Genomic DNA, 139,019 nt, shown 5'->3' on the forward strand with positions numbered 1-139,019 from the left:
TGGCTTCCATCCTTTAAGCATCGTGTACCTTAAACCCCACTCAAAAAGCGTGTTTTGGGTCCAAAGACTTGATTCGGATGCGACGGACCTTATATGCACTTATTGTCAAATGCCATCATCACATGCCAGACACCTCAAAGGTAAAGTCAGCCGTAAAAAATGGAATGTGCAAGAGGTCCTCAATTACTTTCCACATAATCTAGTTTCGTTGCATGGTAGCTAGCCTTTCCTTGAGGAACATTCATAGTGGCATCATGGGAAGATACCTTACCTTGTCCTCGACTCGTCACGTGTTTGCAATTCAGACAAGCCCATTGATCGATTTGGCGTAACCTTTTGAACAAGTTTTCCCACCCACTTACGGAAGCAAACGCCAACCTCCGTCCGTCCAGGGACATGAGGTTGCGTTTGTCTATAGTGCGCAGAACTTTCTCCTGGAGAACCCTATCCCAACACGGACTTTACGGGTGCGTTTTGTCGCCAATTGCGGGCGTGACCTTCCCACTTCTCTGGCTTTTGCAGCCCTCTTACTGAGAAGAATAGTCAAGGGAAAGTCATCGTATGTGCACTTAAAAGGAAAAATATTTCTCTAACAGTACTATCGAAAACGGTACAATTTCAATCGTAAATCCACACATCATCATAATCATCACGCATTTTGCATAAAACACTCATTGATTGATAGACCGCGTGATCAGAAATAACTAACCGGACTGTCAGAGTGTCAAACCGGCATATTCCACGCGCTTACGAACTTTTGTTCTTTTCCTTTTTGTCCCATTGTGTCGTTCTTTCTGACCAACAAAGGGTCGGGAGAGAGAGAGAGAGAGAATGGTAGCTTCTGATTTCCTGCTAGGACTGCTGGAACATGGAAACCTCTTTCCGTTTACTAACAAATCATATGGTGCGCAAATTAAGAAACAAATCCTGCGTTGCCGGAATATTACAAACGATTTGTCGTGGGGGAAAATGAGAAATGATCTTACCTTTTCGGGCGAATACCAGTAGACAACTGGCGTCCGACCAAAGCTTGGAGCAACATCAGATTCCAAATCCCAAACTGACAAAACCACAACGAGTCCCACCCCACCCACTTCTTCAGTTAATTAATAAAGGAAAATGGCGTAGGGAGACCGCGAGGACCCCCGCCGGATGTTGTCCGCTGGTTGGCAGCCATGGTCTTGCGTTGATTCTTCCACAGAGCATCTGATCTGAGAAAATTTTGTCACTCCGACAGATACTGGCCACAACTTTCTTCCGGGTCAAGCGTCATAGGATCGAACTTCCGCAGGAAGTTTGTCAACTTTGGTGGGTGGGGAAAGTTCCCGACTCTGCTACTTTTTTTCCACTTCGATGGCCACCGAATGCGTGGAGATTGGATTGCTAAACTGAAATGTCAAAGGTGATTTGTAGGTATCGTTTGATTTAAAATCATGAATTCGTAAACCGAGTTTAAATGGGATGGTTCTTATAACCTTTGGCTCCAGATAGACAAAAGCAAGTCCGAATAGATGTAGTGCCGAAACGTCGCCGCCATTATCCTTGCTCGGCCACTGGCAGAGCTGGCCGAGCTTGGACGGATAGCTTGCCAGAAAAGGATGAATTACTTTGTATGGTTGTATGAAGATAATTTGGCACAATGTGGCTTTGGGTTCGAGACTACTTGTCCAAGAACGGACTAGGAGACGTGGCGAATGTGACTACTCTTTTAATGGTGCGTTTGGTTGGGGAAAAACTTAATGAAAAAGCAAAATGCTTTCCGAGAAATCATTTTCTAGGAAAATAGTTAGTTTTACTATGTTTGGTGATATGTGACCGAAAATGTTTTCTCGTGTTTGGATCTCATTTAAAAAATGATTTCAATCTCATATTAAAAAAATTCGAATTTTTAAATTATTTTTTATTTTTTTTCCTTTTTCTCTCTTCCTCCACCACCATTGGTCAGCGGCGGCCACGAGTGAGCTCAAGCTCATTGGGATCTAGCAAGCCTCGAGTTCACCGGCCCACCTATGTGGCCGGTTGCCGGCCATCATAGGCCTAGCGACTGACGGAGGAAATAAAGATAAAAAAAATAAAAAAATATTAAATATGAAATGTTAAACACATTATGAAAAAATATATATAATAAAATAAAATATTAAAAAAATCAAAATGAGCAATTTCGGGAAGTGTTTATCACCTCTTTAGATTTAGGAATTTACTTTCCCAAATTTATACATGAATTTTCTGTTAATCGAAAAGTGTTTTCCAATTAACTAAGCCATTTTCGAAAGACCAAACAAGTGAAAGTCCAAAAAATCAATTCTCGAAAGACGCTCTCACCGAAACAAACAAATGCACCCTTAGACATTATCTTCCAGGGTACTTCTTGCCGGCGTTTGTGTTATTGGAAGGAAGATCATTGGCTCGACTCCACTTATAATCAAAGCCAGTAGCCATTCACTAGTGGGACATACACTCGCCAGCAGAGAGAAATCGGAGTTTTCTTCTTGATAATAATTGCAAACTTTTGGGTTCACTCCATCACCTGCTATTTCAATCAACCCAAGAAATAGGGCCAAAAAAACACCATTTAAGGCTTCATTTATTCTGCAAAAAATTAATAATTTGAAAAATATTTTTCTAAAAATGATCACCCATTTCGCTTATAAAAATGAAGGAAAAATTTCAAATAAGGGTCATCCGAAGTGCCCTCATTTTCTGAAAGAAGAATCTAAAGTATATCCTATTTCAAATAAGGGTCTCAAGTGCCTTCTTTATTTCAAAGAATGGCCTAACAAAGGGCATTTTCGTCATTTTATTTTTTCTGAATTCTTTTTTCATTTTCTCTTTTCTTCTTTCCCTTTCATTTTTCATTTTTCCTTTTTTCAGCCCTGGCTCCTCGCCGATGGCCGGCCTCAGGCGGAGATCTGGCGAGGGCCAGCCTCGCCTGTTCATTTTTTATTTTTCCTTTTTTCAGCCTTGACACCTCGCCGATGGCCAACCATAGGCGGATACCGGGCGAGGGCCGGCCTCGCCTGGGCAGGATGAGGCTGCCCTTGAGGTTAGCACGGTGATTACAGAGCAAGCATGCCCTGTTCTCATGCCGTCTGATGGGTTCCTTCACTGTTTCTCGCTGCTGATTCTCGTTTTAGGTACCCAATGAGCTCACTCTCGGCTTCTGCTTTTTGCTCTCGATAATGGGCATTTTGCCGATACTCCCCCCTTGCTCTAGAAGATGCGGTTCCCTGGAAAATTCAGCAGGAACACGGGACATGTTCTTGAAACTGCTTCCATTTTTTGTCGATTTCCATCCGCTCAGTTTGCAACCCGATTGAGGGACAATCAGCGGCGGCAATAGCACGCCATGGCTGTGCGAGGCTGGGCCTCACCAAGTCTGGGCGAGGCCGAGCTCGCTCAGCCGGCTCCGGTGGCTCGCCGGCTCTGTCCTCTATGTGGCTAGTGACTCCATAGCTGCAGGAAGGAGAAGACCCAAAACAAAAAAGGAAAAAGAAAGAAAAGATAAAAAAAAAATTAAAAATGTTAAAATAGTATTATAAATAGCGTCGGCTGGACTTAATTAGCACAAATGCTAAAATTTTAGGACTGAATTGACATAAAAAAAAGTTTAGAACTGAATTGACACGCATGCAAAAGGTTTAGGACTGAATTGACAAAAGTGTAATAAATTTATGACTTTTTTTATAATTTTTCCTGAGATTTATAAACACAAGTACTTTATTTAATAGGTTAGGAGGAAAGTAATTCAAAGTATTAGGCTCCGTTTGTTTCGTGAAAAACGAATAGTTTTAAAAATGATCGTTTATATCATTTGCAATAATTAGTTAATGAAAAATATTTTCATTATCGATAGTAATTTATATTTAAATATTTTCGTGGATGATAAAATATTTTGGATTATTTATTTTTATAAACGATGCATGTGATTATTTTTAGAAAAATATATTTAAACTATCTATTTTTCGCAAGACAAAACGGAGGCTTAAATGCAAAGAACTTGGGTGACGTTCTTTTTTATGTCTGGAATGGCCGCATGGGTCCATACAAAGTATGTTTCCCATTAAAGATCAGATGACGAAAGACTCTAACCTAATGGAGACTCTTGGAACACGAATTGCCGTTAGATTATTAGGTGGTCATTTAGTGGTTGAGGTCACTCAATAATAAGTCACCCAAAGCCGCAAAATCACAACTAAAATCTCATTTGTTTTGAGTGAAACGAATAATTTGAAAAAGATATTCCTAAGAATGATCGTTTATATTACTTGAATCAATTAATTAATTTCGAATAAAAATATAATTAGTTAATGAAAAGTATTTTTATCACCGACAACAAATATTTTTATAAATGGTGAAGGAATGGCCGAATTGACATAAATGCAAAAGGTTTAAATTGGATTTGGCAAAAAAAAAAAACTATTTAAGATTGAATTAACACAATTGCAATAGGTTGAGGATTTTTTTTAGTAATTTTCCCCATATTAAGCTTTTTAATATAAGTCTCACCAAATGTGAAAACGATGACGGTGTAAATCGTTTCCTCCACATGTACCTGGGAAAGATCCACCCGTATGAGTAGATGCCACCCCATGATTAATCTAAATACAGACAAAATCACAGAGTTTGAACACGAGAATCGTCTCAGTCAAGGGTAGACTGGAGAGCACATCGAAGGTATCTCTCTGTTGGGAACCTTCTTCTGTCTCCTTCCGTTCGTCCAAATGTTGATGGCTTAAAGAATACTGCGAGAGATGCGAAAACTCCCTGGAAACGACGGCAAAGTACTCGGACCATACGCACAAGCACCCGTTAGTCATTGTCGTCCTCCTAGGTCAGAGCAGAAGCACAAGTAGTGTGAAATATTGACTGATTGTTGGGGCAAAGTTGAGAAAATCTTGGTGGCGTCTCCAATGTCATAAAAGCATATGCGATGCAGCGAGAAAACACATAGACCCTTTCGAGCTTGACCTCTACTGTCATAGGACATAGAGGAAAGATATGGCTGCCGCCCACAACACCGTGACACCCTCCGTCGCTGGCGATCAAGAGGCGGCCGACGACACGTGGGTCCAGGCGATGCTCTTCGCCAGCTCCCACGTCTTCCCGATGGTCCTGAAGGCCGCCGCCCGGCTCGGCGTGTTCGACATCCTGGCCCGAGCCGGCCCGGGGGCTCGGGTCCCGGCCGCCGAGGTCGCCTCTCAGCTCGCCACACAGAGCTCCGAAGCTGCTCCGAAGCTCGACCGGATGCTGCGGCTCCTGGCGAGCCACTCGCTTCTGAGCTGCGAGGTGCGCGAACGGGACGACGGCCGGGCCGTCGAGAGGCTGTACGGCCTCACGCCGGCGGCTCGATTCTTCGTGAACGAAGGGGAAGAGGGCTCGTTGGCTTCGTTGTTGGAGCTTTCCCTCCATCCGGCTGCGCAGCAAGTTTGGTATGCCTTGCACGAGTGAAAAATGTTGGATAGGCTCATTCTATACAACCACCATGTCATATTTTCCGTTCTTAATGCTTCTTTTTTGTAATGTTCTTGCGCCACATCATATATGCAGGCTGCAATTGGACGATCACATACTTAAAGGAGGGAACCAATTCAAGAAAGTTCATGGGATTTCGATTTTCGAGTACATGGATAGTGATCCGGCATTCAACAATACATTCAACAAGGCGATGGCCTCTATGACATCAATAATCATGAGAAAAATCCTCGAAATTTATCGAGGTTTCGAGGATCTAACAACATTAGTTGATGTGGCCGGAGGAACCGGCAAGTGCCTCAATATGGTCATCTCCAAGTACCCTTCTATCAAGGGCATCAACTTTGATTTGCCTCATGTAGTAGAAAGTGCACCTTCTTATTCCGGTAAGCCTCCCTCCTTCCCTCCTTGCACAAGCTGGTGGGAAATACTGAAAGAAGTTCTAGAAGAGCACTATACGATAATTTGATCCTTTTTCACAACCACGCGTCTTTGAAATCGTTAATTTCATGCTTTAGTCAATAGGAACATGTAATTAACTGAATGCTGGTGACATATTTTTCCATGATTTGTAGGAATCCAACATGTCGGCGGGAGTATGTTCTCCACCATTCCAAATGCAGATGCGATCATGATCAAGGTGAATATAGAGCAACAGCTCACGAAAAGATGGTTTACGAATTTGGGAACTTATGCTGGAATATAATATCTCATGATCGTCAATGATATGGGTGTGACAATCTTATAAATTTACAGGATACCTTGCATAATTGGAACGACGAGAACTGCATCAAAGTCCTGAAGAACTGCTACGAGGCATTGCCGAGTAAAGGCAAAGCAATAGTAATAGATCTAGTGTTGCCGGAGGTGCCGGGAGCGAGCCTGGAGTCGATGTACGCCTCGAGGCTCGATAACACCATGTTGATGCAACCGGGAGGCCAAGAGAGAACGGAGAGAGAATTCCGGGCCTTGGCCGAGGCGGCCGGTTTCTCTGACTTGAAAGTCGCTTGTGCTGCTAGTAATCTTTGGATGGTCATGGAGCTCTACAAGTGAGAGGCTCTCTTTGTGTATCCAGTATTGGAGGTTTGCTTTCAGAAAAAAAAAAAAAAAGGCAATGACTCTCTGTAGATGTGAAGATGTGTAATCAAAAGAAACTCTTGTTGATTGAATAATGTGACCTCCAATCAAGTGAAATCAAATGAAGTTGCCCACCTTTTCTTGTTATTTAATTAGGGTTGGTTGGTTCGTGAAAGACAAATATTTTGATAGTTTTCCTAAAAAACGGTCGCATATATCGCTTACAAAAATGAATAATCATTGAGATGGCACGGCCAGCGCCGACGTGACTAATTTTTAATTATATTTTCATATTTTTATTTTATTTTATTTTATTTTTTTATATATATTTTTCTCTTATTCTTCTTCCTCAAGCTGGCCACCAAGCCCGGTGACCAGCCATAGATGAGGGCTGGCGAAGCTCGACCTCGCCGGTGGCCGATCATCGGGCTCAACAGCTCGCTGAAGGAGGAAGAGGAAAATTAGAAAAAAAAAAAAGCAAAAGAAAAAAATAAAATTCAAACAAAATATTAAAGTACTAGTAATAATTGGCCTAGTCAATACTGGTCATGTTGCGTCGCCGATTTCCGACTAAAATTGATCGAAAGGAATGAATCGAAACAAATATAAAAGGTTTAGGATTGAATTAACACAAATATAAAAGGTTTCATGAGTGAATTGGCAAAAGAGGTTTATAACTGAATTAAAACAATTGCAATAATTTTGGGGCATTTTTGGTTATTTTTCAAGTTAATACAAAAATGTAAATCAATGCTGTGTTTGACTTGCAAAAATATTTACTATCTACTTAAAGAGTCTTGTGAGGCAGAGGGCACAGAATTTTTGCTCAACTGAGAAAAATGTGAAGTTCAGGAGACCGTAGATTGTGTTGTTGAAGCATGTGAATTTTCACAAGTTAATATATGGTAAAAGGGTAATCGCGTTGGATATTCAATTCATTGCTATCGCCAAACAAAATTCTTCTTCTTCTTCTTTCCCTATTTTCAGCATTCAAAGTTATCGACACTTGTGATATCGAGATTGCATCGGTACGTCGCAAAATTCACAGCGTCAGTTTGTTAACTCGTGCGGCAAAAAAAAAAAAAAGAATGTGATCAAGAATTTAGAAGAGTAGATCATAAATTCGATGGTGCCCCCACTCGTCTTCCCACGTCCGCTACCCTTCATTGGTGGACTCGCATTTCACGAAGTCACGAGACTCGTTTTCGTATCAGATATTGAACCAATTGTTTTACTAATTTGCCTACGATGGATATGTCATGTAATTAGATTTTTTGATTCGACCAGTCCATTCACAAATCTTCCTTGCCGTTCATGGATAACAAGGGAAAGAGTGGAACGGCGGCAAAATGGAAAACCACCTCAACTACAGGAAAAGAAGGACAACAGTCTGAATCCAGAAAGTCACAACCAAAACACGGAGCAACGTCCGATTCCAAATCGCAATCGGCAGTGGCAGACGAGTCAAATATGGGGTCATCTGATAGCGATAGGGATAGCGAAATGGCGTAGGCAGACCGGGCGGGAGAAGGTGACACGTGGCACTCCTGATGGCCAACCCACTGACACTAAAAGGTCAAAAGATGTGTCAATGTGACGACGGACAAGACAAGACAAGACACCTCAACGCACGCAAAAGGAGAAAGCATAGGACGCACCAGTTCTACCTGAAGGCGCCATCCGACGTCGTGCCCGTCCTGTGTTGACGTCCACACGTTTTTCAGTCTCGAAGAACTGCTTGAAAACCTGGGCAGTGAAGTCACGCGCTAGGAAAATTCACTCCTCTTTGAATGGTCGCCGGACCCTACTCGTTCATGGCTTGAGTCATTTTCGTCGAATAAATTCGACCATCTTCTTCTGCTTTCTTGATATTTGAACAAAAAGAAGTGAAATGACGGAGACGCCCCCAATCTAACAAAACAATGACCCAGACTTCCTGAGAAGCTTGAGAAAGATGGCCAGGAGACGGCTTTGTCTAGAGCTTTGAGTTTCATATCAAATAGATATTGCTTTGAGATGATGCCATTGTGCAATCTCATAACGATTGAACTGAAGCTTCTTACAGATAACGAGCACAAAGTCATTGACGAGGCAAAAAGAACACGAAAATTGACAGCCCTAGGGGAACCAAACCTTGTGAAGCATTGGGTGCCTCGCAGCCTCATGATGAAGCAAAGAATGGTGTAATAAATTGGATGAATGATTGAGTCGTAACTTTCTATCCTACATAGAATTACACAATCAACAGCATATATTCGAGCTCACTCCATCCAATCCACAGGCACCAAGGCAAGCAATCGTTGCCGACTTTTTCTTGCATCCGAATTGCAAAATCGTGTCTCCTGATGACAAACACCGCTTTCCAAAGTGTCGCTTTCCAAAGTGTCGCGTTTAGCAGTTTTATCCTCATGTGCATCAAAGGAGAAGGCAACTGCAAATGACGCCAAGAAACCGGATGGAGAGGGTTTTACCACAGTGCCATTCAATCAATCTCTACTTGATGGGTATTCTGCCGCTCATCTGACCGATGACGAAACAGCTTAGCTACACGTCTCCTTTCGCAATCCTGTTAAAGGCAGAAGTAATTGGACAATTAGAAGCAAAGACATCCCCATCTTAATTTCGACACGCTTGTACAAATCCAATTGAATTCAAGCTTCGATACAATCCAAGCATCCCTTAGTACAGATTTACATAGAATAAGCCACTTAACCTTGAACATATTCAGATGAAATGGTTTCTCTGGGTTCATCCTTCTCAACTTCTGGTATGTGTAAGTAAAACTAAGCTGATCACGAGGAGTGAACCGGTCAATCTCATTGAACCAGAGACAGGAAAATAGATTCGACATTGGCGTGTGTGCCCTGACAATAAAAGATCCTTCCGGCACATCTACAAGTAACAAATTGAATATAGTGAGAACAATACCAAATTAATGAATTTTTCGGCAGCTCACAGCCACACAAGAATTGAAGATAAAGGATGATCACTTGGTAAAAAAATAAACATACTGCTAGGGAGAAGTTTCATTGGATCCAGTGGATTGAATCTCCTGAGACCATCAGACTGGTAGAATGTGAACTGTTGGTCGATGATACTGTGGTTGTACTTGTTCAACTTCTTATTTTGAGCTACTTCTTCCCAAACACAATGCCGATCATAGTGGTTAGATATTGAATATTCATGACCTTTCCGCCACAAGAAGTACTCCAAAATGAGCAAAGGATCCAACTGGAGTCGGAGCTTGCTGTCCAACCAAATTGAATACCTGCGAATTGCAACACACACAACATATGGATTGCTGAGCATTCCAAAGTAAAGCAAACATTCAACACCTTTCCCCTCCAGTCCACCCATGTTAATTCTATGACCATCGTCGTGACAAACATTTGCAGACAACAGAACTCAAAATAAGTCTTAGGCACCGTTTGTTTTGCAAAAAATGAATGATTTGGAAAACATTTCCCTAAAAGAAATCGCCTATATAGCTAGAAATAATTAGTCAATGAAAAACGTTTTCCTAATGGATAACAATTAATGGCTAAACATTTTCGTGAACACTGAAAATATTTTTCGTTCGTTTTAGCAAGCGATGTCAGCGATCCATTTTTATAAAAATATTTCTAAATAGTTCATTTTTCGCGAGACAAACAGAGCCTTAGCTCTATCTACTGATTCCAAGTTAGACAGCAGCAGTTCTATCTCTTTTCCTTTAAAATTTGCACTAACATGCATTAACATTTTCCCATGGACAAGTCCAACATTAGATGACAAATCTAAGGTCCAAGCAGAACACTGCCATGAATAATCTATCGTTGAGAAGCTCCATTATGTTTGCACCTCTTAATTAAGCACTGAGGGTAAAATTCACTAAGAAACTATTCAAGTACTTGCAAGAGTAAATTGGCTACTTCTTGAAACTTGTAGCCATAACATGCAACCTCGCTGATCATACTCTTCTGAGATAAATAGCTAAAAATTGTTTACTTCAGCGTCCAAGGAAAGAAAACTATTCTTTGTACATGTAGCTGTAGAAAGAGAGGAAATAGAAGGTCAACAGATGCCACCTAGAAATATGCAGCCAAAATGATGGCCACATTTTGCTTGACCGCAATTGTTAAGACAGCCAAAATGATAGGCTGAATCCTTGTCAAGGTATGCCGTGGATGAGTCGAGGATCCGGATACTTTACAATAGCCACTACAGATTATCCGTTTTATGGGGTATGGAAACTATTCAAAGTTGCAAAGTGCACCAAACAAGAACCACATCAATGAAACTACCCGATCACTTTTCTTCATACTGCGTAAACCCTTTCAGCTTACCTTGCAGATGGAAAAAGCCGATGCGACAGAAACTTCGGTACCTTGCCGACTCTCCGCATATCATCATATGGTAAATTTTTTACCACCACAATTTTCCAGAGACCAATGAAACCCATTGTGTCCACCATATGGCCCTCAGAAGTAAGCATCTGCACAGTAACTTCATCCACGAACATAACGAAGCAGACATTTTTTCGAGACAAACGAGTGATCTGCAACAGATGGTGCTAATACTATCAGCCATGAGAAGTACAAATAACTTTCAGATTTCCTATAACATATATCAAGCAACCAGTGCAATTCTGGTCATACAGCATTCTTGACATGTTGATTATAGAAACAGACATAATAGTTCTTAAAAATTCAAGAAGTAATGAAATTGGTATCCACAAGCATTGGGTGAAAGCAGATGCCTGTATTTTGTCTTGCGAAAAACATCCGAAAAAAGCATTAAGTATCTCATTGGCATGTTATCATGCATTTCCAGGGTAAAACAAGATCCCTCCATTAAAAGAAAAGATTTACCTAAATCTAACACCTTAGGTAGCCATTAGTTTCAACTACAGTGGAGGATGATATAGCAAAAGAAAGATTTCAAATCATAACAAAAGCATATCACCTGCCCCATTAGATTCCCTGTCTAAGAGTAGGATTTAACTATTGAATGGCATAAACACTCAATAATACAGACACGCATGCTCTTCATTTCGACCAAAGATCAATCATCTGCTCATCTTTCCTTTCAGGGTTACAGCATGCTTGTTGATATACACAGCTTGCTTATATTCCCCTTCCCTTTTTGTTTTTTTGGGTAAACATGGCAGTACATTTCAACCTTACTATCAAAGTAGATGCACAGGTAATAGTAAAGTCTAGCCTAGATGGGAGAACCAAAGTAGATGTACAGGTAACAGCAAAGTCTAGTCTAGATAGGACAACCAAGGTACGGAAGATTTAAATCCTCTTATTCTGGATAGCAGGAAACTCCGAGGGACTTTTCCTTCAATATATATAAGCCTCATGTCCCAGTAAGATAATGGAGATGCTCCAAAATTGGCCAATCAAGGCAGGCAGGAAAGATGACAGTATCTTTACTTATCAACCCCAACCTTCTCTAGGCTTTTTCTATCCCGAGATGAAACTGGGGTATGGAACCCAGGAATTGTCCCTGGATAGTCACTGCTGCTCAGAATTGCCTTTTTTTGTTGCGATATGTGTAATTTTGTGTATATTGTTTGCTGTTGTTTCCAATGTGGGCTGTGCTGGTGATGTTACTCAGTCTGTTTTGAATGTTCTCAGGTCTGCGCTTTATTTTGTAAAAACTGTTTATCCAGTTTAGTTATGTATTCCTTCAGTTTTACCAGAACTTCCAACAGCTTCAAGCTGTTTCAGAGTTCAGTACAGACAAAACTGAATGGTTATCATCGTCTGACGAAATGGTGGAGGGTGAATGCCTTAACCATGGGGATTAAAGGCATCCAATTGAGCTTAATAACCTTCCTTCAAGACGAACTTTAAAACAGGGAGCCTATCCTAGAGGATCAACAAATTGCCCAACTGGAGGAAGCTTTGCAAATTAAAGTAGGAAAACTTGCCCATCAAAGTGGATCAGTAAAATCTTCTATACATTCTAAACCAGCACACAAAGGAGGTCCAGTGAAAAGTTCGGGAAACAACTGAATACCTTGAATCTTCAGGAACATATAAATACTAACATTTACGGTCATCTCAAATTTTTTCGTTATCTGCTTAAAAATATTAAGTGCTTTTAATATTGGCCCAAAAGGGCTTTTTATTAATACTTTACGTACAATAATCCTAATCTTTGCAAGACCATGGTTAAACCAAAATGTAAAGCAACAACTAAAATGTATGTCATGTATTTTGATAGAAAATCAAAGCCAATGTCAGAAAAATTATTAAATTATGGCACACAACTTGATGGGATGATGTGGAACAGGCAAATGCAACATATATACTACTTTCTTTTGCATTATCCTCCAACCATATTCTTACACAGGTTAATTGAAAAAGAAAGCATGTCACTGAGAAAACGTTTCACCTATATCCATATGATAAGACCAGCAAGAATATATTTATATAGGCCTTTAACAGAAAGGTAACATAAACACTAAAATATCAAGTTTTTGAACAATATGATGGATGGTGAGTGCTACCTCAAGTAGAAGTATAGAAGCAAATCACTTGGGATTCTCTTTCTACAGAAAAGATGCAGAAACACACCCCTTTTGGTCGAGAAAAGTTCCACAAACAGGCTAAGCAGCAAACTTTCAGAGGAAAATAATATAGAGAAACGCACCATCTTATTAGCAGGTGTCCGTAAACGATCTGAATTCCCAAAAATGCAAGAGATTACAGCAATGTGGCATCTACTAATGTAACTTGTGTCATCCTCTGATAAATCAAATCCTGTACTTGGGAATCCATAAGGACTTCTAACAAAGCCACAGTGCACCTTCTGATCACGAGCCAAGAATGACTCCTCTCGTTGTTGAAGAGTTTGATGCCCAGCAAACCTCGGCTTCCATTCTGGTTGCCAATCAGGCTTTTCCTCTATATCTACATACTGCAGCGCAAATCTCGCAAATTTCCGACTCTCTAATGGCTCAACAAGCTGTGCAGTAGAATTCAATAGCTTCATCTCACAAGAACCTGATCATTTTGTTATGACGTCAGGCAAAAGATAGAAGACACTCAAACTAACAGATTGCAAAATTCACCAATGACTAAAGAACAACTCTCTGTTTCCACATGTAGATAACCTTGGTTTTGCGCCAACTATTGTACTCACTAATAACAAACTGAACTTCCACCAAACCTCAAATTTGGCGGTGTGTATGAATTCACTCACGGTATTAAATAAAGGCAGCACGAAACATTCTTTAAATTATCACTTCATCATTGACTTCCTTCTCAATGCTGTAGTGGAAGGTGTAAGGAGTCTCAAATTTGATGGCTTTTTGAACATGCAACATCCATGGTGCGAATTGAAATTTGAATCCACACTATTTCTACAAAGCAGTAGTCTAAATAGCTTGATTAAAATGGTTCAAAGGTATCAAAGTCCGAGGATATCATGTAACAAGCTCACTCAACTTCTTACCGTAGTATTGATGATTAAAAACCAGAATGCTAACATGGAAAGAGCAAAATTGAAGAAAAGAAAGGTAGAAAAGAAAGACTTACGGCGTTTTGATTTTCTTTTAGTTGACCTTTTAGTTGCATGACCATCACTGACACTTTTACGTCTGGAATTTGTTTTCAGACTATCCAAACTGTCAATATTGACGGATTCCTTCTGAGATGATTTCTTTGATGCTTCATCAGCTACCTCAGCAACATTTCGACCCTTGGTACCAAATTCAAACTTATTTGAGGATTCTTGACCATTTCCTTGGTAAGACTTCTTATTCACTTCATGAGACATGGTAAAATCAGAATCATCTCCATCATCACTCAAGACAGTATCATGTGCATCATGGAGATCGATACCATCATAATCGTCCTCAGCATCAAACTCTTCATTTTCATCTCCAGTATCAGATAACTGATTTTTATTGCCAGTCTGCTTTACTGATTGGCGAGAACTTTTCAGCGATGCCTCATATTCTGCTTCATACATTTTCAGTTCATTGCGCCCAGCCTCATTATATAGTCCAACTACTCTTCGATTGACACCTCGAGAATCGTCAACAGAGGACTTTTTGCCACCGTTTCTCCCTTTCGAAGACATGCGGCCCTTATCAAAAGATGCATTGTTAGAAGTCACTTTAGTGTTCTCCACCACTTCTTCACTGTAATCCTCATCCCTTCTCCTATCATCCCTGTCCCAATACCTTGAATCCCGCCCATGCGCTACTGAACCCCGTCCAAATCCAAGGACTTTGACGTTCTCAGTTCGTGTCACATTAGCAAGAAAGTCAAGGTCGCTTTTCGAGTCATCTCCTTCGCCTTGGTAGCTATTTCTATCTGCCAAAAAATTATAAACAGGAAACAAATGCTTAAACTCACAATTTGAGTAACCAATATGGTCAAACTAAATTACCAAAATAGCGCTTTGACTCTATTGTTACAAACGATGTCATAGACAGTATGCTGATCAAAAAGAAAACTTGCCAATCGCTCTGTGTAGAGCCCAACATGTAAGCAAAGCAACATTACCCTTGTCTCTGTCTTCCGAACCAAGGGCAAAACGCTACCTGATTTTGAGCCAGATATTCTTGTTAAATGACACCTCAAGATACATTTTTTCCGTTCCGGATGAAATATGAACTCTTTCAAATGCCTATTAACTTGATAGGGCCATCAGGCATTCAACTATACGACCTTAATCGAATCAAAAAATGGAAACACCTAATGCACACCTAATGCAACCTCCGCAACAAAAATGCCAACACCTGAAGTCGCAAACAGAAAATTTCGCTTCGAGTACCTTAATTCACCCACAACCCAACCCTCAGCAATCACAATCATCAAAGACAACCGCATCGAGTAAAAAAGAGTTCACTCTCCGAACCAGAACTGACCTCTGCCATCCCTGGAGAGGCAATAGTAAGCTAACGCCGTCACACCCAAACCTAGAGAGAGGACGACCGCGACGGCGCCGATCGAGCACCGCCGGTTCTTCTCGGACCGAGCGGATCGCCTACTGCGGCCGGGCTTGTGCGGTTGGGGGGCAGCTCGAATCCCGATCGGGGTGTGATCCGACGCGCCGTTGGAGCAGTGGAGATCGTGATCCCGGTACCCGAACTGCCTGTACTGAGCCATGCGGGTCTCATTCCAACATTGCAGATTCGGCCGAAGCTCTCATCAATCTGTGTGCCCGCAAGCATATGCTAATCTGCGAGCGCAGGAGAGAGAGAGAGAGAGCAGGCGAGGATCTATGGAGGAATTTCGCACTCTCTCTACTTTTGGTGAATCAAGAGGGAGAGAGAATCTGGGCGTTCGTCAGTTTGTGCGCGATTTTCTAATACTACGAGGTCCAAAACGGATTGATAATGACGATGCGAGGGTCGAAACTAAGGAGCGAAAAAACCAAAAGGAAAAACGTTGACGTAATTACGGAAATGCCCTTGTGTTGCGATGGCAAAACGGCAGTCGTTTTTGGCTAACCGGGTTTCCCGTAGTTGGAAAGGTAACCGACGGAAGATGAGGGATAGTGAAGTGATCTACCAACTCCACTTTGCTTTAGAAACAAATTTGTTCTTTTTATATTTTATTTTATTTTTTTTGGTTACGTACGTATCTAGACCCTTTGGCTGTGTTTGGTCGTCCGTATAAAACTCGAGATAGTATATGTGTTATCCTATCCCATGTTTGATAGATGTCCCGGATAGTATAATCTCGGATATAAGGGGGATATAACCTGGATAAAAAAATCCTAGAGGAGGGGGTAGGATAAGGTCGGATAGGATTTCTCTTATCTGTCATATAAAAGCTAACTTTCTTGTCTCATTTGTTTCTATTTTCATTTTATTTTATTTTTTTTGCAAAGAGGTTTGAAAATCTAATAAATGTGTATATTTTCAAGTTTTTTTTTTTTGTGTATAAGAACATTATAAAGTAATAAGATCGGAATATTTCATGAGCATCACGTAGGGCATAGATGTCCTTTATATTGATATACAGTTTCTACCAAATGCGGGATATGATAGGATATGAGAATATCCGACTTTAAATCCGTAGTTCACCAAATAATGGATAGGATATGGCCAAATCCCTAGATTTTTTATCCTATCCTATCCAATCCTATCATGACCGGAAATCCCGACGACCAAACGCAGCCTTTAAGTTTCGGTATTCGTGCGATTTATTTATTTATTTTTTTGTTCTGCGCAATCGGATACTCTAATATTCTGAATTTGTGCAAACCGATCTTATAAGTTTTATCATGTACAATCAAACCCTCCAACTTTCTGGATTTATTTGCAGATGTCCTTCTCTTCGATCGATCACTTTAACTAAGTTGTCGAATTAATTAACGATGTGGCATTATTTATGGGACAGAAACCGACACATGATACTAATTTCGCCACCAAATGCTCAACCAAAAACCCTTGATCAACCAGAGGATCATTGGATAGAACAAAACTCAGAGGATGAAATTGCGTAGATCCAAAAAGGTAGAGGATCAAATTGCACAAACGATGAAGCTGGCCAAGCTACGGGGTTTTGATACTTTGTAACATGCTAAAAAGAATAAGTACACTTTACTTATGCAAGTAGTACGTGTCCATCTCATACCATAGTTAGCCATCTCCATTTTGGACGTAACTCTCAATTTAAGGTTCCATTTGTTTTGCGGATAATGAACGACTTGAAAAGTATTATTGTAAAAATGATTGTTTATATCGCTTCAAATAATTAGCCAATAATTTCTTCTTTATCGACAAAAATTTATGTCTACACATTTTTGTGGGCTACAAAAATATTTTAATTCCACTCAAGCGATCTTTTATAGGATAACGTTTTTTTGTTTTATTCATTTTTCAAAAAACAAACATAGCCTAATCTTTTGCCAAGGATTCGACTTAGAAAAATTAGCTTTACAAACTATAGAAAAAAAAACGAGTTGGGTGCATTTAAGCTAATTTTCCCTCATCCAAACATATGGATCATGAGATTGTTCTTTCCTCGTTCACAAACCTCGGATGATGATGATGATGATAATGATAAGGTAAAAAGCCAATGAAAATCCTAATTAAGTTTACTGTGATAAATTTACCGTTCCATCGATAAGCATCTTCAACAATCTACTTACATAAACAATGAAACGCAATTGATGTTGACATGATGCCCACGTGGCTTAAGTGAAATAAAAAATTACGTTGTTTTGGCTAGAAAATCATCTAACGGAGCCTTAACAGATGATAAATATGTTGCTCGAATACAAGTTTGGGCTTTTGTATGTCACAAGGAAAAGTTTAGTGTAAACATATACAGTAACCATAATTTAAAGTTTTTGATAACTTTTTCCCTAACAGATAATGGTAAGTGAAAATGAGATGATGGATGGCGTTAATTACGGATGAACTTATTGAATCCTTCCTCGCAAATGTCAAAAATGAACTCGAAATCAACGCATGAATCCCCAAAACCACATACCGTGAGCATCGGAATGAAGATGGTCGAACTAGAAATTCTTTCCGACATATGACATCATATGTCTGCCCAAATTCTTTATGCCAACCACCCAAAGAGTTGAAAACAAACGCGAAAAATAAGTAAAAGGAATCCTGATTTGACAATATTAGTTACAAGAGTAAATAAAAACATTTGATCGCACAAATCAAGAAAGTTAGAGGATTATTGTGCAAAATAAAACTTAGAGGACCTGGGTGCATAGATCCATAAAGTTCGAGGACTTGATTGCACAATAAAAGTTGGAGGACCAAATTGTAGAAATTTTGAACCTTAGAGAACTAAATCTATACTTAAACGCTTTTTTCTTTCCTTGTGCTTTATTTTTTCAATATGAATCTCTATTGACATGATACAATCACGGTTATTTGCATATGAATGTCTACCTAAACCGCAACATCTCCTAGAAGCAAGTAATTTACCAGTGAAACTAAGAGATATCCCCATCCAAACTATGGGGTTTTGATATTTATCACATATTCAAAAGAATAAGTACAGTTTGATTAAGCAAGTAGTCCGATTTCATCTCATAGTCACGCATCTCCATTTAGACGCCTTCATTTGTTTCGTGAAAATTGAATGATTCGAAAGACATTTTTCGAAAGACGATTGCTTGTACGAGGTTTTGATATTTGTGACATAATTTAAATAATAAGTACAGTTTAATAAGTCATGGATGTACCATAAACATTCCAAAGTCATTTGATAGTAGGAATTACAAACAAACTATAGAAAGTGAATATTGAGACGATGGATGATGGCATTAACTAGGAATCAACTTATTGGATAACTCTCTTACAAATGGAAAAATGAACTTGAACCAACGCATCGGTCCATTTAAATAGCATTATTCAAGCACTTGAGTGAAAATGGTTGAACTAGAAATTTTTTCGCCCATCATATGTTTGCCCAAATTGCCATCGAGTAGGCGCCACATTGTCAAATTCTAATGTGGCCCCATCACTTAAGGTGACTTGAAACGACAAATTTTGCCCAATCAAAACAATTCCAGTCCGCCAATTTTGCCCCCCGATTCGAGTCATAGCAATCCATTGAGTGTTCGAGCCCTTGATTTTCACTGTGTTCACGTCTCCAGCGGCGCCGACGTTATAAATTAACACGAGGGTCCAAGACGGGTTTCCCTTAATCTCGAATTTGACTCCTCCTTGCTTGGAACACAAGACGCGGCGATAGCGGACGGGAATGATTCCGGCCTTATAGTAGGCAATCTTTGTGAACATTAGCATAGAAAGGTCAAAGTGCTTTAGCGGAGGATTGCACCGGGCGTCCGGTTTGTACGGAGTGTAGTTCGGAGGGCAGAAGTTTGTTGCAGTAATTATGATCGAACCAGCCTTCGGGATGCACCACTGCGGGTTGTTGTTACAATAGATCTCGAAACAGGCGCCGCAACTAAGCCCGTCGTTGAAAAGGGCTGTGCTCGGCGCCGCTGTCGCTAGTCCATATCCTTGTTTGAAAATATCTCCATATCCACAAGCTCCCTCTGCAAGTAATAAACACGAAAGAGAAACATGTCAACAATCACTAGGGACATCAAATAGCCTAATTATCCATCTATATATGGTCCTCCCAAAGGAATACAAGAAGGTAATAAGATTAGGACAAGGCTCTTCTTTCTCTCTCCTTGCCAAGAGATTTTCACTTACGCATGGTTTCCGCACCACTCATGTCGCCGTAAAAAGTTGCATGCGCATCGTACCAACCACTGTCTATGGCAGAAACCGCCATGGCCATAGCCAACACGAGGAAAACCCCGTAAACAGCCATGGCAAAGAGAGATAAAGAGCATGAAATGTTGAAATAAGCTAAAGAAGTAGTGCATGAAAAAAATGTAGAGATGGCCAATGATTTATACTCGTCACATTCACCCAATTTTGGTTTTGTATATTGGAGAAAGTATTTCTCAACAGCAAAGCAATTTTAAAGATTGGTCTCAATCGGATCAAGACCAGCCAAGCAATTCCGATACTCATGGCAAGTGCAGCGCGAGTTTTCAAAGTTGACCAATACTTTTCCTTCTTTGTATATGGGATTTTATTTTTCTATGTATAAAAGTCATAACTTAGGATAGATATTGTATTACATTTATTCTAGCTGATATCTTTCCATAAAAAATTAGCTATCATGTACTTTAAATACTTGTAAAAAATAAAGTAATATCTCGTCCAATTCTTACATGGTATCGAGCCTCCTTGCTCACAAGCATATTGTTCATTTTTTTTCAATGGCAGAAGGATCCTCAAACACTCATACGATAGTCACCGGCCCTTCTTCAAATAACTCCACCATGCTTGTATCGATCAATGCAGCTGTGCAACTACCTTTCAAGTTAACTTCGATAAATTATCTGTCCTGGTTGGCTCAATTTAATTCTCTGCTCTTGGGCTACGATTTAATGGGGTACGAGATGGAACGCTATTGTATCCATCTAGCACCATAATTACCGATGGAAAAGCTACTGTTAATCCATCTTATTCTCATTGGGTACGCCAAGATCAACTATTGCTTCATGCAATCATAACTTCCACTTCAGACTCAATCGTTCCTCTCATTACCTCTGCCAAAACAGCACACGAGGCATGGAACAAACTCTCGTATCTCTTTGCTAACGGGACACGTTCGCGTGTTATGTTCTCAAGGAGCGCTTAATGCTCACAAAATGTGATACTTGATCAATAGCTGAGTATTTTGCAAGTTGTCAAAGGTATTGCCAATGAACTTGCTATCATCAATTCTCCCATTAGTGATGATGATTTAATAATACACGTTCTAAACAGGCTTGGCTCTGAATTCAAGAAAATTTATGTTGCCATTAGAGCATGTGAATCACCTATTTCCTTCGAGGAACTCCATGATAAACTTGCCGATTTCGAGCAATATCTAAAAAGGGAAGAGAGTCGGGGTGAATCGACTATTATCACTGCAAATTTTTCCAAGAGAGGTTCTTACAGGAACACCAACCAGAGCCATATTTCGAATCGAGGTTCGAATTCCTACCCGTTTACGCGACAACCTCATTGGAAAAGGAGAAACAATTATGATCATAACCATCCCATTTAAAAAGCACAAGTTAGGTGCCAATTATGTGAACGAGTAGGTCACTTAGCCAAGCAATGCTATCGGGCCAAACAATATTTCTCCTCTCCTACTACAAATAGCACAGTGTTATCTTGCCAAGCCAAAGAAGGATGGCTCATGGATTCTGGAGCATCTCATCACGTCACTTCAAGCCTGGAAAATCTCTCTTTGCATTCCAATTATGAAGGCGCGGATGAAATCGTTGTTGGTGATGGCTCGGGTTTGCAAATAACACACACAGATTCAACTAAACTTTCCTCCTCCATTGCTTCTATTCATTATCGGATGTTCTATGTATTCCCGATATTAGTAAAAACCTGATATCTATTTCAAAGTTTTGCAAGACTAACCAAACGTTCGTGGAATTTTTTCCCGACCATTTTTTGGTGAAGGATTCGCCCACGAGGGTGATTCTCACACAAGGCCCGAATAACGGTGATGTCTATGAACTTCCATCTTCCCTCCATGTGACTCATACACTACCCTCAACTATGATTGGTGTTCATGTATCCTCTAGTGATTAGCATCGACGTCTTGGCCATCCCTCTCATTAGATCTATCCCTCTCATTAGATCTTAAAGTTTCTTTTCAAGTCAAAGTCAATTCTTTCTCTTTCCAAGTCTTGTTCTAGATTTTTGTGTGAGTCGTGTCAATGTAATAAAAGTCATAAACTTCCGTTTGGTGATTCTACATTGTCTAACCGACGACCTCTTGATCTCATTTACACTAACGTCCGAGGTCTCGCTCTAGTGAAATCAATAGATGGCTTCTCGTATTATGTTATTTTCGTGGATCATTATATCAAATATATCCGGCTATACCCAATCAAATAGAAATTCGAAATTTTCTCTCTATTTCCAAAATTCAAGAAGTTTGTGGAAAATTACTTTCAAAATCCCATTGTATCAATTTATTCGGATGGTGGAGGAGAGTATAAAAAATTAAAAGGATTTTTCTTATCTCATGGGATTACACATTTACAAACACCTCCCCATACACCCTAACACAATGAGATTGCTGAGCGTCGTAGGCATGTTGTTGAAACTAGTCTCACACTGCTTCATCAAGCGTCTCTTCCATCTTCATTTTGGTCTCACGTTTTCCAAGCCACAACATTTCTTATAAATTGTCTGCCTATACAGGTCTTAGGACTCAAAAATCATTTTAAGTCTCTATTCAACTCATGTCCAAATTACTCGAAACTTCGCGTTTTTGGTTTTTTGTGTTATCCTTAGCTTAAACCATATGCAAAACACAAACTTGAAAATCGATTGAAACCTTGTATCTTTCTTGGTTACTCTCTTAATCAAAGTGCTTACAAGTGTTATGATCCTTAGCAAAACAAAGTTTTTGTCTCACGTCATGTGGTTTTTGATGAGTTCATTTTTCCTTTCTCCAAACAAGCTAAATCGCTCCATCATACCAATTCTCAATCCCCGTCTCTACCATCTCAAATTATCCATGCACCCTCTCATTTTTTAATAGAAAATTCAGCCACCTCTTCCAACACTAGACAACTAAATCAGCCAATACATAATCAATAAGGTCCTTCGAGTTCAATGATTGGAGAAGTTCTAGATCAACATTCGAATGGCCTCACAAATTTGATGGAAAATACCAATTTAACGTCCCCGAGCGCAGATCCATCATCGGTTGCTGAAGCTCCATCTGTGCCTCCCGTAGATTCAAACACTTCATTTGGCCCCTCAAACACAATTCCACCAATGCCCACACGTTCACATCCGATGATCACTCGATCTCGGAATAATATTTATAAGCCCAAACAAATACATTCAGCCTCCAAACATTATCTACCTCCGTCACTTGAACCAACGTGTGTTTCCCAGGTCTTAAAAGATCCAAAGTAGCACGCTGCTATGTCGGAGGAATTTAATGCAATTCTCCAAAATGGTACCTGGCAACTTGTTGCACCCGAGCCTCATCATAATATTATTGGCTGCAAGTAGATATTCCGAATCAAGTGAAACTCAAATGGTAGCATAACTCAATATAAGGCACGATTTGTTGCTAAGGGATTCTACCAACGGCCAGGACTTGATTATGGTCACACGTTTAGTCTAGTTGTTAAACCCACCACAATACGGGTCGTTCTTTATCTAGAATTATCCAACAGTTGGCCCCTTCTACAGTTGGATGTCAATAATGCCTTCTTACATGGCACACTTATGGAGGAAGTCTATATGCAACAACCACTAGGATTTGTCGTTCAATCACATCCTAATCACATATGTCAATTGAAGAATGCTATTTACGTTTTTAAACAAGCTTCCCGTGCGTGGTATCAAGCACTCGGTTCCTTTGTTATCTCGTTTGGATTCATGCAATCCAAATTAAATTCATCACTCTTTATATACAAATATGATGGCATCATTGCTTATTTCTTGGTTTATGTAGATGATCTAATCCCGATAAGAAATGATGCAATTTTTTTTCAAAAGTTCGTCAGTGCTCTTGCGGGTAAATTTTCATTAAAGGATTTAGGAGATCTACATTACTTTTTGGGAGTTGAGGTGATCCACACAAAGTTTGGTCTCTTTCTCACACAACATAAATACATAAGGGACATTCTTGATCAAGCAAACATGTTAGGAGCCAAGGAGATTACCACCCCAATGGCTACCGGGAGCTCTCTCACTATTGTTGATGGATCACCTCATACAGATGCAACTAAATATAGAAAGATCGTTGGTTCTCTTCAATATCTTGCATTTACAAGGCCCGATATTGCTTTTATCTTCAACAAACTCTCTCGCTTTATGCATCAACCAACAGAGTTGCATTGGAGTGCTATTAAACGTGTTTTACGTTATCCGAAATGGACTATAAATCTGGGCTTACACTTGCAAAGTAGTCCCTCTCCATCTCTCTATGCCTTCTACGATGCTAATTGGGCAGGCAATCGGGATGATCATAAGTCTACAACCACATACATAGTTTATATTGGCAATAATCCTATATCATGGTGCTCTCGAAAGCAAAGATCCGTTGCTCGTTCCTCAACCGAAGCCGAGTATCGTGCGGTTGCTGGGACAGCATCTGAGCTCACATGGATTCAATATCTACTGCATGAACTTGGAGTATCTTCTTCGACCACACCTAACATCTATTACGATAATATAAATGCTATGTATGTGTGCGCCAATCCTATTTTTCACTCCAAGATGAAACACATTGCCATTGATTACCACTTTGTTCACGACATGGTTAACAACGGTATGTTACGTGTGGGTCACATTTCTACCCATGATCAACTCGTAGATGCACTAACAAAACCTCTTGCACGACAACGGTTTACTCATTTACGGTCCAAGATCGGCATTTGCGATGGAACGCCTCTCTTGCGGGGGCGTATTGGAGAAAGTATATCTCAACAGCAAAGTAATTTTAAAGATTGCTCTCAATCGGATCAAGATCAGCCAAGCAATTCCGATACTCATGGGAAGTGCAGCGAGAGTTTCCAAAATTGATAAATACTTTTCATTCTTTGTATAGGATTTTATTTTTCTATGTATAAAAGTCATAGTTGAGGATAGATATTGTATTACATTTATTCTAGCTGATATCTTTCCATAAAGAATTAGCTATCATGTACTTTAAATACTTGTAAGAAATAAAGTAATATCATCTCATCCAATTCTTACATTGTGGACTTCAAAAGGTATCCGAGACAAAAATTGCCAAAGATGGTTTATATGGAAAGGTTACAAGTACGGCCGGAGACTAGACATGGATTATAAGGAAAGATAAAGGTTAGGATAAAACTGGACACAAATTACATGAGGGACAGTGATATAAATGGTAATACAAAGAGATATCGATATGATGTAATTCAATTCTCGTATCGGCTGTTCACAGAGTTCGGTCAGGAAAAATCATGCCATACTTCAGCCAAGATTTGGTTTGTCGAAACCCTAGATAGGTTTTATAGCTTTCGCAATTATTAGCACGGGTTGAAGATGAGAATGTTGCCACCTAATTAGTTAAACCTTCCGAAGAATTGAGGAACCATTTTCAAGCGTGGACATTTTTCTATAAGAGAACATCCGTACAAATAAAACCTTCTCAAAATTTGTAATATGCTTGGTTTGCCGAAACTCTAGATAGAGTTTGCAGCTTTCGTCGTTAAGGGAAAATTGCCCAAAAAGTCCTAAACCTATTGTACATGTACCAATTTAGTTTTAAATATTTTAACAATTTGCCAATTTGTTCCTAACTCTTTCAATTGTGTCGTTTTAGTCCTCAACATTTTGACATTTTGCCAATTTAATCCTAAAACTTTTGACGATTTGATAATTTAGTTCTTCCGGCCAAGTCTTCTTAGAAACCACTAACGCTCGTCAATGCCGGCCATCCTACATGGCATAGCAGACGACAAGCGGATTTCTACAATCATTTTAATTTTTCAATTTTTCTTGGATTTATTTTATTTTCTTTTCCTTTTTAAGAAAAGAAAGAAAAGAAAGAAATGAGACAATTCATAATTTTTTTAAAAATAAGAAATTCCAAAAATTATGAGCGTAAGCACTAACCGCATCGCGTAAGACTAGGGGTAAGCATGGTTCTAGGGTAAAACCGGGAACCGCAGAATCGAACCCATGGTTCCTGGTCCGGTTTCGAGTTCTAGTAAACCGGGGTCCGGTTCTCGGTTCCACATTTTGAGGAAAACCCTCTCGGTTCTCTATGGAACGAACCGGAACCAAAACTGGAACCGTCACTTTCAAACCCTAACTTAGGCTTTCTATTTCCACTTTCTATTCTTCTCACTTCTTCCTCTGAAACCTCAACGCTGCATGCCCGTCATTGTTTCACGTTTTTTGCTTGCTTCCATTCTGGGCTTGTTATTAAGTTTCATGACAAAGACTACCATTACTCTTAAGGAGGAATCAATGCAGTTATACCTCTCTGTTCTCCTTTTTGGGCTGGTTATTTGGTGCATCCCATGTTTGCATTGGACTTAAAAGTAAAAGAAAAAGCAGAAATGACACCACACGAGTTCAGCGGCATTAAATGCTATGTGCTTTTATATTGAGATTATCGTTCTTGTTTTCTGCAGAGTTGTTTGCTTTTGGTGATCTTCGGGGTAGCCCTTCTTATTGTGGAACTGGCGGTTGCAGCTTAAGCGGAAGAATTTTATCAAGCACCATTAATGGAGAATGCTTGTCTGAGTGTTAGTCTATATGAATGTCTTCTTTTTTTATGCAATCGGAGTTTATATTGGCAGGTTCTCGGGTACCTTAGAACCAACCCTAGAACCCGTGACGGGATAAGTTCCAAGTTTCACAGTATGCATGGTAGGCTCTAAATTCCAAAAAACGATAAACTTGTTCTAGCAAGTAGGTTCCAAGTTCTACCCGGAATCGCTTGCCCCTACATAGGACGACCAACACTTATTAAATCGCCACGTCAATGATTTTTCGGCCAAAATCGCCACGTAAGGACTAAATTGGCAAATCATAAAAAAGTTTAGAATTAAATTGGCATAATTAAATGATTCGGGACTTAATTGGCACATTGTTAGAAAAGGTTTAGGACTGGATTGGGCAAATCGATAGATTCATGACTAAATTGGGCAAATTGAAATATTTATGACCGAATTGGCATATGTACAATAAGTTTAGGACTTTCTCGGGAATTTCTTCCCATTTGAAAAGAATGTTGCCACCTGATTAGCCAATCCTTCCGGAAAAATTGAGGGACCATTCGATGTGTGAGTAACTTTGTATAAGAGAACATCCTTACAATTACATACAAGGATATTGCGGATTTGTTAAAATGGGAAGAAGAGATATAGAACGAAGGGTCTGGATTCATGTGAATTAGAAACCACTTATTGCTATTTTTTTTTTTTGGGTCAGAATTAGAAACATTTATTTCACAATGGTCAAAAGAGAGGATATTTTCTGACCAAAAGAAAAAAAAAAACAGAGAGAGAGGATGTTTTCCTTTAGTGAATATATTTCCTCAGCTCCTCCTTCCTTCCTTACAATAGGCTTCAGCTTGCATGCTTGGTTTACAATATCATCAAGAAGATGAAAACGTGACCAAACATGCGTTTCCTCACGTCAGCATTTCCTTTAGATAAAAATTGACGGTGTCGATCGAAGGAATTGATTGCATCAATTTGACAAGTTTTGAGTCTTGTGGTGTGCTTATCGTTATGGGGTTTTTAATGTCGCAAAAAAAAAAAAGATTAGGGTAAATATGTCGTGGACATAGTAAGGGTTTTTGATGACTCTTCTCTAACGATAATCGTAGAAAACACATGATCCCCGACATTATTTTCCCACTCATAACGGCATTTCCATAATTACAAATAGACAATGGAAAATGAAAATGAGACAATGGGTGGCATTAACAATGGATCAACTTATTGAATCCTTCCTTGCAAATGTAAAATTGACCTTGAAATCAACGCATGAATCCCCAAAACCACGTAATACAAGCACTAGAATGAAGATGGTCCAACTAGAAATTCCTTCCGTGGCCTAAATTGTTTCCACCATCATATGTCTGCCTAAATTCTTTCCGCCAACCGCCGAATCAGTTGAAAACAAATGGGAGAGATAAGAAAAACGAGATCGTGATTCGAGAATATTAGTAATGGCAAGTAAACAGAGCAGTCAATTGCACAAATTAAGAAATTTGGAGGATTGTTGCGTTAAACAAAACTTAAGGACCAAATTGATATAAATAGGAAAAGTTAGAGGACTTGATTGCGCAACGAAAAGTTAGAGGACCAAACTGCACAAACTCCGAATACTAGAGGACTAAATCTATACTTAACCTTCTTTCCTTTTGCTATAGTTTGCTCTCAACAATATAAATCTCTATTGGCATGACACAATCACGGTTATTTGCATATGAATGTCTACCTAAACCGCTACATCACGTAGGAGCAAGTAATTCACCAGTGAAACTAAGAGAAATCACAGGCCAAACAATGGGGTTTTGATGTCTGTGACATGTTCAAAAGAATAAGCACGGTTTAATTATTCAAGTAGTCCAAGTCCATCTCGTATCATGGCTAGGCATCTCCATTTGAATGCCTTATTTTGCTTCGCGGATAATAAATGAGTCAAAAAATATTTCTTTGGAATGATCACTTGTATCTCTTACAAGATGAATGAACCAAAAGATATTCTCGATGTCCACGAAATTATTTTAGACATAAATTACCGTCAACAATGAAAGCATTTGAAGTAATCATTTTTTATTTTTGGAAAATAGTTTCCATAATGCTAATTGTCAGTGAAACAAATGGATCCTAACTCTAGCCAAGGATTCGGCTTAGAAGAATTAGCTTTAAATGCTAAAGAGGAAAAAAAAAAAAATGAGTCCGGTGAACTTAAACCAATTTTTCCCCCTTCCAAACGTATGAGTCATGAGATCATTCTTTCCTCGATCATAAGCCTCGGCTGATGATGATAATGATAATGGTGCAAAACCTGCAATCCGAGACGATTTTTCACCAATGCACGACTTGAAAACACACAAGGATATATCATGAACTTTCCAAAGTTGTTCGACTGACAATGGGAAATATACAGACTAATGGAAAGTGAAAATGGAGCCGATGGATGATGGCACACACTAGGAATAAATTTATTGAATAACTCCCTTACAACTTGAAATCAACGCATGAATTCCTTTAGACAACAGAATACAAGCACAGTTCCAACTAGAAATTCTTTTGCCCATCATATGTCTGCCCAAATTGCCACCCAGCAGGTGCCACATTGTCCAATTCCAATGTCTTCCCATCACTTACGGTGACTTGAAACGACAAGCTTTGCCCCGTCAAAACAGTTCCGGTCTGCCACTTTTGCCCCTGGTTGCGAGTCATGGCAATCCATTGAGTGTTCGAGCCCTTGATCTTCACGGCGTTCACGTCTCCGGCGCCGCCTACGTTAAAAATTAGCACGAGGGTGAAGTGCGGATTTCCCGCAATCTCGAACTTGACTCCTCCTCTTTTGGAACACAAGACGCGGCGATAGCGGACGGGGATGACTCCGGCCTTATAGTACGCGATCTTCGTGAACATTGGCATAGAAAGGTCGAAATGCTTTTGCGGAGGGTTGCACCGGATGTCCTGCGTCTTAGTGTAGTTCGGAGGGCAAAAGTTTGTCCCGGTGATTATGATCGAGCCGGCCTTCGGAATGCACCACTTCGGGTCGTTGTTGCAAAAGATCTCGAAGCGGGCACCACAAGTAAGTCCGTTGTTGAAAAGGGCCGTGCTCGGCGCCGCCGTCGCTAGTCCATACCCTTGTTTGAAAAGGTCTCCGTATCCGCAAGCTCCGTCCGCAAGTAACGAACACACAAGAGAAACATGTCAACAATCATTAGGGACATCAAATAGACTAATTTTCCATCCGTGTATGGTCCTCACAAAGGAATACAAGAAGGGACACTAAGATTAAGGCAAGGCTCTTCTTTCTCTCTCCTTGCCAAGAGATTTTTACTTACTCATGGTCTCTTTACCACTCATGTCCCCGTAGAAAGTTGCGCGCGCATCGTACCAATTACCGTCTATAGCAGAAACAACCATGGACATAGCCAATATGAGAAAAACCTTGCAAATGACCATGGCAAAGAGAGATAAAAGAGCCCGAGGAAGAAGCACATGAAGCAATGGAGAACTAGCCGGTGATTTATACTCGTCACCTTTGCACAATTTTGGTATTATGGAATTCAAAAGGATACCGAGACAAAATTGCCGAAGATGGATTATATGGAAATCTAAAACCAGAATAAAACCGCACACAAGATGGCAGTGATATATAAAAGGTAGTACAAAAGGATATCTGCACGGGCTGTACCCAGTTTGGTAAGTATAGGACAAATCATGCAATACTCCTGCAAAGTTTGGTTTGTCGAAACCCTAGATAGGGTTTACAGCTTCCCTAATTAAACATATACTTTGGAATGTTGCAACCTAATTGACTAAACATTCTAAAAAATTGTGGAACCATTCCATCTGTGAATAGTTTTCCATAAGAGAGAACATCCTTACAAATTAAATATTTTTAAAATTCACAATATACTTGATCTAAAGAACCTAGGGAGAGTTTACAGATTTTGTAATTAAATATAGGCATTGGAATGTTGCCACCTAATTGACTGAAGCTTCTGAAAAATTGAGGCGGTCTCGTATTTTATTTTCTTCATTAAAGTAGAATATGTCAAATTTGTTGAGTATGCATCTTTTCTTTTCTTTTTATTGAAAAATCGAAAAGAAAAAGAAAATATTACAAAAGAAAAAAAATAAAAAAAAATAGCATCGGGCGACTCAAACCCGCGAGCGAAACCCGGCCAACGATCCCTTTTTCTTTCCCCGAGGCCCGCAAGGCGTAGGCCCATCTTTCTTTTTGTTTCTTCCAGCATGGGCCCCAGAGAAAGGCCCATCATCTCCTTTAATTTCCCCAGGGCCCATCTCTTATTTTTTTTCTTTCCCATGAAGACCAGCCCATCATTTGTAACCCTCATCTCACGTCAACCACTTCTGCACATTCCCTCACGTTACCCTCTCTCTCTCACTTGGTCTCACATTACTCTCTCCCGCAGTCACCTTTCATCCACGCTTCCCTCCCTCTTCCCATCTTCCTGCACGGTCACTTTAGCCTCTACGTATGCTCTCTCCCTTCCTCTCTTCCTGGCCACAGAAAGGAAGCTTGCTGAAGGAGGCAGAGGGTAGCATCAAAGAGCAGAGAAGTTGAGGGTCAGACAGAGACTCGGTCTTCTGGGGGAAGGCCTCGATGGCCAAGAAAATTGAGAGCTCATGGAGAGCAGTCCCAAAAGGGCGTTCGGCTGGAGAGAAAAAAGAAGCAGACGGACGGGAGGGAGAGGTGAGACGGGAGAGAGTTCTTGGAGAGGGCAGGAGCTCAGAACCCCCCACGCGTCGTAACTCCTCCCACACGACCCGTGCCTACCACCTGTCCCGCCGGAGATGGAGGCTGTTCGAGCTTCGATCGGGCTGTGCATTGATCGGACCGGGCTGGCGGAGGCGTTGCTCGGCCTTGCCAGATGTCACATCGTCCTCAGGCCGGCCTCATGTCGGTCGAAGTCCTGTTTGTCGAAAACCCGGACGCGAGAACATTCGTTGCGTGGCCGAGCTAGGTAAACGAACATAGAGTTTGCAGTTCTCAAAGGGAGAGGCCAAAGAGAGCTCTCGGTGAGCTCTGTTGAGTTTGGCGAGAGTTTTAGGTGGACCAGAAAAGACACCAAGAGCGAGCCAAGATCCAAGAGAGAGAGCGGGTCTGGTCGATGAGGGCCCTCACCGTCGGGCGGCGAGTGCGAGTCGCCGGAGTAGTGGCCAGTGGCGTGCCAGCTCGGGTTCCCCCGCCCTTGTTCGTCCGGCAGCGATTGAGGTCAGCGGAGGAGGCGTCATTGGCGTTGGTCTGGCAGTGATCAGGGGTGGTGCCAGCAGTGTTGCCAGGCCTCGCCGGAGGCGGCGGTGTCGTCTCGAGCGGACGCAGGAGAGCTGCGTCGGGAGGAAGAAGACGATGAACGGTGGGAGCCGAGCCATCCCACGCTTAATCCTTTTGTTGTCTGGGCTGAGCGGACGGACTGGAAGAGGAGCTTCTTTTGAGCCCAGTCGGAGCGAGAATACGGGCCACGGAGGCCCGGGCTCGATCTACCCGGTCCCATTTTTATTAAATAATAATAATAAATCCAGAAAATGTTAAAAAATAGGAAATAGGTAGAAAATGCCTCTATTTGTCTATTTTGTCTAATTAGGCTTTTATATGCCTGATTATTGTTTGTTTTCCATGTTTAATTTGCATGACTTAGTTTTAACTTTGCATGTGAATATAATTTGTTCTATAATGCATGTATCGGTAGGTAAATTAACACGATAATTAGATTTTAATTCGAGACTCTTGTTTTATCCTTTTAATTGGCTGAAGTTTATTGATTATCTACATCGAGTCAATGCATATTTAAATACTCGAATGCATGAGCTGGATGAGCTTCCGACGTGGCGATTGACGGCGATGCCCCATGGAGATGGCAGCCCATTTTGGCTTGGCGAGGATGAAGACCGACGTCTAATCCAGTCTATTTTTGTGTAACCAATTTGCGTATTGGGGTTGTTTTATTTAAATATCATCGTTATAGATTTGGTATGCATATAACATTGGCTTTTCAAAAATTGATTGTTAATAGTTTTTCCTAGATGCTAGGTTAAGGATAAATAGGTAATTGCACGAAACGACGTAAAAGCATTATGCATGATCATCTAGCATTGGTTAGATATCTAATAAGCTTAAAATGATATGTAGAATGTGTTGTCACCTTATGGAATATTGATTGATTAGGTACTGAAAGGACGCTAATTATCTAGTTAAAGTAAACAAGTCCCCGAACTTAGAAGCACTAGTTGCGTAAGAATTGAGATAAAACTTCCGTGTTTCGATTGATTTTTAGCCAACTCCAATAGGCTAATGGTGACTTCTAGTAACATTTTAGTTTGCTAATCAATAAAATAAAATCTAATGTCAAGCAAGATAGGACTTAGGAGAGTCCACACCATAGACCAATGACAATACCTTTAAACTCGTCGGACCCTCGGGTGAAGTTAAGGCAGGTCGCAACAGGTGTGAATAGTTTTCTATGAGAAAGAACATCCTCAAATTAAACCTTCTTAAAATTCGCAATATACTTGGTTTGTCGAAAACCTAGATAGAGTTTACAACTTTTCGTAATTAAATGCATGCTTTGGAATGTTGCAACCTAATTGACTAAACCTTCTGAAGAATTGAGGAACCATTCCATGCGTGAATAGTTTTCTCTAAGAGAGAACATCCTCACAAATTAAACCTTCTTAAAATTCGCAATATACTTGGTTTGTCAAAAACCCAAATAGAGTTTACGTAGAAAACCCAAATAGAGTTTACATCTTTCGTAATCAAAGATTCGTTTGGTAGCACAGCTTGAAGATAAGATGGGAAAATTTACCAAAAATGTCATAAATATATTGCAACTTTGTCAATTCAGTCATATATTTTTTTCTTTGATAATTTAGTTATGAACCTTTCGTATTTGTGCCAATTCAGTCCATTTGCCCAATTTTGGCCTGTCGGCACCGATGTGGCACTGCCAACGTTGACGTGGACATTTTAAAATAATTTTTAATAATTTTAGTTTTTCTTTTCTTTTCTTTAGTTTTTTCCCTCCACTTAGGCCGGCAAGGGCCACGGCGCCCTTGCCTGCCTGCCGGATCGGGCAACGACGTTGCCGCCCTTCCCGGATCAACATGAAGGGCCACAACGCCCTCGCCCGGTGCCGGTGAGGGCGTCCAAACCTTCGTCGGCCTTAAGTGGAGGAAAAAAGAAAAGACAAAAAGACAAAAAAATTATAAAAATTTAACAAATTGTCATAATATTATTTTAAAAAGTCCACATGAGCGTCGACAGTGTCATGTCAACACCGGCTAGCCAATGTTAGCCGCATGAACTAAAATGACACAAATACAAAAAGTGTAGGGTTTCTTTGCTAATTCTCCCGGATAAGATGCTACCACCTAATTTGTTAAATTTTATGAAAATTTGAGGAACCATTAAATGTGTGAATAATTTTCTACAAGAGAATATCCGTACAATCATATACAAATATATTGCGAATTTGTTAAAATGGCACAATGATGCGGGAGCATCGGACCTTGTTGACAAATTTGAATATGTCGATTGCACAAGAGAATTGGTCAAATTGTCGATTTCACAATTATCAATTGGCTACTAAGATATTGATATACACATTTATTGTTGATTTATTCAACTAATTAACGACTAGAGGTTGCTCTCATCAATTTCTATCAATGTTTGGTGATCTTCAATGATGACTATTCGGCTACCAAGGATGGTGAACGAAATTTAAGTCCAAATTTTATGAGTACTAAAGAAGTTGTAGGTTTCAAGAGTCACAGTTCTAGTTTCCAAATGTTTTAATAAGTTCTCTAGTTCCTAGGTCTTTATTGTGCTTTCCAGTTTCTATGTCATTAATATTAAGCAGTTCTTGTGTCTTTAATGCTATATTGATTTCCTATGTAGTAGTTCCTGACAAAATCTCAAATGTAAGACAATGACTTGAACATTGAGAATTTATAAGATTTGTCTTTGTGTGAGCAAATATCTATCCATGCACTTGTATTTTTTGAAGTTAGATTCTTCTTCGTTGCGAGCCAAAGAAGCACTATATCTGGCTGGTGATATTATGTAGGCCATGATGGAGCGCTTCTCCTATTCGAAGTTTTGTCTCCTTGTCCTTTTTTATAATTTTTTCATAATGATAATGGCGGAGAACATATAACATCAAATAATTTTTTTCATTAATGTGTGACTTAGAAAAGACATAGATATATCGTGAACTTTCCTAAGTTGTTTGACTGAAAGTAGGAATGACAGACTCCGGAAAGTGAAAATGGTGACGATGGATGATGGCATTAATTAGGAATCAACTTATTGGATAACTCTCTACCAAACGGAAAAATGAACTTGAGATCAACGCATCAATCTCTTTAAACAACAAAATACACGACCATAAAATGGTCAAACTAGAAATTCTTTCCCCCTTCATATGTCTGCCCCAAAAGCCAATCAGCAGGCACCACATTATCAAATTCTATTGTGGCCCCGTCGCTTACGGTGACTTGAAACAATAAGCTTTACCCCGTCAAAAGAGTTCCAATCAACCAATTTTGGCCCCCGCTACGAGTCATAACCATCCACTGGTTGTCTGAGCCCTTGATCTTCACAGCACTCACATCACCGGCACCCCCGACATTATAAATTAGCACAATTGCAATGTGCAAACTTCCTGTCATCTCAAACTTCACTCCTCCTTGCTTGGAACACAAGACGAGGCGATAGCGGACGGGGATGACTCCGGCCTTAACGTACGCGATCTTAGTGAACATTGGCATAGAAAGGTTGAAATGCTATTGCGGAGGGTTGCGCCAGGCATCCTCCGTCTTAGTGTAGTTCATATGGCAAAAGTTTGTTGTGGTGATTATGATCGAGCCGGCCTTCAGAATGCACCACTTTGGGTCGTTGTTACAAATTTATAATAGATCTCGAAACAAGCGCCACACTAAGTCCATCGTTGAAAAGGGCCGTGGTTAGCACCACCATTGATTGTCCATATCCATGTTTGACAATAGCTCCATATCCACAAGCTCCTACTACAAGTAATGAACACGAAAGAGAAGCATATCAACAAACATTAGGGACATCAAATAGCCTAATTATCAATCTGGATATGGTCCTCGCAAAGGAACACAAGAAGGGATACTAAGATTAGGACAAGGCTTTTATTTCTCTCTCCTTGCCAAGAGATTGAACTTACGCATGGGGTCTCCACCCTTCATGTCACCGGAGGAAGTTGCATGCGCTTCGTACCAATTAATGTCTATAGCCGAAGCTACCATGGACATAGCCAATATGAGAAAAACCTTGTAAAAAGCCATGGCAAAGGGAGACAAAGAGCGTAAAATGTCGAAATAAGCTAAAGAAGAAGCACATGAAGCAATGGAGAACGGCCGGTGTGATGTGATTTATACTCGTCACCTTCGCCCAATTTTGGCGTTATGGACTTCAAAAGGAAACCGAGACAAAAATTGCCAAAGATGGATTATACAGAAAGCTAAACCCGGGACAAAACTGGACACAAATTATGTCTAGCTGAATGGCACGGATATAATTGGTAATACAAGAGGGTATCAGTAGTGGCTGTTCACACAGTTTGGCAAGTACAGGAAAAAATCATGCAATACTCCTGGAAAGTGTGGTTTGTCGAAACCCTAGACAGGGTTTACAACTTTCGTGATTAACTGTGTGCTATGGTAGCACAGGTTGAAGATGAGAATTTTGCCACCTAATTGATTAAACCTTCTGAAAATTAAATTGAGGAACCATTCCATGTCTGAATAGTTTTCTATAAGAGAGAACATCCTTACACATTAAAACCTTCTTAAAATTCGCAATATCCTTGGTTTGTCGATATCCTAGATAAAGTTTATAGCTTTCATAATTAAAGGGGATAATTACCAAAAAAGTCTTAAATCTATTACAATTGTGCCAATTCAGTCCAAAATATTTATGCCAATTGAGTCCTAAACCTTTTACAATTGTGCAAATTCAGTCTATTTGGCTCACTGGAGCCGACGTAGATAATTTTTAATAATATTTTTTGAGAATTTTTAATTACTTTTTTATTTTCTAATAATTTTTATATCTTTTTTTTTCTTTTCTCTTTTTTTTTTTGGTTAGGACGGTGACCTTCGCTGGCCGGTGAGCCATCGCCAGCTCTAACCCCAAAAAAAGAGAAAAGAAAAAAGATAGAAAAATATTGTAAAAATAATAGAAAATTTCGAAATAGATTAAAATATTATTAAGAATTGTCCCCAAATGGATTGAATTGGCACAATTGGCAAAAATATTTCAGACAAAATCGGCACAATTGCAATAGCTTTTAGGACGTTCTTGGTAATTTTCACTAATTAAAGATGCGTTTTGGTGGCACGGCTTTCAGATAAGAATGTTACCACCTAATTAGTTAAATTTTTTGGAAATTTGAGGAACCATTCAATTTGTGAATAATTATCTACAAGAGAATATCTGTACAAATCATATGCAATTAAAATTGCGGATTTGTTAAAATGGCAAGAAGAGATAGAGCACAAGGGTCTTGATTCCTCGAGTTATCGAGTGCAAAATATTTTCTGTTTGAATCTCTCATTCGAGTTTTCGTTCGCATCTTTTCAAGCCGCTGAGATTAGTAAATGGGATTGGAATTGATCTCCCACATTGGTCTTTCTCATTGTACTCAAATTTTATCAAGCGATCCATTGAGTAGCAACCTAATTAAGAGTAAATGAGGCATTTATGATTTTGACAAGATAATGATATTTTAATATTAGTTAAGATCAATCATAATAGAAGAAAATTATAGTCTCGGCCAAATTTTTCACTAATGCATGACTGTGAAAAAACATGTCGATGTCGCGAACTTTTGAACGATAGACTAATCAAAATCGAAATGAAGTTGTTTGATTGAAAGTAGGAATTAAGACAGACGATGGAAAGTGAAAAAGGAGACGGATGACATTAACGAGGAATTAAACTTACTCAATAACTCTCTTACGAATGGAAAAATAAACTTGAAATTAACGCATCAATCCCTAAGTAATACAAGCATTGGAATGAAAATGGGTGAACTAGAAGTTCTTTCCCCCATCATATGTTTGCCCAAATTGCCACCCAGCAGGCGCCGCATTATCAAATTCTACCATCGTCCCGTCGCTCACGATGACTTGAAATGACAAGTTTTGCCCTGTCAGAACAAGATTGGTCCGCCAATTTTGCCCCCGATTACGAGTCATAGCAATCCATTGGGTGTTTGAGCCCTTGATCTTCACGGCGTTCACGTCTCCGGCACCGGCTACGTTAAAAATTAACACGAGTGTCCAGTACGGGTTTCCCTTAATCTCGAACTTCACTCCTCCTTGCTTGGAACACAAGACACGGCGATAGCGGACGGGAACGACACCGGCCTTATAGTACGCGATCTTCGTGAACATTGGCATAGAAAGGTCGAAATGCTTTTGCGGAGGATTGCACCAGGAGCCCCGGTAAGCGTAGTTCGGAGGGCAAAAGTTTGTCGCGGTGATTAAGATCGAGCCAGCCTTCGGAATGCACCATTGCGGGTCATTGTTGCAGTAGATCTCAAAACAGGCGCCGCAACTAAGTCCATCGTTGAAAAGGGCCGTGCTTAGCGCCGCCGTTGCTAGTCCATATCCTTGTTTGAAAAGATCACCATATCCACAAGCTCCCTCTGCAAGTAATGAACACGAAAGAGAAACATATCAACAATCACTAGGGACATCAAATAGCCTAATTATCCATCTGTACATGGTCATCACAAAGGAGTACAAGAAGGGATGATAAGATTAGGGCAAGGCTCTTCTTTCTTTCTCCTGGCCAAGAGATTTTACTTACGCATGGTTTCTCCACCACTCATGTCGCCGTAAAAGGTTGCTCGCGCATCGTACCAAGTACCGTCTATAGCAGAAACTACCATGGCCATAGCCAACATGAGAAAGATCTCGTATACAGCCATGGCAAAGAGAGATAAAGAGCGTATAAACCTCGAAATAAGCTAAAGGAGAAGATGGGCAGTGATTTATACTCATCACGTTTAACCAGTTTTGGCATTATGGACTTCAAAAGGTAACAGAGGCGAAAATTGTCAAAGAAGGATTATAGGGAAAGATACCGCCAGGACTAAACTGGACACAAATTTTTTCTAGCTGAGTGGCAATGAAAAAAATGGAAATAAGAGGAAAAAGTCAACAAGATGACATTTAAGTCTATTTGTTGCATTTGGCAAATTTTGGCAGTAAAAGATCATGCGATGCTCCTGCAAAGAATATGCGAAGTAGAGAAGTGTGTGAAAATGTGTATAGTATTTATAGTACTCCCAAAATGACTATAACAAGCATTATAATATCAATTGCAGGTTAATTGGGATATGCAAGCTTTATACACAATCATCTAGATATGGAGAATTAAAGATGATATGGAGAATCAAAGATGATATGGAGAATCTGACGTCCTGTCAAACTCAAGGTGAAGTAGAAGGAGTCAACTGCAGTTTGGAGAAAAGGTTCAAAAAATATCCAAGTGGATGTGCCTTAATGAAGATATCACCGATCGGCTCAACCAATGGTAGAGGACCGGTTTCGGTTCCGTCTACTCAAGAAAAAACTTGTGACATCTAGAATTTTTTAATTTGTTAGTAACATTTAGGATATAAGGATATAAATAATTCACCTGGATTTTTGGATGATGTTACGAAATCTCGATGAGGTCACCAATTTTTTGACATGTGGAAATTCAATAGATATTTTTCGTGTCTGTGCTTTTTCGGAATGCGATTTCGTTAGGGTTGCAAAATTACAAGGAGTTATAATTCAAGAAAATAGATTAAAAATGTGGGCCCAATAAAAAGGAAAACCCCTAACTTCAGCACATGTCCCAATTATATCCAAACTTTTTTTGTCTCATAAAAAATCCCCCAACTTTTACTTTGTCCCAATTCTACCGGCTTTATATCCAAAAAAACTCTCAACTTTAGCATATGTCCCAATTATATCCACCATTTTTTTTGTCTCATAAAAAACTCTCAACTTTTACGTTTGCTCCAATTCTATCACGATTAGTCTTCCGTCCATAATCACCATTAGTTAATCTTACTTGACATTTTCACATCGTTAATGAATTATACCTAAGCAAAGTTGCCATGAAAAAATCCCCCAACTTCTCTTATGTTGTATGCTTCCCCTACACATTGCTAGGAGATATAGAGTAACTCAAGACGACGCGTTTCGGATTCTCCCCTGTACTCGATAGCCCAAAGAATGGCCAAACATGGAAATCTAATTAGTTGGACAAACGATCTCAAACATCGTCATCCCTAAAACTTGATGTTTCCAAATTTCAAAGATTCATTGGTAAGTTCGGCGAGAAAATTCTAGTTATATAGGATTAGTCGATGGTGATTATGGACGGAAGGCTAACGGTAGTAGAATTGAAACAAAAATAATGGGATTTTTTGTGAGACAAAAAAATTGGATATAATTGGGACTGTTGCTAAAGTTAGGGTTTTTTTGGGAATTAGGCTAGTAAAATTGGGACACAAGTAAAAGTTTGGGATTTTTTATGAGACAAAAAGAAGTTTTAAATATACTTGGGACAGTTGATAAAGTTAGGGTTTTTTTGGATATTAAGCCTAAAAATGTGTGATTACTAATTTCAATATGCTTAAATTAAAATATCATATATGATATGTCTTGTGCTTCTGATTACGAGTACAAAATTAATGAAGGAATAATTTAAATCATCCTATAGCTAAATGATAAAAGACATTTCTTGAATTATAGTGATTTCTACAAGTGCCATGTATTTTGCACCTAGGTACAACGTGCACGATATGCGAAGACTGCACCGGGTACAATGTGCACCCGATGCACTCAAAATTTCCTCTGGATTGCCTAACTCGGTTACTAAAAAGGGAAATTGTGTCATTTCTGTATGTTTCACGATAAAGAGTAAACGAGGTATATAGTTAACTAAGGACATGCACAATTAAACAGGATATGTGCCCCATCATGGTAGATATATAGAGTCAAGGAAGAGCCAAGGGATATCTTCAATATATGACCAACATGTATTCTAAATCAGGAGGAGCATCAATGGGCCATATAGTACAGCACAAGCACTAATAAGAAGGTCGATGTTGATTATTAATGGCATCATCATTCAAGTAGCAGATAATTTCCCAGCTCAACAAAAGCACTCACCAATCAGGGAGAAACTCAACTCACATTATTACACATCAAGTACATTAAATTGGGTAAAACCAAAGAACAAGGACGTTTGAGAGCTGCTATTTCAAGGGCACTTGGGTCTGTTTCCATGGGTCTTGAGCTTGGCATAGCAAGGGCAGGCGCTCTTGTTGCCATAGGTCCCGGGCGGCACGCAGTGGCACCTCGCGCAGCACGTCTTGCACGCTCTGTGGCACACGTTCTTGCGCGACGACTTGCTGCATCTCCTCGCACAAGCGTAGCCGCAATCTGTGTTCAAGACGTCACGAAACAAGCAAAATCAGGTTGCGCAAGCGCGAACGTACGTGACGTACTACCCATGTAGGACCTATAGACGGTCATTGCGCCCTAATCACAGTAGGAAAGTTTCATCACCCCAAATGTGAACATGTTATGACTTCAAGGACGCTTGTGGAAACAAAACTGTCCCACTGACGGTTGTTCCTTACAGAAATGCTGCAATGCTTTAGTTTTCTAGCTATGTATGTTCTGGTAATGATGCATACACGTTTCTCTTTAAGGTTTTTACATACGGTGAGCTACAACAATGGTTAAAAGAGCTAATTTTCGCAACAAAAAAAAAAAAATCCAATGTGTCTCGACTGGGGTTGCACAGACATTGATGCATTTCCAGCTACACACAACATCTTCAAAGTAAATGCCACAGGGCTTATGGACGCCATGGAACTTACTGATCTTGCGAGGATGGTGTTGATATCGTTTGTCGATGTTGGTAATCCTCCCACTCCCTCCTCCATTCATCTGCAAATGGTGGTCGAAGCAAAAGACACTCCCGTCAAGCCTTACGGGTGTGTTTATTTCGAGAAAAATGAATAATTTGAAAACGACAAAAATACTTTCACGAAAATATTTAGACATAAATTATTGTCGATCATGAAAACATTTTTTGCTAATTAATTATGAAGACGTTCCGGGAAAAAGCCAGCGACGAGTATACTGTATGGTTGCTGCAGAACAACAAGATCCCTTCTTAATTATTGGAAGGGATGGCAAGAATCATGTTAGAAAGGAGTAAGGAGCAGTGATTGAACTCACACTGGCGAGAGCGTGACTGGCATCAGTTGCCGACGAAGCCTCTGCAAAAGCCTAGAACGAGCACATAACGCGGACACCAAAATATGAGAGTTGATAAACTGGGGGCATGTTGAAGTCTTCACAACGACCAAGAGCATCATCAAATAACAGAGATATGGGACAATCGTAGACTATGATTACACATTCTTCATCGGAGAAACAATTCGCGGGATTGTCGGAACCGGGCGCGAGAGCCGCAATGAGAACGTACCTGGACCAAAAGAAGGGCGACGGCGAAAAGAAGAGCAAGCTTCATCTTCATCTTCATCTGGTGAACACAGGAGAGAGAGGGGATCTGCGCGTGGAGGCGGCTCTGGTTTTATACAAGGCTTCGAGTCCTTGTCCTTGGCAGAGAATCACATGCAACCGCTCCACGCAAAGTTCAGGAGGATGAGTGGGCACGGGGAGAAAAAGGACGAAGCTTTTTTGGAAGCTTCTCGCTTTAGCGTGAGGTTAGCCCACCTGTGATGATTCTTTGGATTGGCTGGTGGGCGTCTGTGTGCGTGACTGGTCCCCCCTAGAACACAGCTCGTGAACTTGTCTGAAAGTTTTCGATCCAAAACCTTGTCTGAAAGTCGCTTTCACTTAGCTGGTTCACCAAATCATTTGCTGAAACAAGTTCCAATGGTGATGCCGGATGTCTCTCGCCCGTCCTTTTCTCGGACCCCTATCCGGTGTGCCTGTGGTACGTCGGTCGCATGGGTCGAACCTGGAACAGCTTCACGTGCTATGCGGGGACTGCACTTCATGGACAGCAAATGGACTTTTTTTTGCCTACATCTGGTCGCTTGAGTTGTTTGTTTAATGGGGACCTGAGCAGGTCGAGGGATCTCCATATAAGTTTTCTTCTATTTCCTCTGTTCAAGGAAGAAAAAAATATGAAGAAAATTTAGGGGTCTCTGGCTGAGAAAGATAAATCCAAGCCAATATCAGTCGGCAATTTGGAGTAGCCTACTTTCACGCAATTCACAGAGTTCAACAAGCAATCGATATTTCGTACTAGGCCTCCCAAAAGGTAATGGAGGCGTGCAAAGATTTCCTCGGGCCGGACGCAAGGTCCCCTGCTTTTTCAGGGTAAGAAGGGATAGAAAAAATACCCCGCTCGCTTATTGATAGAGGATCATGCATAGCATAAATGAATTGCCATGCTTAATCCTTTACATAGACGTTGGGGCGGACGGACACTAAGATGAAAGAGTCTCGCTAATATGGGATCTAAAGTACTCGCTGCAATGTGATGGGAGGCTATGATTCGGGTTGACCCAATTTCTTTATCTGGCCTAACTTTTAGCATGAGGCCCTGAAAATTGAGGGATTTAATTACGCCTTTTTATCCATTATAGGTATACCTTACACTTAATCATTTATTACTAAAAAAATAGTGAGCAATATGTCTGTCGTAGGGCCGATATTTTGGTTGTGGCCACTATTATCAAGAACTTGTTTAACTTGCATATCATAAGAAATTCGAACAACTGCTTTGAATACAGTATCGGAAGTTACGCTTGCGAAACCTCAACATCTACGGGCTTATTAGCTAAATGGCAAGTGGGGCAGGCGTAGTAGCCTCCCGCGCTTGGAATCATAGAGGGGAAGCTTTGGCTTCTTGCTAGGTGAACTTGCTCTTCGCACAGTATTTTGTGACCGTCTGGTTTACTTAATACCCCTAGCTACAACGCACTGTGCAAAGACTGCATTTCGTGGATAGCAATGGACATTTTTGCCTATACATCTGGTCGCTTGAGGTGTTTGTTTGATGACGACGGAGACACGAAATGGATCGGAAGGTCCCAAATCACTGGCGTGGCCTTTGCCCAAGATTGGCGTGGTCTCTGCACCGAAGCCCGAAAGCCCGGAATGGCCCACCCGGCCCAAACTTATTTCTGGGGCCCGTGTTTGACCGAATGTACCTACCCCAAAAAAAAAATTCCACATAAGTCGGCAACCATGTCCCGATTCAAAGCCCAAACACGATGGCTCGCCTTCCCTCGACCCCCTCAAAACAAACTATGTGTAAATTCTCCAAAAAGGATTGAGAGTTTGAGATCATCTAAGATGAAGGGAAGCAATGATCTTGAAAAGGCAAAAGTACCCTTAGATTTAGGCTCCGTTTGTTTCGCAAAAAATGTGACAATTTTGGGATCGAGTGAGCCTCAAGCTTGCTGGACGTTACCGTGGTCGGCTATCAGCCGAGGAAAAAGGAAAAAATAAATAGGATTGTTTAAAATAAAAAAAATTAGGAATTCTTTTTAAAATAATTAAAGGAAAATGAAGGTGAAGGAGTGACGGGAGGAAAGATAAAGGAAAATGATTCCCTCTCTTCAGAAAGAGGAAATCATTTTACCCACATGTGGAGGTGTTTTCTCCATCGGTGAAAAATGTTTTTCTTGACTAGACTAAACGCCGGAAAAATCCAAAAATATTTTCTCTCGAAAGTTGTTTTCCGCGAAACAAACGGAGCCTTGAAGAAAATCCACCTAGAAAACCACCACCCAAATCCAAATATAAATTCCCTATTTTCGGAGTAAATGAGAGTCATCCAATCAAAATTGTGGTAAGGTATCAATTCTTTAAGAACACAAATTAGGATGTAATAGACTCATCCCTTTTTTAACTTTAGAGGATTCCGGTCCCTTGAGTGTGTGTGTATATATATACATGTGCGCGCGTATCTGATGTCACGAGGAAAGCTATACGAGAGTTTTGCTTTAATTTTAGGAGGCACCAAAGTTGAGGAAATGGTAATTTACTACTTGCTGTTCTCCCTTGCAATACTCTAGATATACGTAATTGCTGTTTAAGACAATCCCATGTCATTTAAGGCCATACCACCAAAAGACATAGATTGTCTTCTCACTAATAACTCCTAAACTAGGATAACCAAAGACAAAAAAAAAAAAACTGAATTAAGATCCAACAGCCAATGATTGATCCCTCGATTCCATGTCATATGCGAGGAGAAAAAAGGAGACGAGTCATTGTCGAAGCCCTTGTTCATAAGCCTCCCCAATCTTTCTTTCCTCTCTAGAAGGTTTCTGAAGTCTCCATCAAGTTAAGTTAAAAACACAATCTCTCTCTCTCTCTCTCTCTTTGTCTCTCCCCTCAAGGAAGTCCCACAAACCGCCCCAGATACCCCCCACTTACGTGATCTACACTGTCCCCCTCTCTCTTGGATTTTGTCTATTTGCTAATTAAAGCAACCCTAACGCTTTTTTTTTATGTTTTTTGGTTTTTTATTCATTACGAAGAGGGTGATCTATGGTGTCATTGATGCATACCCTAACCTCTCCCCCCTCCACCACCGTTTTTAAGGATGTTCCGCTGGTGGCTGTTCGATATCTGAATGGCAAATGACCCGAGGACCACGTTCAGTTTCACACCATGGAGAGACCTCCGAATTCAATAGGGTCGGGGTTCGGTTTGGTAGATCGAAGCGAAACGAATCGACCCTTTCATCGGTTCGATCCCCTACCAAACTCAGGACGTGCTATGACCACCGTGAGAAGAAGCTTCAAGTTTCGGTTTCAGTTTGGGTTCGGTTAACTAACAGGAAACACAGCAGTTTAAGGCTATTTTATGCACTCGGTTAAGTTAAATTCATGTGGAGAGTTCTATGAAAATGTGAGAGAATGTGGTGTGGCCTTTGATAGAGAGGCAATTATCACGGCAATGATGAATCTGAAAGGAGATGAGAATTCAGCTCAGCAATCCATGGTACCGTCCAGCCATTACATGAGCAAGTCACTAAACCGGCCATTAGGTCCACGATGGTGACCTCATATGCTCTTATCGGCGGTCCCTAGAATCCTCTATGTTGCTCTCCCACCCTTCTTTCGGTAATCACAAAAGGTGGGGCGAAGAAGGAAAAACGAAAAATAAAGAAGGAAATAATGGAGGGACGTCATCATTGCTGGGAGCAACAAACTTAGAAACGGACTTTGATGTCCTGTTCATATATACATACCTTCGTCCTAATCGTTCGAGAAAATATTCAATTCATCAATTGAAACAGGCCGATGTAATGCGAGAGACCATTTGGACCGATTGATATGTGTTCCGACTAAGTTAAGTATCGAAGAAACTCAAGCAAACTTATCACACATCTGTGAGCTAATGCGGCAAGCGCAATGATCTTATGAAGTTCGGGCCCTTGTCTTTCCTTAACGTGCTTAACTTGGCAATCACCGTGAGAAGTAAAATTAGTTCATAATTATGGGTACGCGAATCACAAGTCAAAAGACAGGATACTGTAAAATAGAGCCTTAGTCTTGGATGATGCCCAAGGCAAAGGTTCTGCACTAGGGGTCGGGTCGGTCAGGTCAGGAGATGGGTAAACATCATATGTGTCCTCGATCTGAAGAGGTTGTCCGAAATAGAAAGGGGGAGGGAATAAACAAATCGTACTTTTCAGCTTTCAAGGAAGAAGAGGAGGAGGAGGAGGAGAGAAGGGTCGCTTTCAAACTTCAGTTTGATGGCAGAATCTCCACACAAGATCCTAGGCAACTCCTTTTTACACGCGACCCACCCTTGCTTTACCCACAAACCTCTCTCTCTCTCTCTCTCAATTTTGGACTCCTATAAATAAATAAAATCATTCCAAAAAATATTAAAATATCATTAAAAATTATCCACGTCGGGACCTGTGGTAACACGTAAGACGGCTGCGTTCACATCGGCGATTTTCGACTAATAAGACTGAATTGGCAAAAGGTGTGAAGAATTAGGACTGAGTCGACAAGTTGAAAAGATTTTAAGATTGAATTGGTAAAAGTATAAAAAGTTTAGAACTTTTTCAATAATTTCACCCGTCTCCAAAAGATCGTTGTGACCCGAAAGCGCACCTCTATAATGGTCACCTCTGTAATGAAGCTTTTATCCGACGAGAAAGCCAAGCTCCAACGTCCAATTCTATCTAAGTTCTAGTCTATAAAACCTAGATGGTCAACAATGGCGCAATAAGATATTGTGGGAAAAGGGGAAGTCGGTAGATTTGGCATAAGATCGCGATGATGTCCTCGAATTTATATTACGAAATGTCCGCTAAACATTAATGAATTGTCCATGGTCATCGACGAGGAGGGACGAGGACTGGGACCCCTTGAGATCGTCCGGCTTGTGACCGCATCCGCACTTTGCATGCTCCTTACATTGAACTTATCTGAAAGATGGATCATGGTCAAGTAATTAGATTCTGGTAGGCGAAGAACGACATTGCTCAAGACTTTCTAAGTTATTTTTTCGTGGTCTAGCAATTAGTGATGATGGAAAAATTACCAAAAAAAAAAGTCCTAACCTGTTATAATTGTTGATGTAGTTTTTTTTCTTTTCAATTGAGACCTAAACATTTTGTATTTGTATCAATTGAGTCATCCCGACTAATTTTGACCGAAATTGATGACACGGACGTCGGCCGTCCTACATGGTTTTTTTGTTGCCGACGTGGAATTTTTTAATTTGGTGTATTTTTTTATTTTTCTATTTTTTTTTATTATTAATGGTCGGCAGGAGGCCACCAGCCATTGGGCGAGGGCTCGCTACCCTTACACTCGGCTGGCTAGTGCTTGCTTCAGGGCGTGAAGTTCCAACTGAGTCGTGGGCAGCAAGCCCTCGCCCAATGGGAGGTCATGAGGCCTCGATCGGTGGCCGACGACCTCTTGCCGACCATCAATACTAATAAAAAAAGAACAAAAGACGGAAAAAAGTCAATAAAAAATTTTTAAAAATGTCATGTCAATGCTTATAACGCCACGTAGGATGACCAGTGTCAATGTCATCAATTCTCGCCAAATTGGTTGGATAGACTTAATTGACAAAATGCGAAATGATTTAGGACCAGGCAAAAAAAGTTAATGACTGAATTGGCATAATTGCAAATTTGCAATAGATTTAGAAATTTTTTGATAATTTTTTCAACAAAAGATTGTCTGAACTCTAAAACGCTAAAGCAGCGATGGCTAGGTTGAAGTTTCTCCGTGAAATAGTTAACCCTCTTTTCCTTCTTTCCCCTTGGTAAAATGATCGAGTCAAACGTTCGAGGACTGGGGTTGGATGAAATGTGCGACTTCTGGGACCAAAATTAGACTCTTACGCAATAGAATTTCTCTATTTTCAAGGCTTTTTGAAGAGAAATTGTTAGTACGAATCATAAGCTGCAATAGACATGCCCCCAATCACTAGCTTAAACTGTAAAGTCGCATGCACTTCAGCACATGTAGACAGACGTACAAGAACAATTCTCTTTACGAGCATGCATTTAAGACCATCATTTTTTTGATAGCCTGCTGATGTCTCACGTGCCTAGACTCGATAGATATAGATTTACGTCCTCAGCTCTCGTCTCCTAGTTGCTGATATCGGACACCGGACAGGTTCAGGTTACAGATCGCGTTCCCATCCTGGCTGCGTGGGATGGGAACGACCCTCCGTGGGTCGAGAAGCGCAGGGCAACCGTTCGTTCTCGAAGGACCCTCCGGGTCGAGGAGCCACCCATTCGCCATCGACTCGTTCACGTGAATCTCACATGATTGACACCTACGATCGCATTAGGCTAATATATCCAAGGTCAAAGTAGAGTTTCCGAATGGCAAGGCCGAAGGCCGGGTTGGTCTCCTATCAGAGAGAACCAAAGCACCGAAACGCCTGCGGATTCTCGAATTCTAATGTTGGGCGAAGGACGGAAGTTTTACTATTCAGTCCGGACGATTATGAAGCCATCTACTTTGTGACTCTACTCTTGCCCCTACTAGGATGCCTCAAGATCTCTCGTCCCAATGCGGCCACCGAGAACAACGTCCGACCCGACCCAGATGCTTCTATTCTACAGCGCACGAAGGGACACATCCTGCGAACTCGGACCTGGAATCCACGTGGCGGCCGGTGAGTGGCCAGGAATGCAAAGGGCGGCGCACCAGACAGAGACAGAGAGCTGGATTGTTGGGAGTGATCGATCCAACATATGCTATGCTAATGTGTCTGTCGTTCCTGTAATAATCCACAAAGGCCAAAGCCAAGCCAACAAACTTCTTCTTTTTTTTTTTTTGGCTCTTCTCTTCTTTGTTTTTCTTAAAAGGGGGAGTGATGAAGTGGAAAACAAAATCTTAGAACACACTATAACGGTGGGAAGGTGGCGTGAAAAACTTGATGTCCCGCCGTCCAAACGAACATCTTTCGATTGCAATGTTCTTTTGATCAGCCAACCCCACGCGCAATCAATTCCCTCTCTCTTCTCTCACCCTTCCCTGCTCATCAGTACATATATATATAGTCATCCCACTCTCTCGTTCTTGTGTGCCCACAACATATCGTCCGAAAGCGAAAAAGCCATCTCTCCTCCACACGTTCTTCGATTCCCCCAACGGCGGAAAACCACGAAAAAGAAACGACCGCATCTCACTGTGAGTGCCATAATCTCTTGCTGCATTTGCATCGGTTCCTGCTAGCTGCACATATTTCCCTTCTCTCTTTTCTCCCGGAAAGAAACCGTGAGTTTTTGAGATCGGTCGGTGTTCAGCACCGGTCCTGACGTGGGGTGTGTTGCTGCTGCGCTGTAATTTCTTCGTTGATGTTTAGTTTCATTTGGTCTTTGTTGTGCAATGAACTGGCTGAATTCGACTCTTTCTGTAAAGACGTCTATTCATGCAAACCCTAGATTGGACACAGTTTAAGTCTCCTCAATTCACATATGCATGGGCGCATCGCATGGTAGCATCCGCGTTGCTATTGTTCATTGATGAGCTCCACCGAGCTTCCTTCAACTCATTCCAGCTATTCAAACGAAAGGGTTCATTGTTGCTGTTATATCAAAAAGGTCCTAAGGAGATAAAACGAAAGTATGAGCTAAAGAGAGGGCAAACGTAGGTGTTAGGTGTTTGGGTGGAAATTTAATACTACACATGGAGTGATGGAAAAGGTGTACAAGGGCCTAAGTAAGTATTATGGTGGGTGAGGAAAAGTACGGCTCCAGGCTCTAGTACTCGGAGTGCATTGCACTCAAAGAAAACACAAACAAACACACGCCCTTTTGTGGCAGAAAAAGGTCAACCTTTGCGGCCACTTTTCTTATGTTGTCCTAACATTAGATTACAATAGACATCACACGCACGCTTATATATGTTTTGCAAAAAGGTTCATGCACCCGGAGGATGTTAGACAACAGTTCCTGGCTTGTAGGATAAGGTATTGTCATGTCATCTGGTGGATCCCAGTCATTGGTCTGCCATTTCATTCATGTATTTGTCTATTCCATAGGACCACAAAACTAACGTGCCTCCATCATTGTTTTGTCTTCACCAACTTCTTAATGCCTTCTGTTCAGCTTCCAACTGAAGCTGAGAATGAGAGTCCCAGGAAACAGTCTTGTTTTCTGATGGTAACTTGGTGAGAATTTGGAGTGGAAAGAACATCAACGAGAGAGAGGGAGAATAAAGAGGCTCAGTGTGTTTTCCAAAAGGACCTTTTGAGTTGATTCTTGAATTGTTAATCTTTCAGTTTTGTGTGCTCAATTCTCTGAGATCTAGAGCTGATTCGGTGAGTGAAAACAGCCGGCTTTTACTTTATCTCCTTCGGTGGTTTTCATATGTGTTTAACGTCTCTAAACACAGTCCATTCAATATGAGGCAATTTTTCACTGGTATCATATATATACTCATTTTATGAACGCCGTGATAGATAGAATCAATCACAGTATAAGAATCATATGTGAACATATGTTTCTTTATGTAGGATCCAGTGTTAATCATACAAGTTCTCGACGTGCAATCGGTCAATAGACAAGCCGATAGGCAATACTTCTTCCTTTGCTAAAAGGAGATCATAGTTTCTATTTGATGTAACAATTTAAAACAAAAAATCGTGTCATACATTCTTCAGTTTTAAAAGAATTTTATCTTTAGAAGGCTCTCTGCTTTACCTAAGCAAATATGGATATTTCCATGTGACCTATTAATGTGATTAGCTCCATCTACCATAGCATTTTTTTTTAGGGATTAATCCTACACAGAGTTGTCAATTTCATCTCTCATGGAGCGAAAGATATGGCTTTTGAGTGCAGGATAACATCGTCAATGGAGTTGGAATCGTGTGTGCCGCCTGGGTTTAGGTTCCATCCAACGGAGGAAGAACTTGTAGGCTACTACCTCAGCAGAAAGGTCAACTCCATCAAGATGGATATAGATGTAATAGCTGAGCTTGATCTCTACAAGATGGAACCTTGGGACATCGAAGGTATTGTAACACACACTTCAATTTTTCGTCCTACTTTTTGACAAGTTGATTGATAGTATGACCCAAGGGCGACACATATGACTTTCAACAACACGTCGCATGATCTAACTATCATACGAACGACTTCCTCGAGAGAAAAGGAGGTCCAATTATATGCCATCTAGCCAACTTAGCGCCTGCTATTCTAGCAATAATCATAGCATACCTCACGCAAATCGGATAGATCAATCATATTCCGCATAACAGGATAAAAAGATTAGGTTTTAGCACAACAAAATCAGGAGACATATTGCATCAAAAGCCACCCCACAACAACCAAGAAAAAGAGACGGAATTCCTGATGCTTCTCTTTTGTAACGAGCATGAGTGAAGTGATTATATTTATCAACGCGTGTACAGGTAGGTGCAAGCTAGGGTACGAGGAGCAGAGCGAGTGGTACTTCTTCAGTCACAAGGACAAGAAATACCCGACCGGAACCCGCACCAACCGGGCCACCGCGGTGGGGTTCTGGAAGGCCACGGGGAGGGACAAGGCTGTGCTCTCGAAGAACAAGATCATAGGGATGAGGAAGACCCTGGTTTACTATCGGGGCCGCGCTCCCAATGGACGGAAGTCCGATTGGATCATGCATGAATATCGCCTCCAGACCTCTGAACATGCACCACCTCAGGCAAGTTATCAATTCTTTCATCAAGAAGAGCGGTATTTATTGCTTCGCGACAGACGTCATTATCAAAAACATTACTTAAGAAACCTACCTATCTAATTTTTACGCTGCCAGACTCGATATAATTCATGATCCATAACCTAACTTACTCAATGTATTGCAGGATGAAGGATGGGTCGTGTGCCGAGCATTCAAGAAGCCTTGCCCCAACCATAGACAAGGGTTCGAGGCATGGAACCATGCTTACTACGTTCGAGACTACAATAATCCTCGGCCTCCCCCTTCAATAATCCCCGACACAAGCCAAGCCGTCTCTTTCAGCCGGCACCAATTCGCTCCCTGTCAAGAGCCCGTCGCAAATCATCAACCCCTCTGGGACAGTCAGCTCAGTGAGCTTCCGCAGCTCGATAGCCCGACTCTCTCGACGAGCTTAACAACAACTAACAACTACTTGTCGACCCAGGAAGAGTACGACGACGGGAGGAGCAAGAACGTTAACGACGACAGTGCCCAGTTCATCAATGAGTGGACGAGCTTGGATAGCTTGCTCACATCGCACGTGAGCAACAGCGGCAGCAGCTACGCTTTGAGGCTGACTGAGCCGAGCACGCACATGCGGTCGAGCTCTCTCGATTTCGTTCGCGAAACCGAGAGCCAGGTCGGCCATTTCCTAGGGTGCTTCCCTGACTCCTAGCAAGGACTCATCTCATTTCTTCCCCACTTTACCAATCCGATACTAAGGTAGCCATGCATTACAATAATCTGCTTTCAAACTGAACATTGCATGTCGTCTGTCATATAAAAGGTTTCTTCAAGATCTTCCCCTGTTTATCAAGCTGATTATATGTACAGACAGTTCTTCTTATTTGACTGCTTCTCAACTCTTAGTCACTGTAAAATGGCATTGAATGATAATAGCCATCTTCATTACATTTAACCGCCGAGGGTTTCTTACTATATTGTTTCACATTTGTTGTTGTGGGCTTCATATTGTGTTCTTCTTCATGGAATCCTGATGCATCCTGTTGACAACCCCGGGCTTGTAACAGGAATTGGCCCTCCTGTCATTTGCCATTTGGTTAGTGTTGACTTTTTACTACTTGTTAGAAAGGAAAAGGCCAAAAAAAGGAGCCATTCCTGAGTGATTAGTTGACTACTGTACTTCAAGATCAAAGTAACTAACAAAAAACATTCGTACTTTACCTATCGAATGAAAAATGAAAATATGAATATGTTACAGAAAATGACGAAAATTGGATGTATAATCTTTAAAATCACTACATTATCGATAAAAACGATTTTATTTTTAACGAGTAATTTGCTGCTCACATCAACGGTGATGTATGAAATGCGTTGGGATGAAGACAAATAAATATGTGAGCACTCGTTTTATTTGGGTAAGTAACTTAGATTTTTGTGAAACAAAAAGAATTTAACTAAAATAAATAATTAAAAAGAAAAACTCCAATTTTCAAATGGTAGAAGTTTAAGGTATAATTATGCATTGAGTGTTAGAGATATTAGCTTAATTTTCGTTTACAATTATTCCCTTCGTTTTGTATTGTGTTTTAACGAACCATTTTAGCTACTTAGTGAAAGTATACAAATCTGCTGATTACTTTTTTCCAATTTCAACCTATTAAAAAGTTTCATTTCACACGGAAAAAAGTATTAAAATTGGCCTGTACAAGTACATGTTTGTAGGTATGTCATATATTCTTAGTGAGTTCTAATAACTCTTAGATGTACTAGTAAGTATGGTGCCGCTGTCGGTTAGCTTTTTATCTCAGTAGATTAGTTAATACCATGTTTTAAGGTAATAAAATTATTTGCCCAAAGGCAAGTACCATTGTTACTAGTGGTAACTTCCCAAACCTTGATCGACTAGATTTCGTGTTGCGAAAGTCTTAAATTTGAGGTGAGGCAACGCAACAACTACAATGGGCCTACTACCCTCGCCGGTAGCTGGGGGCATCGCCGCCGTAACCGCCATCTTCGGAATCTTAATCCCCTCTGGTCAATGGCGACCACTATGCTCTTAATGCCGCGTGTGTTCTTAAATTTTTTATTTATCCATTAGTTATTCAACGTCGACAATGAATTGGAACAGCTTGACAACGTCTCGCCAACATGGATATCGACGCATTAATGTGGCGCTAATGTGGTAAGCCACATCAGCTTTTTTTGGCGGAAGGACAAACATGAACAAGAACGGTATGGTATAAGAGCTCAATTCACTAAACGAAAAGCTAATGACCAAAAGAATTGGTTGTGAAATGTCAAGATTTGGTCGCTATAAATAATTGGTGGCTGTTCATTTTAGTGATTTCGATGTAACCGACATGCGTAGATTTAACAATCCAATATGTTAGATTTTCGGTTCTTTGCAATTTATACATTTTATTGGAGAACTCGATCAATTGACGTCGATGCGATGTGATGGTCACATGCTCACCATTTTAGGAATCCGTGAAAAATGATTGGATTCTCGTTAAAGTTAATAATCAATTGCAAAAAAAAAAATTAATATCGAAAAATCGATAATTAAAAATCAGAAATTATCAAACATGATTACGGATTTAACTAAAGTTCATCCCTTAACATTTCAAATTTGTAGGATCGAGGGGCAACCGAGGTTGTTGGAGGATCTCTTCAAACTCCCAAAAGAATATCCGACCAAAACAAAAATTCCCAAAAGTGCCACCGAAAGCCTTTGCATGTGCGACTCACGTGAGGTGCTCGAGCGTGGTCAAGCACGAGGGACCATAATGTAACGAATCCTAGAATATCAGCGATCAAATCGATAGATTTTGAAAGTTAAGGACGGAGAAAGTGTAAAATCGTGTAAATTAGGGCCAAAAATTGAAATTTTTCGTTTTTCCATTTCGAACCATAAAAACCTGTTTCATAACTTTCATGCCACCGATGCTTGAAGCTCTGAAAGTCAAAATCGCCTCCCTGTTCGAGCTCCATCGGCGGGGTTTCATCCACCATTCGAAACTTTTGTGACAAAATCAGAAACTTTGAATTCCCTTCTCCCGATTCGAACATTCTCTCTCTCTCTCTACTTTGTCTCGAGATCTGATGATGCCGGCGATCATGAATCCGATCAATCTCCAGAATCCTCTATGAGCAATCCGAAAAGCCTGCGCGCAACCCGATTCGGAAGCGTTCTCCCATGGCGGCGCCGAGGAGCGTGATCGTGGACACGGCGAGGCTGCCGAGAGACGAAGAGGCTGCCATGGGGGAGGACTCTCCCACCGGGAAGAAACCTAAGTCGGAGAGGTTCCCGCTGTCGCGGGGAGAGCTCGCGGTGTTCGTCGGCGTCTTCTTCTTCTTCACCACGGGACTGTTCTGGATATACAAGACAATGCCCGCCGCTGAGTACGGCAAAATCAAGCTCCCCCGCACGCTTTCGGATCTTCGCGTGCTCAAGTAGGCTCAATTATCTTCTGTTCCCCTTTTTCTTTTGTTGGTGTTTGTTTTATGCGCTTGTTTTCAGCTTTATGCGTTGATATGTCGATGGATTTGGAAGCAATGGTTCATTGTGCGCGTCGCTTGACGGCTGAATGACTAATGTGATGAGAGATCGTAATACGAGTGTGGCCGAAAGCTGCTTATGCTTAATTTTATTGCCTGTGGTTCGTCATGAATGAGCATCTGCTGAAATTTGGGTCTTGAATTTAAACTATTGTGGTTTGATGTGTATTCATGGTTTCGGAAGAGGGAACTGGTGATAAGAGAGGGAAAAGGCAAAATAGCAAAAAAGAAGACAACTTCTCCATAATTGAGTTTTGTTTGGTTGTGTGATAAAAACTACTGATGAGAAAATGGAGGGGTCTACTCTTTTCTTTTTTTAATCTGTGAGGTGTCTACTGAGTTGTGCTTCTTTCACGGTCTAGTTCGAGCTCTAGGTTTGAGTCTGGAGCACTTGTTGGAAGGAGCTGTAGCACCAGAATTGCTTTCATGTTCACTAGTCTTGAGATGAGAAGATGACTACTTTGTCTTAGATCGATGGTCATTCTTGAAAATTTGGAAGTTTATTGTGTTCTGGCTTCTTTTCCGCGTGCTACATTGTTCATTTGGTATAGTCATGCCCATGTCGTAGTTCTATAGTGGTGTGACTGTGCTCTGACAGATATGTTGGAAAGCTGCAAACACATTGCAAAAGTTACAGCACTGATGTTTACAGCTGTAGGGGTTGTAGAATAGCTTACTAAACACTAGTTCTTTAATGCATGTATGCTTCAGTTACTGTTCTTTCATTCATATTAAAGTATTCCAAGATCAGTGTGATTCATTCAGATGAGTTCTCAAATACTGCTTATCTGATTCCGCTTGTCTAACTAATGCTTATGTTGATCCAGAGATGATCTCTCAACATATGCTAAAGAGTACCCAGCAAAGTTCATTCTTGGTTACTGCGCAACTTACATCTTCATGCAAACTTTCATGATTCCTGGAACAATCTTCATGTCCTTGCTCGCTGGAGCTCTTTTTGGTGTCATAAGAGGCCTTTTCCTAGTTGTCTTCAATTCCACAGCCGGAGCATCTTCCTGCTTTTTTTTGTCCAAATTGATAGGAAAACCATTAGTTAGTTGGTTGTGGCCTGAGAAGTTGAGGTTTTTCCAAGGAGAGGTGCGGTTAATTTTATCATGATGCCGTAAGATTGTTTGTTTTGTCTAGATTTTGTCTATGCAATAGCTACAAGTCGCAACTAATGGATGTTCTGTTGATGCAGATAGCAAAGCGTCGGGAAAAGTTGCTGAATTATATGTTATTTCTGAGGATAACTCCAACATTGCCCAACCTTTTTATCAATTTGGCTTCTCCAATTGTTGATATACCCTTTCATGTTTTCTTTTTGGCAACAGTAATTGGTCTTCTTCCAGCCTCTTTGATAACTGTCAGAGTAAGTTTTCTCTCAACATTGGACCTTCCTTGAGTAGATAGCTAGTTTTGTCAGGCTTAGTGAGGCTGTTCTCTTAGTCGGGTATTATACATTCTACCCCGATGCCTCTTTGGTTACTACAAGAACAAGATGATATGTGCTCCAAACCTGTTTTATTCAGATTAATGGTTAATTTCTTGGGATTGTTGGTTGGTGCCTAGCTCTTGAAGGAGATTTAACCCTGCATTATTCATTGTTTTACTCCACCGAAAATCTTCAGATGTTCCTTCTATGGATGAATACAAAATTGATCTTATTTGTGGTTTTGTCTTCTATTTTGAGTTCTTTTTCTCTGTCTGATGGGTTGTTAGTTTGATAGACCATTGCTCACTAAAATACATTGTCATGATTTCATGAAAGTGTTTTCCAAACATCTAGTTCAGGGAAAATGATGGGTGCTGACTCCTTTGATTATATCAGCAACCATATGAAACTTTCAACAAAATTACTTTTGATCCTCAGAAATGTTTGTGTCCCTTAATATCGTTTGTCAATCCACGTATTTTTTGGAGTGATAAAGATGATGAATAGGTCAGTGCCAGAAATGATGTATCTTCTCTTCTCAGTTCTAAATGTCATGTACACCATGGTGTAAAGCTGGTATACTCATTTTGTCAATGAAGCTAGTATAGTTTGGTTAAGTTCATTCTATGCACATAGGGAAGATCTCGTCCTTTTCATATTGTGGGTAATCCACAGGTGTCAAAGGACTTCTATGGGTTAGAGATCTTCTCACTAGGAAGACTTATCCTTGTATTGTTATTACGTTTCTCCAACTCAGCGGACTAATATCTAATAGATATATTTGCTGCACATTGACTCTCACTATATCTCACTGAAGGAAAATTTTCACATAGGAAGTTGTGTGGAGATGGCTACTTATAGAGTGGCGCACTGGACAGCGTCGAATTCTTTTTGTTGCTGCATTGCACGTTTGATGGATATAATATGTCAGAGCAAAGCCTGCTTCTCCTTGCTTATTGCTTCCTGAACATAATAAGGGTAGACTATCCAAGTATCTTATCAATTAGTCTAATGTCTTTGGCTAGATGTTTATAATGCTGTTATGTCTAGTTAGTTATGAAATTCCTGTTTTCATGTTTATTTACTGCTGCTGTTGCTCGTCTCATCATCAGGCTGGCCTTGCTCTTGGAGATCTTAAGTCAGTTAAAGACCTATACGATGTGAAAACTTTGATGGTGCTGTTCCTGATCGGGTTGCTTATTATAATCCCCACGCTCTTCAAGAGAAAACGAACTTATGAATGAGCGATAAGCCCCCTGTGAAATGCCTTTGGAAACTGCCAATCTACCGGGGATTGCCGAGACTGGGAGGAACTGAAGATCCAGTGGCTTAAGTCTCAATCAACTTTGTTAAAGTTCGGCTAAAAGGCAGCTCTTAACCTCATCTTGTGACCCACAAGTTGACTACAGTCCCCCACACTTATAGCAATACAAATTAAACCCGGACGTAAAGTTGTAACTTGTACTGCTCTTCTTATGTGTCTGTTCAACAATATATGATTGCGAGGTATAATGTGGCAATTGGAGCCCTCACATTTTTAGCCAAGGTTCACTGTTTTACTCCTTTTCGATCTGGGATGATACTAAGAATTGTAGTTTATCCGATGCATTGGTAGTGAATTATAAGATGATACCATTATGATCTCCGCGAAAACAGTGGACATGCACCAGTGCCTCCTCCAGTTGATTTATTTCACCATTCTTTTCCCTTATGAGATGACCTGCATGATTTTCCTAGATGCTCAACAATGTGACTAAGTGCAGAAGGCTGTTATTGAATTTATCCAGTCTCGGGCAGAGCTGTGGAAACTCACGTTTCACAGGGAAGGGAGGAGGATCAAGAAGGTTCGAGTACACAACTAACAGCACATCTTAAGTACAGAAAGTAAAGCATTGTGTAGCTTTCTTGGATTTTTCTCGAACGAAAGAAAGAAATTCGAGTAATCTGCATCCCCGAATCAATTTTATAACAGGCCACTCTCGGCAGTATCATCCCACCCTCAAACGTCTCCAGAATGAATAGTTCTTACTGTTGCCACCGTCGGAAACAGAAAGTGGCAAAGGGTTTAAAGAGCTAAGAAGGCTCGACCATAAGCCATTGGGATGCATAAATTGGTTGGGTCTCTCAGAGGTTGAGTCCTTTAAGTCTGCAAAATGATCAAGTGATAAGAGGTTGAGGTTCTCCCCCCCTTACTTCTTATTTGGATCGGGGGAGAGAAACAACTCAGCGAATCCTTAATTCCTGGCTAAGTTAGGATAAGGATCATCTTTAGGATACCAAGAGCAGAATACTCGAGTAAATGCTGCGTGCCGAAAACAACGAAAAAAAGGTTGAGCAAACGCGGTAATGACTTGTTTAAAGGAACCAAATGGATCTAGAATGATGTCCAAGGAAGATCTATATTCAGTTCCCCGTTGCAGAAAGCGCAAATACAACAAGAAGCCTTACTCCATTGCACGGAGCACAAGAATTACGACTTCCTAAAGTTGGCTTGAGACACCTTGGGCAGGAGCTCATGAATCAAGGGTGACTGCAGGAGAGTCTTGATAGCCAGTGATGCCCATTATCCTGATCCTGGTGTTTGGCTGAACAGTTGAACCGCAAGGAAATCAGAACATGATGATCTAAGTAAGTGCAAATATGGTAGTTTTGATAGTCTTCTTGCTTCAAATGCACTTCTCTACAATACCTGCCGATGACCAATATTTCTTCTGTACTTCTTTTTCTTCTTGTACTTGAAGACAATCACTTTGGGATCTAGACCCTGTATAAGAAGGATGCACACCATCAATATGGAGAAATTTCCTTTTTCTTTCGTTTTTTGTTAAAAATTGGGAGAAAAAATGGATTTGTGAATGCATTGGCATACTATTTAAAATTCCAAATTAACTATAGGATCCTACAACCTGCTCTTCAACAACAGCATGCACTGCAGCATTAGGCACCACTGGCTTTCCAATATAGGTACTTGTTTTGGTCCCCACAAGCAATACCTTATTCAAAATTATCTGCAGAAAATCCAAGAGTCAGATATCTGAAGAAAGAATAATGACAAATATAGCTCCAACAGGACCCTTGGAAGGTGCATGGATCTAAAACTGAAAATAACTCTCTCCCAAGAGAAGAAAATATTTACATTAAGAAATGTGACAATTTCTCTAAATGTGGAAGGTCATCGTAATCACAATAAATAACAGAGCAAACAGCTTCTGAAAACTCTTGACAAATATCCACGTATGTTAAGCACTTGTAGGCATGGATATTCACTTATATCACATACATATAAAGATCACTACAGAATCCTGAAGAATTAGATACAATGGAACTTTCATTGAGCTTTTGGAGCTCATTGTTTCTTTACTCATTTTGGAGAAACCTCAGGCAATACTTATTACAGGTTCCAAAAGCTTATGAAACTTTAAATAGAGGCCACCATAACGGGCTTCATGCTTTATATACTGAAAAATATCAATACAGCAGGCCTTGAGATTCTGGTACCCCAAACTAGATGGAAGTACTGATCCAATTCCTAATTAGTTTACATTCTCGTCTCCTCTTGTACTATATTGACACTTCAATCTTATTTCAGCAGCACCCATGCGCATATGCACATACATATACAAATGCACCCATTCATCTTGAACAAACAATCCAGATTTACCGAAGGACATTAGGAAAAAAATAGATGGAAGCATTAATGTTTGACCGAGCTATTGACATCAACATCAACATCACATTTATCCCAAACTAGTTAGGGTCGGCGGTCAATGAACCCAAAAATAAATAAAATAAAAGCAAGACCGATTGAGAGGAAATAAATAATTATATAAAAATAAAAATAAATATATAAAAATAAAAATATATAAATATATATAGGGAAAAATGACTAAAAAGAACAGTTTAAAACATAGGAATTCTGCTCCTCCACAATGCTAATAGTTTTCCTCCACTCCATCCTATTTCCTACTTCATTAAATCTTATTTTACTACTTTCCCACAGGTAAATTTCGGCCGACCTCTTCCTTTCTTCATGTCATGCTCTCGGTAACAAACTTCTGTTCTTACCGGAGCATCTAAGGATCTTTGAAGATTATGCTCAAACCATCTCAATCTATGTTCTCTCATCTTTTCTGCCACCGGTACTACTCCAACTTTTCGTCGAATATCTTCGTTTCTTATCTTATCCATACTTGTATGACCACACATCCATATTAACATCCTCATTTCTGCTACTCCCATTTTATGCTCATGTTGCCTCTATGCTGGCCAACATTCAGCTCCGTATAGCATTGCAAATCTTATCGCTATTTTATAAATTTTTCCTTTTAGCCTAAGAGGGATTTTGCGATCACACAAAAACCCCGATGCACCGCACCATTTCATCCAGCCTGCTCTAATTCTATAGCTTACATCCTCATCAATCTCTCCCCCTTTTTGCAATATTGATCCCGGATATCTAAAGGCATCTTTCTTGGATACCTCCTGTCCGAGCATATTCATGGATTCTTGATCTCCTCCTTTTGCCGTGTCGAACTCACACTTCATGTATTCGGTCTTACTTCGACTTAACGTAAATCCTTTAGACTCCAACGTGCTCCTTTATAATTCTAATTTAGCGTCAATCCTAGCCCTAGTCTCATCAATAAGCACAATATCATTTGCAAATAACATACACCACGGCACCTCATCTTGGATATCTTTTGTTAGCTCATCCATAACTAGGGCAAAAAGATAAGGACTCAAAGCAAAACCTTGGTGTAAGCCTACCGTGATTGGAAAATAACTTGATGTGCCATTACAAGCCTTCCCATATGTAGTAACACCATCATACATATCCTTGATTGCCTCTACATAATTTGAAGGTACTTTTTTCTTCTCAAGAACCTACCACGTAACCTTTCTTAGAACCCTATCATACGCCTTCTCGAGATCAATAAACACCATATGTCCGATCGAGCTATTGAATTGAATATTATTTTTTAGCATCTCCAGCCTCAATCAAATGAAGAAACAGAAATGACATGCAAGTAGTCATGCCCTATATGCTAAAATAGAAAATGTCTTAACTTCGGAAAAAACTAAGAAATTATCTAAGCAAGAAATTCAAACATGAACAAGTAAAGGACAAGATCAACTCTCCATATGTAATGGAAAACCTCTCACCCTCAGCACAGGTATGCATGAATGCATCTACAAATGCATTGGGGGTGTAAATATTGGTGCATTTCTCTGTTTTAGTTTGGTGTCCCTAAAATCCACAATTGGGAACAAATAATCAGAAGAAAAACTAAGACTCGCACTTTCCACTGGGATTATGAACAAACACAATCTCTTTCAGTCCATGGAAAATGTAATTTCAAAGAATCTTCAATGTGTCCAAAGCTAACACCATATATGGGCAGCGAGGTGTTAAGCAGCACACAACCCTTCCAGATGTAAGCATGCGTACTGGTCTCCAACATAGGAGGCAACCATAAGGACTTGGGAAGAACTAGATGTAGGTGAGCCCTCAGACTAGAAAATACTGGGGTTATATGACAAGGTATTGTTCTAAGAGATTTTGTCCCAATATAACTATTCAGACTCCTTGTCTCATAAACAATTTATCATTCAACAGCTGATGAGCAAGATGAAGGACATAATCCTACTATAGGCTAAGTAACATACTTCCAAATTAAAGGATTTTTCAATGCTCTAATAACACCTCAATCTCAAATATAGATCTTCAAAGCATTTAGACTTCCATAAAAAGATGACGTCAACATAGAACCCTATAAACAATTGCTCTAAGCAAATGAGCCAAGCAAGTTGACATTCATTTTCAATCCAAGAAAGATCAAGAGGAAAGTGCTGGCACCCTGCCTCTTCCCACAACCAGCAATAACATTTCAAAACTCTCTATTCTGGGGATGTGTCATTCTCCACCAAACATTTAATCGCCACTAAAGAGTACAAAGTTGAATTCTAATATATCAGCTGCATTGCATACAAAATTCCCACAGAGCATATCTTTCCTGACTTCCCGTATGAGAGAGGAGTCGATCTCAAGAATCACTAGTTAGACCTCAGGATGCTGCCACAGAAGATTCATCCTACTAGGCACAATACAATGTAAATTCATCCAATGAAAACCCAATTCCCTCCAAATGCACAAGGCCCTTTTTTACCTAAAGAAAGTTCCAAAAAATTGCTTCCTTCACATATATAAATGGATGATTAAAATAATTCGACTACTTTAGTGCTCGTAAACAGGAGAGAGAATGTCCTCACCTTATCGTTCGCATTCGCACCTTTAAGCCTCTGCGTGTAAATATAGCGCCCAGGGAACACGATGTACTGGCGAGACCCAATCTAGTCAAAGTCCAGAACACGCACACCAGAAGGTAAGAATGAGCATCAAAACAACAATAACGACTACCCTCTTGCGTGTCTGAACAACAGAGACCACATTAAGTAAAAGACTGAGGAACCCATGTTGCCAACAACCACGAAATGGCGCACGAGTAAGTCGCCACTCACCATGACCACGGCGAACACCTCCTCACGCTTGGGCGCGTCACTGGGGCTCGGAACCTCCGGGGCCGGCTCGGGCTCGGCGGGTTCGGGGGCGAATTCGATCACGGGAGCATCGGATTCGGAGGACTTGGCGGTAAATGAGCACGAGGAGGGCTTAGAGGGAGCTAGTTTGAGGGAGGGGAGAGGAGCGACGCTGGCCTTGGAGGGAGAGAAGGAGATGGAGGGCGAAAGGTGGGGATGGTGGGCTTTTGGGTTGTGAGAGAGTCTGCATCGAGACGCGAGAGAAGAACAGAGGGAGAGTGTGGAGGAGGAAGCCATGATTCTTCACTGCTCTGCTCTGCTTAAACGTTCTTATATATTGCAGGAGGGCCTATCCATATCCTCGTCTTCCTTAAAAAATAAAATAAAATAAAATAATTTCTGACAAAGGGTATTTTTGTTATTTATTTTTTTCCCCTTTTATTCTTTATTCTTTTCATTTTTCCCATTTTTTTTTTTTTTTTTTGGGCCGGCAAGGGCTCGGCTACTCTCGCAGGCCATTGAACGAGGGCGGGCGAGAGTCGCCTCACCCAAGCGAGGCCGGCCCTCACTTGTGGCCATTAAGGGCGGCCTCGCCCAACCCTCGCCGATGGCTAGGAGAAAAATTAAAAAGAAAGAAAGAAAAAGAAAAGAAGAAATTTCAAAAAATATAAATGACAAAAATACCATTGGTCATGTCCTTTTTTGAAATAATGATAGCACTTCGGATCATTATTTAAAATAAGTTCATCTTCAACGAATTATTCAAGAAAATAAAAGTATTTTAAATCTTTATTTGAAATTTTTCCCTAGCTTAATTAAATTGAAATCGACATAGATTTCGGCTTCGGTTCAATCCCAAGCGGCCAGTTTCTCTAACTTTTCCAATTTCAGGATAAAGTCAGGGTCATTTTCACTTTCTAAGTCACATCATCGACCAAGCGTTACTAACGTGACAAAACTACTACCATGAAAATTCTACGACGGCGGACGGCTTTGGCCGGAGACAGGCAAAGGGTTGCCGCCGTCCATTGGTAAAAGGAACTCTTTCCTTTGAAAACCTATGGGGAATGTCCGAAAGTCCCCTTGAAGCAACTCGGATTATTTTGCCAGTGTTCCCTTTTTCATGGTGCATTTTAGCCCCAGAAAAATACATTTCTCTCAAGCTATTCAGCGTGCACATCATCACGAAGTTATTGAGTCAAAGCGATCGAGTTTGGAGTTATTCAAAACCAAGTCTACAGATTTATCAACGGAAAATTTAAAATGCTGTTGGACCCGACTTGCATGCTTCATAATGTTACCTTGTGCAGCAAAGCTAAGCAGGTCCTCCTCACCATTGCACATCCGATGGTATTATACAAGAGAAGACCAGATACGGGAGACATGAGTATACAAAACTAATTAGGATGCCGGAGATCTTCTCGTGCCTTTATTTTTGTGAGCTCGAGCTCCACTGATAATTTTACCGTTTCCTGAACAGTGACAAAGTACATGAGAACAGGTTGTGCTGTGCAATAGCTTCCTCAAATAGACTCTTACCATACAAAATCCCAGATTAAGGGCGCAAAAAGCCTAGCTAAATAGCAGGGCTCAGTTGCCGGAAAGCAAGCCAAGCAAACTGAAAATTGAAATCGCTTGCGACAAGACTCCTTTATTTTTTTCTCAAATAGAACCTTCACAAATGGAGGATAAGTAGCATTTCTAGAGTTACCAGAATGTTGGCTACCACAAACCAGCAAATATGCTTCTGTGGAACCTGACTTTTGTTTCCTCTGTTTTGTAGGAGAGGAAAACATGGGAAGTATCCTCTGTTTTGCAAGACCCCGATGCTTTATTTCGCCAATTTCCCCACTTGTTTGAGGGGAAGCAATCCGTTCATTCATCGAGAAGAACCGAAACCACAGTTAAGCGGAAGGACTCAAATCATCGAAAAGCAGAGATAGGAAGCAATGCGGCCCATTGTAATTTATAGCCACTTTTAGGATCCCAAACCGAAAACTGAACGCATTTTCTTTTAAAAAGGAGAGTGGCGTGGGTGATGCTTCGCATTTCAAAATTGACAAATTCTTGAAAGAGATAAAAGATACATGAGATCAGTGTTGGCCAATGTTACAATTCATGAAAGAGCATAGAACCTCTTCATCACTTGTTGGGACCATCATAAGCGATTCCCAACAAAATTTCAGAAACCATCCACCTTTTGAGAAAGCTTAATCTTCACCCGTATGTCCTAACGTCACATCATCCCCAACAATACAATAGAAGGTTATGTCAGTGCCTTATGCCGAGTCCTTTACTCCAAAAGCATCCGCAAGATTGAAGTTCAAGTTGCCTCTCATGGTTCTGCTCCTTCCCATTCCACCATCACCCTGCCTCATCATAGCAGTGAACTCCCCATAATCTATTCTACCATCCTGCCAAACACCATTGTGTGTAGATCAGTTGGGACAAGTCCAGGAAAATCACCACAGAAGCTGGCATATAGTGCAGTCACGATATGCCTTGGATAGTCGAGCACCAAAAGTCTATTAAGTCAAGAAAATGAAAGGAAACTAACAAAAAGAGCCATAGAAATACATCAAATTCTAAACAAAGAAAAGGTACATAGAGTTGAAACGAAAGATCAATCATATGATATAGCATAATCAACATAAATGCTCCCCCGAGAAGATTATTAACTACAGGAAATACGTACACACCCATCACGTTAAAGTTCAATTATGCACCACTCAGGCTAAAGTTTTCTTCGTAAGGTACATTTCCTTCACATTGCTACACTGGATCACTATCCACGGTCAAGATTTCCACCACAAAAGCATGTCCTTAAGATCATTTATTCTTGAAGTCCTAGATTACTTACCAACTGATCAAAACAAAACTCCTATCTAGAAAGATATATATTTGATGTGAATGACAGGTCCCCGTCTTCATGGCCTGCAGACTGAATTCCCATCACTGGCCCCGGAAAGTATATATGGAGCTGCTATCAATCAGTCTTAAAAATGCATGAGGTGACTATTTAAGGTCTATCTATGTGACTAACAAAGTGTAAGCTTTTCCATCATGTGCAAGTCAGTTTCATTCAAGCATGAAATGAAGTGCTAACGATGCTTCTCTGATATTTATGGTTAACATGGATTAACATTTGGCGGAAATATCCCAAATTTGAGGTTTTTTTCTTTATGAGGTGGAGGGAGGGGGGTGGGTTCAGGTGGGTGAGGGGGAAGGGGGCGTCATGAGTAAAAGGTCCACCACACTCCCTTTATATTTCTACATGAATATACTGAATATTTAGTAACAGGACCAACCAAGATGCATCATTGGATTTAAAGGGATGAAAAATGATTTGAGCGATACACTATCACCAAAGCAATTTAGCACATCAAGGGGAACTAGTGCCTTCCTCTCCTGGAAAGTCTGAAAACAAGATCACCTCAAACGATCTCTTTCTTCTCCATATTTATCTCTCCTACACATTTCCTTATAACTTGCAATGTTCAATGGAGATGTTTTAACATGTTAGAAAGACGTGCTTCTGCACAAATTTAAGGAGGATTCATATACCAACTACTTCCACATTATTGTCTAAAATCTAGCCACTCTTTTGGAGGTCATTTCAACTGAACAAATTGGCAAATCGTAAGTTTAATTTTTTGTAAAGCAATCCAGAGCCTCTGCTTACAGTGAGTCCATCGAATATGTGGTTTGTTTACGGGGAGAAACAGGCCTCGGCTTTTGTTCACTAGAGAAGAAATGATTTTTACAGTATCATGATTGACACCAGCCCAGGCTTCTTATCAAAGAGAAATATGGCAAATTTCCTTGAATGTGGGTTTGCAGCAGCCATATGGTGCCTTTCTAATAGTAATTAAACCAAACAGACAAATCTAGAGGAGAATCACTATACTACCAAACAGGGAAAAGCTAAGGCTCGAAAATAAAAACGAGTAACTAGAGATACTCACATTGTCTTGGTCAATTTCTTTAATTATCTCATCGAGATGAACATCACCCAGACCAAATTCTTTACAAGCTTGCTGAAGCTCATCAGTGGTGATATAACCACTAGCATCTTTGTCAAAGTAAGAGAAAGCTGCTACAAGATTCTCCTCTCTCTCCATCTTATTCAGATGCAACGTAGCAGCGAGAAATTCACCATAGTCTATTGTTCCACTGTTGTCAATATCAGCCTGCCAATTAGCATGCATTGTGTCATAATCAAATCCTACTTGGTGGAACCAACCATAACTACCAACTGACTTACTGCATCCATAAGATCCCTGATCTCGGACTCCATAAGATTGGAGCCAACTCTCTTCAACCCATCCTTTAGTTCCTCGAATGTTATGCTGCCACTGTCATCTGTATCTATCATTTTAAAGAGCTCTTTCAAGCCCCCAATTTCTTCCTCCGAAAGTCTTTCTGCTATTACCTGTAAAGAAGAGTCAATAGGACAAATATCAGCATGAGACAATGACTCTAATCACTGTATTAATACCCAAAAAATTGAAATGGTACAGAGCAAGAGATGTCAAGAAGTAACTTCTATAATAAGAGATCAATACCATAAAAAGTTCTGCTTACTCCGTCACTTTCTCAAGAAAGTTGATATTACTCACCTCTAGAACATCAGCTGATGAAAAGAAAATCTCATCTAATGACAACAGAAGAAAGAATTTTTTATTTATGGAAAAAATTCGAGAGAAGTGTCAAAGGGGATGATATGTCAGTCCTCCCGATCCATCAGATAAATCACTAAGTCCACTAGGGGAGTACCCTAAACAGTAGCAAGAGACAGTAAGCTCTTCATCGACCACCATCAGTTATCATATTCTAGGAGTGGTCAATTGAATGTGAGTTCAAAGCAAGTTATTTTATAGACTAAACTGTTTACACTCAACAGTTGCAATTCGACAATAGAAAAGACAGCAAGAACCACTTAATCTCCTTGTACTTATTGAAATCAGCCGTGTGGATCCTCTTGTTCATTGTGCTCAAGTATCCAAAATCTTGTCACACAGTTCACAGCCTCATCCTCTCAGGCTTTCCTATTCTTGTAATCTACATTTGTTTTTCTGTGAAATGTGCATTATAGTACCTAAAAGGGGCTATTTCACATGTCCAGACCATCTCAAACAAGCATCTTTTCCATCATCTTACCCTACATGGACGTAGACCAACTTTGCTCAAAACAATCATAATGAAGACAGAATTTTTCTTTATGCAGATTGACTCGGGAATGATTAAGTAGAGTCAGATATCTTACAGATACCGAAGGTGAAGCACAAAAAACTTCACTAGGGAGACTCAAATTTAAATCTGTGAGAGGAGAAATAGGGTAAATATGAAAATTGAAATGATTCCAAAAAGCAATATTACGCAGAGCTACCATTGGTCCTGAATTCTGTCAGCATCTAAGGGAAGCGAACATAAGGTTACTATATAGTGATAGACTGCCAAACCTACACAGATTGCAACTTAAACTTGATTTACGAATCTCATAACTTCCATAGAAGTTACAGAAATATAGCATAGTGTACATCCAAATTTCATGCATAAGATATTGTAAAGTGAGTACTTATCCTCTACAACATACACGCAATGCCATCTTTTTAAGTTTGTTCATGGCTGAGAACTGCTTCAGACGTGACAAAACGGCTGAATCAAGAGGTTTGTCGGGGGCAACTCTGTCATCAACAATCCATGGGTGACCTGACATGAAATTCAATGTTGTTATTACCACATGGAGCAGGAATAGCTACCAAAAAGGACATTGATTAAACACGCTTTCTGAACTAGAGAAACAAAAGTACGGTCCTTGGGGAGGGTGGGGGAGAGAGAGGGAGAGAGAGGGAGAGATCCAATAATTCCGGGGCTTGATTTACTAGGTAACAAACGCCAATAGGAATTGACATGGATTTAGAAACCGAAAACATATGCTTGAAGGCTTGCAAAAGAAAACGTAACAAAGCAGAAATAAGGTCATGGTTCCATGCAAATGAAACAACTTACACATAACCTCGTGAGCAGATAATCTTTTCCTAGGGTCTCTTTGAAGCATCTTCTTTATCAGATCCTTCGCACTGTCTGAGATGCTAGGCCAAGGGTCAGACACAAAATCTAATTTTCCTTGCAATATCTGTCTGAAGATCCCAGATTCAGTTTCTGCATGTGTCAAGTTCAATAGTAAAGTAAGTAGATGAAATAACAGAAACTCGGAAGAGCGGTATCTGCAACACTTTGCAATGTTTCTACCTGCCCAAAAGGGAGGAACTCCACTAAGTAGAATGTAAAGTATTACACCGGCACTCCATACATCTACTTCAGGTCCATAATGCTTACGCAGAACCTCTGGGGCAACATAATAGGGACTTCCAACAACATCAGAAAAAGCTTCTCCTGTAAAGGGAAAAAACTCCAAAAGGTGAGCAGTGCATACCCAAGAAAAGGTAATAGCTCTTCTTTGACAATATAGCAAAAAAGTCAGTTAACACATTATTAAGATGTGAGAAAGTGCTAATGGCTAAGCAGACCTCAAGATCACATCAGCAGGTTTGCATGCTAAAAGAGCAAAATAGAAGATGACTCATATTGTAAGACAGAGTGACTCAATCATTTGGAGAAAACAACAGACATCATAAAAAGTTTTCTTTACCGCATTAATTACAGGTTACGATGGTATGTCTTGTCCATATCTTTCATGCTGCCTTTGTACAATAAGTCATTTTAAGATAGTTATAAAAGTCAAATAAAGATGAAAAAACCAGCTTTTAGCTTCTCGCCACCATAATAGATGAACTGGTACATTAAGGTAGTGAAAACCAGTATCCAGCTTCTTGCCACTTCAATCCACAGAAACAATAACCTATAACTGCTGCAGGTTACAATGCCTCTACTTCTTTCATCTCTTTACTATGCATTCAGCCTTCTTTTCCCATCATAAGCTCGCCCTCAAAAAGCAAAAACCATGTCCAGCATATTATGCAAAAAGTATCAAGCATGATTTCTTTCCAAATATTTAAGCACAAGGCAGAAGAACATGTGGAGTTAATAGCATCTCCAAAGTAGAATTTGTGCCCCATTTACGCAAAATGAAGAGAGTTTTAGAACCAATGAGCATTAACTTAGTCATTTTGGATTTCGATATTGTGACTCTGACAAACAATATAAGCATGCAAGAGCCTCCAAGAAATATTATGTGAAACAGAGTACATATTTGAACTCTAAAAGACAAAGAGTCGCATGATACCAATTGAATCAATAATAATCAAAGTGAAGTTCCCTGCAAAATAGAGGTTCTTAGAAGAGCAAAATCACACACACAAAGTACCACATAAATACGGCTGATTGTGTCATTTCGAGCAGGCAATCCAGCCTTCAGTATCATGCTAACAGTGTGTAAATTGTTTAAGGCACCAAATAGTAGGTCGTAACTGTGCATTATACATATTATTCCAATATGAATGTCATCAGATGCAAAATATATAAAGTCCTAGATTCTACTGCATTTTAGTTAGTCTTTCTGAAGTACAACATTATCTTAGAAGATTAAGATGAGAAAAGCAGGAAATGGCGTCACTTTAGTCTGTGCACATCAAGCAAAAATGGAGCCTCACACCGCGTCCATATTCTCTTTCCCAACCAAATCAGAAAGTTTAGGGCATTTCCAATATTTTGAAATAATTAGTCTTAGCTGATTATCTTTGATCCTCCAAACCCCTCTCCCCACAAATAAACAACCGGTTTTCCTATCAGCATCATCATCAAGCAAGAGGCAGCCCTTTGGAGGTTTGGTCATCGGAGGGATAAAGAAACTTAGACAATGACAGGCAAAAGGGCAACAGAAGAAAACCCAAACTCCTTCTCGTAGAACAAATCACCAAACTTTACGATTACCCAACTGAATCCACAATCTTCGTGACATACTTTACAAGAAGTATTATTCCTCACGGTTAAAGAACGCAATCTGCCTATAAAGTGCTTATGCATTTTGATCAATCTTCCTGGAAAACAGAATCGAACATAACTGCCATCTGACATTTCGTTAAATCGACATCAAGAAACAATCAGCAATGGGCCGCTAACCAAGTACTCAAACCAGTGAATCCATCATCTCCAATTCAACCACAATAACACTAAGAGAGGAAATAGCAAAAAACCCATTTAACCCACCCGGCTTATAGAAGACAGACAACCCAAAATCGGTGGCCTTGAGCTTGGCATCGTCGTCCGGGGTATCAAACAAGAAATTCTCCGGCTTGAGGTCTCTGTGCATGACCCCAAGAGAGTGGCACGCCTCCACAACACCCACAATCGTCTTGATGAGCTTCGCCGCCTCGCGCTCACTGAAATGCCCCTTCTGGATGATCCTGTCGAAAAGCTCACCCCCACCGCAAAGCTCCATGACTATGTGCACGAACATGCCGTCCTCGTAAGTGCCCTTGATTTGGACCACATTCGGGTGCTCAGAGAGGTGGTGCATGATCTGAATCTCCCTCCACACGTCCTCATAGTCCTCCCGGCACAGGAGCTTCCTCTTGGGGATCGATTTGCAGGCGTAGAGATTCTGGGTGGCCTTGTGGGTGCAGAGATAGGTGGTGCCGAACTGGCCCTGGCCGAGCTTCTTGCCGAGAGAATAGTGATCTCTGAGCCTCGGGGTCTGGTAAGGGAGGACTGTGCTCGCTGGCTTTGTGGGTTGTGGGTGGTGTTGAGGGGTTGATTGCGATGGTGGGTCTTGCTTGTTCTTCATTGCCAAGAACGGGGACGGAATCGAGAAGATGGTGAAATGGGCAAAAGTGGACCTTGCTCGCGGATGTCTGTGAAACCCAAAGAATTTAGCTCTCTCTCTCTCTCTCTCTCTCTCTCTCTTCTGGATCTCTCTCTCTCTCGCTCTACTGCAATCGCAAACAATAAAGATTCCACCTTGTGACTCTATTATTTCACTCCGGTCTTCAATCTGCGATTGGTCACTGTCCTCATCAATTCACTTTCTTGAAGCTCTATCCGTTCGCTCATTGGATGGCAAGATCAAGGTGCCCCACTCACCGCCGCTGCCATTTTTTGTGAGTACATATGGGCAAAGAATTTCTCGAATCGTTTTGTATAATTTCAGGGAAAAGAACTTCCTTTTTTGTATTTTTCACGGTGATGGAAATACGGGTATTCCGATTAAAGGCCGCGTCGCCGTAGCAAAGATGAGTATCAGAATAGGAGGCAAAGGTCTTCGAGATGACCACAAGAAACTTGCCTTTAGAATTATTTGAGCTTGCCAATAGACATGTGTCACGAATCGGCAGATTTCAGCCTTGTAGAATTGGCCCGTCCAACGCTTGGCAAGCCAAGTCGGGCCAGCCTTCCTTCTTTAATTATCCCATGAAACACTTAAACAAATAACTTTTCCATATCGAATCATACTATGCTCAACTTAGCTAGGGGGTCCGTTATATCGAGCTAAAGCATATTACTTTAGGCACCATAAGCGGCTTCGGCTTGCAATGGCTTCATCGGAAGAGCCGTATCGGTTCTCGACCAATTTGTATACGAAAGGCCAATCCCACCTTTAAAGCTCCTAAGGTAATATTCTTTATATCCTAGAACTTGTAGCACAAATCACCCGACAGTTGCTTCTTCCCATCTTCATTGTTCACTCACCACGATGACACCAACAAGCTCCACTTCAAGGTTATACGAGTGTGGGTGGACACGGGAACACGAATCTTCCGGTCCACTACATTGTACATTTGTATGGATGGGGAAACGGAACAACCAATCTGTTTCATTTTCCTCCACTCAATTCCGCAACGCCCCCTTTTCGGGCCGTTCTGTCACTTCTTCGGGCCTTTCCTACCATCGAAGCCGCTATGGGATCTTACATAGATAGCAAGCGTGCGCTCACCCAAGAAAGCAACTTCTCCTCATCGATAGCTTCTTTTTTATCAAAGGCCTTTTGGGCTTCTTCGGTCACCTGCATTTTTTTTTTCAAGTATGGCACTTTTGGCCAACTACACTTTTGGCGGCATCATTTTTTCCTTAGCAAGCACTTCTTAGTATTAGCTAACTAATGGAGGTTTTTTCTTTGTTGAAAACGTGGTAGAGGATACATCCGGAGATTCGCTAAATTGATCAAGGAACGTTATCCTATTTCGGTGATGAACCGGTTTTTGTTGTGCCCCCATTGGCATCCTAGAAGCAAGTCGAGAATCGCACTTTGTTCGAGCCATTTTTGCTCCGGTGATTCACTCTCTGCACTTATAGGATCGGAAAGACCATAGATTTTCTCCAACTCACGCACCTACTAGAGGAATCCTTGCTTTGATACCACTTGTCACGAGCTGGCAGATTTTAGCCTTACTGAATTAGCCCGTGCGGTGCTTGGCAAGCGAAGTCAAGCAAGCCTTCCTTCTTTAATTGCCTCATGGAACACTTAGGCGAATAACTTTCTCGTATCAAATTATACCATGCCCAACTTAGCTCAAGCATCCGTTATATCGAGCGAGAGCATATTAGTTTAGGCACCACAACTAGTTTCGGCTTGCAAAAAAAAAAAGAGGTAAGTGCCCGGTCTTAGCCTCATCAGAAGAGCGGCATTAACTCTCCATCGATCCGTACACGAGAGGTCAATCCGGCCTTCAAAACTCCTAAGGTAATATTCTTTCTATCCTAGAAGTTCTAGCACAAATTGCTCTAACACCACTCCCACGGACCCAGTTACTTTTTCCCATCTACATTGCTCATTCACCATGATGACACCAACAAGCTCGACTTCAAAGTTATACGAGTGTGGGAGGATACGGTGACACGAGTCTTGCGGTTCGCTGCATCATACATTTGTACGGACGGGGACACGAAACAACCGGTCTGTGTTCATGCGACTCTGCTAGTAAAAAGATTGGGGGGTGAGTCGCTAGCGTCACGGGTATGGGGTTCAACAATTATTCTAGTCTTTTTCGACCTTATTATGATATAAAGTAGGAATCACTAAAAAATTGCGCTATCTTCAAGTATAAAAATTGTCAAACGATGAACTCAAATGGATTAAAACCGAGAAAAGGACATAAATCTATAGCGGAGAAAAAAAAAAAAACTCTAAGAGTGTGATCTGGCACGCAACAAATTTCACCCACATCTCATTCAATTGTCTGATTTTTCTTCTTTCTTATTCCCGTCAAAGCACGTACTTGTTAATGACCGGCATAACTTTTTCATCAAAAGTATGCTTGAGGCCCCAGTATGAGTCATTTTAGAAGCAAATCTGGAAAATCTACTCATCTCCTGGAGATTGTAGTTCATCTTGATGGATTTGGCAGAAGAAGCCAACTTAAAACTATGACTGGAATGGGCGAATTCAATTGTTTCCAACCAACCCGAACGACATCGCTTTAGATATCGTGCAACAGCTTTGAACATGTGACCATCAATTAACGATCTTGCATGCCTCCGTTTGCCTTTATTTTCCTCGGAGAGGGGAGAGCAAGAGCGAGATCGAGAGAGAGAGAGAGAGAAGCTCCTGCAAACTGCAAATGAAGCCAAGAAAAGAGAGTTCAATAACCAAAACATGAGAGAAGATATAAGGGCTTCAAACTAATTCGACCCTTTAATTTAGAGAAACTACTCAACATTAGTCATGACCCGTGCTTAATCTAATTGATTAACACGGCTAATCCTAATTTGACAAACATAATAAACCCTCATTAGCTAAGGAGAAAACGTCAGACGTGCTCCTTTCAAAGTCATCTTGGCCAATAATTGTACGGAAAATTAATTCTCATTTCTTTGTCTCGAGTCAAATCACCTGAATTTTCACCGATTCCATCAGAGGGACAATGCATGTGCGCCAGCTGAATCGGCGATGCACATAGGTCGTCGTCCTTAAATTCTTAAACTAGGAGGACAAGCATAGCTTATGCGATACTCTCTTTTTTAGTCTTTTCTTCAAGAATAGAAGTGAGTGTAATCTCACCGTTGATGGCTTCGCTTAAAGTCCAATCCCTCTTTAAGTGTCACCTAAAATAATCGGGAAATCCGGTAACCGACGCCTTAGATTCCTCGTCACAGTCGGTAACGTGCCGTTGAGAAGAGAGAGAAAATGGACAAAAACTTGTCCTCGACAAGCATCCTTTCTAGAAGAAAACAAAGAAATCTTGTCCGCGGCCAAAAAGAAAAGATAACTGGCGCGCACAACAAAGCGTGTCAGGAAACTTTAAACACCATTCACCAAATTCCAAATTGCTAACCGTGACATAGCTAAACGTAAGCATGACCGCATGTATTTACAGCATCACGCTCATCGTCTCCAAGTCATCCCTTCAACGGCGATGCAACGCAATGCAAAACCCGGTAGGCCAAGCACAAGAGCGGCAACTCTTCTAATTGCCACAACAACCGACTAAGCCAAATACATCATAGAGACTACGCAGGAGAGAGAGAGAGAGAGAGAGAGAGTAAAATGTCCAAATATTATTGGAAGTAGAGGGCATGACCTGTATCACACTTATTTACATAAAACAGAAAAGCCAGGACCTTTAGCATTGTTTGGCCTGGTATAGAAAGTTAAAAGCTCTAAGTCAAGTGGAGCCTCCCAGGTCCGGAGTGCAACTGAAGTTTCATGTTTGGAACCACCTGAAGAACACCTGGCTGTTCTGCAGAACATCAAGAAAGCACAGTAGCGTAAGCATAGCTTTGTAAAACAAGCATGATAATCATCAACAAGGATGGGAAAATGACGCTCTAAAACTCTAATCTAACAACAACAAAATGGACAGTCTCTGTATATTGACCGCAAGAAGCTTTTAGCAGTCATACACAGTTAATCAAGATTCTTGCTGTATGGCCTTGACCATAAAAAGGCAACCACATACCGAACAACGCAAACAAAGAATTGATATTGGATTAAAACGTAACATTAACAAAGTTTTCCCCCTTGAACTTGCCAAATACAAATTATTTCCTCAGCAATTGTCAGCAGCAGAATTGTACTAGGGACTCCAGCAAGAATACTGCCTTACCTTCTTACCTTGTGAATTTCATTAATGCAAAGCAGCTATATCCTACAGTCCAAAATTGGAAGATTTTTTTTCAATTTGCACCAACAAAATGCCACCAAATACCCGAAAAGCATCTCATTATATTGTTATTAAAACAAAAGGCAGAAGTCAAATAGATGCTTTGTGCTACCTCATAAAGCATCTTCTATCAAGACTCCTTGTGAAGGCTACTACAGTGTGTGCGCAAAAACCCTGAGTTACCAACTCAAAAGCCATACAAGATTAGAAAAATGAGAATTTCTCAGGAGCTGAGACCAAAGAAACAGGATTCTACCGCAAAGAAAGAGAAGGGGAGAAGTAGCTTCCAAAGGCTTCACTTCAAAAACTAACAAGCGTCATGGGAAAGCTAGTGCTGGGAGATGCAAAACTCTAGTTTCCACAAGTCGAGCAAAGATATATCTAAATATGATATTCTAAACACTGCCATTAGAGCAAATTGAATCTAACATCAGCAGAATGAAGTTCATGTTGTCAACATAAACAATGGATACCAGCCATTCTGCCGCATCTTGTTTATTCAAAGGGCACCAAATCAGAGGATACAAATATCATGCCAAAGACAGCAGGTTCATGTGTTACATAATTCCGAACTAGGATATTGTAATTATAAGAACTACCAGATGAAACATCTATGCTCTCGTTGGAATGAATCAAATCAAGTCTTTCAGGCACATCTTCTACCTGTGATGATGACATCTTCAATCATGTAGCTAGTACATGACGCAACATATTCAGTAGGGCACAGTATCTTCATCTAAAGTTCACGTTATTGATAATTTGGTACATCAAAGAATAAGGTCTCCACTAAAGGAACCCACCTCAAAACCAGAGATATAACTAGCTAGTTCAGGTTTATATTATTCAAAGCTCACTCCATTGAGACATGCATGGGCGACTACTACAATATAGATAAATTCAATGGGATATAATTACCACAGAACAACAGTCATGACATTGTGAGGCCACTACCCTCCATTCACTATTCAAGGGGAAGAGAAAAAGGGAACCTTTAGTGACTTATTACAATACAGCTTTGACTCAAGAGAGGCAAAAGACCAATACAGCTCATTCTTCCACGAATGAAGGCAAAGTTAAGTACACTTACTAGAGAGCTCAGCAACCTGCTCTGGGGTCAGCTTAGCAGAGAATCCAGTGGCAGCGTTCTTATACACGTACAACAGCGACTCCTTGGCGGCCTCCTCACTGAATTCACACGCGACCAACGTTAATTCCAGGAAGCAAAGACGAATTCTGGGAGAAAAACCTAAACCCTAAGAATAACATTTAACTAGGTTCCAAATCGACGCTTCATGGCTCAAACCAAATTGGGGGAAGAGCAAAACAACCAATCCAAGTCAATACAACATCGCACGAACCCATCCTTATTCCGTCAAATTCAACCTCGGCCATTCGCAACACAATCAATCACGCGATCTAAACTCACTATCAGGCATCGGAGAGAGAGAGAGAGAGAGAGGAGAGAGAGGAGATGGACCTGCCGAGGACAGTGGCGAGAGTGCGGAGGTGGGACGCCTCGGGCTCGTCGCCCTCGGGTTTCTCGGTGTAGACGATGTGGACCTCCGCCTTCGACGGCTCTCCGCCTTCGACGACCACCTCCCGATCAGCCATGGAAACAGCGAACCAGGAGAATGCCGAGATCGATAACAAAAGAACGAGAAATGGCGCGATCGTGATTCTCAGCATGTTGGACTTCGGTCGCATCCCGCGCTGCCCCTTTTATATAGAACGACAGAAAGAGATGATCTTCGTGATTTCTGCGTGAATTCTTAGGGATGAAGCTATCAAATCCATCGGATGTCTAAGACCGTAAAACGCGCGTATGTACGTGCCGTTGCCGTCCGAGGAGGCCATCTTTCGCTGGTTGCCTTGGTCCGAACTTCTTGACGAGGGCGTACTGTCCATGGCCGCACAGGTGAAGGACACGTCAACATAATGCTTGGATATTTATGATAAATTTATTTTAAATTATTTTATTATCATAAAAAAAAAATCCAAACCGATATATCCGTGACAAATTTACCTTCCGTTAGTTTCCGTTAAATTTTACCGTCAAATTACTGAGTTAAATGACACATAACAATTAACAAGTGTACTAATTTTGGATTTTTATCTTTCGTTTGTGACAAATGCACCAACTTGAATTTTTTGTGATATTAATATAGTAAAAACTAACAGGGGGTGGATTTATAATAAGTATGCCAGTTTAGGGTTTTTGATCATCAAAAAATTATTTCAGAGTAAATTTGTCATAAGTGGACAAATTTGTATCTTTGTGATTAAAATTTTTTTTAGGATAAATTTATCTCCTGAATGTATCATTTTAGAGTTCTTCACGACATTAATCCATAATACCTCTAAAGCTGTTTTAACTATTCAAGTTCTTCTGACCTAGTGGTCCGTCGATGTACATCACTTGTTCAGTTTTTTTTTGTTTTTTTTTTGGTCGAACACTTGTTCAGTTGATCGATACAACTTTTTCAGAAAAAGATTGATGGGTTCTGAACATAAAGTATCTCAAAGAGACAAGCGATTAGGCTTTTGATAATCCAATCAACTAATTGATTTGACCTCACTGGGACAATGGGCTACTTGGACCTAAGTCAACTGGGCCAAATGTGTTTTGCAACCCTCAATCTAGGCCCAAAGATTAGGCCTCTTCTCTAAGCACGACAAGGTCTCAATTAGGGCAGGGGTGGGGGGGCTTCCATAGTTCCATTTACATCGAGCTTTAGAAGAGCCTTTTTTACCGGTGGAATCCGCTCTACACTCACTCCTTGGATGGTAAAATTTCTCACACGCCATCAAACATCTATATAATTAAAGTCTCTGCCTATTAACATGATTTGTCAACTCCGCGACGGCTACGGGCACTAACGACCCAATCCGCAACTAAATTGGCCTTTCTAAAGCAATGAGCTATCCGAACGTTCAGAAAAGAGAGAGAGAGTAACATGTCCTTGCACTTCATGACAAGGGCGCGAGCATCCCATGTGAATTGATCCGAGCTTCTTAAAGCATTGACCGCCGCTCGATTAGCAAGAAATCTCGGAGAGAAGTTGCAAAGCCCAACAAGTCTTCAAATCCGCGCTAAATTCTAGCGCATACCTGTGAATTTATCATTGATGAAATTATGCAAACAAGCCGAGAACGACGTACTTAGGCACCGGGGGAATGGAATAGTTTGAAAAGCAGCAATGTGATAGACATTTTACTGATCAGTGCTTCTTGTACCCTTCCTCTAGAGAGTGGATCAGATTTGAAAACCTGATTAGGCGGAAGCAGGAAAATTCCCACGATAAATATACTGGAAGCATTGTCACTGCAATCAACCAAGTTAATACTAATTTCTTGATTGGAATTGACAAAGTAATATGTAATGCCAAACATATTTGCTTACGTGTTACTATTCAAAGAGCGCAAAGATTAACAAAGTAGTGCGGTAGCAATCGATTTCATAAAAAGAAAATCAAAGTCACTTGAGATTTATGTTCGAAAAAACTTTAAACCGTATTTGGTTTTTGCGACATTAACTAGAATTTGGCACCGATTTTCTTGTCTGGACTTTCTGACTCGAAACGTGGTTGTGCATAGACGGATTTAATCACAAATTGTCTTATGGATATTCACGTCGGACCACTCAAAAAGAACGCGAGAGAGGATGCTATAAAGATTAATGAATCACCACAAGTTTGTCTTTCTGACATCTCATGATGCTTTACAATTGCTCGAGCAATGAAGCTGCTCTTATGCTGCCTCTAAACTCTTGTCAGCTTGAATCCAAATCCTAATTAAAACTGAAAACACAAAAGAAGAAAGACCAGAAGAGAACAGGAAATGAGCCAGTGCAATCGTTAAGCCTGCACAGCAGCAATCAGCCTGCCAATTCAGCAGAAGCTAAATTCTAAAAGGGCCCTCCTGAATCGGCTCGGAAATACTTGTACACTCTGGCCTTGGCGGTAGCTGATGTTTCTTTCAAGCCTTGATCCGTCGCAAGGCGAGATACGCCAACAACCTGTATCCGAAAAACATCAGCAGCAAGACGCCGACGCACACCCCGGGCCGAACCTGCCCTCCGATGTCCTCCTCGACGAACTTGCAGCTTGTGCTGTATGAATTCCCATCTCGGCCGCAACCCAGCATCAAGGAAATGCCTCTTCCGTCCCCGTACTGGATGCTGATCAGGAGCCTGTAGCTGTAAAACGTGGTCGAAACGTACTTGATCCAGACCAAGGCGGACGGCACTTTGTGCACGTAAAATCCCCCGGTCAGCACGAAGGCCAACATTGTGACCGTGACTATGGTAGAGGCCTGCTTGGCGTCCATTATGACCGCGCCTAGCATGAGGCCGAGGCCCTGAGATACGAGGACGTAGCCGAGCACGACCAGCAGCGTCAAGACGAATGTGCCGAACTCGGGTTTTAGCCCGGACATCCAGTAAGTTATGGAGAGGAAGATGGTGGGTAGTATGAGCTCCATGGGCATGTCCCCGACAATTCGCGCCATGAAGTAGGAGGAGAGACTGTACATCCCCGAAGACCGTTCCTTCACGAAGATGGCGCGCTCCTGGGGGAACGCAAACGCTGAATTGAAGGACGGGAACACCCCCCAGAAGATCGAGATGAAGAAGAGCAGGCCGAGCCGATCTTGAATATTCTGGGAGTCCGAATGCCACCACATTAGGCCCGCCAGCAGTGCCGCCACGATGACTTGGAAGACTCTGAGTCGATTGAAGGCCTCGTGCTTGCGCTCCTTGAGGCCTCTCTGGAAAAGAATGCTGAATTGGTTGAACCAATTGGAGACGCCGGTGGTGAAGTTACCGCCGGTTCGGCAGCGTGGCAGAGAATGGCCTCCGCCCTCGGCCGCGTTTCCTTTTGCTCGAATGGGCGAAACGTCCACGCAGGCCGCTTTGACCATGGGAGCTAACACGGTGTTGTAAGACGCGACGAGAGATTGCTTGATGTTGGGGTTCTCTCTTTCGATCGCTCGATCGAGTTGGTACACCCCTGCATCAATATCAACACTAAAACGATCAGCATCATGGCACATGTTTTCACTACATCACTCGGAATGAACATCGAATACGATAACAGGTGGATCCTTCCAAACATTCCTCCTAGTTCCAAAGCAAATAAAACGGCAAGACTACCCGGGTCGATGGGTCTGGTCCACTTACTTCGAAACCCCATTCCATCAACCCGGATCAACCAAACAAAACCCGTCATGACCCAACCGGCTTTCACGTTGTACTATCGGAACGGGACATGACATTGTGGTCTTTCATCACGAGCAACTTAAGACTGCATATGACCAAACAAGACTTTGAAATCCAACACAATGTCTTCGGCTCGTGATAATCGAAGCCGCTATTATATGTCCGAAGGGGAGGCCAAATTAACATCACCACCACCTCCATACCTAAATTCAAGGAGACTCGCCGCAATGATTCGCAGCACGTACACGCACGCAACGCACGATGGTGGGCAGATCTTTATCTCTACCAGCACTAGCTCCTGCTTCCGTTTCTTTATTACAGAACCGCACTTTGGAATTCTTAATAAAAGTCGACAACCCCCCACCATTATTACAATAGGCTAAATCTAAAAGGTTTTTCGGGGACGATCATGTCCTGTCGTACTAAGAACGTAATTGGGCATATCCCAACCCACGAAAAAAAAAAACCATTGCTTGAGCGGCTCAAAGCTGACCAGTGTTGGTGGTCTCAGGTGGGAGTCCACTTCTGTTGGTGCTGCCACTTATGGCCAAAAGCTTTGGGCCCCCACACTCAGAATTTAGCACTAACAATCGAGTAATGATACCATAAGGCAATAAAAATATCGTCCAAAGGTGCAGATTGGGTAACAGGAAGGTTGAAAAAGAAACATTATAATCTAATGCTTGACCCACAATCATATATGGTGCAGGAAGTGACGCATTGAGATGAATATGTGCATCTTTTCTCACCTAGGCGTCAACAAGATGAGGATGAAGGGGGCAAAAGGGTTGCCTACACGTGTCCCTCTTCGACTTCTTCCCAGTTTTTAGTGCGACGAAAGAACATCAAAATCTTTTAGGAGGAAGCAAGAAGAAAGGTGGAAAGAAGACGCTTTCTCTAGATTGGAAACCCCTTTTGCTACAGTAGTCTCATTTTCTATTGGGTTCAAAATTAGACAAGTGGAATCCAACGTCTCTTAAAGCAAAACTTTATTTGGCAAAACCCAGAATATATATACATATATATAATTTGTTTTTATTTTTTTTTCTGACAACGAGAACATGGTAAAAGTTAATGCCACACGTTGAAAAGTCAAAATAATTTGCTGCTGCTTCTCCGGATGTGTGACTTGGCCACTCAAGAAGTGCCCTTTCACTTAGGAATGACAGGAAGGGCAAATATAAGACATAGTAAAACCATGGTCCGAGGTAATTGCTAAATAAAATTACGTGAAACCTACACATAAGCCAAAAACAATACTAATATTACTTAATTGTGCATCTCAATTAAAAAAGTCTGATTAAACATCATCCACAACGACCCAAAATTTATTGAAAGAGAATCGAATTAAATTATTTTTCGAAGAAACAACGATTATCGGTGATTTTCATAGATCATCATTATGTCAATGCCTTCAAAAGAGAGGTTAACTTATAATAATAATAATAATAATAAAAAGAGTGACGACTCGAAAGGAACGCCCTAGGCTATGTGCTTTTATCCTACATGAGGGACAGGCGATAATGACGAGAGGAAAAGGAACGAATTGCACATCCTATCCACATTTAAAGTGGCAAATAGTAAAGATTGATTCATATCAAAAGTTGTGACTAAATTGTTAATCAGATGTTCAACATTTTGCCGTCCACTCATAGTCCCACTTGATATTAGTATCCCAAATTGTAATACGGACCATTTCAAATGTGCCTAACATTGTTCATCCAAAACGCACCAAACGTGTGAAAATGCCCGCTGTTTACGAAGCAAAGTTGAGATTTTTCTCAATTAAACAAGAATTAGAAGGTGTGAGACATCATATAATGCATCAAGGTTGACACTACATGCTAAGGGAAAAGCAAGAAGGCCCCGCCTCGAAAGTTAGCTGACCACGAAACGCCAAGAGTACCCGCCTTTTATGAGAAGGGGGTCGACTTATTTCGTATGACCCCTTTCTAATAGCGCCATTTTTGGGCGTACCAAAAACTGCACATACGTCCCGATTGAAGTACGATAGTACCTCCAATTATCGTCTCGAAAAGTTACCGAAAAAAGCTAATTGAACCAATCGATAAATGTTGCCCACAGCCCACACGTACTTGCTATTCATGAAAGAAGAAAGACATCGACTTTAAGGGGCTCCATGATCCACCACCATCCATCATCTCCAATTTGTAAGAATCATCGCTGTGGAACCCTAACGAGTCATGAGTCTCTTACAGTCTTATTACGTAGAAATCTATTGCCTAACCAAACTCTTTCTAAGTGAATTTAACTGTGGAAAGGAAAAGGCCAAAAGAAAGCCCATTTGCTTTCTCCCTTCCTCTCCATGGACGATTAAGTCAATCGAACTTGAAACTTTGGCCAATCTTTTTGCCACGGATCATGAATAATTACTTGATTATAACATGTGGGCACAAATCATATTAAGTCTACATAGATCTCACCAAGACAGGAATCTGGTCACTTGCGACGATTTATGCGATCTCGAGAATTTCGATGGTTACTGATTGTTAATGCAACCAAAATAATCGATCGATGCAAAAATAACAACAACGAGAAAGGAGCAAAACAGTTAAAGTTTCTTACGTACGTACCGTTGGCGAGATCGAGAAGGAAGTCGGCAGGATTCATCGGGAAGGCCGGCGCGAAGCCCACCGACCCGAAGTAGCTCACCGCGTCGCGACCTTTCCCGAAGTACACGCACCTGCCCTCGCTCAGGACCAGCACCGAGTCGAACATCTGGTAGACCCGGCTCGACGGCTGGTGCACCGACGTGACCACTGTCTTGCCCTTCTGAGCCAGCGACCCAAGTGTGGCCATCAGCCGGTGTGCTGCGGTCGAGTCCAGCCCCGATGTCGGCTCGTCGAGGACCAGCAGGCTAGGGTTCACCAGCATCTCGTGGGCGATGCTCACGCGCTTCCGCTCGCCACCCGACACCCCCCGCACGAAGCTGTTCCCGATGATGGTGTGCTCGCACTTGGCCAGCCCGAGTTCGGTGATCACCGCCTCCGCGGCCGCCACCTTCTCCAGCCTCCCCAGCGCCCGCGGGAGCCGGAGGAGCGCGCAGAACACGAGCGTCTCCCGCACAGTGAGGTGTGGGTAGAGAATATCGTCCTGGGCCACAAACCCAGTCCGCCGCAGCATCGACCGCCCGAGCCTCTGGTCGTTGGCAATGATCGTCCCAGAGAGGCCACCGCGGAGCCGCCCTGCAAGGGCGTTGAGGAGCGTCGACTTGCCGCTCCCCGACGGACCGAGGATAGCCAGGATCTCCCCCGGTGACGCTGTGCCGGTGATCCCCTTCAGTATCGTTCGCTCGCGCGGCGGTGCCGTGGCGCTGCCGTGGGGCGGGGGCGTGGACTGACCGAAGATACGTTTGATGTTGCCTCCTTGGCGGTCATCTATCTTGACCCTGTAGCTCACGTCCACGAACTGCATGACAGGAAAAACAGAGACAGGCGGAGGAGGGGCCGAGTGAGTTTGGAACGAGTCAAGAGGAGTTAGACTGAGCTTTTCGCAGGTTTCGAACCTGCGAAGTATATTTTACCTGGAGAGAAATGGGGTGACAAGAAGACATTAAAGCGGGCAAGTCACGTGAATCCCGAGGAGGTTGCGTGGAGGTGTCTTCGGTCCGTGCTTCTTCACCACCACCACCACCACCAACAACAAACAGTGGCATCTTTTTTACTGTCTCTGTCTCGCGAAGAACACAAGCAACACTTGCAGAAACGTGAAGACCCGGGAGCTGAAAACCGAAACCCACCAAGAAAAAGAAAGAAACCAAGAAGACGAGAGGAAGGAGATGGAGAAAGACCCAAGGGTCGGAGAGCGAGGGGGCTATTTATGGAGGAATAGGAGGTGGCCAACGTAGTGGCGCGCCACGTCACCGGGAGCAACCCACTGGAGGAGTGAAACGTGGAGTGGGAGGGCGCCAGGTGGCGGCCCTTGAAGGTGGGGGAGGATTCATGGAAAGGGTGCCAAATGAAATGAATGACGAGTGAGCGAACAAGCCGAGTCCGCGGCGTCTCGGTCTGAGAGTTCATGCATCTCTGGCTCTCTGTTGTTCCCCGTGATTTTCTGCGTCTTAAGAGAGAGAAATGGGAGGAGCAGTTACAGCTCACATAGAGAGAGGGAGACGGAGAGAGAAATGGGAGGAGAATTTTGCTAGACGCTAGACGCAAGAGAAGTGTGTTGAGAGATTCGTGGCTTTGGCCAAAGAAGGGATCAGAAAATATGATCTTGTTGAAAGTTTAACGCCCACAAATAAAATTTCTTGCCGCAAAACTTGAATGTGCCGAAGCCCGACCGTAGACCTACTACTAAAACCCTAGAAATAGGAACTTTAGTAAGTGTATGTAACTTGTTTTCTCGAGACGGGTGAGTTCTACCGTCATTGATCCTCAACTCCGTATTGAATGACGAGTTTCGGAAAGGAAGCTACTAGCCTCACTGTTGGTTATTCCCGACCGGGAGATCTCCCAACCAATGAGTACTTTATGCAAAACAAGCAATGATGATGTACCGTCAGTTATTTATGATCACACGATCTCACAATCAAAGAATGTTTTATGCAAAATATGCTATGATGATGTGTGAATCTACGATTGAAATTGTACCGTCCCTAACAGTATTGTCAGGAAAGCATTTCTCTTTCAGAAACTAAGGGAATGGGAGCATAATCTTCATCCAGTCGGTGTACCTTCACCAGCATCTATTATCTCAACCTATACGATTGCTAGATTTGTGTCTCGGGGAAAATTACCAAAAAAATTCTAAGCTTATTGTAATTGTGATAATTTAGTCTTAAATCCTTTTTTTCCCGATTCAGTCCTAAACCTTTTGTAATTGTGTTATTTCAGTCCATCCGATGAATTTTGGCCTGCCGACGCCGACGTGGACGTCGGCCGGCCGGCCATCTAATATTTTAATATTTTTTGAATTTTTTATAATTTTTTAATAATTTTTTTACAAATTTTCTTTTCTTTTTTCTTTTCCCCTTTTTTTTTCTTTCCCCTCCCCTCCCTAAGTTCAGCATGTCGTCGATCGGCAACCGGCCAAAGACGCGACTAGAGAGGCCAAGCCGAGCCCGGCCATGGCGAGGGTTGACCTCGTCGTTGTCAGGTGAGGCTGCGACAGCGAGGTCGAGCCTTGCCATTGTCGGGCGAGGCTCGACCTCACAAACCTAGATCTAGGCCGACAAGGTCGAGCCCTTCCATGACCGCGCGAGGCTTGGCCTCTTCGGCCACGTCTCTGGCCGGTCGCCGGACCTCGGCGATCGGCTAGAGGTAGGGAGGAGAGGGGGAGAGAAAAAAAAAAGGAAAAAGAAAAATAAAATAAAATAAAGAAATTTTTTTAAAAAATATATTAAAATATTGAGTCGCCCGTCCACGTCAATGCTGCCGGCTAAAATTCGCCGGATGGACTGAAATGACACAATTACAAAATGCTTATGATTGAATAGGTAAAAAAAAAGATTTACAATTAAATTGACACGATTACAATAGATTTAGGACTTTGTTTATATTTTTTTCCTTTGTCCGTTGGATATTGCTTTTGATCCAAGATTAGTCGTGGTTCGAGACAACTGTAGGTTGTAGATTAGATTCTTGGAGGCCAACGACTTAGGTAAACCTTCATCAAGTAGCTGCAACGCGCGCGCGTGTAGACATAGAGAGTGGGAGATGTGGATGCAATGGCGGCAGTTCCTCGAGGAGGTTGGTGGATTACCATTGGCGGCCGGGGGTGATTGATGATGTCGGCACTGGAAAGAGAGAGAGAGAGAGTAGATATTTCCTAACTTCAAATAACTCAACGCTACTCTCAAACTCAAAGGTCCAACTTCGAACTTCGCGAGCCTCTCGCAAGGTTCCAGGGGTTGATTGATGATGTCGGCACTGTAAAGCCCGCCCGTAGACCTACTAGTAAAACCCTAGAAATAGGAACTTCAGACAGTGTACGTAACTTGTATCACCGAAATGGGTGAGTTCTACCGTCATCGATCCTCAACTCTGCATTGAATGATGAGTTTCAGAAAAAAAGCTACTAACTTTTGATAGTACTGTCGGTTATTCCTAATCATATAATCTCCCAATCAATAAGTATTTTATGCATAACATACGGTGATGATGTACTATTAGTTATTTATGATCACGCGATCTTCCAATCAAAGAATATTTTATGCAAAACACGTTATGATAATGTGTGAATCGACTATTGAAATTGTACCGTCCCCGTAGTAGTTACTTATCGATTTTGAATAAAATGCTATCATCGCTATTTCCTGCGTACAAACTCATAATCAAGTCGAACATCGCATCGTCTCAATTAGTGCGAGCCCAATTCAAGAAAACCTTCGAATTGCACCGGGGCTATTCTTCGGGCGCATCCGATTCAACCGTACATGCACATACGAATCCCATAAGTTCACCTCGGAGACGTCATACACTTCAAATTTTGCAAGCTCTTTCCCGAATTTAGGCGCCGGGAGCGTGCGACGACGGAGCCATCCGTTAGAATGGAGCACCATCGGTCAAACTTAAAATAAGCATTTGACTCTCAAGTCACTCGATTTGCACGGATAAGTGCCGCTGTGGGCCTCCCACCAGGGAGACAACTTTCCTTTCGCACTAAAAGCAATTGTTAATAGCCCTCCTATGTCCCAAAAAAAAGAAAAAAGAAGCAAATTCAAAGAACAATAATAAAAAAAAAAAACCCTCGTCGAGAAATAATAGATTTTGGATCGTGAATTTTCTTTAAGGCTCATGTTTTGCGGACTAGGAAAACATGTTCCTCATTTTCTGGCGTTTGAATCGAAAATGAGTCGACATGAGATATTTTTCTAATTAACGAAAAATATTTTCCTACTGAAATTTAAATTCAAGAAAATGATTTTTTCTTTAGACAACCGAAAATACGGAACCCCAATGCTTGTTTCGGCCTCTTGGCAGTGAGCCCGAGTCCTCGACGCCTAAGCTCGGATCCATCGAGGCCGGGCTCGGAACTCTTTACACGTTGGCATGGGTCGATCTAGGCCATAGTTGAGACCTCGACCGCCGTGCTTAGGTCCATCGAGGTCAGGCCCAAGATATCGGTGCCTCTGCTTGGCATGTCAAGCCGAGTAACATCGAGGCCGAGCCCCGGCTCCTCGACAACCGTGCTCGGTTCCCAATTTTTTTTACAATTTTGATTTTTTCTCTTTTCTATTTATTTTTATTTTTTATTTTTTATTTTTTCCCTTTTTACTTCTTCCTTCGGCGAGGTCGGCCCTCGCCTATGGCCTATTGCCGGCTATTGCCGGGGCACGACAACCGGTAGAGGAAGAATGAAAATCGAAAAAAAAAAAAGAAAAGAAAAGAAACAAACATAAAAAAAATTATTAAGAAATACAAAAAAAATTGTTTACTTCTTCAAATTATAAAAATTGTTTGCATTAGCGCCGGGAGTAACACGTAGGACTTTTGGTTCCATGTCAGCACTTTTCAACCAAACCACGATGCAAAAAATCAAATAAGATTTTACTTACCAAAAGAAGAAAGATATTTTTCCAGTTCATTTCCAGGCCTCGGTCAAACACCAAAAAATATTATCAATTTCCTAGAAAATGATTTTTTTTTAATAACGTCATATTTTTCGCCGAGCAAACAAAGCCTTAATTCTTTTTGTCTTCAACATTTTCAAATCTTTCCTATTTATTTGGTATCAAATAGCTTGAATTTTTTTAAAAAGAAACATCCATGGATTTAGGTCATTCAAGATCGTTGAGATATTATTTCTACCGAGAAGAAAAGACCGTGAAGATATTTTCCATAACTTTCATAAACCCACTAAGCCATCTATTCGGAAGTTTAGATTCAAAAGTTTGAATCAATAAGTGATGAAAATCCTCGTCTATATAAGGAGCATATAAATCTCGCGTGCAAAGCGGATTAGGAATGACAAGTGAAATTTGATAAGGGGGGCAAAACATGTCTTTGATATTATATTTGAAAACGGTTGGTAGAGAGAAAGAGGACACGTGTATATAATTTTAAGGCACGAGAAATCCGTAATCAAGTATTGTGGTGGTCGTCACAACAATCTATAAATTCTTTATTTAGGTTTCTCTACAAAAAGTGTTTTTTTTTTTTTTTTGGGTTGTCCCTCCTTTTTTTGGGGGGGCCCGGGTGAAAAAGAGGAAGGACGCGTGTCTTCAAGGCGAGGCATAGAACGTGATGATGCCCACTCAATTTTTGCCCCAAATAGTCAGTACCCCACCACCACCACCACCACCACCGCTCGATCTCTCACCCCCCCGACCCTTTCTTTCCAACCACCCAAAGAAAACATTTTTATCACCACGACCCCACTTTGGCAAGCTTTCCGGAATTTCTAATCACTTATCGGGTCAAACGGCAAAAAAATAAAATAAAAAAAAAATCCAAATTTGTCTTCTTCTTTTTTCCTTTTAATCTTGACTTTTTCCTTGGAAGAGTTTTTTTTTTTTTGGGGGGGGGTCAAACTTGGAAGAGTTTGGTGTGGAGGATGGTTGAGAGCTGGCACACGAATTATTTGAATGAAGGTCCATGTAGTGTTGAAATTCGTCGTCTATCTATTCGACCACGTGCTCCACCTCAACGCCTTTTTTGCTTTGCTGTCCCTTTCAAAAAGTCCCTTTGCATCTCCTCCTTTTTTTTTTTTTTTGGCCCTTTCCAACCTTTTTTTTTTTTTGTGTGTGTCGGAAGCAACTTGCCTTTTATCAGTTTCGTTGGACGAATAGATTCTTAGGGCCCGTATGACAATATTTATACAGTAAAATTTCTACTCTAAGAGTATTTTGAGAACAAAAATTCATTTTATAATGTAATTTTTAGAGTAAAAATTCGTTTGATGAAGCAGCTTCATTTTTTTTTTTTAGTTTTAGAGTATTTTTTTACTTCAAAAGTTGATTTGAAGTCACTTGAAAAAGTTAAAAAAAAAAAAATCAATTTCTGACTATTTTGCATATTTTTCAAGTTGAAAATTGAAGTGTCCAAACATTAAGTGAAAGTCCCGTCGTGAAGCTCAAAACACAACTAGAGTCAAAATTCGGCGGTCGGGGGTTTCCTCGTATTAGATGCGGAAACGGAAGTCTCTCGAAAACAGGGAATTTTTCCTTTTTCCTCGCCAATTGCTTGTAAAGTTCATGTCTTTAATTCCACGCTTTGCATGGGAGACAGCGCGAGGTGACGCATCGGATGATCTTGATTTGGACTTGTGCGCATCTTATCGAGGTCATACGTCAGATTAGCATTCTTATCGAGTATGAAAGAGAGAGGGAGGGAACATTCCCTTCGTTCAGGAGATGACATGTTCCTGATGATGGTGCTTGTGCTTGCATTGCGACTGGATCCGTTTCACGGATGGGTCCGGCTAAGATTTAGATCAGTACATGAACTAACTTAAATTGATTCATTCAACCTGTTTTCGATGCAATACTCATTTAGGGATACGTACCTGACCCGACGCATGTTTTTAAAATACTTCCAAATTTAATCCGAACTAAAGTAAAAGCGCGGAATAAGTGAGGGTTAGAAAGAGAGAGTCATAGAGTTTGGTTGATTCTATGGAATATGTGAACCCATTTAATATCCATATTAATTTGGATTTTACCACTATAAAGTCATTTAATATTTTTGACCCATTTATTGAATATAATTAATCCGTATAATAACCCAGTCCATCAAATATGGGTTAAAAAACGGGTACCCATTTCTACGGGTCTGATTGCGACGCGTCATGCCTGTTCTCCCACCCTTCCACGCAAAGAAACAGAAGAAAGTGTCGAGAGTTGGAGCAATGTCTGCCTTGTGCTTGACAAGGCATATTCGTGTTTCAGATGTACGTCCGCGCGAGGACGATGGGTAGAGAAGCAAGCCAAAAAGGGACGAGGAGTTCTTGGGATTAATTCAAACGTGAAATGGAAAAAATTACTAGAAAAAACTCATAATTTCAGTCTTAAACCTTTTTTTTTTTGTAAATTCAGTTCTAAACATTTTATATTTATGTCAATTCAGTCTATCTAGACATTGTGGACGAAAATTGCTATCCCGACGCTACCCGTGCTATGGTAATTTTTAATTTTTTGAAAATTTTATAACTTTTTTCGTCTTTTTTATTTATTTATTTTTTTGGCTAAGGGCTGGCTAGGGTCGAGGGCCCCAACGCCCTTGCCCAGAGCCGGCGAGGGTCGATTGGCCCTCATCTGTGCCCGGCAACCCGGGTCGGCCCTTAACCAGAAAAGCAAAAAAAAGAAGGAGAAGAAGAAATTAATAATAATTTTTGTCACGCCGGCGTCAATAGTGTCATATCAGCGATTTTCAGTAAATAGAATGAATTGGCATAAATGCAAAAGGTTTAAGATTGAATTGACAAAAAAAAAAAGGTTGAGGACTACATTGATACAATTAGTAGGTTAAGGAATCTTTTGATACTTTTTCTCATGAAATGCTGTCAATTATCGATCATATCGTGACAGATGAATATGCCTGTTATTTTTTTATTCTATCGGGATTGATGCAAACGCGCAACGCATATCACGCGAATAATGCGATCGATCACATTCCATCGACCGTGTCGGGACGGACGAATACAGCGGTTATTCTGTGATTCGTGGTCGCTGCGTGTGGCATTGAAAATGCAAATGCAGGAAAAAGGTGCAGCGAGATGGAGGGGAAGGAGTGGTGCTGTCTAGTCAGAGATTGATCCCCACTTTTTCATATCATCCTTTTTCTTTATGAGCTATTGTGGACCTGCAAGATGAACTGAAATCACACAACATCATGGAAGATCTGAGCAAGATATGGGACACCCCAGTCCAATCCAAAGTCGAAAACATAAGAGAGTATCTCCTAATTAATCTGCAAGTCCCGAAGTCCTCGGACAGATAGCTTTCGCATTGCAGCACGAAGCCGGCCTCGACATTAGATGGAGACGGAATAAGGAGATTACTCGAGCTTTTGGGGCGCGCGATCATGTCCAGAAAACAAGATATGCCGGTGGAAGTTAGCCGAAAATCAGGCTAAGAATAGTGCCCAAGATAATAAGACCGGTTTAAAAAATTGGGTTACATAGCGATATGATACTCGTATTATACATTCAATATGGCCCCGCTTGGGATGTTAATACATACTTAATCTACAAGCTAACACGTAAGATTTCAGAATATGTACCGCTGCGTCATTTAAGATGCCGACCATACTATGTTACTTTTGTCCCCAGAATAAAACTTGGACTTCCCCTTTGACCGAAAAAGCAACCTCGATGAATAAAATACTGCATGCAAAGGCCTGATGAAGTCTCTTTTTCTTGCATCCCCATGCAGAGTTTCAAGACTTTCGTATATTTATAAACTCCTGAAAAGGGGTCAGCATCTTGACATGGAAAGCCCATATGGGAGCAGAAGATGGTGGGCATGTGAAGGGTTTCTTGGCTGTCTCCAAGACCCAGTGGACGTAGACAGAAGCTTTGCCTTTTCCTCTTCACTCTTCTTCTTTGGACTATCTATGTCTGCAACACGGTTGGGACTCTCCATACAAAATTAAAAAAAACGTGACGATCACCAGCTGGAAGATGATAAATTTATGTTGGGTTTCGAGAGGAATCTGAAACGAAGTTGAATGGCTCTCCTTGCCTCTTAATCTGTGCATGTAAGTCACCATGGCCAGCTCAGTGTTTCAGAGAATGGCAGGGTTTTTTAGTCATGGTTGTCTTATAACTCAACAAATTCATTTCCATTCACTTCTAGGAGCTTTGCTTTCTCCTTGCAGCTACATGGTTATTTCATTCTCCGTCGTTATGTGATTGTCCGACAGATGTCTGTGGACTCACGTGTTGTTTATTAAGCGGCTTCTCATCGTCCGAGTCATTCCGTCCTAATTCTCCTCGAGTTTTAAGGCGGTTGGACAGTACGATGTTTCACGAAACTCGCAAATGTATGAATTTCATTTCTAAAGCTTAACGAGGGTTAAATGCATGCAGATATCATACATTTCCGTGAGAATGAAAAGATGTATGAAATACAGTTTTCTAGGAAATATCCGCACAGTAGTAAATCTCCGCACACTCTGTGCGACACCATTAAAACAGGGAGCTTATCGTGAAGATGATTCCAATTTGGATATTCAAATCTTGCTTAAACTTGCTTGCTGGCCCAATGGTGCAGTTAGAGGATGTAGAAAACTGCAGATGCACGGATGTCATTAGCTTAACAAAATAACAAGGATTTTGGACGTTAAAGGAAAAATATACTTGGGTATAGAGGACACGTTCCAATTTTTCTTTTGATTTTTTTTTTATAACGGTAAGATTTGTATTGACTTTAACCGAACGTAGCTTTAAAAGGGCGAAACCCGACACGACAAAGAGATCTTGCACCCATGGTGACACCAGTCGATGTCACTAGGGGTGCAAGGGAGTCGTGGGTTCAAAAAGAGGGGTTAGTATCCCATAGCGAACCTCAAAAGAAAGAAATGGCTAAACAAGCGGCCACAAAACAAAAGAATCGAAACCTAGGACGAACCTCCAATCAAATAAAAATAGACGGATTGATGCCCCAGCTGGCTTGCATCCTCCGGTTTCTAGAATTGTCTACCACTTGTTCAAACGTAAGGGTTGTATCCCTTACAACCTCCCCAAGGTGCTTCTTAATAGCTGGCAAAAAAAGAGCCTAATTCCTAAAAAGGATGTGATTCTTTTCCTTCCAAATTATGTGGCACGGGGCTCCAAAAGAGAAGTGGGCAATACACTGGTGAAAGCTTTGGCCGGAAATGTGCTTCATGGCCCACTGTAAGTTATCCTGCCAACACCTATTCTGCCAAGCAAGATTACACTTGGCTACCTAAAAGAGAGCAAGGGCTCCGGTGGTGCGGCAACCGAAAAATAGATGGTCGATAGATTCCGGCCTACAATTACAAAAAGCACAAGTGGCATTCGCAATTCTGCCATAATTAAGCAACATAACCTGGGTATGCAACTTGTTTTGTGTGATCATCCAAAGGTGAAAGGCATGCCGAGGAATAAAAGCACGATCCCAAATGAATGAATGCCAAGGCACAACTTGCCCTTTGTGGTGAATTATATCCCAAGTAGCGGCAATGGAGAAGATTCCCGAGGAATGACCCAGCCAGAGAAAGCGATCACTACCCCGAGTAAGCGGGGGGAGTGGCTCCGACCAAGCTGCGATCGTGGTCGTGACATGTGATGGGTGCCCGGAATAGGAGATAAAGTCCACCACCGTGGCCTTACGATGTATGCCCGGACGATACATGTCCATATCCGAGAAGATTTTGTTGAGAGGTCCTCTCTGATGCCAAGAATCAAACCAGAATGACATATTGCAACCACTTCCAAGCCGCCATCAAAAGAGGTGTTGAAAATCCGAGCGAAGATCAAGAATCTTTTTCCAAGCCCACGAACAAAAAGTCGGCTTCGTGGCTATCCAAAAATTCTTGTTCTTCAGGAAACTAGAATGGATCCATTTCCATTTGCAGCGCAAAGTAGAATGGATCCAAAAATTCGGCTTCATTCCTTTTGTTTCCTCAATACATGAAAATGAAAGGAACGACAATTGGGAACATTTAGATGGATGTAACTTAGCTTATGCGCATATGCGTATCCGCAGAAAATTGACATGTGTATGATCAAGCAAATCACTTGGTTATGAAATGTCCAAATCATCGCACAATAGAAGGAAAATTATCAATAAAATCACTTAAAGAAATCGCATCAACATACACGAAAGAGAATAACATTTCAAGATTTGAAATCTTCCTTAAAAGTTTATTACACGATATAAACTTCATATATCCCGATACCGAAACATTTGAGATATGAAATAAACTAATGAATTCATGCATTTGTCCATGTAAATTATACACGTAAGTCAGTCACTGCGGGTATTTTGAGAACGAAAAAATGATTGAGACCCTTAAAAGTACCATTGCTAATGGGTAAGGCCTAGTGGCATATAAACTATGAACAATGTGAAATAAGAAGGCTACAAACATTGTGTGCGCTTGATCTCGTTGGACCTACTTAATATATCGAAGTCGCCATACAAGCCCGCAAAGTAAAGCATTGTTCACTGGATTCTCTTTTCATTGATTTTGAGGGAGTCCAAATACATTTGGGACCCTTCATAAAAGAATGGAGTTCCCTCAATTCATTAGTCTGAAAAGTGTGAAATTAGTGCATGCCATACATTTTAAACTTTCATGACAATTTGGCAGCGGTGCCACGGAATTTATATGGTATTAGAGGAAGAGATTTTGAATTCAACTCTTTTCGGATCCTATTATTTTACCTTCCTTATCATATATTACCAAGCTTAAGTCTTAGTCCAAAGGCCAATTTATGCATGAGTAAGTGGTTGAATATTTAAGAGAAAAAAATTGCCAATGGTCCTTGAAATTTAGCACAATGTACAATGTCGTCCTTAGATTTTTAGTTTGTTTATTGTGGTTCATGACCTTTAACCCAAAGTTTAATGTCATTCGTGAACTTTTGATTAGTTCAATATGATTTCTAAACTTTTGATACATGTTTTATTTACTACCTAAACTATTTGAAAATATCCAACGATGTCCTTTCAATGATTCAAATTCAGGGACAACGTTGTCCATTCTCATTTATAGTTTAGGGATTAAATTAAACATATAACAAAAGTTCAATGACCACATTGAATACATTAAAAATTCAACGACAATATTATACATTGGGTTAAAGTTCATATACCAAAAATAACCAAATTAAAGTTCGGGGATGATGTTGCACTTCGAGGGAGAAAACACCAAAAAAAATTTATGCCTATTACATTAATACCAATTCAGTATTAAACCTTTTAATTTGACTAGTTTAATTCTAAAAATTTTCACATTGATACCAATTGGGTCCATCCAGTCAACTTAGGTAGAAAATTGCTTATGTGGACGCTGGCCATTTTACATGCCATGATCGGCTCTGATGTGGACATTCTTTTAAAATTTTAAATATTTTTTTGAATGTTTTTATTGTTTCTTTTTCTTTTCTTTCTTTTTTCTTCTCTTTTCCTTCTTTCTTTTTTTGTTTCCTTTCTCTCTTTTTTTATTTTTTTATTTTTTCCTTATTTCCCTTCACCAATCGTCATCATTCGTGATGGCCGACGGAGGTCACTAGATGCTAGTGAGGGTGAAGGCTAAGACACCCTCGCAAGCTACAAAAAAGGCCGACCCTTGCTAGATCCGGCAAGGGCACACTCGCCTAGCCCTCGCTAGAGGCCAGCGAGGCCCCTTGCCATTGATAGAGGTCATTGCTTCGTGGTTAATTGCAGGAGGTCAACAGTTGGTTTCAAGCTGGATTCATCCTTTCTTAGCTCAAGGTAGTTACAGTCACTCAATAGATTGGAATGAAGATAAATGAGAGGCATGGGAGCACCCCTTGCTATTTGGGCAAGGCCTCCCTTGTCGACGGCCGGCTAACTTTGTCAGCCATTACGAACGTTGGCGATTGGAGGAGGGAAATTAGGGGAAAAGAAAAAATAGAAAGGAAAGAAAAAAAAGAGAGAAGAAGGACAAGAGGAAGAAAAATGTAGGACGGCCGACGTTCAAGCCATTAATTTCTAGCTTAAATTTGCCGAATGACTCAATTGGTGCCATGTGAAAAGGTTTAGACTAAACTGGTATAATTGAAAGGTTTAAGACTGAATTTGTATCAATGCAATAAGTTTAGGACTACTCTGAGGTAAAGTTCAAGGACTATTTGTGTAACTATCCCAACATTTAAATGTCAAATCACACCTTCATCTAATCATATAAACCTTTAGGACCATTGACAGTGGTTCTATGAAAGTGTATGCATTACATATCAAAAACTCTCGAAGCATTATTAACATGCATCTCTTCATATTAGAATGATGTAGAGGTAAATGGGGAATGATTTGGCTCCAATAGCAAGGTGTTTGGTGATGTTTGGTCATGGCCTTGAGATGAATGTTGACATGTTGTGATATAACAACATAATTGGAAAGGTAGGCCTCTGACCAAATTCTTGGTTTAGTCTCTGTCGGCATCTTTCTTTTGGAAGCCAATTACTAAAATATTCCGGTAGATTGAAACGAAATGAAGTAGAAAAGAGACTGCTTTCATGGGCAAATCAGGAGATGTCGCTATCCTATGTTTGGTTTGGGTACTTAACAATTTCTATAATAGGTATTGGAATACCATCACGCATTAGGTAAAAATTTATGGTTTTAAGGTTAATTGGGAAAAGGTGTAATAATTTTGTGAAGTGAAGCCCTCTTTTTTCTGCAGGAGAAGACACGAGGGTCCTTCATCTAATCATTAAAATGTGAGCCTAAGCCATGAGTGCCCGTGCCATAAAGTTGAAAATTATTATTGGAGCTAAAGATGGATATATGACCTAATTATGACATCGCCTAATTAATTTTTCCACCCATTAACTAGATAAAATCGTGCCACGCATATGATCAGATGCGGGGAAACTGTAACATTCGTGGGCACGGATGTGATCTTTCCTCTTGTCTTAACTTGGGATTTTGACAAAAAATGAATTATGTAAGAAGCAAAAGATTAAGTTATCTTCGATGAGGTGATTTAGGGTTAGAGCTAGTACGCCCACGAATTGCCCTATATTTTGCCGACGCTACACATTAGAAATTTGCTTCGAAGTTTAGTACATAGGACCATCGTCAACTGGGTGAAAAGACTGACAACTATGTTGTTCACCTTATCAATTATACAATATGGTGAGCCTAGCTATACGATCTGCTCAGTCTGCTCACCATATGCTGCTTTTTCATGCGAATTTGAGGCACGATGTCCACTCATTCTCGTCTTGATTTAGGAAATGATCTTATCATCCGATGTCCAAGGCATGTAGCTTCTTCTTTAGTTAGCTGACCCTAGGTTGAGTGAAATTAAACGAACTATACAGTGAGCATGTACACGTACGTTTGCGTGATTCGGTCACATCGCATCCCCAAGTAGATATTTTATCAAATTCGACTAAGAGAATTGCTTAATTGGGTCGCATCGTATATAGGAGAACAAAGCAAGCAACAAACCATTTCAAAGAATGGTTTTGTAGTTTGCAGTGTCGAAAGCTAGCGGATGAATTTCCAATACCAAATATGCCTTCAATTACAAGCATTCTTTTCTTTTCTTTTCTTTTTTTTGGTCAGAATTACAAGACTTCGGAGCTGCAGTAGTTTCAGAATTCTCACGTGCCGAGACCGAAAAGTTTCTGAGCTCAAATCTTTTATCCTCCCATTTGCCTTGCCTAAGCATCTTATTGTAAGTTACCGGGCACTTGGGCCGCATCTCCTCACCTCAATCATATTGTATGGAAGCCGAGGAGTCAATAGTTGGGCAAGCGCTAACATACAACAATTTGCGGTACATGGGATTACGAAGCCCGGGGCACACCCTTGAAAAAAAAAATTCTCTGTAGAGCAATCGAAATAGGTTTTATTAGATATGCCTAACAAATACTCGGGACGCTTCCAAAGAACGTTTCTAACATACTTAATAGGAATGTTCGAGATATTCACTGTATCGACCCCGCATATATCAAGAAAAAGTAAGCGCACTCTTGATGCCAAAAACACAAGCAACTCAATTCAAGGGCACCGGTTGATAAAGTTCTTGTAATTTGCCGTGACAGAAAAATTAGGTCGTGCGTGTTTGACGCCATAACCACTATCTTGCATGCTTTTGGGAAAGAAAACGAATCGTGTGCTGTTCGAACAGCCGCACGTCCCCCTCTTGCGCCTTCTCCCTTCTGACTTCCTCTTGTGCAATAATACAACAGCATCAATCATGACCTATCGTGGCAGCCCACAAGCAGACAGATATCAGTTTTTTTTTCCCCTCTCTTCCGGCCATGCTTAGGTCCAACTAAATTATTTGTCTTACCGGATGACCATTCTTGGAAATGGTAGTGAGCTACGGTCGAAACAGGAGAAAGCCGAGAAGAAAATTGCCCTATTCGAAGAACATCCATGGAAGCAAAGCAAGGGACAGAAGCATTGGGACCAGACACGAGGCTCGTAGGTTGTGCTGTGGAATAGTTACAGGACATTGACCTAATCCTCTCTCGCGGTTCTTCCTTCGATTTAATGCAGCAGGGAGCAATGAATGTGAATCGGAGAGGGCGGTAAAGATATCTAACCACCTCTCGAGATATTTTTTCGACAGGTTTGTCTGATGTTGTTGTTGTTTTTTTTTTTTTTTTTCACTCTCCTTGAGTGAAACCGAAGAGACAAAGTCTCTTAACCGGTGGACGAAAGCTTTGACCGGTCGCTCACTTTTTCTAAGTAATGCCTATATCATCACGTCGGTAAGAACCGATGTTCGACTTATTGGATCTCGAGACTGTCTAACTCGTTGATACATGGATGACCCAACAAACACCGCTGCTTTGGTTCGTCCAATCCCAGAGAACAGTGGAGCTTCACGGGGTTCTTCCTGCCCAAGTGTAGGGACGGCGAAAAATTAAAAAAAAAATTCGAACCTATTTATTCATAATTCGACTTCTATGAACCTCCGCTGATGAGGAAAGTAAGCTTCCCCGCCGGCTAAAGCCTATTGAAAAGCCTTATTCGATGAAAGTCGGTCGTATGGCTTGGAGGTCGAAGGACATTCTATATGTTTACGTCCATTGATTCGCTAGCAACTAGCGGTCGTATGAAACTAATCGAGCTTTTATTCGACCCTACACCATAGGGTGTGTTCATATATTCCTGTCCAAACACTTAAACACTTCCTGTCCAATATGGTCTTTCCACAGATATTGGCACCATACTTGGACCAAAGTTAAAGTTAAGTAATGTACGATCATCTCTTGCTCTTCTTGGAAGATGTACAGAAACATTTACTCATGCATGTCACATTGTCCTACGAGCTTCATCAATCACATTACATATCCTCCCATTCCCAGGCAGTCCATGTAATGCACTCACCCACCCACTACTTGCATAGTACCCGCTTAGCCCAAAAATATTAGCCTCCGTTCGTTCGTTTCATAGAAAATGATCAATTTGAAAAGTTATTTTTTGAAAAATAATCGTTTATATCGCTTACAGAAATAAATAAATGAAAATTTATTTTCTTGCCTGTGAAAATAGTTAGGTATAGATTGTTATTGATGATGGAAATATTTTTCATTGACAAATCTTTCTAAACGATATAAGCGGTCATTTTTCGAGAAATACTTTTCAAATCGCTCTTTTTTTTTCGCGAGATGAGGGCGCACCTAAGTTAAAGAAAATAAAACGTGGCTTCATCTCCTCCACCACCACCACCACAATTTATTTTCCATTTTGTGCCCTAATTCCTTCTCTATCCCTTCTCTGTGCCACTAGTGACATGGGGTCCTCCCCTATTCAATAGCCCACAAATAACATATTACATTTTCTTTTCCCTTTCAAAGCCCTAAAATCATATTAATTTCTCTCTCTCTCTTTATTTATATGGCACCATGCATGAAGAGTTTGAGGAAGAAAACAAAGTCCACAACCACGCTCGGTCTCCTCTCTCTGGCTCAGAATCGAAACCTTAATGGATTCCTCATCAACGTCCCCCAGACCCCGACCTCGCAACCGCAACGCCAATCCATCGTATCCATCGAAATCGCCACCACCTTCCTCGTCTTCTCGCAGAAGAAGCCCTTCCTTCTCTTCCTCTTCCTCTTCCACTTCCTCTCTTTCTTCGTCCTCCTCCCTCAGATCCTCCCAGTTCCCCGATGAGTTCTCGTTCGGCCCCGCCACGCCGCTCCGTTTCTCCGGAGTCCCGTTTTCCTGGGAAAAGATCCCGGGGATTCCCAAGAAGCAGAGCTCCCGGAGATCAAGAGATTGTCCCACTTCCCTAAGCAGCAATCTCCTCCCATTGCCGCCTTCCGCCACTCCGCCGTCGTCGAAGAGGTACGCCAATGAAGAAGTCGGGCGGAAGAAGAAGGTCTACGGCGCCACAGAGGTGGCGGAGTGGTATCAATGGGACCCATTCGTGGCAGCATTAGTCGAGTGCTCGAAGGACCACGATCAAGCTCAAGATGCAACTACCAATAAGGGAATTGATAATCTCTGGAATGGCACGAAGGTCTCCCGGAGAATAGGCGACCGGCTCGGACTCATCGGCCTCTACACATCTTGCAAGAGGGCGTGCCCCATCTCGGAGTCGATCATCTACCTCCCGAGATCAAACCAAGCCTCCTACGGCCTGATCAACAGGCGATCACATTGAGTTCGACCGTGCACGGACGGTCCGGGGCGCCGCCTATAGATAAGTCCTACAGGATGTCGAAATTTCCAAATTCGAGCCGCTCTGCTGTCGCTCTTGTATGGTTTAATCACATCTTCGTTAAATCCATTTTCTGTGTCATTATGAGAGGAAGTACCGACTGTAATGTTTATGTTAAGTGATATATAATGTGATATAAACTGTTGACTTGAGGAGAAGCAGCAGTGTGCTAGTCTGGATGAACTGGAGGTGCACTGTCTTCCCTTTTTTTTTTCCAAACCTTGTTCCAAGGATCATGTTTTGACAAAATTCATGATGTTTTTTGTATCTTGATTTGCTGTACATCATGTGGGTGCATTTGGTCTTGATTCCAAGGAAAAACAGATTTGAGAGTGAGGCTCACTAGAGAGCCTCCATGTGGGAAGCACACTAAGACCAGTGTAGTAAAAGACAAGCATCAATTTGCTGTGGAATATAAAATTTACCTTATTTTTTTTGTGCAACATGTAATTTTTTTATATGGTTCATAATATATGATCAGAGCTGATAATATTTTTTTTATAAGAATTGCATTGGGATGGGGCTGAGAGGTTGTTGACCAACCCTGCTTGCTCTCTTACTCATTTGTCTAGCTCTTCTTTAAGATCCGAGAGCTGAAGAGCACAACATAAAAATATTTTGTCTTGAGGGGCACTTGCTAATATTAATCTCTCTCGTGTGCATAAATCACACTTATTTATCTAACCCTTCAATAATTTGTTCTTGGAACAGCATTATAAATAATCATATGTCAAGTCAAAATGGAAATAGACAAGGAAAACGAAAAGAAAGTTCACTTATTTTTGGCTCTGTCACTCTGGTTGGACTGTCGCTATAGTTCACTAAGTGGACTTGATGATGCTTGTCGGCGGATGTTCCTAAGCGCCATGATTTTCATTTCCGGCGTATAGATACCGTAGGAGATTTGAGAGTTAAGTGTAGGGATTTGTCCTTATTGGGCTGTTTTCAAGTTGAACTTTTCAAACAAATCGGAAGGTCGAAAGGGGCCCAAATCATTTAATACTAGGGTTTGATGTAAGAAAATCTCTGACAAGAACCACCGGGATTTCAGCTGAGAGTCCGTGATCCATTCTCCACCTTAACTTTTTGACATGTATAGAAATGTCCCAAGAGGCGCCCGGAAAAAGAATATTTGGAAATGATGGTGACATGTTCTTAATGAGCATCAAAATGCATCCTCATAATTAGGTTAGACAATCTTGTAGAAGAAGCGACGACTCGAAAATCATCACGGCCCATCTTTACCTCCTTTTCGATTCTTTATGCAATCCGGTCACGGAATTTCCGTCCATCCAAATCAATTATGCAACGGTATTTGCTAGTAACGACATAATGTACGCAATCGATCAATACATATGGATTTCGTATCTCATTTCGCATGTCACGTGTTTCAATAAACTTCTTTGAACATCATAATTCTTTCACTAGAAAGATGTATTTGAACGGATAAAAAATGTCTTCTTTACGGAGCATCTAAAAATCTATCTTTTTAAATTCAGACTTATCGATTTCAGGGTTTCGATGGCGGCCTAACGAAAAAGGAAAATACAAGGCCCTCGGATTGAATAATTCCACAATTTTCTCGAAAAGTTGTGAAAGGTGGCCGGTGGATCTATATTGCATGTCTTTGTCTTAGGGACGAAGTTCCTGTTTTCCACTTTTTGAGAACCTCGTGGGCATTTTTTCTTCTCTTTTTGTCAATTCCACGGGAGAAATCAGTACACAAAAAGCAAGTCGCACTCGCCATAAGGACCTAGGAGAGAGACCCATTTCTCCGTCTTCATCATTCGATGAAGTGGCACGCCATGGGATTAGAGCCACCACTACTCATCAACACAAAATGTCAAGTCAAGCCACACGCTCATACACACGTATGTATCCTATGACCAAAAAAAAAAGGCCTAAAATCCTTTTAAAAAAATGATAATTTTAGTTCCAATCTCGATTCTGTTCTAATTTTTTGTCTAAAAAAATCTATTAACTTTAACTGTAATCTCAAATCTACTCTGAACTGTTTTTTATCTAAAATAAATAAACAAACTTTCAATCTAGCCCCAAATGCCCTCATTATCGTTCATTCAATCACCATTAGTTGTTTGATGTCCCATTTCTACGTCGGTAATAAATCCGCGTCAACAAGGTGACATGGAAAATCGTCTCCAAAACGGAACTGTTCTCTAATATGAAAACTAGGAAAATTAGGAACGACAATTTTTTTTTTTAGGGTCAAAAGGACAGAGGATTCGGTAGATTTTGGACTGGGGTTAAAACTGTTGATTTTTGTTTCCAGGACATAATTGAAACTAGACCTGAACTTGGGAATTTTTTTTAGACAAAAAAAATTCGAAACAAAATGGGAACTGAACGTAAAGTTGAGGTTTTTTTTTTTTAAGAAATAAGACCCGGAGAAAAACCAAATATAGAAATCAAAAACCCAATTATTAGTATAATAGACCAATGTCGAGGAAATTAACAAAGAGTATTACAAATGATTTATTGAGTCGTGTGACAAAATGTGGGCAATATCATGCACTACCATGTATTATTGTCATCATGATCTTCACCAAATGCTAAAAATTTAGAATTTATTAGACAATATAGTCGCTACATCAATTGGCAAGTATGAAATTTCTTTGCCGACGAACCCTAGTCGGGAAATGGCATGACAACACATTTGGAGCAGAAATCTGTTCGATTCCATAACTTCTTTTTTTTTTTGCTCCAAATGTATTTGAAGAAGTAAGAAAGATCAACTTCTACTCGTAAACAGAAGTAGAAAAATTAATTTCTTATCATAAGTTGATTTCTGAAGCGGAAGTGCTGCCATGCGTGCGTCCTTAGCTATCGGGTGGGGCCTAATTGAATAAATAAAATAGAGGGAAAGCTAAATTTGGTCGCGGAATAAAATGTCCGGATTAACGTCCCTATTAGCCTGACGGATTGGCCAAAATGGAGGGGACCGAACTTGAGGTTTGGTAAGGCTAATGAGATAATTCCTAATTTTCCAGTAAAAACCATTTTTCTAGGAAGTCTAGGGTTTTGACTTGCTATGTGAATTATTAAGTTCTAACGACGATTGCTTCACACACACATATATATACGTACATACAATATGAAAGATTTGCATGATTGGCGGATCTTTAAGTCTAAAGCTGACTGATTGCTTGATTTTAATTATTGAATTAGAGCAGAAAGGTTGAAGGTGGTACGTGTGGGGTAACAACTTAAAAGTCAATTAATGTGGGCAAATTGAACTTCATCTCTTTTTAGTTAAAATATATGAAGTGCTTCATTAGGGCATGCGCATGTTTTTCATTTTCATTTTTTTTTTTTTTAGGAGGGGGGGGCGGTCGAACATGCACATGGTTGACTAACTTTTCTTTTGCAAAATAAAAAAAAAATAAAATCAAAATTGTTTCTGCAAAAAAGCGAGGCATTAAATGCATTGAAAGTTACTCGACAGAAATTGCCTCTCCTCAGTCAATTCCCTGCTTCACGTTTATAATACAGAAACACTTCTCCAGTTCAGTGTGTGATTTGATTTGTTCCTACCCTTCGCCATTCTATACTGACTAGTAACAATCAACCTTCACTCAACGACATAGTAGTATAGCCTCGCCCTGCTTCCTATGAATTGGAAAAAATTTCAAATAATGGCATGAAGTTGACATTGTTTCAAATAAGGACATAAAATGCTCTCTTTATTTCAAAGAATGACCCAACCAGAGACATTTTCATCATTTCATTTTTCCCTCTTTTCTTTTCTTTTTCTTTATTGCGGCCGCAAGGGTGGCCTCACTTGGGCAAGGTGAGGGTCCATGGCCTATGGCCATCGAGGCAAGGCCGGCCTTGCCGTGACCAGCAAGGGCCTGGTAGAGGGTCGCCGCCCTTGCCGGTTGAAACAAAGAAAAAAAAAGTAAAGGAAAAAATATTTTAAAAAATGAAATGACGAGTATGTCCTTAGTCAAGTTCTTCTTTGAAATAAAGATTACACTTTATGCCCTTATTTGAAATAATATCCACTTCAAGTTCTTAGTTGAGAAAATTTTTAGTACCTTATTTGAAATTTTCTCCACTAATTGTGGTAAGTTCTCTTAGACTAGCTTTGTCAATTTATTAAGGGCGTGTTTGGTAATGATTCTGATCCAAAAAAATGATTATGATTAGAATAATATTTTTTGATTATGTTTCTTAGATGATTTTTAGAGAACCAAAACGCATTTGGTAATTACACGCAATTTCCGTTTTCGAACAAAAACATGTTTAGTAACTACAGAAAATTTCTGTTTATCGAAACAACCGGATGGCGAGAATTATTTTTTAAAAAATTTTCATCTTTTTTTCTTCATTTTTTTATTTTTTTAAAATTTTTATTTTTTTCAATTAATTTGTTTAACTTCCCACCAATTTTTTTAATTTTCCCCATTTTTGAAAGAATTTAAAATTTAAATATTATTTTTAAATTTAATTAAAAAAATTGTTTAAAAAATTTAGTTGTTAGTAAATTTTCAAATCTAATTTTAACTTTTTTAAAGTTCAGAAGTTCACGTGAAAGTCTACGTAGACTTAAATCTTTTTGAAAGAACTAAGACTTTATCATATTTTTTTGTGATTCTTAAAAGTGATTTTTTTTTTTCAAAATCAAAAAATTTTTTTATTCTGATTTTTGTTGCACAACTGTTTTCAAGAATATAATTAAAATCAGAATCATTTACGCTGCTAAATATATTTCTATTTTTTTTCGAAGAACAAAATCGAAAAATTAGAATAATCGCGGAGTAGATCCTAAAAATGTCCCGTGCGTCCTCAAACAAAATCCTTATCAAAGTACCCTTCATCATTCAAGAAGGGCCTCGCAGTTGCAATCGTATCGTACGTACGACGTTGGCTCGCGGTCTGTCAATTTTTTACGTCCATTCAGGTCATTTAATGAAACAAAGTAGATGTACATACAAATGTTGTCCTGCCCCGAATGGTCTCGGAACATGTTGAGTTTTTTCGGCTTCTTTACATCGACCGACAATGGCGTCCTCGTAAAAATTGGACTAATCACCTGATTAACGCTCAGAATATGCAGATTAGAGTAACTTTGAAGCTAATTTGATCCGCTCTAAAAGCTGATGCTTTTCTCAGCAGGGACGGGGGTTGGGTACTCGGGGGACCAACTATGGCTATAAACTATGATTTTCCTAAATTGAAATCATTCGTTCACTAATTAGTAAGATTAGGTCTTCACTTTGATTTCATGTTAAAAGTGTTTATGCGATAAAATAAGCCGACTTTCAAACACCCAATACTTTGCCGATGTGATTTCAGGTTAGGCTCTGTTTGTTACGCAACAAATCAACGATATAAAACATTTCCATAAAATGATCGTTTATGTCACTTACAAAACATAAATACACAAAGGATATTTTCATCGATCACGAAAATATTTAGATTTAAATTGTTGTCAATAATGAAAATATTTTCAATTACCTAATTATTTCAGGCAATACAAGCGATCATTTTTAGGAAAATATCGTTCAAATCGTTTATTTTTTCCGAAACAAACAGAGCCTAAGTTTCCTCCTTCGATTTTTAATCACATTGGCAAAGTATTGGGTCTTTGCTGAAGGGATTTATCGAAATCGAATCAGACGATCACACGTAAAATCAAGAAAAATTGGAATGACGCACGAGATTACCCATATTCACCCCAAGATTAAGGCTATGTCATGCAAAGAGATTTCACTATATTTTTCGGTTTTCTGCCAATTCTTTTCTTACATAATGATAAAACCGAGCAAAATATATATGCCCCAAAAAGAGACTAAAAAACATAAAACCTCTTAATTCCAACCATACGGGCCGCCTTAAATAAAAACCTAAACTCGTAGAGGTTTCGGGAGGGCCGCCCCCGAACCCTCACCCGCCGACCGAGCAATGGAACCCCCGTCGGGAGGCGCTGCCCCCAAACCCCCGCCCGCTAACCAGCAAATGGGACACCCATGTCGAGGGTGCCGCCCCCGAACCCCCACATCCCGCGCGCAAGGGTAACATGTCGTTGGGTAACACTTCGGTTTCCCTAAGCTCACGTGGGCATACCCGGTGTGAGAAACAAGGGTCCCCGAAGTATTCGCCAACTCCAACATTTGCAAGTGAGCCTATTTTATCTATCTTTGCCACAACAACATTCGAAGTATAGTCAACCGTATTCACCTCCTCGAAAATGATTTTTCTCTTGTCTCTAAAAGGTATTTAGACGAGGCTCGTCTATTGTATGTAGTTGAAGTAGCACCAAGTACGAAGTCATTGCTCTTCTTTGGTGGACTAACATATATGTGCCCTATTAAGTTATTTTTGCTCTTCTTTGGTAGATGGTAGATCTATAGATACGGCTCTTTCCAAGAGTAGTGCCCTGTAATTGGAGGTCAATTTCAAGGTACGGTCTCATGTCAACCAATAGCGGGATTCAGTGCGAGTCGTTTTCTCAAACACAAATTAGTAACTCGTTATGTTCGCTTTGTTCATCGAGTACATGAACTTTCCAAACTTATCCAGTAGCGCCTTGAGAATATATCTATAAAGGAAAAATGATACGAATAGTCCATGAACTTTGGCTCAATGCGCAATATCATCCTCAAAATTTTAATTTGTTCGATGTAGTCCATGAACTTTATCTAACGTGCAATGTCGTCCTCAAATTTTTAAGTTATTCGATGTGGTCCGTGAATTCTAGCCCAGTGTGTAATGCCATCCTAAACTTTTAATTTGTCGAATGTATTCATCTAATTCCCGGTACGTGTTTTATTTGGTCATTGGACCTTATGAATATGTTCAATATTACCCGAATTAAGGCTAATATCAAATATTTTCATACGCAATGATGAGAATGATAGGCATTAAATTAACATCCGATGAAACCCACAATTGGTCGGACGCCAAGCCAACCACACCAAATTGACCCACCCTGACCCGGTCTTTTTCTATGATAAACCGAGCGACCCCATTCAACATCAACCACCCACTACTTGACGGTGGCGTGGAACCGGATAATCATCCATCCACTCATCAAAGCTTATCAACACCCTCTCGTGCACTAATGAGTGGCCAAATTTATCAGATAATCCCAAAAAATTTAATCAGATTTAAAGCATACCATCAAAGATCCCGTTACTGATATTCCTACCACGTAAAGTTTTGTAAAAATGCCCATTATCAACTATCATCATTCGAATCGATGATTGCTCGTCTTCTACTCGCAAAGGAATCACTCTTGAAATTTCGATTCATATTTATGCAAAGGGTCGAACATCATTAAATGGGTCGATCTTGAAAAGTACTAGAGATCCGAATACGTAAATATTAATCTTCTTTGTTTGGTAACCGCACCACCATTTTATACGCGAGTTATCGGTCATAGTTTCCCAATTTTTCACGAATTATGTTTATATTTCGTGCATGAATCGGGGTCAAAACCCAAAAATATTTATATTTATCCCGCAATGAAATTGCATTATCATACCCAAAAAAAAAATAGAAATGAAAAAAAAATCCCTATTTCCGTATTATAAAAAAGCATTATTTCTCTCCAAATCCCATGTCGTGAAACGGCTCTCGCGTCTTCAATATCTGAAGTATTTTAGAGAGAGAGAGAGAGAGAGGATCAAAAGATTCAATTATTCCCTTTCTGGAATTCGCAAATCCCATGGAAGCTGATGTGATTATCCCACTCCCCAGCCCGTCCGTCCGCCTCCTCCTCGCGGCAAATTAGGGTTTTTTTGCAGCTCCGGGTGTCGTCCCCTTCGTCGGGGTCTCGATTGATGATCGACCATGGCGGGGATTCCGAATCGCCCTAGTGTGCTGGGCGCGCTCTTGTGGCTCGCTCTGTTGGGATTTGCCTGCACGACGTCGGCGAACGTGGTTCTGATCGGCAACAACGTCACTCTGTCCTTCGCCGCCGTTGAAGCTAATTTCGGTGAGTTCTTCTTCTTGCTCTAGTTTGGCGGGTTCTGTGTTGTTATGTCCGTGCTCTGTAGTTGGTTCTGCGTTTGATTGCTGAGGAAAGGTGAGGGAATTCGTAGCAGGCGTGGGCGTAAATCTTGTTTCGTTTATGATTGTTGGTTTAGTCCTTTGTTTAGCACTAGAAGTGGACTCCGTTGTCTCTGTTTCTTCTCAGCAACTGTACCAGCGGAAAGAGTTCGTTCCTCCTTAATATTGCAATAAGTGTGTGCTTAGTTGTGATAATAACTCCTGAGACTATGTATTTGTGTATATGTATTTTTTTTTTTTACTACTTGGGTTAGGTGAGCCTTTTTCTTTTTTCCTATTAATGATAATTTTTTCCTTCTTGGTCATCTCAGCTCCGCCTGTTAAAGGTTCTGGGGTTTGCGGCATTCTGTATCTTGCGGATCCAATCGATGCGTGCTCTCGATTGGTGAATGAGGTCACCCATTTGCCAAATGCTAGCTCCGCCTTTGCCCTAATTTTTAGGGGAGGATGTCATTTCGAAGATAAAGTTAGGAGAGCTCAAAAGGCTGGATTCAAAGCGGTTATTGTCTATGACAACGAAGCTGATGGCGGCTTGGTGCCAAGTAGTGACCTCTTCCACGCTGGTTGATTTTATTAGCCTGCTACTGGATTAATAAACCCAAGTGGAAAAGCAAAAATATCTAGTTACTGGATAGTGCTTAATCGTCTCTCACTCTGATTTCATGATGCTTTCTAGAGACCTGTGACTGCAAGTTAGATGCTTTAGAGGTCAAGCAGCTTTTACTATGGTTTTGATTTATTATTTCTTGACCGTTGAATGACTTCTCTTTCGTGCCTTAAATGACAAGAAACCTAGGAATTTTGTTCCTTCATGGATGTCTTTTTTCAGGGACTTAAGTAGTTTACTTGGATCAAGCTGATCTGAACTTGCTGAGAGAAAGATGTGTTTCTGACATGGTTGCTTGGTCAGTTTTCTGAACTCAGTAGGAGGTAGTTCATATATGACTCGGCCTAAACCCAATATGGATCCTAAAAGTACACAACCTGTTCAGAATCTGGAACAGGAAAGAGGATTTCACACCCTTTCATTTTGTATCTACTGGTAGCTCCTCGGGCCAACTTTTATTGGCGATGGATAGATGACTAAATGATAATTTTAAGATAATTGTGCCAAGTTGCTAGGGAGGTAGCATTGCACTACATTACAAATTATCTAAAGCTTTAAGTTAATTGTGCCAAGTTGCTAGGGAGGTAGCATTGCACTATATTACAAATTATCCAAAGCTGTGAATCATTTTATCATGTAAATGAGAAATATTGGCTGTTACCACTCTCAGAATTTGCCCTAATAGACTTTCTTTGGCTTTGTAAGTTGTAAATTAATACACACAAAACATGTATTAATCCTAGAAGAAAATGATAAATGTGTAAGATAGCTTTTCCACTAGCTGATTGTTTTAGCCAAGTGAAATTGCAGTTTCGTATTTGAAAACTCTGTGTATCATGTGATAAGTGATGTACCAAGAATTATCCATGCAAGTATGGTTTAGGAGTAACAGAAATTTACTGAAGTGGAGACAACTCCTCACCTGAAAAAATACCAAAGATGACTTTTATCTTAATATAAGGATCGCTGTTTGATATCAAATTTTCTATCATTCAAAAACTTCATTTGGCTACTTGCTGCTAGTTGAGGTGGCGAGTCTTATGCTTGGAGAAAAGTTGTCTTATGCCGATTTGCATGCAGTGTTGGGGCTTAAGGCTTGTAGTCTCTATGCTAGGCACCCTGGTTTTCCCCTAGCCTAGGTGGAAACTAGTTGGACAAAAGCGATCGGTTGATGTGTTGTTTAGTTGCGTCTGTTATTCTTTCAGTAGGGCTATCTTGGGGAATTTAGTTTTCCAAAGCAAACTGGAATGATGCCCGACATCTAAAGCGGCCTGAGTAGGGTATGAGATCATTTGGAATTGGTTCTGGACTTGCTTTGGTAGAATGAGTGCAATAAGATTGATCCTAGCCGAGAGGTGCTATAATGGCTCGGTCTAAACCCTATAGGAATCCTAGGAATAAAAAAGCCTGTTTCAAATTGGGAAGAGGAAGTAGGATTCCATGCCCTTTCATTTTGTCTCCACTCGTAGCTCCATGGGATGGATGGATAACTAGTGATAATGGTATAACTATCGTGTGAGTGAGAAATATACCTGATTACAACTACCTGAATTTGCCCTAGTAGAGTTTGTTAGGTTTAAGCTCGATATACATAAATTTATATTACTCCTACAGGAAACTGATTATTTAGATATCGCCTTTTCTACCATTTAAAAACTTAAGGTGAGACATCACTTTGGATGCCACTTTTTGACTCCCTGCTGCTTGCTAATGATGGCACGTCGTGTTCTTGGAGGAAAGTTGTCTGGTGCTGTTTTTTTTCTTTTTGACAGGCAATAGAGGATTTTATTAGAGTAAGAAATTCGAGTTCATCGGAAATAAACAAGGAAAGAAAGAAGGAAAGAAAAGGCAAAAAACTAAGGAAAACATCAAAAGACAGACAAGTTAAAGCAAGATGTCCAAAGCTGAATAGAAGAGTACAAGACAGATGCAACCAAAGATTCTAAACCCTCAAACAATCTTTTTAGGGTTTTTAGGTTGTGTTGGTGAATATGGCGTGTTGTTTCTATGCTAGTGCACCTAGCGATGTTCGCCTAGCGTAGGTGGATACTAGTTGGATAAAAATGATTGGTCGATGTGTTGGGTTATTCAGTTTGTTTTCCTTTCGGTAGAGCTGGTACCTAGGGTATCTTACATTGTTAATTAGTTCTTATTATATGGGACAGCCGGTTCCAAATGCTATCCACAGAGCGGCATACCAAAAAAGGGAAAAGCGTTCTATTATAGAAATAGGATTGGAAGTGATGACTGCTGTTTAATCATGACAATTAATTTGATGCCATTTACACCTTTTCCTGTGAGTTATTCTTGTAGCTCATGTTTTATGCCCTATGTTCTATTTTCTAGTGTTGAATGTGGTTCACTGTTGAGGTACTAATGTAAGTTGGCCTGCTAATGCAGTGGCTGGAAACTCAGCTGGGATTAAAATCCATGCTGTGTTTGTTTCTAAAGTTTCGGGGGAATTACTTCAAAACTATGCTGGTTCAACTAATGTGGAGCTATGGATAATTCCAAGCTTTGAAGATTCAGCTTGGTCAATCATGGCTATTTCTTTTATTTCCCTGCTTGCCATGTCAGCTGTTCTTGCCACATGCTTCTTCGTCCGTAGGCATCACATAAGACGAGAAAGGCCTCGAGCTCCTCGTGTTAGGGAGTTCCACGGAATGAGCAGTTGCTTAGTGAAAGCAATGCCAAGTCTCATATTCACTGCTGCTGTAGAGGATAACTGCACATCGAGGACATGTGCCATATGCCTTGAAGACTACAATGTCGGAGAGAAGCTCAGGATTTTGCCATGTCGTCACAGTAGGTGTTTCTTGCCGATACGATAGTCAGTTGAGTTTTATTTAGCTGATTGTTGGGAATTATCTTAGTTCTCTAGCAAGTGTTATGAGTGCTTTCAATTTCAAGCTCAACAGTAGTAAATCTTTGGGCATCAGTTGTGAGAATGTTACCTGAAATTTTTTGTGTAATGATTAGACTTTAGTAATGGATGACTCACTCCAGTTCTGGAACGTGCAGAAAAAGACAGTGTGTTTGTCTCTTCCTCCAGTTTGCTAGTCATGGAAAGTACTATGAAAGGTGGTCAACTTGGTTAATCCTATAAAAGAGAGAATGTGGATGATGCGTCTTTTCTTTGGGCTATAGTGTAGGCTATATTTCTAGTCTGCTTAGGAGTCACTATTGCGTATGTTCCAACAGCTGTTTCTTTAATTCACATGAGTGGCACACAAGATTTTTCTCTCTGTGATTCTCATTCTCAGTTTCCTGTCTCTGCACGGTACTTATAGAACTTAGGGAGTTTCTATTTGGTACTATTCTTATTGTCCTTCAGATGCCGCATTGCTGCTCGATAACTTTTTACTTTAAGCTGTCTTTTCAGGCCCATCTTTATTGAGATTGAGCTGCTATCGGATCTATATGGATATATTCACTCACACAATCTCATATGTTATTTTTTAACTGTGGACAGAGTTTCATGCATTATGTGTTGACTCGTGGCTTACATCATGGAGAACTTTCTGCCCAGTTTGCAAGCGCGATGCAAGAACTAGCACAGGCGAACCCCCAGCATCTGAGAGTACTCCATTGCTTTCATCAAGCCCTGCGTCTGTGGCTTCCTCCTCTGCTGTGCCTTCTGCTAGATCATCAGTGGCATCATCGTCGTCCATCCAAATAGCCAGAGCGCCACGTCCTCCATCCGCTTCTCGTACTCCATCTCTCTCGAGCACTTATTTGCAGCAGTCTCTTAGGTCCTATAGACAATCTCCTCCTCTGAGCATTAGCTGTAGCTCAGTTGACCTCAGGAATGCATCGTCTCACCGTTCTCAAAGATCCTACTTGGTTTCTCCCCACTCAATGGGTTATCCCTCTATATCATCTGTCAATTCAAGATACATGTCACATTACATTCCAAGCTCGAGCAACGCCTCTGCAAGTTTTGTCAGTTCTAGTCACCAGCATCACCCGTTACACCACAGTGAATCAGCTGCAAGTTTCTCACCTTTTGCATCTGCTCAGTCCCTTCCAGGGTGTTGATTGATATGTGGTTCACAACAGATTGCCTTTACGCTTACTATCCAATCCAGTCTCCAAGTCTCGAGCAATAACCCGAGGATATTGCTGAATTACACTGTATTCAGTTCATACATCAGTACGTCTTGATTAGGTTTGAACCAGAATACAAGCTTCCTTCCCATTGTAAATTGTGCCATAAGTTTGAGTTTTTGTTATCTGTTAAATGACCGACATGGTCCGTGTGCATTGAGGCTCATTGAATTTTGATACGAAGAGCGTGTGTGCGTGCGTGTGTATGATGGCTGTGCAGATTTATTTTTCAAGTCTGTTTCTGTATAGAATGACCGCTAACTTCACAGATCCTTATAACTAACTCGAGTCTTTTACTCGAGAGATGCACTTAATGTTTGATCAGCACTGAGGTTTTCCCCCCCTTGATATCCTTCTTTGCATTGTTCATGAATCTTTTCTGATTTTGTCTTTGCGAAGCAGTACTCACAGATCTAAGAAATCACCCATCGTGGTGCTTCTCTGCTTTCGTTTCTTTTATGCAATGCCCGCACTGTGGAAGTCAGGGGAGAGTCTGATGTTTGGTACCGTTCGAGGTGTACGTAGCCCGCACAAAGCACCAACTTCATGGTACTGTAGAAGCAAGGGTACTAAAAGTCTAGCAGATTGAGAGCCAACGAATGTTACTATAGTTATCATACTACTTTAAGTCAGTAAATTATCGATTGTGCGGTGAAAATTTGAATGTTGTTAAATGCATCAGTATCTTGCAAAGTTATTAATGAACATTTTTCATAGATCGGCAGTACGTTTGAGGACACAAGCTATAACAGGTGAAATGCTAGCGCGGATTGGTGGCCGCTTTTGTTTCCCGGTGATAAATCCCATATCCCATTTGTACATAATGGAAAAGGGGCCCCAGCCATTAACGAGTAAATCTTAATGTGGGTGGGATTTGGTAACGATTGAACCGGATCGTTTGTCTAGAGAAGAACTAACTATTCTCTGAAAAAAAAAAAATTAATCAGTTAGTATTGACACGATCTATATGCTACCAATTTAGACACGATTAATTTTCAATCAACATTTCATTGACTGTGAACACGTTTTTAATTTGATTTAAGAATATTTCATTGGCGGGCAAATGCGAATGGAGATATTTTTCGTCGGGTTTGTGTTGGTTTGTTGATTTCACATTGGTGGATTGATCTCGTGTTATAGCGTATCGTGCGATCATGTCAGCCTATCAACCCGTTAATTATCGCATCTTTTTCATATAAAGTAGGTCGATGCACGAGTTGGGATCAAGTTGGCCTATCTAACAATTTACCCTTAGATTGCCACCCGTAATTACGTGGGTATCAGTAAAGGGCCCTTCAGACACGCGAGGTAGACATCTTTTATCATTGTAATCACCAATCTCCACCATTGGTCTGGAGAAGCTACGGGTCAGTCTGGAGTGAACTTCGTTAGTCGCCTCCTAGAGAACTGCATACACTAGAAATTTATTCTGATGTTAGAAAGAACAAGGGATTTGAAGATCAAGTAAATTATTTGATCCAGCAGATGACCCTGATGGATGATTAATCAGAATAACAAGAAAGATACAAGCCATCATGCAATTATTACTTTTTTTCTGCCATTTCAATTTCCCCCCTGCTCGTACCATGCAGTTATGCATGTATCGTTTTTCAAGTTCCACAAAAACACAGAGAGAGGAGTGCTCTTTGGTACCAACTGGAGATGAAATATCTACCCATAAATTCAACTTTCCATAAGAGACGCATCCTTCTGACCCAAAAAAATAATAATAATAATAAGAGACGCATCCTGTCTGTCCTGTAAAACAAGATATGCGTAGTCGAAATTTCAATAGCCCACCAACAGCCTTTGAATTTACATCCTAAACGGGACAAATGTACTTTTGAAACTAGTATTCTGATGCCGTATGCTGTAAAGTTTCCACATATTTCTGAACAACTGTAGTTGCAGCTCCAGACCTTGCGGAATATGTCTGAACTACAAAGATATGCTGTAAATTCACTCCATTTTTATTCGCTTCAAATGAGTTTGCCTCATCCATTCTAGGCACTCATCTGCAGTTCCAGCTGGGTTTGCCAGCTGCCACGCAAGTAGCTTTTGTTGCTGAAAAAGATATAACAAGTCAGCTTCAATTCCACGATTCAGTAGATCAGAGCAGGAAACTATGGCTTACCCATTCCTTAACCAATGGACCTCCAGATTTGAGCTGCAGAACATTCATAATATCCTTTCCAGTGACTAGAGGCTTCACTTCCCATATTTTTTCCAGGCCTGCGTATTATGCAAATGGAGTGCATATAGGACAATGGTCGAAACAAATCCCAAGACTATTCTTCCAAAAGATTCCACCGAAACTCTTAACAAAAGTGGAATTCATGCAGAAAGTACACATGCAAACAAAATTTCTCTGGGTGTCTGTTCTCGTAAATACCAGTGGCACAGGGAAGGGGGTCAGAACATAAATCCTTTGTGAGCAATCCACAACGCATGGATGAACTTTGTAAGACAAAGGAAGCAAAGGACATCTGGATATACCTAATTTGAGAATAGCATTCTCAACTGCCTTGAACACCTCTTTTCTCTTGTCTAATTCGTAGTGCTTGAACATGGCATCTTCAGAGCAGCCAATAGGAAAGGGATAAGCCAGCACAGCAATCAATAGTGCTACTCGCCAGAAATCCTTAACTTCTCGCAGGAGAAATCCTGCATAGACAAGAATCAGTAGTGCGTAAGTACCTCATAAAATTACACTACAAAATAGCACAGATTGACAAAATGCGACAAACCGAAGAAGAGAAAGGTGAACCAAGTAGTTTCAGTCCTCTTAAACTACTTCAACACCAAAGGTAACATGCTTGGCCTTATCTTCGGACAAACCACTCAAGGTTAAAAAGGCAAGGAAAAAGAACAAGGAAACATAGGTACATTGTATTAATTACATTAATATAAATTGTAAATTGAATTGGAATCGCCCTGAATAGAGTATCTGGCCTAGCTAGGGATAAACATGTCCATAAGCACATTGGGTTCACAATATATACAGCATGTGTATTGCTAAAACAATATAAAAATATTGATGCACAGTATACTGTTTCAGTTTCGACGTGAATGTGATGAACTCAGCCAAGATGATACATAATTCTAAACAGATGAGGATTCCAACTCCCAAATACGGCTGCACTCCTCAACTGGTTTTTGTCCCCAAGTCGTTGCATAGTCTCAAATAATACATTGATGAAACACAGCACATATTATCATTTAGATTGGTGATGCCAAGGAAATACAGGATAATTAATATAATAACTGCCTCGAATCTCTTGTGCTTTCACTTATAAAGCCTCTAGAATCCTGAAGGCTTAGTTCATTACTCCAAATGTTCTTACATTGAGTGACAAAATAGCAGACCGAAAAAATTTCAGAGTAACCAGAGAAAAACTGCTCCTACGTATTCTTACCTGTTAATACCCGCAGCTTTGACGAAGCAGGAATATCAACAAGTTCACTGCCCATATCATCTTCATTGAGCTCTCTGTCAACATTTGATTCAAGAAAAGGAATCAAGCTAAGCAGTCTTGCCACAGCAGAGTGTACACCGACGACCTTAAAAGGAGAAAGATTTTAACTACTATTAAGTTATAGCTGCATAAAAAAATACAAGTACAATATTCACTGGGTGTATATATGAACTCACTGTCTCAGCATCGCTAGCCTTTCGCTTGAGAGAGTTTCGAAAAACATAGTTGACGATTGGAATCTACAAAAGATATTAAACAATTGTGATTGCAATAGAAAGGGAACGATATGTAAAAACTGGGATAACTTTTTGTTCCCAATTTAAGTCCAATCCAAAAGCTGAAGCTCTTATGTAAAAGGAGAAGAACCATTATTCCAATTAGAAGACACATACAGATGCAAATTGAAGAAAGTAAAGACAAAGGTACCTTCTTGCCTTTGCTATCTTTGTATGTGATGGTTCTGAATGGGAAAAACAGAGCTGCATACAAGGACAACCTTCGTTGTTCATCCTGAAATAGGTAGACATACTGAGTAATCAAAAGCATATTACTCCAAGGAAAGTTCAAGAAGAATATGCACATCGAGTTATACAGGTAAAGACATCAAGCAACAAGTAGCATAAGCAATGATTACATAAAGTACATGGTTTGCTTGAGCATAAGTCAGGAACTTAATTCTATCAATTAGACCATGCAAAAATAGAACAAATCTAGTAAACCAATTACGATGACAATGGCTGTGGCTGGTTGAATAAATGAAATCTAAACAGGAGAAAACAGTCGCTGGAGTGCCTGAGCATATATAATATAGTATTATGATAAAACAGAACTTATAAAATTCAAGCGGCTAGGGCCTGCGGAAGGAATCAGCATGCCTACAATAATTCTTTGCATGTTTTTACAATGTTCTTTTCTCAAAAAAACTTTGATCGCAGTAAACCTGCAACATAATGCAAATGGCAATCAAGCGCAGGTTCAGAAATAAATAAAGGAGAACTACAAGGAAGCAAAATAAATGACCAGATAATAGATTGAAAAATTCAACTAGGTTCAGATAGGATGAATGGAGCTAATTACAATTAGTAAACCTATCTCCTGCTAACAAGTACAGCCAGTTTCGCATCATCACTCCATTAGTTGCCTGTTTCTGCTAAAATATAAGATCATTATGATAATCAAGCAACCAAGTGCTTCAAATCAATCCTTATCAAGTCTAAACTTCTAAAGCCATATTATGAAATCTTCCATCCAAAATATAATGAGAATCATACGGTTCTGCTAGATATTCAGCATAGAGTGTTTCATGTGCCGCTCATTTCATGTGTCGCAGGGAAACCAAAAGCAAGCGTCTCAGCATGAGTCTATAAGCCAAAGAGTAGTTTAAATACCATAAAGCCATTTAGCTGCAGAAAAACACAAAAACTCAAGCATGAACCAATATTTTTTTTGTGGTCGAAAGGCATAAACCAATATGAAATAGCATAAATTCAAGGATTATCACGCACAGCAAGAGACAATGATCCAATTAGCTGCAGAAGGCTCCATGCAGCATCCATATAAGCCAAGCAGAGCCTAGAAACATATCGACAGATGCAATCTGTAAGAAATTATGCACTGACACAACAATGAGAACAAGAGAACCCACAAAGATCTACAGTCAAAGTCTAAGAGCGGTAAATGCTACGTATCAGCTGTAACCACCAATTCTACAACAACTTGACAGATATTGTTCCCGAAATCAAGAAGAGTTCTAGCAGGCGTGTAGCGCTCCGAACATTAGCCTTTCTCGATGCTTTTCCTACGATCCTTTTGGATTTAATTCGCTATATTTTTAGCTTGCTTCCTTCTCTCATTGTCTTCAACTTGTATTTCCTTTTTGCAGAATATTTGGTATACTTTAGCAGTGTGCATTCTTCTCTTAATAAAGCTTCTACATTTTAATCAAAAGAAACGTTAGTACACTTGATTAGTCCATCCTGTAGGAAAAAGCATGGCTCCAGCCCCTACACCCAGTTGGGTAGATTTTAAGAAAGAAGCTTTTGAAGACACCACCATACTTTAGGCTTCACTTCTTTTCTTGTAGAGAAACAAGAGCCTATCATAGTGGCCATCAAGTCTCACTACTACCAAGAGATCTTGTAGTTGCGCAGTACATTCCCCCCTCACCTCCCCACGCCCCCTAAAAAAAAATGGAATTATATATGCTCACCATTCTCTAGGGGCCAAAAGAAGGACAAAGATAAAACACCGCCATCTTTCACATGGAAAAGCATCACAAATTCTTACACCCATTAAATGGCCCCTCTATAAGTTACAGTAAAATCTATTATTTTCTCTCTTTTGTCACAAAAAGTTTCCACTATGTTTCCTTCTTCACAAACCAGTTTTGTCAAGATTGTAACATATTACCCAATACAAGCCACTCTACTGAAAACTATCCATAGTCTTAACATCCATAAGCACAAATCTCATTTTTTTCTTACTCAAAACAAATTTGCTGGACAACTAGATACTCACGATTCGCAGAAGTGGAATAAATTAGATTGTGACAACCCATATCCTAGCCTGATGTTGCTGAATGCTCAGGTATTATTAACGGTGTATCAAATATGTAGATATCAATCATGTCTAGCTAGACAATCATAAGAACCCAAATAAACCAACCTATCGCACTCTTCTGGTAATGTCAGCTCATGTTCACGAGGTAGACTGAAGACAACCCAAAATAATTGCAACTCATGGATGTAAGCAATAGCTTTAACTGGTTCATTGCCTGATATCATCAGATCAACCTGCCATACCAAAGAAGGGGAAAAACATTGATCCTATCTCATCAATGAGAAGTAACAACAGATGGGATATACAAACCAGATGGAGATGATGACAGAAAAGATAAAGGCCGCATGCACAAGAACTCCCACGAAAAAACATTTATTGAGAAAAAGCAGCCAATGGAGGAATGTTCTAGACACATACTTCTGTTCCAATGCGCTCTCTACTGATTTTAGCTGCAAGTGCATCTTTGACATCATTGGATGCGGCAGCTCTCTTCAGCTCTTCATCCAATGTAAATCCGAACCTTGCGCCTGAAGTGAACACAAGATGATGAGCATGGAGGTACAAAGATGACCAGACATTAGATAAAGTAGCAGAAAGCTCCTTTTTGATCACGCAAAACTCTTGTATATGGCAGAAGAATGAAAAAAAGAAAGCTTCTTTGTAAGATGAGCTGTGAACAAGCAAGGTTTACGAAGCTCATATAAGAATAAGTCATTAAGCTCTCCAAATCAGGAATTCTGGTGATGCAAGAGGATCCAAGAGCTTCGAAAGGAAAGAATCACACATAGTGTACAAACGGTAGGCTCATGGTTCTGGCACACTCTATTGTAGGTATATATTTCTTGTGATCATTACTTCCTTGAATAAAAACTTTTACCTGCCTATGCAGTCACATGTTTACACCGGCAATACATCCATTTTTACATGAAAAATGATGTGAATAGAAGACTGCATTTGGTGCATGCATGTGTACTCAGACTGTCACGTGAAACTCTTAACACATTTCTGTACAACCAGTCCAAAGGCAACAAGCTATGGAATTGACGAAGATATAATAATACTTTCCCTATTTATATACATACTGCATCCATTTGCTTCTACTAACAAACGAATAGCAATGGGTAGCATTATAAATGGTCTCAGGCAGACTGAATAAGAATATCCAGAACTAAATAAAAGCAAGAAGCAAAAGCTCAACAATATTTAAATAAAACAGCACCAAAGCGAACAGCACGAAGAACTCGCAGTGGATCATCCAGAAATGTTTCCTTTGGGGCTAGAGGTGTCACAATTTTTCCTGATCTAAGATCTTCAAACCCTGCACAGTGAACGAAAATTCGAAAAGCAGAAGAATTTATTGAGATTGATTCCCCAAAAAGTTGTCATAAAAAAGAAAACCAAGTCAGAAAATTTATTCTAACCTCTCCCAGTTAAATCTTCAACTGAGCTGGTGTTGATATTGTAAAACATGCTGTCATATAAAAATTTAGGTCATCAAACAACTGGACCAATAGAGTGGAATGATACGAATAAGAGTAGCCAAGCTGTTTGAAGTACAGAAGCAGATTGAAGTAAACAAACTTAATATTTTAAACATATAAAGAACCAACTGCTATCTGGATGTCCAGTCATGTCTAAAATAGCGGGAGGATCATCGTCTTCAGAATCCAATTTCATTAATGTACATATTTCACCAATTAATCAACGGCATGCAGTGCTAAACCACTTTATAAGTTAAAACATAAGATATTCCAAATAAAGATATGAAAGACTGCACATTCCATGACTTCTTGCCAGCTGACCAGAAAACCAAAACAACCAGCAATTCCTCTTGAAGTACGATCTAGGTAATTGACATTAAAAGATCAACAGGCAGTAAGTTTGGAGCTACATACACTTCACAGAAGAGCAGACCATGTCCACTATCTGGTACGACTGACAACCATTCAATGACCTCAATAACCGGAGACAACATTGGATAGAGTAACGGAATGATTTGTCATGTATCAATAATAGAATGATTTGATACATCCAAATGAATTTAACTAACAGGTGTTAGATCAAATACCACCTAAAACTAAGCAATGAATTATTCGAGATAAACAGAATCTGATGCAATTAACATTTTGATTCAAGAGCAATTCATCAGTTACATAAAGATGTAGAGACACCTGTTTATAGTTAAATCCCTTCTATAAGCATCCTCTTCAGCAGTGCCAAAATCCTATAAGAGAAGTCAAATTGAACAACCATTCAAAAAAGTAACAACCAAGAAACTAGTAAGATTTTCAGGTCATAAATAGTTGAGCAAAAGCGCAATCACATCAGAAGCACCAGAGAGAGAGAGAGAGAGAGAGAGAATAAGCATTGACAATCTAAGAGAAAGCACTAAGCTGATGTCAAAAATGTATTTTGGCCATGGACACAAAATATAAAAGACCTTGAGCTCATTGCTTTAGCTTTCATGGTGATTCTGAGGCCCCCTTGTTCTACAACGATATACTCGACACTTGAAATAAAATAATGTCTGTTCAACAAGTCTCTCGAGTGAATTAGCAAAAGAAAAAAAAATAGTTTAGAAGAAAGTTCCTCGTTCAAGAATAGACATGTGATTGTCAGAATTCAAGTCACTTTACTTTTGATTATGAGCTACATGCTCGTCATTTGTAGACTTGCATTTTTTTAACTACAAGTACCGCCATGGAGCAAGCAAACAGCTGTACTATTGATACCACCTAACTAATTTGCTTGTCTTTCTTTCCCTTTAAAAGAAAGAGTTCATAAAAGGGCTAAAAGCTATTTTTACTTTCGACTGGTAATGATACCGTCTAGTAAGCCATGACTAAACAAGATAATAACATACGGATGGAAAGAAAATACACAGCAGATGAATTAACAGCTGTACTACTGCATACCATCTGGGTGGGAATGCGGCTATTCTCACTGTACTTTTCAGACCTTAAGTTCACAAAATCTATCCATGTATCATAGATGCGCATCCTCGCCGTTTCCAGATGTTTCGACTGGTCTGGGTTGCTGCAAAACTAAACTTACATAAAAAATGTCTTCAAATACTCAATCAGAATGGAGCCAGCATCTGCCACTATAATATACCACAACCTAATTCAATCAAAAAATATGAGAAGATATTCATGTAATAAGAAGTTCCAAATTCAACTATGCCAACGAAACCAAATTTCATGACTAACATACAAAAACAAGTTAAGAGAGAATTACAGGAGATGAAAACGAAAAGGCCTTCTACGGAGCTCGGGAAGACAGTAGACCTTACCAGATAATGAGACCAAAGAAAAAAATCGAGGGGCAAAAACTGGAGCAAAAAAGGGGTTCTCAGAAGTAAATACTTCATCCTGCACACACTACTTAATCCACTTAAAGTGAACCATTTGCTCTTCACTTAATCATATTTCAAAGCCCTTGGAAAAATTAATGTAAGAAGGCCAATTATCTCAATTTGAATAAGATTTTGAAAGCGTTGATTCCCTCCAAGAGTGGCTTTATCTCTTGGGAGACTGCTTTACAAATCATGAGGTGATCCACTTCTGATGACAGTCTCCCTTTGGAGGGACATAGGGTTCGTAAGATATGCACGAGATTGGCAATTGGAACCCCTCTTCAACTTATTTGATTTACTTAATAGTTCTTGGGTTGTGCTTTGAGGTCAGTGAAAAGCAGTGTGACCACACAGATAGAAATGGATTGTATATAAAATGTCTAGCACTTCAAATTTTGTTAAGTAAAAGAAACAGTTAATCATGAAGAATCAAGTCTTTTATCTTCAAAACAGCAATCTCTATGCCTTCAAAACACTCTTTTAATCCTCTTCCTTCGCACTTTTAGCTGGCATTGCTTGATCCCAAAGTCTTAGTTTTTTGAGCAAGTATTGTGCACCTATTCCTCTTTAATTTATACTCTAGTGAACACTCCTTTCGAGTCTTTCCTTTTCTCAGTGACGAAGAAATCACTATGTATGAATTGGGTGGCACAATAAACAAACAACCACAGCTCACATTATAAACTCCCGATGAAGAATAAACAACTGATCAACACTCACTCATAAACTTCAAGTCAAATCATACATTCACACATTAAAATATGAAAAGATAATAATTTAAGACGAAAGGCAAGCACAAAGCTCAATGTACCTTGGGATAACAGCCAGACCTTGTGCCTCTTCTCCTGTTGATGCCAAATATTGGGTAACCTTATCAACGAATGTACTACCCAACATGTCATCAAGTGCGATATCGATATCATAACACTCTTTCCCTAGAAGCTGTAAAGATGAGATAACATGAGTTTGTTCATCATCTTCTCGAAAGAAAGGTCTAACACAATAAATCCGCCAATTTCACAATGTCATTCACATCGATTCAAGTACAATAATTATACCATCTCTACAAATCATTCCAGCTCGAACATGATAAATGATTCTGAGCAAAAATTTTGCTGAAAATGACCGACAGTAAATCATTTATATCAGTTTGAAAGAATCTCGGGGACTTTCCAGGAACATATAATCTTTCTCTACTCAAATAATTACCCTGACACCTTGTCGAATGTTGGAAAAGGTCCTATCTATTGAGGGTTCTAGGAAAGGGGCATCACCACCCAATAACAGGTTATAGCGATGATACCACCACGAAATTTTCGTAATCAATAGTAGCACATAAAATGTGAATGTGTGCATATACATAAGAGAGTAATTCATAGATGCGGTGCCAAGGGAATGCTAACTCTTCATAGAACTAAATTCACCTGTCTAAATGTCAGTCACTGATATTACATGACACATAAGGGCACCCAACTGGCTCAAGATGGCAGCGGCTGAGAGTAATACTAAACATATCTAAAAATGACTGTGAAATCAACCATTCACATTCTTAAACTCGAAGATTTATTAGTTACATCACCATTAAGTTATCCCCTGCAAATAATAACGCTCAATGACTAAAAAATAATAATAAAATGCAGTCTCAACCCCAGTAGCTTACAAACAATAGAACCACAACGACAAAGACCTAATTAGCTGATGTTCTTACTGATTGTAGAAACAAAACTTCATAAGGAGAAACAAAAGTACTGCATTTTCTAAATACTTCAAAGAAAAAAAAAACCCCAGTCAAACAAATAAAGCACGCATATTATGGGAAGGGAAAAGTAAGAACTTGAGTTGGATATAAATAAACATGTAATTGGAGAAAAATATCTCAAAAGAATCACAAAACAACATGCTTGTGCACGATTAGTACCGCAAAAAGAACTTAAAGGCACATCGAATTGAACACCCTACTGCACTAGCAAATACACCAACCTTATCACGGACCCAGCCACCAGCAACGCGCAGCTGGGTAGAGAGATCAAAATGGCGAATGGTGGCAAGAAGCCTATCAAAGATCATCTTCTCCTTCTCTGTCAAATCGATCTTTTCCTTCACTTGCACCACAGGCGAATCCGTCGACATTGATTTGCAACGCAAGAACCCAGCTGCTTTAGCCGGGTTTCGCGCCTTAAGAGGTCTCCAAACGCTTCCTAAAGCAAGAGAATTGCCACTACCGAAGATGCTTCTAAGAAAAAAGCTTGAACTGTTGCCGTTCAACAATGACACTCTCATTTTCCTCCCTTACCCATGCTGGACGTCCTTGCTTCAATTCACTCGGTTTTTCCCTTCTATTACTAGGAGAATTCGGCACTCACTTGCGAAACCGATTCTTTTGCCCTTCAATTTCGAGTATTACAACTCCAGTAAGCCGAAACAAATTTTCAATTTATCACAAGTGCAATATATGATGCCAAGGACCAATTCTCTAAATTTAACAACCCATAGGCCCACTTGCAGCTCTATACAAGAAAAAAATGAAAACGAAAATACAGCGACTGATACCTTGCAGACGAAAAGCCGCCGGAGCCTGTCCAAGCAGAGAGAGAGAGAGCGATGAGGAGTAGCTGGAGGCGTCGGTTGGCTGGGCTCGGCCGCTGTAAGGTGGCCGGGGCGACGGACGACGTCGAGAATAAATGCAGCAGCTGCTTCGGCGGCGAAGACAGGAGTTACACAGCGACGAGTGGAGGCGACACGGCGACGAGTGAGAGGCAGCAGGAGCACAAAGGCGAGGGCGGGAGAGACAGACAGAAGCCCAGAGATGAAGAGAAACTGAAAAGCTCTCCTAGTCCCATAAGACGACGCGTCGTTAAAAAGCGATAATAAAACGGGGAAAAAATCACCCAAAACCCTAAATTATTCCCACGATAAGATATTAGGCGAAATCAAAAATCCTAAATTTATATTCGTATGATCAAATTAAAATATTTGGACTGAAATTTCAAAAATTCATCGTGAAAATATAATTAAATATTAAAATTTTCAAAAAATGTAATTAAATCTTAAAATTTATCAAATTAATTTATTGAATCCTTCGATTAATTAACGATAAATGCCAAGGTATCTTGTTTTATTACTTTCTTAAGACGGGTGGTGATGATGTGGCGCCTATCAAGCTCCATGTCAGGAGAAAATACAAAAATTTGAGAAAAAACACAAACTAAAATAAAAATTAAAAAAGCTAAAAGCTTAAAAAAAGTTTATAAAAAAAACAAACAACATCAACAACAACTGCACACTTACCGCAGTGACTGGGCTAACAACTTCCTCTCAAATCTGGGACGAGGATTGCGCCCTCTCCCAAATCAGGTCAGCAGGCCCTCGCGGGGAGCCGGCAATGCCCAAAGGAACTCTGTCGGCCCTTCTCGACGGCTATGACGGTGGCCATGGCGTGGGCGACGGCTTGTTCCCCATTTTTCTTGGTTTTTAAAATATGTATCATTTTTTTTAATTTATTTAGTTAATTTAAGTAAACTTTGAAAAAGAAAATAACAAAAACAATACCATGCGGGAGAGAGAAAGTAATAAAAAAATTATCAATTCAGCATTTTTTTATATGTCAAGTTGGACGTAATTAACAGGACTCGATTGCATCAACTTGATAAATTTTAATACTTAGATCATAACTTTTGGAAGTCTTAAGATTCAATCGTACTTTCTTGACAAGTTTTATATTTTCCAATGCACTTTATCCCTAAATTTAATGATCTTGTTTTCAGATTTTCAACTTATCTGCATAACACAATTGAAATCTAAAATTTTTAATTTATGGGAATGTTTTTTTGCGCATGATCTATCCATACCAAGACACCGTAATACAGCCTTCTTCGAATGTTGCTCTAAGTATATCACCTAGGATTTTATAATGCTAAAATACTTTCTTCTAATTGCAAAAGAAAATTTTGATGCTGTCTACATACAAATAGCCGCCACCTATAATGGACAACTTAAATTATCATTTAAAAGTTAATCCACATGAACATGACTTATATAGTGCATCTATGCATCTCTTCCAATCATTTGACAACAAATAGAAGAAGGTCCTATAGAATCTCACATAAGTGTTATCAATTCAGTTTTAGACTTTTCAATTGAATCAAGTTAGTTCTAAACATTTTTGCATTGATACCAATTCCATCTATCTTACCATTTTAGGTATAAAAAAAAACCGCTAAAGTGGACACCGTTCGTCCTACGTGGCACCGCTGGCACTCACGTGAACATTTTAAAATATTTTTTGTAATAAAATATTTCTAGTTATTTTTTTTCCTTTTTTTTCTTTCACATTGGTTGGTGACCCTCACTTGCAGTAGCAATGGCCTCACCCAGGGCCACCGCGGCCTTACCTACCGTGCAGGAGGATGCAAAGGCCCTTGCAACCTCGCCAGCCGTAGAAAAAACAAAAGAAAAAAATTGAAAATACTCTTAAAAAATAAAAATACATTTTTTAGGAAAAATATTTTAAAATATTCACGTCGGTGCCATCCGTGCCACGTAGGACGGCCAGCATCCACGTCAACGATTTCCTGCTAAAATTGACTAAATGAAATGAATTGGTACTAATGCAAAAGGTTTAAGAATAAATTGTTCAATTTAAAAAGTTTAAGACTAAATTGATATCAATACAATAGTTTTAGGACTTTTTGGCACTTTTCCCTAAGATTTTTGTATAGTGTGTATGCATGTGTTTGATCCTTCTAAGAAGTTATTTAATTCAATTTAAAGGCATAATTAGAAATTGTTTACTTACATGGCATAGCTCAATTTTCGCAATTCTAATAGTAATGCCTTATTTGATATCTGCAAGTACATCCTACATTAAAGAAATTATATAGAATTCCTTTTTTTAGTTTGATTTGACCTTTTAGAATATTAAAAAAAAAACAAGTACACAGAAAATCTTAAAACTTATCGTGAAAGTGCAATTAAGTTTTCAAACTTATAAAAAATACAATCAAGTCATAAATCTTGTGAATTTAATTTAATTGTGTCATTCCATTAATTCCGTACAATCTGGCTAACCAAAAATGCTATTCTTGTACAACTTTGGACTACGATCCTCGTGAAGATGTTCGATCGCAAAAGCAATGTCAATGGCAATGTCTAACCTCTGCATTAGTCCCAAATGTTCTGGTTTTCCATGTCTATGTTCATACTTGACAGTCTTCTTCGTTTCTTTGGTCTATCCAATTCTCCAAGCTCCCATTAGCCATGTATTCGTGTAATAGAGCTTCAAAATCATTGCCGTGATTGTCCAAACTCGAGTAGCCGTTAAATATCCTCACGAGATTTTGGTGTCTTAAGGCCTCTAAGGTGCTTGACATTCCGAGATGAAACTCTTCGAAGTAGAGGCGAGCTACACGGATCGATCGAACCGAAAATCACCCGGACTGAACCAGCCAATTTGGTCAATTTCGAGGGCATCGGTCTGGTTTCCGGTTCCAAGAAAACCCGGATCGATTAATATTTTTATTTTATTTTATTTCTACCTAATTTTAAGTAAGTTCGTGTTACTCACCCCTATTAATAATCTACCAATTTTATTGGACCACTAAAAAATCGGACCGAATCAGAAACCAATCACCCTCCGCATCTAAGCACCTCTTTGGCCCAAGTTGAGCACTTCAACAGCCACCCAGCCGCCTCGATATCTCCCTTTACCGGCCACATTGCTCTCGGAGAATCCATCTGTGGCTTTAAAAAGAGTTCCTCGCAAGGAGACCCTCGAATCAGACGGCAGTTCAGTTGAAGAGACATCTTCTTTCAGACTTCTTTCTCCCATATCGAATGATAAACAAGCAAAGACACAGAACGAAGCCCGACAAGATGGGCAGCCGCTGTGGCGATCACTACAAACTTTTTGGTCGAAAATGGTTTAGAGGTATTCGATTTGCAAGAAGGAAGGTTTATTTCTGCAACACCTCCACAGAGATTCCTATTCTCTGTGAAGAAAAGACTCCTAAGTCCATCCCGAGCCTTTTCTTCCACCTCTCCTCTCCCATCCTCAATCATATAAGTTCCGAGCAACCCAAAAGGGATAGATCGAACTCAAAAACGACGAAACAAGCACAGGCAACAACCGAACACCAATCTGCCTTCGCTTCACAAAATCGGAGAGAAGTCCAAACCCGAAGATCAGGATGACTTCGTATTCATTAATATGATGATTTTGTTAGTGGCATGCTTACATCAATGTCTAATCTACCATCTCCTCGTATCCATCTCTTTCTCTATATATATGTTAATGGCCATGGACTAGACTCATATAACACCGCGCATCAATCAGATGAAAAGGAAACAAAAAAAAGAATCAACTCTTTATAAAGCTCGCGCATTTCTCCCACCTTTCTTGCTAATGAACTCACATAACCGGCACGGCAAGGTGTCGAGGCTTGTCGCTCGTGTGCTTCCATAATTACCTAGTACACCACATCTTCTCCATGCATGGTATTCGGCGTATGCCACTGGATCATTCGCGAGAGACTTCACGAAAGTTGCCAATTCCTCCATGGAGCTAAACTTGCTCCCATCTATGATTGAATGCGGAGGGACAAAGTCCATGACATTGGGGGCACCAAAATAGATGGGGATCGCCCCGGAATCCAGGGCATAAAATAGCTTCTCTGTCACGTAACTTTCCGTCCAAGTGTTCTCGATTGCAAGAACAAACTTATAATGAGACATGGTGCAGTGTAAATGGTCCCACCATTTTGGAGTGACACTGGCATCGTTGGCACACTCAGGATAGAAAGAAAGTGCCTTGTCGCGACCGCCGACATTATTTAAGCACTTGCCAAATGAATGGTGAGGCAGCAATTTGAGGAGCTTTTTTGCGAGTTCATTCCTTTGAGGAAGGCAACGAGAGGAAGACCAATAAATCAGCGTCTCCTGGGGTGCCATAACAAGATTTAATACATTGAAGGGATCATAACTTAATAGGGAGAGAATCAAGACGAGACTCGAGAGGGATGGACAAGATGATCACTCACATTGTCCTTAAAAGAAGACACGTGGTAATTTCGACCATTGTGGAAAAGTGATCCAGCATAGGTTGACTGGACATCATCTTTTGCATGGTAACTGATGAATACATCTTCTCGGCCTGATCTCCTTCGGCCAGCCTCCAGATCCATGTATACACGTAGTGGATCCCCATTGCGCCTCTGATATTAGCATGTTCAGTGAGAGAAGATACTCTCAATTAAAGCAGCAGCAGCATGTACAACAAATTTCATAGAAGCAGATATCAATCAGGAAAATTAAAGAAATCCATTCATGTCTAAGCATTTAAGCTGATTGTGGGCTATGCCAGTAAAATAATTTATTTAATTAGAGTGATTATTATCAAAACGCAAAAATGATCAAGACAAACAGCAACAAGAATGGGACATGAAGAATCTACAAATGCAAAGGCATGAACCATCCATCTGACCAGGAATGCAAATAATCAGCCGTACAAATTGATGCAGTTAAACATGTGGATTTCACGAATAACTTTTTCTTATTCCATTACAGATGTCTAGACAGCAGGGCAATTTCTTCTCACCTTTTGTTGGGTAACCAAATATGACAACAATATGGCAAAGTGAAAACATAGTCAAAGATTTCATGAGAAAAGAGTCGAGAGCAATAGGAAAAACAATTTGCAATAGCAACAACCGCCTAGTCTCTGTTCCGGGGTCACACATCAGCATTTCAATCATATATTTGCACATGCACATATAGATGGATGGGGCCAAAAAAGAGTTTAGCAGGCACAAAGAGGAGGTTCGAAGCAAAGTAAAAAGAGCTAGGACAGCCACCGCATTAAATGAAAATAGGATACGAATGGGTATTTCCAAGAAAATCGATAAGCTTCAATTGAGCAAAACTGGAGCTGAACCGAACAAAAACAAGCTTCAAGGGACAGCTTCCACGTGCTTATTTTTCAAGCCTCATAGCAATGTCCATGTATCACACTTTAGTAAAGAGCCTAGCCTAGCATTCTTATTGCAGAGCACCAATAAAAAGACCAAGTCGATGGAAAAATCTTTATGTTGGACTGCTATGGTTCACAACTAGCACTCGACCCAAAAAAAACAAAAAACAACTCAATTAGAAACTGAACCAAAGAATAGCTCACAGTGAAGGCAACCTAAACCACTAGAACCTCTCTCTACAAGAATGACCAAAGGTGATTTCAAGATCACATACATGGATATTTGAACTTGACCACAGGCATGTTGCAATCTCAGACCAATTTCATATGACATTACTTTGACAAAAGTCGGTAGTTGCAAATCCTTTGGTCGAAGACATTCAAGACTCTATAAGTTCCATGGGTTGGCTCAAGGACCTTATGCCACTGTGCCTTACGATGCCATACAATTCAAGATCATTCAATGATCCACCTCTCAATGCTTTTGGTAAAATAAGAATTCCAGACAGCTTCTCTGTGATGTCCAAGATTTTGGAAACATTACCAAAAGCAAAAACGTCTAGTATACCAAACAGGTTAGAAGTGGTTGGGACTGAGGACTAGGCAACTGGTTCAACATCTTTTTGCCAATGATGCAATTATTCTTCACAAGAAGCATGTAGGGTTGTTGCTACACCTAAGGTGCAATCTTCTTCACTTCAAGATGAATATTAACCAGAAAATAGTCGTGTTGATTGAGAAGATTCTGACTGAAATTGTGGGTTCCACTCTTGATTCTCTTTCCAAAATTCTTTGCCAGTGGACAAGATGACACACACTAACAAATTTTCTGTCGTTAGGACATGTTTTGTATTGGAATGACATGAACAACGGGCCTTTCTTAGGTGCTGAAGTGATAGGTTTTACCAAAAGGATAGCATGGGAGAGAGTCTTCCATTTATTTAAAGGAAGGGAGGTTGCACTTTGACAAGCGCTCCCCAGAATGTTCCACTTACAATATACCTATCCTCCAATCCGATACCATTCTCAAATGACTAAAAAATCCTAAACAGCATTCTGTGAAATCAAACCGAACGCGAAGTATGTGGCCAGTGGCTCGGTGAGGGTTCCAGGTAAAATTACTTCAGCTCATAGACTTTTTTTCTCCACTCAAAACAAAGTGGCAATACCACGGCTGCTAGAAATTACACTGTGCTCTGAGGGTTCACATTTCAGCCATCTAATACTCTTGTAATGTCCCAGAAGGACATGCTCGTCCCCAGCAATGGAGATTTTTCCAGATGTAGAATTGCAGTGATGATAATCCTTCCCCAAAAAGATATCGCACTCTGATTTGATTCTAATTCTGTTCCTCCCAGAGCTTTCAGTTTCGGTTAGAAGAAAACTTGATGCGTCAGTAATTTAGAGTTGATCTGGAACGTAGATACATTAAACAGATAAAAGATTATGAATTCCATCACTCCATAAACTTCAATACCGTCTTCTCTAATTGAGAAAAGAATTGAACTGCAGATAATTTTGTGGCACATGCCGCTCGAAAGATTGCTAATATGCAGCTAAAATTCGGAAAAGACTCGCCTTGAACATGAAATTACAACTTCTCTGTACAACTGAATTAACTGAAACTCACAAATTACAACATTAGATGACCAAAGTAAAGAAACGTACCAGAAGCGGAGGCGTCGAGGTCTCAAACAGCAACGCGTCGGGCTTGTCCGCAAGAACCGGAGATTTAGTCCACAAGCAGCTCAACCCACACCGGCACGGGTACAGATTGTCCAAATTGTCGGGGATCCAAGTCCACCCTTTGACCAGCACACTGACGTGACTCAGCTGCAGCTCGCGACACTCCGATTCGCCATCGCCACCCACTTGGAGAGAAGACGAAGGAGAGGCCGACCTATTGAACCCATTTCCCAATTGCCCTCCGTGCCTTTCCCTGAACCGGGCACAACCCACTCGAGAGTCCCATTTCTTGAACGCGCCCACCAGATCGGTGAACGGATCGGGGGCGGCAGCGGCGTCGGAGATCCCCGGCCCGCGAGCAGAGCGGACGGAGGTGGCGAGGGAAGGGAATTCGAGGAAGCCCGAGAGGAAGAGGACGAGGATGGTGAAGGACAGCATGAGAGCGACGGTGTAGGTGTTGATGGGCTTCGATGGCATGGTGAGGGAAGGGAGTTTCGTGACGGCCGTCCTCTCTCTCCCTCTCTATATCTCTCTCTGGTAGAGAGAGAAGTCGGAGGAGGGAGATGGTCAATGGGTCGGACGCATTGATGTGAGAAAAGGTCCGAGGTCTGATGGCGGCTCCGGAACTGCAGTCCCTCGGCAAGTCTTCCATTGTTCTGGACAACGAGACCGTCAATCTACATTAATTTATTTAAAAAATGATGAAGTTTAAACTGATACATCGATAATAAATTTATCACAAATTATTTTTTATTATAAAAAATTTCAAATTAATATACCAATAATAAATCTATCCCATAGTATTTTTTTTATAAAAATAAACCTTAAACTAGTACATCTATGACAAACTTATCATAAATGAACTTTTTTTACCACGAAAAACTCAAAACCGGTATATCCGTGATAAATTTACCTTCCGTTAAATTGGGTTAATACCTAAAAAATCCCAAATTAACATATCCGCGATAAACATAGGGTAAAAGCCTCAAATTGAAATACTCATGAATTGTCACACGTCATCCAACTCAAGAATTTGTGAGTTAGATTTAACGAAAACTAACATAGGGTAAATTTATCACAAGTATACAAATTTAACATTTTTTGTGATAAAAAAAATAATTGGGAATAGATTTATCATAGGTGTGTCAATTTGAGATTTTTCGTGATATTAACTCTTTAAAAAAATATTATAACAATCGCATATCTATGAATTTTTTTAGCTTAATGTGTAATTAAATAATTAAATTTTAATAGTTCCCAAAAAATACAATTAAATCTCACGTATTTTGAATCTAATGCAATCAAATTCTCCTAGCGATCATAAAATCACTTAGCTGACTTGGCACGCCCAAATACAAAGTGGAGTTTCTAAAAACTCGTTGCCGTATGTGATACTAATGTGACTTGATAAGGCAAGAGCTAGAGTTGTCAAACGGAACGGATTTTTTTTAGGGCATGCCATACATTCAGAGGCTACGTCTCGTTCGGTCCGAAACATTACGATCTTGACATGGGCCCATGTGCCACGTCATATAGGCCCATCTATTCTTGTAATGGACTGGACGAGGGCAACGCTGGGCCTTGGGATTTGGGCTCACTGTTCCCAGGTTTAAAACTCATGAACTTGTCTGCTGCAGTTTTATGATACAATTCATTTTCTATTTCATTTTATTTTCGCGTCCGTTGTCCTAATTACGACTTGGAGTCGATAAAACATGAAAAAATCATTCCGAATGTCTGAAATTTCTACTTACTCTAGTTAGCAAAACCTCGAAAACCGCCAAATCTTAGGTGCTCCTGCTGTTTGAATTTGAAGCTGGAACATTGTCCACGTCACTGATTCACACAAAGAAGTTGCTGAAATTTGAAGCTCCTAGTTCAGATTGAATATTATGTCTTTGGTCTGGGCTCAACTCTATGGATCTCTTGCCTCGGGTTCTTAAATTTGTTGGCGCACACAACACGTTTTAGCCTTTAACATCATTCGTTTGTTAAAATCATACATAAAAAGCTTTCAAATTGAGCAAATTCCAAATATCTGCAAAGCAACTTAAGTCCCAGAAAGCACACATCAGAGTATAGCCTTGCGGTTGTAAGCACGCTCTTGGTTGTCGCGGCAAACGCTTGGCCGCCAATTTACCGGATTCAGTAATGAGTATGTGTCGAAATGATTCGAGAAGGATCGGTGCTTAAAAAAAAAACATGTGCGTCTTGTTTTCGCTCGAGTGATGCACGTTTCGCGCCAATTTATCAGCATCGCCTTGTGGTCCACAGAAGATAATAAAAGAAGGATTTTTTTTTTATTTTTATGAAAGGTCGTGATATGACGATGCATGGCAACAACGAACGAGGTAAGCTGGGCCACAGGCGGAGCCCCGACTGATAGATAACCCATCGCATCAGATCCGATAACCCATCCCTCTTGACATTTATGAAATCGACCAGAGAACCGGGTTGCCTGTCGGCATCGTTGACCTTTACCGGCTTTAGCGGGGCGATCTGGGTCCAATTGGACGGAGGAAACACGTTTTGACCAGAAGCAACGCGTGCGTGCTCGCTCTTGCTTGCCATTGTCCCAAAGTCTTGTCCTAACCAATACAAATTAACACTACTAATACTTTAAAAAAACAAAGACAAATCCCCTGTCCGGTGCACGATAACGAGGAGCCGCCAATGTGATTTTGGTCAATATCATACAAAAGAAAGAAAGCCAAAAAAAAAAAAGAAAACCAAACTTCAATAAAGTACCAGCAAGGAAATCGCATGGAGCACGCCATGGTCGAGCACGATAAAAGCCCAAAAAAAAAAAAAAAAAGAGAAAGGAATTTCCCTTTTCAGGCCTTTTTTTTACCTGATCTTTTATTTTTCTTGTAATTTATTTCGTGGTATCGATATTTACATAAGAATTGTCTAAAAAAAGTGTCAAAGTCTAGCACTAATACATATGAAATAGAGGTTACATAATAATAACATACCGAATTAATGCGCGGAGAGCATGGATTTGCCATATAAACTTGAACAATTTGTACCAATCTTGACCCCCGATGAGTGCTTTATAGTGTATCCGATGCTCGATTAGTCTCATTTGGGTACGTTAGCATACGAAAAGCATACTTACTTTACGACCCAGAAGGCAATACCATCTTTCGCAATTCCTCCGGTGAAGATCAACCAAAAAAAAATTAATATATAGACAACTAGGCGGCAACCCATGTCAAAAAAAAAAAAAAAACAACCCGTTAATATAAACTTTTTATTCGTATAATTAACGTTAATGTTTTTAGAGAAATTTTCAAATAAGAGCTCGAACTGCCTTTATTTTCTCAAATAAATGCATAAAGTACTCTCATTATTTCAAGAATGGCTTCATCGAGGGAATTTTTGCCATTTATTTTTCTTTAATGGCAAGGCAGCCCTTGCATGGATTTGGCGAGGCCCGACTTGGCCTGGGGCCAATAAAGCCGACAAGCAACCCTTGCCCTACCTAGGCAAGGCAACCCTCGATGGCCCAGGCAAGGCCAATGTGGGTTGTCCTCGCCTGTGGGTGACAAGGGCGTCGGTGGCCGGCCATTGCCTAAGACCGGCCATTGGCGAGAAGGATGGGAAAAAAAGGAAAAATTTATAAAAAATCAAATGACAAAAATGTCTTTGATCGGACCCTTTTTAGAAAAAGTGAGAGCACTTCGTGCCCTCATTTGAAATAAAGTTCATTTCAGATTTTTATTTGAGAAAATGAGGACATTTCGGATACTTATTTAAAAATTTCCCATGTTTTTATGTTCAATGTCCAAATTTTCGGAGAGAGTTAGATTATATAAGAAAAAGGAAGGAAGGATAAAAATAAGTCTGTCCTAAAGTTTATGCCTTGCGAATTCCTTCGTCGCTGCCCATGCGTGGAGTCGACGAAAACCATTCCTTCTCTGTGACGTTGATTATTAATTATTTTCTTAAGAGGGAGTTATAACAAGATGAAGATACAATCGGCCTCTGCTTTTGCAATGATCACGCCCGAAGATTTCATTCATCTATTAAGAAAGTCGTTCTCTGCTGGAAATTTAGGCTTGCGGTACCGCTACATGCGTAGATTAACTCACTTTTCTTTGTAATGGTCACGTTAATAATAAAATTTATCGCTTCAACAATACAAAAGAGCCTGTAAATACTCATGCAACGTCTCCTGTTTATAGATCTGCGGCCGTCTTTATACAGTTACATCATTAACATTTTTTCTTAATCACTATACCATTGAAATGAAACACTTAACTATTCTTTCAATAAGCAAAAGTTAAGTCAAAATTAATCATTTTCTTTTAAGATGTGGAAATTGGAAATGGGACAAAGGATGAAGTTAATTGCACTTTGACCCAGTACATAGTTTCTCTCCTAAATTATAGTTTTCCAAAAGATATGCTCTTTTTGGTTAATTGGGACTCGAGAGTGCTTTTCAGCTTAACTTGATTTGGGACCTAAGTCTGGGAATTTGATCTTTATTGAACAATTTTTCCACGAGGAATATAAACTGTTTCATAAGAATTGAGTTGAATTACATATTATAAACATCTTAATCAAGCTAGCTCTTGTTCCTTTTTTTTTTTTTTATGGTTGGGGCATATCATGCGTTTCTTTCCAAGGATCTCACATTTGTTTGCGTCCGCGACATTTCATTCTCTTTTGGACAGGTCCATGCGACAGTGATGTTCGATTAATGAAAGCAAGAATCTCACATCATTGTTAAAATAGATTAATTTATGGTCTGTTCATTTCACTGTAAATAAATAATTTTAAAAAACGGGCCCTTATATCTATACAAATGAATGCACAAAAAAAAAAGCATCGATAATGGAAATATTTTCATAGACTAAGTGTTTTTTGAAAAAAAAAAAATTGAATCATTCATTTTCGGAAAAACAAATAAAGTCGCAAAGGCTAATTTATTTCACAGGATCCGGAGGGTTTTGTTCCTAAGAATTTTACGAGCGAACGCTCCATTAAATTTCCCATCCTTCATCAGCACGTTTCTTCGAGGAAAACCTCGAAAAGTGACGTCACAATTATAAATTGAAATATTGCGATTAGCTTAGAAAATATGGGAAGTGAATTTGCACAATAAATCTTTTGATGACTGGGAATCGGGGCCCACTTTGTCGAGAAATGCAATCGTATATCTGACTCTGGACGCTGAATTGACTATAAATTCATACTAGACCATGAGAAAGTCAAATTGGGTTTTTTCCTCCTCGTGCCATTGACCATGCTTAACAGTCTAATCCCAATTATCGTCAAATTGTGCAACTACCGGCAGTTGACTCGTAATTCGTGGTCATGAAAAACATAACAATGGAACAATATATACAAGTATATAATTTAGGTAAACGCAGGCATAAGGTATGTACCCGTGCAAGTTTATGTCAATGCATGCAATGCCCACCGGTGATTTTGTGGGGATTAGGACACTACACGCTTTCTTTCTTTGTTTTTGACGACTCGAGTGTCATAACTTCTACAAAATGTCAGCTTAAGTAATGTAACTTTCAACCGATTAGGTGAGTGTCGTGACTTTTCAATGGTATTCACTCAAGTGATTTGTGTGCGGCGCTCACTTTAGTACCAATTTTTTTTAAAAACG

The 139,019-nt window shown here is 40.4% G+C and overlaps 16 protein-coding genes, 1 long non-coding RNA gene and 1 pseudogene across 24 annotated transcripts; 6 read left to right on the forward strand and 12 right to left on the reverse strand.

Annotated features, from left to right (window-relative positions):
• Window positions 1-4,875: 4,875 nt before the first annotated feature.
• LOC115743970 (caffeic acid 3-O-methyltransferase-like) lies at window positions 4,876-6,698 on the forward strand. Of its 2 annotated transcripts, XM_030679130.2 has the most exons (5): window positions 4,876-5,429; window positions 5,548-5,858; window positions 6,048-6,112; window positions 6,229-6,559; window positions 6,615-6,698. In XM_030679130.2, the coding sequence occupies exons 1-4, from the start codon at window positions 4,999-5,001 to the stop codon at window positions 6,523-6,525; spliced, it is 1,104 nt and encodes a 367-aa protein (XP_030534990.1). In that variant the 5' UTR covers window positions 4,876-4,998; the 3' UTR covers window positions 6,526-6,559; window positions 6,615-6,698. The 2 variants fall into 2 exon arrangements, with proteins under 2 accessions (XP_030534990.1, XP_030534917.1); XM_030679057.2 differs by having other exon boundaries at window positions 4,877-5,429; window positions 6,229-6,698.
• A 1,848-nt stretch (window positions 6,699-8,546) lies between these two features.
• LOC115743899 lies at window positions 8,547-15,880 on the reverse strand. Its single transcript, XM_030678933.2, has 7 exons — window positions 15,422-15,880; window positions 14,082-14,864; window positions 13,195-13,547; window positions 10,875-11,086; window positions 9,561-9,817; window positions 9,263-9,441; window positions 8,547-9,115 (listed from the first exon to the last, which is right to left on the reverse strand). Exons 1-7 carry the CDS (start codon window positions 15,660-15,662, stop codon window positions 9,032-9,034), a joined length of 2,109 nt encoding a protein of 702 aa, XP_030534793.1. The 5' UTR covers window positions 15,663-15,880; the 3' UTR covers window positions 8,547-9,031.
• Window positions 15,881-18,913: 3,033 nt separating this feature from the next.
• Window positions 18,914-19,781, reverse strand: LOC115744201 (expansin-A22-like). The gene is made up of 2 exons (XM_030679344.2): window positions 19,700-19,781; window positions 18,914-19,536 (listed from the first exon to the last, which is right to left on the reverse strand). Exons 1-2 carry the CDS (start codon window positions 19,779-19,781, stop codon window positions 18,914-18,916), a joined length of 705 nt encoding a protein of 234 aa, XP_030535204.2.
• A 9,049-nt stretch (window positions 19,782-28,830) lies between these two features.
• On the reverse strand, window positions 28,831-29,703 carry LOC115735282 (expansin-A22-like). The gene is made up of 2 exons (XM_048274555.1): window positions 29,618-29,703; window positions 28,831-29,452 (listed from the first exon to the last, which is right to left on the reverse strand). The coding sequence occupies exons 1-2, from the start codon at window positions 29,701-29,703 to the stop codon at window positions 28,831-28,833; spliced, it is 708 nt and encodes a 235-aa protein (XP_048130512.1).
• A 4,998-nt stretch (window positions 29,704-34,701) lies between these two features.
• On the reverse strand, window positions 34,702-35,613 carry LOC115737231 (annotated as a pseudogene).
• A 1,749-nt stretch (window positions 35,614-37,362) lies between these two features.
• On the reverse strand, window positions 37,363-38,264 carry LOC115737242 (expansin-A23-like). The gene is made up of 2 exons (XM_030669281.2): window positions 38,144-38,264; window positions 37,363-37,979 (listed from the first exon to the last, which is right to left on the reverse strand). Exons 1-2 carry the CDS (start codon window positions 38,262-38,264, stop codon window positions 37,363-37,365), a joined length of 738 nt encoding a protein of 245 aa, XP_030525141.2.
• Window positions 38,265-40,425: 2,161 nt separating this feature from the next.
• Window positions 40,426-42,019, reverse strand: LOC115738638 (gibberellin-regulated protein 9). Its single transcript, XM_030671321.2, has 4 exons — window positions 41,837-42,019; window positions 41,587-41,637; window positions 41,223-41,292; window positions 40,426-40,779 (listed from the first exon to the last, which is right to left on the reverse strand). The coding sequence occupies exons 1-4, from the start codon at window positions 41,891-41,893 to the stop codon at window positions 40,598-40,600; spliced, it is 360 nt and encodes a 119-aa protein (XP_030527181.1). The 5' UTR covers window positions 41,894-42,019; the 3' UTR covers window positions 40,426-40,597.
• Window positions 42,020-48,845: 6,826 nt separating this feature from the next.
• On the forward strand, window positions 48,846-52,588 carry LOC115735619 (NAC domain-containing protein 30). Of its 3 annotated transcripts, XM_048274597.1 has the most exons (5): window positions 48,918-49,019; window positions 50,675-50,847; window positions 51,247-51,518; window positions 51,679-51,737; window positions 51,837-52,586. In XM_048274597.1, exons 2-5 carry the CDS (start codon window positions 50,688-50,690, stop codon window positions 52,207-52,209), a joined length of 864 nt encoding a protein of 287 aa, XP_048130554.1. In that variant the 5' UTR covers window positions 48,918-49,019; window positions 50,675-50,687; the 3' UTR covers window positions 52,210-52,586. The 3 variants fall into 3 exon arrangements, with proteins under 3 accessions (XP_030522846.1, XP_030522837.1, XP_048130554.1); XM_030666986.2 differs by having other exon boundaries at window positions 48,846-49,019; window positions 50,670-50,847; window positions 51,679-52,588; XM_030666977.2 differs by having other exon boundaries at window positions 48,847-49,019; window positions 51,679-52,588.
• A 1,868-nt stretch (window positions 52,589-54,456) lies between these two features.
• On the forward strand, window positions 54,457-58,201 carry LOC115742119 (uncharacterized membrane protein At4g09580). Of its 2 annotated transcripts, XM_048274636.1 has the most exons (5): window positions 54,457-54,950; window positions 55,883-56,153; window positions 56,257-56,427; window positions 57,324-57,416; window positions 57,603-57,741. In XM_048274636.1, exons 1-4 carry the CDS (start codon window positions 54,694-54,696, stop codon window positions 57,402-57,404), a joined length of 780 nt encoding a protein of 259 aa, XP_048130593.1. In that variant the 5' UTR covers window positions 54,457-54,693; the 3' UTR covers window positions 57,405-57,416; window positions 57,603-57,741. The 2 variants fall into 2 exon arrangements, with proteins under 2 accessions (XP_048130593.1, XP_030532132.1); XM_030676272.2 differs by lacking the exon at window positions 57,324-57,416 and having other exon boundaries at window positions 54,460-54,950; window positions 57,603-58,201.
• A 30-nt stretch (window positions 58,202-58,231) lies between these two features.
• Window positions 58,232-63,380, reverse strand: LOC115742204 (50S ribosomal protein L21, chloroplastic). 2 transcript variants are annotated; one of them, XR_007197540.1, is made up of 6 exons: window positions 63,010-63,379; window positions 62,761-62,841; window positions 59,397-59,498; window positions 59,180-59,254; window positions 58,939-59,075; window positions 58,232-58,636 (listed from the first exon to the last, which is right to left on the reverse strand). XR_007197540.1 is itself a non-coding variant. In XM_048274637.1 (6 exons), the coding sequence occupies exons 1-5, from the start codon at window positions 63,322-63,324 to the stop codon at window positions 59,004-59,006; spliced, it is 645 nt and encodes a 214-aa protein (XP_048130594.1). In that variant the 5' UTR covers window positions 63,325-63,380; the 3' UTR covers window positions 58,232-58,641; window positions 58,999-59,003. The 2 variants fall into 2 exon arrangements, 1 of the variants encoding a protein (XP_048130594.1); XM_048274637.1 differs by having other exon boundaries at window positions 58,232-58,641; window positions 58,999-59,075; window positions 63,010-63,380.
• LOC115742275 lies at window positions 60,448-72,390 on the forward strand. The gene is made up of 3 exons (XR_004015545.2): window positions 60,448-61,436; window positions 61,893-61,898; window positions 72,379-72,390. It is a non-coding gene; the product is annotated as an uncharacterized LOC115742275 (long non-coding RNA).
• LOC115742043 (calcium-dependent protein kinase 11) lies at window positions 65,076-72,083 on the reverse strand. Its single transcript, XM_030676160.2, has 7 exons — window positions 71,200-72,083; window positions 69,283-69,426; window positions 69,040-69,192; window positions 68,624-68,739; window positions 67,292-67,459; window positions 66,993-67,217; window positions 65,076-65,441 (listed from the first exon to the last, which is right to left on the reverse strand). Exons 1-7 carry the CDS (start codon window positions 71,774-71,776, stop codon window positions 65,307-65,309), a joined length of 1,518 nt encoding a protein of 505 aa, XP_030532020.1. The 5' UTR covers window positions 71,777-72,083; the 3' UTR covers window positions 65,076-65,306.
• A 3,078-nt stretch (window positions 72,391-75,468) lies between the features above and the next one.
• On the reverse strand, window positions 75,469-77,899 carry LOC115738608 (subtilisin-like protease SBT3.11). Its single transcript, XM_030671278.2, has 3 exons — window positions 77,566-77,899; window positions 77,176-77,273; window positions 75,469-75,665 (listed from the first exon to the last, which is right to left on the reverse strand). The coding sequence occupies exons 1-3, from the start codon at window positions 77,790-77,792 to the stop codon at window positions 75,586-75,588; spliced, it is 405 nt and encodes a 134-aa protein (XP_030527138.1). The 5' UTR covers window positions 77,793-77,899; the 3' UTR covers window positions 75,469-75,585.
• A 1,851-nt stretch (window positions 77,900-79,750) lies between these two features.
• On the reverse strand, window positions 79,751-85,446 carry LOC115738686 (ABC transporter G family member 25). The gene is made up of 4 exons (XM_030671395.2): window positions 85,422-85,446; window positions 84,848-85,095; window positions 83,898-84,732; window positions 79,751-81,094 (listed from the first exon to the last, which is right to left on the reverse strand). Exons 2-4 carry the CDS (start codon window positions 84,977-84,979, stop codon window positions 80,064-80,066), a joined length of 1,998 nt encoding a protein of 665 aa, XP_030527255.1. The 5' UTR covers window positions 84,980-85,095; window positions 85,422-85,446; the 3' UTR covers window positions 79,751-80,063.
• Window positions 85,447-100,759: 15,313 nt separating this feature from the next.
• Window positions 100,760-101,869, forward strand: LOC115739564 (putative protein TPRXL). The gene has a single exon (XM_030672722.2). It carries the CDS (start codon window positions 100,869-100,871, stop codon window positions 101,547-101,549), a length of 681 nt encoding a protein of 226 aa, XP_030528582.1. The 5' UTR covers window positions 100,760-100,868; the 3' UTR covers window positions 101,550-101,869.
• Window positions 101,870-109,185: 7,316 nt separating this feature from the next.
• LOC115739550 (receptor homology region, transmembrane domain- and RING domain-containing protein 2-like) lies at window positions 109,186-114,696 on the forward strand. The gene is made up of 4 exons (XM_030672698.2): window positions 109,186-109,566; window positions 109,952-110,182; window positions 112,648-113,052; window positions 113,720-114,696. The coding sequence occupies exons 1-4, from the start codon at window positions 109,422-109,424 to the stop codon at window positions 114,283-114,285; spliced, it is 1,347 nt and encodes a 448-aa protein (XP_030528558.1). The 5' UTR covers window positions 109,186-109,421; the 3' UTR covers window positions 114,286-114,696.
• Window positions 114,697-115,887: 1,191 nt separating this feature from the next.
• LOC115739516 (tRNA nucleotidyltransferase cca2) lies at window positions 115,888-126,595 on the reverse strand. 2 transcript variants are annotated; one of them, XR_007197707.1, is made up of 17 exons: window positions 126,295-126,595; window positions 125,725-126,129; window positions 124,556-124,686; window positions 123,305-123,425; window positions 122,561-122,613; window positions 121,811-121,860; window positions 121,609-121,707; window positions 120,807-120,916; window positions 120,495-120,622; window positions 119,336-119,402; window positions 118,257-118,340; window positions 118,007-118,069; window positions 117,771-117,915; window positions 116,851-117,018; window positions 116,489-116,586; window positions 116,099-116,418; window positions 115,888-116,064 (listed from the first exon to the last, which is right to left on the reverse strand). XR_007197707.1 is itself a non-coding variant. In XM_048275344.1 (16 exons), exons 2-16 carry the CDS (start codon window positions 126,022-126,024, stop codon window positions 116,314-116,316), a joined length of 1,722 nt encoding a protein of 573 aa, XP_048131301.1. In that variant the 5' UTR covers window positions 126,025-126,129; window positions 126,295-126,595; the 3' UTR covers window positions 116,000-116,313. The 2 variants fall into 2 exon arrangements, 1 of the variants encoding a protein (XP_048131301.1); XM_048275344.1 differs by having other exon boundaries at window positions 116,000-116,418.
• A 3,269-nt stretch (window positions 126,596-129,864) lies between these two features.
• Window positions 129,865-134,004, reverse strand: LOC115739557 (alpha-(1,4)-fucosyltransferase). Of its 2 annotated transcripts, XM_048275346.1 has the most exons (4): window positions 133,376-134,004; window positions 132,614-132,709; window positions 130,779-130,952; window positions 129,865-130,677 (listed from the first exon to the last, which is right to left on the reverse strand). In XM_048275346.1, the coding sequence occupies exons 1-4, from the start codon at window positions 133,868-133,870 to the stop codon at window positions 130,108-130,110; spliced, it is 1,335 nt and encodes a 444-aa protein (XP_048131303.1). In that variant the 5' UTR covers window positions 133,871-134,004; the 3' UTR covers window positions 129,865-130,107. The 2 variants fall into 2 exon arrangements, with proteins under 2 accessions (XP_048131303.1, XP_030528570.1); XM_030672710.1 differs by lacking the exon at window positions 132,614-132,709.
• Window positions 134,005-139,019: the final 5,015 nt, after the last annotated feature.

Source organism: Rhodamnia argentea, chromosome 2 (assembly GCF_020921035.1).
Source record: "Rhodamnia argentea isolate NSW1041297 chromosome 2, ASM2092103v1, whole genome shotgun sequence".
Classification (NCBI taxonomy): Eukaryota; Viridiplantae; Streptophyta; class Magnoliopsida; order Myrtales; family Myrtaceae; genus Rhodamnia; species Rhodamnia argentea.

Coding starts and splice junctions, on each gene's coding strand:
- LOC115739557 (XM_048275346.1), bottom strand. CDS start 133,870: ATGCCATCGAAGCCCATCAACACCTACACCGTCGCTCTCATGCTGTCC. Junction 132,710..133,375: donor CCTCGACGCCTCCGCTTCTG/GTACGTTTCTTT, acceptor ATTGGAGGATAG/GTATATTGTAAGTGGAACAT. Junction 130,678..130,778: donor TGTCTTCTTTTAAGGACAAT/GTGAGTGATCAT, acceptor ATGGCACCCCAG/GAGACGCTGATTTATTGGTC.
- LOC115742204 (XM_048274637.1), bottom strand. CDS start 63,324: ATGGCTTCCTCCTCCACACTCTCCCTCTGTTCTTCTCTCGCGTCTCGA. Junction 62,842..63,009: donor AGGTGTTCGCCGTGGTCATG/GTGAGTGGCGAC, acceptor GACTTTGACTAG/ATTGGGTCTCGCCAGTACAT. Junction 59,255..59,396: donor ATGCTGTTGTTGAAGAGCAG/GTTGTAGGATCC, acceptor CTTCTTATACAG/GGTCTAGATCCCAAAGTGAT.
- LOC115742043 (XM_030676160.2), bottom strand. CDS start 71,776: ATGAAGAACAAGCAAGACCCACCATCGCAATCAACCCCTCAACACCAC. Junction 69,193..69,282: donor AGTTCCTCCCTTTTGGGCAG/GTAGAAACATTG, acceptor TGACACATGCAG/AAACTGAATCTGGGATCTTC. Junction 65,442..66,992: donor AAGAAATTGACCAAGACAAT/GTGAGTATCTCT, acceptor GGTGTTTGGCAG/GATGGTAGAATAGATTATGG.
- LOC115739516 (XM_048275344.1), bottom strand. CDS start 126,024: ATGAGAGTGTCATTGTTGAACGGCAACAGTTCAAGCTTTTTTCTTAGA. Junction 123,426..124,555: donor GGTCTGGCTGTTATCCCAAG/GTACATTGAGCT, acceptor TTAGTTTTGCAG/CAACCCAGACCAGTCGAAAC. Junction 118,070..118,256: donor AAGATAGCAAAGGCAAGAAG/GTACCTTTGTCT, acceptor TATCTTTTGTAG/ATTCCAATCGTCAACTATGT.
- LOC115743899 (XM_030678933.2), bottom strand. CDS start 15,662: ATGGCTCAGTACAGGCAGTTCGGGTACCGGGATCACGATCTCCACTGC. Junction 13,548..14,081: donor TAAAAGAAAATCAAAACGCC/GTAAGTCTTTCT, acceptor CAAAATGATCAG/GTTCTTGTGAGATGAAGCTA. Junction 9,116..9,262: donor TTCATCTGAATATGTTCAAG/GTTAAGTGGCTT, acceptor TGCCTTTAACAG/GATTGCGAAAGGAGACGTGT.
- LOC115738686 (XM_030671395.2), bottom strand. CDS start 84,979: ATGCCACTGTTTGTTGTTGGTGGTGGTGGTGGTGGTGAAGAAGCACGG. Junction 84,733..84,847: donor GTCACCCCATTTCTCTCCAG/GTAAAATATACT, acceptor CCTGTCATGCAG/TTCGTGGACGTGAGCTACAG. Junction 81,095..83,897: donor CCTTCTCGATCTCGCCAACG/GTACGTACGTAA, acceptor ATATTGATGCAG/GGGTGTACCAACTCGATCGA.
- LOC115742119 (XM_030676272.2), top strand. CDS start 54,694: ATGGCGGCGCCGAGGAGCGTGATCGTGGACACGGCGAGGCTGCCGAGA. Junction 54,951..55,882: donor TCGGATCTTCGCGTGCTCAA/GTAGGCTCAATT, acceptor ATGTTGATCCAG/AGATGATCTCTCAACATATG. Junction 56,154..56,256: donor TGAGGTTTTTCCAAGGAGAG/GTGCGGTTAATT, acceptor CTGTTGATGCAG/ATAGCAAAGCGTCGGGAAAA.
- LOC115738638 (XM_030671321.2), bottom strand. CDS start 41,893: ATGAAGATGAAGATGAAGCTTGCTCTTCTTTTCGCCGTCGCCCTTCTT. Junction 41,638..41,836: donor TCGCCCTTCTTTTGGTCCAG/GTACGTTCTCAT, acceptor TGCTCGTTCTAG/GCTTTTGCAGAGGCTTCGTC. Junction 41,293..41,586: donor CCAGTCACGCTCTCGCCAGT/GTGAGTTCAATC, acceptor CACCATTTGCAG/ATGAATGGAGGAGGGAGTGG.
- LOC115744201 (XM_030679344.2), bottom strand. CDS start 19,781: ATGGCGGTTTCTGCCATAGACAGTGGTTGGTACGATGCGCATGCAACT. Junction 19,537..19,699: donor GAGTGGTGCGGAAACCATGC/GTAAGTGAAAAT, acceptor TATTACTTGCAG/AGGGAGCTTGTGGATATGGA.
- LOC115743970 (XM_030679130.2), top strand. CDS start 4,999: ATGGCTGCCGCCCACAACACCGTGACACCCTCCGTCGCTGGCGATCAA. Junction 5,430..5,547: donor CCGGCTGCGCAGCAAGTTTG/GTATGCCTTGCA, acceptor TCATATATGCAG/GCTGCAATTGGACGATCACA. Junction 5,859..6,047: donor AAGTGCACCTTCTTATTCCG/GTAAGCCTCCCT, acceptor CATGATTTGTAG/GAATCCAACATGTCGGCGGG.
- LOC115739564 (XM_030672722.2), top strand. CDS start 100,869: ATGGATTCCTCATCAACGTCCCCCAGACCCCGACCTCGCAACCGCAAC.
- LOC115737242 (XM_030669281.2), bottom strand. CDS start 38,264: ATGGCTGTATACGAGATCTTTCTCATGTTGGCTATGGCCATGGTAGTT. Junction 37,980..38,143: donor GAGTGGTGGAGAAACCATGC/GTAAGTAAAATC, acceptor CATTACTTGCAG/AGGGAGCTTGTGGATATGGT.
- LOC115738608 (XM_030671278.2), bottom strand. CDS start 77,792: ATGCGACCGAAGTCCAACATGCTGAGAATCACGATCGCGCCATTTCTC. Junction 77,274..77,565: donor CTCGCCACTGTCCTCGGCAG/GTCCATCTCCTC, acceptor GTGTGAATTCAG/TGAGGAGGCCGCCAAGGAGT. Junction 75,666..77,175: donor GCAGGTTGCTGAGCTCTCTA/GTAAGTGTACTT, acceptor GATGTTCTGCAG/AACAGCCAGGTGTTCTTCAG.
- LOC115735282 (XM_048274555.1), bottom strand. CDS start 29,703: ATGTCCATGGTTGTTTCTGCTATAGACGGTAATTGGTACGATGCGCGC. Junction 29,453..29,617: donor ATGAGTGGTAAAGAGACCAT/GAGTAAGTAAAA, acceptor TTCGTTACTTGC/GGACGGAGCTTGCGGATACG.
- LOC115735619 (XM_030666986.2), top strand. CDS start 50,688: ATGGAGTTGGAATCGTGTGTGCCGCCTGGGTTTAGGTTCCATCCAACG. Junction 50,848..51,246: donor GGAACCTTGGGACATCGAAG/GTATTGTAACAC, acceptor ACGCGTGTACAG/GTAGGTGCAAGCTAGGGTAC. Junction 51,519..51,678: donor CTGAACATGCACCACCTCAG/GCAAGTTATCAA, acceptor AATGTATTGCAG/GATGAAGGATGGGTCGTGTG.
- LOC115739550 (XM_030672698.2), top strand. CDS start 109,422: ATGGCGGGGATTCCGAATCGCCCTAGTGTGCTGGGCGCGCTCTTGTGG. Junction 109,567..109,951: donor CGCCGTTGAAGCTAATTTCG/GTGAGTTCTTCT, acceptor TGGTCATCTCAG/CTCCGCCTGTTAAAGGTTCT. Junction 113,053..113,719: donor GATTTTGCCATGTCGTCACA/GTAGGTGTTTCT, acceptor AACTGTGGACAG/AGTTTCATGCATTATGTGTT.